Source organism: Haliotis cracherodii, unplaced genomic scaffold (genome assembly GCF_022045235.1).
Source record: "Haliotis cracherodii isolate W230 unplaced genomic scaffold, xgHalCrac1.p SCAF_3, whole genome shotgun sequence".
In the NCBI taxonomy this organism is placed as follows: domain Eukaryota; kingdom Metazoa; phylum Mollusca; class Gastropoda; order Lepetellida; family Haliotidae; genus Haliotis; species Haliotis cracherodii.
Genome location: NW_027266286.1, coordinates 30,949,713 through 31,093,891, shown reverse-complemented (window position 1 = coordinate 31,093,891; position 144,179 = coordinate 30,949,713). Strand labels below are relative to the sequence as shown.

Sequence of the window (144,179 nt, the reverse complement as noted above, 5' to 3'; positions counted from 1 at the left end):
CTAATACTGTATATGATGAAATTAAACTTCAAAATGGCCGCCATCTATTGATCACCAACGGCACTATTAGTTATCGTTTAACTTTGACGTCACATATAATGATTACAAAGGTCAAGGTGACCCGATGTAAACATTCAGCTCAGGTCTTTCCCCGACGCTTAATTATAGAGGACTAACTTTAATTCGTAAGGTAGAGCCGCTTCACCTCTTGAGGCCCTGCGGGGTCTTGTCTTGTTGGCAGCTTTCCTCTGGCCTTTGTCGGTCGATTTGTCGTTTTCAATCAGTCTTGCCATCCTGACAGTAGGCCACATGTCAAATTTAGCACAGGGGGCGACTTTACTCAAAATGACTTGTGTCTCAAGGAAGATTAGATTAGCTGTTGGGAAGACGTATGTATTTACAACAACAGATGCCAGCACACTTGTCTCTCTAGTGGGCCAGTGACTGTGTGGACAAAGAGGTATCAATGCTTCATCCTACAATAATATATAATGTAGAAGTATTGATATATCAAGGTCAGTTGTAAACAATATCGTACGATTTTAAACTTCAAACTTTTCACAGTTGGCTTCACTAACATGTATATGTAAACCAGAGACCATATCGATCTAATTATTACTGGTTATGTGTATGTGTGCGTGTGCGTGTGTGTGTACGTGCGCGCGGGCGTGTGTGTGTCACTTGCTAATCGCCTGATGGAGAGACAATGAGTAGCCCTGAAAAACGTGTAGAAAGAAGCACATATATTCATAGAGGACTTCTCTAAAGTTGAAAATAACAACCTTTGTCAGTTATTCAAATATGGAGCAAAATATCGTGAACAGCCTCCTACCAAATTGGGATCACAACTTTGAAGTCATACCTATGCTGTTGAAGCACAGGAGGAACCTCTTTCAGAGTGGGTTAAGTCAGTGCGTGACGTTGTCATTGCTAGAATCAACAAACTGAAAGAGGGGAAACAAAATTGGAATAAACCCACTCTGTCCCAGACAATTGTAAGCCAAAGTCTTGCTGCCTAACATGTAATGTTTGTAGTTGTTCCCATTGAGAAGGCCTTAAATAGCATAACCATGTAAGCATCACTACATTAATTGTTTAACCATAGAATTTGGTACAAGTGACATATCACATAATGACATGTGTATGTATGTTAACTGGGGAAGAAATCTGCCAAAACTATGCATCAGTAATAGTAATCAGTAATATGTTTTGACATGATTTAAAACCTGAACACATAATCTGTCATGTCCATCCTCTTTTGTGCTGGTTTCCAAAGCTCCATAACAATCCGGACAAGAGGGTTATATTGCTGGGTGGAACATATGTACCTCCAGATCCCTGCCTCAAAGATTAACCTTGATATATTCCAAGGAAGGATGTCCTTTATATTCACAGAAAGTATTTGAGACAAGTATTTGAGACAAGTGGAATTAATACCATGTGGATTCACAAACACGGGTGGCCCAGTCGTCTAAGGCGCCTCGATTCGCTGTGCAGAGTTCCGTCCCTTGGGCAGGCCAGAAACCTATGATTGTGGGTTCGAATCCCGGTTCGCCCCGATTATGTTTCTAGGTTTGTCAGCACCATATCCGTGCTCGTGGGTTTCACCGATGCGGTATACGTCTGAGACCTGCATCACTTCGGGCTTACCTCCAACATTAAGGACGACACGCCGCGATATAACTGGAATACTGTTAAAAGCGGCGTTAAGCCCAACTCACTCACACAATTATGTATGTGGATCTGGATTTCTATTCGGACTGGCAAAGTCAAAATAAGATCATCTGTCCATGAATTTAAACTTAAGCTTCAGGTACATCGATGATCTGATATCGTTCAATAATCAATCCAATAGCCAATTTCCTTCCACTTATTTACCCATCTGAACTAGAAATAAAAGAGACCTGTGAGACCGCCTCATCTGTTTACAACAGGGATGACTTCTACTTTCCAATAGTCAACTTTCCCATTATGTCGAGCAAATTTCCAGGCCTCAGTAAAGGTTTCAGCCTTTGGTGTTTACATTTCACAACTTTTGTGGTACATACGGGCATGCTCTATCTACGAAGATTTCAAGGAAACTTAATCAAAAGTTGTGTGACAAAGGTTACAGCATTCAAGGTCTCAGTGAAGGTTTCATAACGTTTTTTGTCAGACATGTGGCGGACATTGCCAAATTTGACGCATCAATGACAAAATGATGTCTGATGCAATTTCCCAAGTTGACCTTTACCATATGTTATGGTGTTGTTGTTTTTCAAATGAACAATTGACTAGCACATGCATGTGTTTTGAGGGCAGGATATGCTCACCTTTTCGCGAACACGTGGCATCATCACTATTAGATAGTAATTCATAAACACATGTTCAGGGTACAGTGTGCATCGTACAATGGACTCTCGTGACTATAGAAAAGGTTTTGACGCTTTTATCGTCCATAATATTCCCTGTCATACCTATATTCAGTTTCATCCTTTACCATGCACGAGAACATTAGTTTCCCCTAGCTGGAAACATCTTGAAGAGGAGCTGGGCTCATGCGTACATTCATAGTATGCTTACTTCAAATAGTTCAAACACAACTGTTGGTTTCTTAGGCCACATCTTTGGATGTTAATCGTCTCGTATTTGATGATTGCCATTATTACGACGAGAATATCCAATGTGACATATGGCACATTTTGGGGGGTTTTATATCACGTCTTCACCGAGGCTGCAAATGGACTACAGGCCTCGAGCATACATGTAGCGTGTATGCGTGTATCTGTCGCGTCTTTCGCGAAACATACATATTCTTGAATTTATATTATTGATTATGAATATCTTTAAAGGACATCGTCATAGCGGGCTATGCTCTACTTGCTCTCCACACCTACACGATACCTTCGGACAATGTCCCATTATTGCTTTCATGACAAACGATGGCGTAACCTATTCACATTTCACATAATGTTAAAACAAAGGAGTGTTCAGATATAAATATTCCGAATTTGAACAGAAATTGTTGTTAGCCTGAAATAAAAGTGTTCATATGAAACAATATTGTTAGTGAAATAAATGTGTAGGTTAGAAACAGTAATGTCAAGTAAAATGATGTAAAAGTAGTAGTAGTATTTAGTATAATATTCATTAATTTACATTCCGCCAACATTGATGTCAACAAAAAGTGCCTAGGGTGCGTAGATCATTCTTAATTGTATGATTGGGTTTTATAATTGTAATATTTCTTTCCTAAGAGGTTATAGGGTAGCCTAGTGAACAAAGCGTTTGCTCGTTGCGCTGAAGGACTTTGTTCGATTCTCAACATGGTTACAATGCGTGAAGTCCATTTCCGGTGTCCCCCGCCGTGATATGGCTGGGATATTGCTAAAAGCGGCGCATGGAAAATCATAAATACACTGAAAACACATATATATATATAAAAACAGAGTCCAAATATCCGTGCTTATCAAAACCCCTTTATCCACACAAGATCTTTCGCCGTTCAATGGCTCAGGTGTAATGAAAACTTTAACTTATATTGTAGTCCTAGGTAATGCACAACAGTAGTATTTGTGTAGTATATGATGTAACATTGACAATAGAGAGAAAAGTTAAACGTAGTCCTAGACGACAGCCATCGTTATACTTTTGACGTCATTAAGCATATTACGTCATAGCTAGTGATAATACATGAACACATTATGGTGTGAGTACACAAAAAATCATTGAGCTACATAAGGCAGTTTTAAGAATTATACTTTTGAATTAAGTTTAGGTTTTAAAAGCCTAATGAACAGCAATTACTTTTCCATTCGTAAATGTTTGTCATTGTTAAACAATATATAAATGCTAATTCTTTTATACTAATGTGTTGAACGTGTTCTGTCTGCTGGCCCAGGTACAATTTGTCTTTACGTTTTATAAATTGTTTAACGATATACATATCCATATATATATATACACACTCTGATAATTAAATTCTGAAATGGAGACATTAATATGGTGCTCTTAAATGTCGAAGACTCTTCAGATAATTCTGACACATCGTCTGGAAACTGATGGCTCGAATATCCTTCAGGGGAATAATTCCAACAGTTGAAGATACTTTTGCTAGCTGTGGAAGTTGTGAAAGAGATCAGATGAATTCCTTGTTGAGACTCTGCTTTAGTCTTGATGTCGCTCAGAAAACTGATATGTCGAACCAAATTAACAACATGCAGATTTTGATCACTTTCATGTCTGACATAAATGCAAACCTCGCCGTCAGTTGAGCCTTGTCGAATATACCTGTGCTACTACAGTATTGAAACTACCAGTATTCATCACAGAGCTTCTCTTCAAGAACAGTTGCAAATATTGCCATGCAGCAATTTGATTATTTTTTCTTTCTTTGATAAACTATTAGTTTCTAAAAAGTATTTTCTGTATGTATAATGCTAATATTTCGTAAACATACTTAGGTTGTTAACTCATTTATGAATCATGTATATGCTATCATATGAACATCTATCACAATGATAGGTTGGCTAGGAATTAGTTCATGCTGTGTGTATTTACACATCTGCAATGTTTCCTTCATGCTTTGCTTGGGCCGGTATGCAGGTGAAAACACATACACTGTATTGAATAACTTATTAGAGTTGGAAGCCATTAAATGCTTTCCTGGGTTGTTATTTTTCGTTCGTTTCGATTATCATAATGATTTAGATATCACTTTCCCTTTTAATCACCTCCTACTTTAAACAAAATAATGAATGCAAAACTATTACCGAAGCGTGTCTTGTATAAATAGACTGCGATTGCAATGGGACAAAGTGAACAATGGCTGAATCACTCTCAACAGTCATAAATTGCCATTATTTGCTGTATAGTAATACATTCTCGTTCACTTATATTAATTGTTTCGATAAAACCATTGTCTCCATTGTTCAGCTTCGCAAACTACCATTTCACATATTTTTTTCTGTCTCGTTATCCATTCGATTTCAAAGATTGAATTGTTCCATACTTGACATACAGTAACCTGAGCATGACCAAATGACTGTGACAACCAAGTGACCTTTAAGTTTGTGGAATTAGTTTGCCGCAGTTTCAAATGTTTTCAATGATTTTGATTGAAACCACGCGTATTCAATTTTTGATCTAATTAGAGTGATATGTTAACGTTACACAATAACAATGTCATTTATAGAACGTTATTACTTTGAAGAATTTGTCTCTCGTCAATTTCCGACATTTATTGCTCCGAAGGTGTTCAGAACATTCGTGAAATGGTACAGATATTCAAAGTCAAGTGGGCGTAACAGGGATTTCAACAGGAAAGGCAAAACAGTTAAATAACACTTAAAAACTTGCTTATGGACAAATGCATTCTGTTTTTCACCGGTGAGACAACTCGCACTCCATCTCAATCAAAGAACACGGTGACATAAATGCCACGTATATCATTTCAAGCATATTTACTTTACAAAGCAATCATTTCCAGCAAACTCGATTTCAAATAAAGGCACTTTACTGATGTTGCATTCCTAAAATGTTGATTCATATTCAGAGTGAAAAAAATATCCAAATACAAAAGTATGTTCCTTTGGGATTTCATCTATTTATTTACTGACAGAATGTCAATCAAGTTGCATGTTCACATTTTCGTTACAATTTGACTGTCAAAGAAATTAGAACTTTCCAACGCTATTTAGAAAATACAAGTATGTTTGCACGGCTTTAAGCGCTACACTTCACTGAGTCACTAAGACGGTTAAAGAAATACCAGAGTCGTACATGTACAAAATGTACCATTCGCTAGATCAACTGTGTTTGGGATATATTTCAAAATGTGACAGAAAACCTCTTCAGTTGATTTTCCTGTTTGCTACAACCCAACTTATCATTCAAACATCTGACTTCATTCATTGTTTGATGATGCTATAGATTATGCGATGACGTTATGAAATAATTAATAACATTATCCATTGCTTGGTGGTGTTATCCATTGCCTGATGAATATATTTATTGTTTGTTTCGGAATCCCTTACCATTTGCTCATCCATCGTTTGGTGACGTTATTCATATCCGATGACGTTATTCGTGTTTAATGACATCATCCATAGTTTGGTCCCTGTATCCAAACTAATTGAGCGTAAACGTTTCTGACAACCTTTGTATTTATAATGGCATATTGGTGTTTGCCACAAGTTCCAAATAAAATCTCTAACACCTACAAGAATGTGTTTTTATGCAAATGTCACTGACAATGTTTGAATTTATAATGGCATATTGGTGTTTGCCTCAAGTTTCAAATGAAATCCCTAAGACCCAAACAAAATGTGTTTTTGATAGTTTTATTTATGGCTATCAACATATAGTTTGAATAGTTTTATGTACAGACCAGGTAAACACAGATGTGTATATTATTGGATACTGTCAGTAATACTCTTGCATTCACATGAATCTATGAAGATTCGCACATTGATTTAGCAGAAAATTGAACATTGCTATGACACCTGGTGTTTGCGAAACGTTAAGCATGACCTCTTCCACCCGCCGATTAAAGGCCGTGTTCACTATGGATTTGGTACCAGAACCATTCCTATACATTCCATGTCCAGAAAAAATGTTTCCCTCTTCCAATTTGCGGAAGAGTACTTTGTTCGGGTTAAATTGGCAGGTGTATTCTTAAGCCTTGGGTGGCAGATACAGTAGGTTGCACTGAAGACCAGTAAAAGGTCGGAAATGCCAGTGGCACATGGCGCAATGTAAAAAGCACTCGTCTCCAGTGTCGTTTACGCTACGGATCACGAATCATCAGCTTCAGCCATGTTTAAGTAAAGCCTACAATCAACTTTACAATCACCATACAATTGTGCACAAACTGATCTTAGCGCAATTGTAAGACTGCTTTGATTTAAGATCGCGATCTTAGCTAAGATCGAAAACATCAACGGTGGAGGCACAACTCGACTCCTGTCTACAGTTTTCTGCAAACGCGCATAGCTTACTGCGCATACAGTAAGTGGAACCGGTACCGACACACAACACGTACCTCGCTCCATCGCACCTTGCACAGTATTAAGAAAGGCCACAATTATTTGAAGAAAACGATTACTAAAATGGTGGCATATATTTTTGTCGGCATTAATACTGTGTGATTTAGGAATTGTTTTGTATTGAAACTAGAGAAAAACCTACTCATGTTATATTAAAAATATTGAAATACGAATAAATAAATTATTTAGTGACATAATTATTATGAAAATTAAAATTAATGCCTGGACGAGAAATAAGAATAATAAATAATGTTTCGAGAAAGCGTTTAATATATATTCACTGGGAATTCATAACATTGATATTTTTATAAAAGGTGTGATATTTACGTTTGCTATTTATGGGATATTTTACACAAATTTCAAATGTCTAAACCATGTGTATTTGCTTGTTTGATGAATGCTTGTATTTTTATTTTTTTTAATTCAACCATTAAAACCGCTCGTCACCGTCCAACTCGATTTTAGATTTGAACATGTATGACTTTGATCTTCAACTAGTGTTTTTTGTAGATTAATCTAATGATAAATGAAAGACAAAAATACCTGACACGAATGTGACCCAAAAGCGATTCTACAACATTAATACAATGGACAAGGTAGATAGTACTCTATGGGCTTATACAAAGGGAAACCACTCCCATATAGAGTATAAACTAAGATTAGCTGCCCTTGATTTATCCAAAAGGTCTCATGCAGACTACTTACGTTTTACTGAAGCCGAAGCCTAAGATCGCCACCTTAAGGATTTACAATAACTGTAACGCTAAGATAGCTTTATGCAAGTGGACCCTGATCATAAAGATCATACAGCAGGTAATATAGTGTGTTACCAAAGGTACCGTGTAGCTTAAACTCGAGTACCCAACTATGTAAGATTCGTGTAAGTGAGTACCCGCACATTATAAAATTGCGATGATATCAGATATGACAGATAGGATCTGCCTTCAAAGTCAAACTTTGTTGAAACATAATTATTCATTCTGCTTCAGGCCATATGCACCTTCAGATACAATAAACCCAATTATGTGGTCACAATTGGCAGTCCTCACAAGTTTGCGTGAAATAGTTCAAATATAAATCTGGGAGTTAAAGATGACCTCATTACACAGACAACGTTTCAGTTTAACACACAATAGTAATTCCATCCTCAGGACCAACGCTGAAGATGTGTAACTGATGGTGGAAGATCGTCTCCCTTTAAGACTGCCACTTACCCAGAGAAAGGTTAAGAACGGGGTATGATGTAGTCCTTCGCAAACGTCTAATAACAATATATTTAGCTCGTCCCATACCGTCATAATGGTTAAGTCCTATTTGGTCCAAATTGTCTTGAGCCTAATTACTTGAGACAATGTCTCAGTTTTACACAACACTAATTATAGCGTCTAGACCTATAGTGTCAATGAAGTTTTTCCAAAATGTTGAATGCAAATTATTTCATTCGCAAACGGCAAATTTATTAACCAGGTGATAACATGTATAGACTTTTTGTAACTTTATATAAAGTTGACGGAATGGAGTGGGAATCGCAGAAGTGCGATTTCGAACTGTGTTAGGTCTATTAAAGTCTATACACACTGCTTGTGGCGTCACTACATGTATATTGTTCTAATATACAGCCGATTTCAACTTCGGCCAAGATGGCGAGTGACGTACCTTGTCTATTATATATATGGGTCCAGTGTTCCAGTAATATCACTATCCTGGTTCAGGGGCCTGTGCTTCACCAGGTGCATCAAGTTTTGTACCTACGACACCTCGAACTGCACGTGCACCTGCCTGGTCATTACGACACAGGTGTGGTTGGTTGTGTTTGCGCCTTGGCTCCTCGTCAGTGCTGATTTATTTAGGTCAAAGAATGACCTCAAAAGAGTGTGTTGGTGAAATAATACCTACTGTTTTACGTTTTTTCTTCATGCCATAATGATGCATAAGATATGTGAAAGTGGCTTCCTTAGGGCAAGAGTAGATGTTTCTACTCCTACTTTCATAAGATTTTAGTGACGTATAAATCGCCACAAATTTGACTCAAAAGTTGTTTCCCAATGAGAACATTTGAAAGCCAAATCTGGAATGATAGGAACAACAAATAACCCTGTTGCTTCAGTAACCCAAATATGGCTGAAATGTAACATTTAAATTAAAAGTGTTCAGAATTTCAGACAGAATAACCGATTTGATCATGAACTTTTCCACGCCGAGTCTACATGAAATATGGCGGTGTGTAGCGCTTGTCTTACAAAACATTCGTCCTTGAAGATTCCGGGTTAGAATTGGTCTTCAGCAACACATGGTGGTCGTAAGAGGCGACTAACGGGATCTGGTGGTCAGGCTCGCTGACTTGGTTGATGCATGTCATCGTATCCCGATTGCCTAGATCGATGCACATGGTGTCAAACACTGGAATGTCTGATCAAGACTCGATATTTACAGACCGCTGTCATATAGCTGGAATGTTGCTGAGTGTGGTGTTAAACAACAAACAAACAAAACATTCCTTCGTGTTTGATGCAGGGAGTTTTGATTGGAAAAACATAATGCTGACAGCTGCTTAAATATATTATTGGTAAACTATACTTAAAGACAAACGAAACTGTTATGTATCAATTCATTGACAAATGGAAATTAGTTATACAGCTGATGACATTCATATGATATATGGCTTTACAGATTGATCAATAGTGTAACTAGGTACACAACAAACCACTTAGGCAGACCAGCATGATGCCATTTAATGACTACGAGGGTAACTATGAAAGTCACACATAACATTTTCTGTCCCTTTCAACTCTTGGACACTTCACTATGACTTGTGCAAAAAACAGCTTTATCCCTGGCATAAGTTCGTTTTCAAAAACAAGTTTCCAATGTTGTAATTGCCGAGAAATCATCCCAAATCGGCCCCAGTACACATCTTCACATGTTGAGGTATGTACTTTAAGACTTCCGAATATGATATATTGAAACATGTCATTGACCATCATTACTTCTGCCTTTGAGTGTATATGGATTAGTGGAATGTAACTCATTGTATTATCTCAGAGAATAAAAATGATAGAACCGGGTTTCCAGTATCGCGAGACGGGAGGTTATTAATGTGCACTCCCAAGTACAATGAATAGTTTTGTTTATTCTTTCCAGTGTTTTATAATTCTTAAACAAGTTATATTAGATTTCAATAAAGGACAGAGTATCGGCGTATAATATACCGTTCCTGGGTCTTTTTGTACAAACGGCTACTTATGTTATAAATGAAACTATCAATTGAGAGCATTGTTACTTGCATGGAACGAAAAGGTCGCTATTCATGAATGTGATGTGTTTGGCATCGTTTAAGGAAAACAATGCATCTATGTCCATATGCAGCAAAACATATAAAAATTGAGTTTGAAAATGTTTTTATATGAACAATGAAAACGCTTCAGAATGTTTTTGCATGCCTTTAAGGATTTGCATCTCTAATAAAGTATTACTTGCCACGTAGAAGAATCTTTTCTTTTTATTTATGGATCTGTATCAAATGTGGACTATATAACAGCAATACATCAATCATCTTATTTGGGTGCCATTGGAATATTTACAGAAATTTTGTAACACACAGTGAATGTTATGGTGTGCACAATAGGAAACGATTGACGTTGAAGGCAAGTGAATTCAGGGCTACATGGCTGTTTACTTGGGGTGTCAGGGGAGAAGCTTTGTCCCGCTAAAGGATGAGACTCTGCATTAGATTACCAACATCTGTGTTTTGTATAACTTCCTGAAACATGCAATCAATCTCCCCACGGTCAATATTCGTAAATATCCAAATAAGGAGCGAGAGAGTATTGTTTACGCCGCCATTTGTATTTTTCCAGCCTGGCACGACATGAGACATCAAGGTTACACTTCACGTTTCGGACTCGCGTATTTGGCTTGACAAGTGAGCGCTTTAACAAGTAGATTTATAGTAACCGTAAAGATCCGGGGTATAATAGGTTTTCAGCAACCCATGCTTGCCGTAAAAGCCAACTGTTCTTGTCGTAAAAGGCGACTAACGGGATCGGGTGGTCATGCTCGCTGACTTGTAGATGTATGTCATCGTATCTCAATTGCGTAGATCGATGCTGGTGATGTCAATCACTGGATTGTCTCGTCCAGACTCGATTTTTTACAGACCGCTGTCTTATAGCTGGAATCTTGCTCAGTGCGGTGTTCAACAACACACAAACAAACAAACAAACAAAATAGGCTTATTACTGTTACTATACATTCCCATAAGGAATGAACACAATGGTCCCTTATATAACGCGGATGAACCTGTATGTGAACTGAATGTGACATGTTGACAATATTCAGTGAAATTTGTTATATTACCTCAGGACATTACTGATATTATTCTATTTCACTTCTCTTTTCTACCCATTCTGTTTGGAATTTCATGTATATCGTTTGTCCTTTCAATTCTTTTCACATTGCATAGATGCCAGAATACAAATGAAAGAATACAGGTGACAAATGAAAGTACAGAATATTCAGTTAAATGGGTGAATCAATGTTGTCTTACGTCGCAGTCGACAATGTTTCAGCCTTGCTACGGATATCCGTAACTGAGTGAGTGAGTATGGTTTTACGCCCCTTTTATTAATATTCCAGCAATATCGCGGCGGGAGACACCAGAAATGGGCTTCACTCATTGTACCCATGTCAGGAATCGAACCCGGGTCTTCGGCGTGACAAGCGAAGGCTTTAACCACTAGGCTACCCGACCGCCCCTCCGTAAATAAGAGATTATGTATCGTGCTGGGAAGAATGGGAAACGTCGACGACTATATATTTTCGAATATAAAGGATATATCGCTCTTCTTGTTAAATAAACCTCATTGAGTTGCTTGACACAATTGATATTTTCATGAACTGTCACATTTTAGGTCAAGAAAAGCTAAATGTTGGTAATTATGTTCTGACTGACCTTTATCTTAAATCATTTTGACAATTTCAATGTATTTTACTCGAGTTAGATATCGATTTTATATTTTCAGATGAATATAGAAATTCTTCATTAAATACATATGGAATGTATGTAGTGGCAGTTCATATGCCGGTACCCTAAGAAGATAATCCACATTTCTGCTAAAATGCAAATTCAAGACTCTCGTCATAACGCAAAAACAAGTGCTTGTACCATTGTAATCAGCGGATGTAGCTGTGTATAGATCTTTGCGAGGGCACGCCCTTACTTAAATATCTTAATGAACACAAAGCTATTTACGCTCACAAATGATAAGATTAGCTAAGATACGGCATAATATGATCGTTCTCTGACACACAAGGAGCATCAAAGCAAGGTTATTGTGTTCCAGCCTGAACTGATGACACTGGGTTGGCATTGAGACGGTTATCTGTGCATTTATAACATTTTTATACGTCAACAAAAACAAGTGCATTCTGGAACCAGCCCGAATACAAGAAATATATATTAAAATAAGTATAACAAAATATTCTTGAGAAACAGAAACCATCAAGAAAGGTCATTGTTACCAAGCATGGGAATTGTTCAAGAAAGTATTGCATACCAGATTCAACATGCATAACCTGTTCATTCCATTAATACCGCACAACTGCATAAATGACAAGGGCTGCCAAATCTGCAGTAGCTACTTCAAATAAAACAAAGTTGTTCATTTACATCAGGCTTTTATGACCTCAACATCTGATTCACTTAAAATAACTTCATCGTGTGTGTTCTGGATTAGCACAGACAGGCATGCACACACAGCTATAGGTGTGCGGCGTGCATTATGATTGGTGAATCATAGCCATCGATCCTCCACAAGTATAATATCTTATCTACCCGCCTGTTTTTAAAGTACTATATGATTTCAAAACTTCTTATCCACGGTGATTTTTATTTTTATTCTGGTGCCCAATCTCAAAAGTAAACAAAAAAAGATTCAACTTGTGATCTTGTCTTATAGGTCATGTATGGCCAGTAAATTGAATATCCTAATCTTAAGTCTCAAATAACGTATTAGGGATATAAACTGTGCGTTTGTTTTAAAAGTTGAGATAGTGGATTACAATGCCAATCACACGCCAAGGGGAACCCTTGTGTAGATATACAGCTGAATCCGAACTACTAACCTCTGTCTCTCTATTTTGAATTTCCAAAATTAAAACCCTTACTTCATTGTCACGAATCTTATGAATAATATCTAAACATTTGAAATTATGTTTTTAGGCGAAGGTATTATCCTTGGGATGGCGGGCTAATTTCAAAATGGTTGCAACCAGAGACACCTAGGACCTGTACAAATTACCTCAACAGCAAGTGTGTCGTCCGTCTTGTCACCATAGAGGGGAATCGATATAATTGTGTGGGAGATATTTAACTTTAAGGATACAAAAGTAATTCTAGATTTACCACTCTAATGGTAATATGATGTTCTTGATCCAACACACATCCACCGTATGAAATCTTGATGAAAGAATGCTATACAACTCAATTGTTAAAAGCAGGGGATGTATTTAAGATCAAACGGGAATGAAAACCAAATTTCGACAGTTTCAACAAATGTAGTACGAAAATGCGAGCAATTTACAGGTTACATGAGCGAAAGATAGCCCGGGCGTGTCATTATATGTAGTAAGGAGAAAAGATAAAACACACCGTATTGATTTAATTGACAAAACTTCCAACATGGATCTCGTTACCCCTGTTACCTGGCAGGTGAACACGACAGGCGGACTAAAGGTTTAAACAAGTACTACTCCCACTCTGATACCAACTGATGATCAGTTTTCTCCTTGAATGCCTTTTGGCAAAAAATCTTGGATTACTGGATTTTGGTGTTAAGACCATTTTGTGCAAGTACTTCATCACTGCACATTCCTCAACTTTGTCCATTTTCCAAAGGTCACAGACGGCTGCTTATTTCACTGACGTGTTACAACGAAACACGTTTTTTCAAATGACTCAAGTTTTTGTGGATGTACTTTAATGACATCGTGTAATGACAACACTAAAAGATTTCACTATTAAGCAATAATTCCTTCTATGTGAGGCTCCCTCGTAGATTATAATAAGGTGCCAATAATCCTCCCACACCTTTTATCCATACAGGTAACCTAGGTTACTGAAGTTGGGACAGATTCCTTGTAGGAATCGACGCAATAAATTCTTTGTTTTTTCTTGAAGAGATCAGAGTATGTCATAAAATTATTAAACAGTAGGGTTTCATTCAACGATGTTTATCATTTCAGTATCCTACTGAGAAACTGTTAGAAATATTGCAAACTTTAGGCTTTCTCGGCACATGTGCGTCATTAAAGTTGTTAATATTTTCTTATTCTTATTGCACCGATTAGATTGAGCCGTTTCAATGTCCGATTAACACTTAAAACACGTTTAAATTTGTTGTTTAACACATATCAATTATACGCTAAACTAAATAATATAACCCAAATAATGTAGCGAAAACGTACGAAGTACATGCTCATACAGCATTTAATGCCTTATACTTCCCTTTGTGACAGTTTTGAAACAAGCATTTTTTTCTCGGCAGATGGTTAGTTTGATATTCGGTGTAAGCTGTTTGTCTGTAAATTCCGCCTCCTTACTTCCACTCGAGTCAACGCAGTAGATATTGTTCCTATAACACAAGATCAGTTTACATTGCTGGATCTTAGTAACAGCTGAACAAAGATTTGAGCTAAATGTATTGGAATGGTTTATTGTCAATTAAAGGGTAGACACGATAACTAAACGGTATTGTTTCTTGATTTATTTGTTAAAAGTGTGATTTCAGATGGCAGTTATAGATGTTTGAGATAATATATATTTAGATAGATTCCCGATTATCTATGTTTGTAGTTATTTCAAAAACAAAAAATAGTGCACACTTTTAGGACATTAAGTACCTGGATAGACGAAACAATGATTAAACGTATATGTTTCCTACAATTTCCAAACATATAAAATTTAAATTTTCGTTTGGTGTTTGTGGTACCTTATGTATTACCAGTAACATTTAATTCGAAGATCATGTTTGTTTGTTTGTTTGCTTGTTTGTTTATTGTTTATTGCTACAATCCAGTAACAGAATCGACTCTGGACCAGACATACCAATGATTGATATGATTGTAGTACCAGCAACGTTCCATCCCGTCGCATTATGAGCGTATACAATCAACAAAGCCTGACCACCCAATCCTTGGTTTGCTTGGGACCTATACTTAACTGACGGGGTAACGGACAATGGACAAAGATAATAATGCTTACGATATGTGATTTACATGATGAAAGAATGAACATAGTGTGTGATATTGCTCTGTAATTAAAGCCTTCCTCATTGTGTTACCATGTTCGTGTGGAATGTCAAGGATGAGGCAAAGGAAGTTACTCCTCTGGTGAAGTGAGTGGACGTAAGTGAGTGGACAGTAACTGTTACCAGCCATATAGAGTACTTGAACTACAAACGGTCGTCTTATTTTACCCACGTTTCACTAAGAATGTGAAGGATGACACCTGTAAATTAGTTTAATGCTGCACACAGCAATATTCCTGAGATGGCCTGTACAGAACCGAGTCTGGACCAGACAGGCCAGGTAATGAAAGCATGCCCTACACTATCGGGGGCAAACATACACAGGTCACAAAGCTTGGCTATTCGATCCTTTCACTCGACTCCTACAACGAGCGGGGGATCCTGGGGAACTGTTCTTCCCCTGGGTCTCCCAGGGACCATCGCACACAAAAGGTTGGTTCAATAATAACACTGATGCCAACTAAATAACCGTAGACTATACAAGAAGATCATACTGTCTGGATAAGCATGTTATTTACTGTACTATCGGTACCTTCGCAACTGTGTTCTTATCGTTGTTTGAGGTAAAGTTTTGCTTACTGTACACCGACTGTATATATTTTACTGCTATCCAGGAAGCTATACCGAACCGCTCCACTTTACATTGCTTATGAGGTGAAACCACTTTACCTGTGACCATATGGCGAGTGAATAGCCATGAGCTGCAAACACCGTCTAAAACATCAATACTGAATTCGCTGAATTGGACAACCCCACGAAGTTGTTTGTTAACAAATTGAGATTTATGGTTTCAAAATAAGGCCCGCACCAATTTCCTGCTCATACAAATACTCAACGAAGCCATGTCACCACTGTCCATGGTATAGCCCCAGGTCCGAACTGTGGGTTCCGGTTGGTTTTTTTTGCATTTTCTTTGTTCCTTCTGGAACTGATTGGTTCTGAGAATAAACCGCTGAAAGTACTTAATTAATGGGACTGTTCTGGCAACAAACTTAATATTACCCAGTTATATTATACATAATTCCATTATATACACGAAAGGGGTATACAGAAGTAAAGTGCATTTTCCTAAGAGAGCATATAGGTTATGCTTGGCAGCAATTAAAGATTAATTGATATTTTCACTGCAACATCTATCGGAATTTCTTGATGCTTGAACTTGATTAATTGAATTTGTAACTGGGGGTATTATTTCAGTTGGTGAAATATAAATCGCTTTCAGCAAGTATCTATTCCAAACGCAGCGTTGTGATGCAAAGGTTGCTATAAATGAAATCACTCCCCGATACATAAAATATTTAAGGTGAGGAAATTCAGCTGTTGTATCGCTATTTTGAGCTCTGTTTTATGTAAATCACTACGTATCAGTATAATGTGGTAGTGATGCAGGTCATAGGTAAAACCCACGAGTTTGGTGTTGACTAAACAAAGATTATAACAAAAATTGATATCAATTATTCCCTTGTTCTCATTCATACTAATAACGCATAAGGCAACAAGATAATACATTGTAATTTCAACACATAATCACAATTTATGAAACACATAATGTTTTACAGATATTTTAAAATCAGATGCCCGCTTACAATGGTAAACAGCTCTCTCAACTGTACTTCTTTATAGTACGAACCCTTTCGACTGCAATGTTATAATGTTATATTAACGTATTGATTATGGTTTTATATGTAAGGACAACCAATAAGAATATTTCAGGTTATTAAAAGCTCACAAAGGGTTGTGGTCATATTGGTTGTTTGATCAGGCCTCAGTAAAGCGTTCAAAAGATCAATGGTAGAAATGTGGAGGACATTTCAAAAGTGTATGCATCTGATGAGAGAAGAGAGAGGTTGGGTGATCCTGGCACAGTCAGGCCGGTAAAGGCTTATCATTAGCTCTGGGCCCTTACCCTCTCTCCACACAGCCCAGACAGCGAATGGGAATACCTCCCGGGAAGCGCTGCCTAGTTGAACCCACCAAGAACCTTCCAGAGAATATGGAACATATTCTCCAACATAGCAGCCTGATTATCAGAAGAGCTGTGGTCTCGGAGGAGAACCCGGGCACACACACCTTATCTGATTTACCGAATCTTGTCAAGGGGTAGTAGTAGTAGTAGTAGTAGTAGTAGTAGTAGTAGTAGTAGTAGTAGTAGTAGTAGAAGAGTGTTTTGGCAGTAATGCAATGTCGTGCCGGCTGATTGTGGAAGAAAAGCCCCAGGTGACGGAGGTTGTTGATGTTCACTCTTGTGAAACCCAGTAGAACGCGTATATCGCTGAAAAACCAAGTATAATGATTATCTAAAGTACACTTGAAAGAGTAATTCCTTTTGTATCATATATATTCCTTGACGTTGGATTTCTTTAACTCCCCGGTAATAGTTCATTTTTTGACTGGTACTTTCAAACAACTTTGGGTTTGGGGGTGGCATATTTTAGCAAATAGTACTAGTAGGCACCTTATTGGCACCAGTTATACTCTCCTCTTTTCTGGTCTCTTTCTTTATGCATTTGTGAATGCGAATTTCTGCTCAAATTTGAAAAAAGCATGGTAATTTGGCCAAGAATAACTTAAGCGTCAGGTATATTGATGATCTTGATGATCCACAAGACTGTCTGACTACTGGGTTTTCTTTAACTTTCCAATAGTCAACTTTCCCTTAATGTCGAGCAATATTCCAGCTGCCCCTGCCTTTGGTGTCTACATTTCACAATTTTTGAGTTTGAGGTACGATCGTTCATTCTACAAAGATTACAAAAAGCGTCAAAAGTTCTTGTTCAAAACTGGTTTCATCAAGTCCTTAGAAAAGCTTTCAAAAATGTTTTATAATTGACATGTGCATGATATTTCCAAATTTGACCAAATTGTCTAATGCACTTCTCTATTGGACTTGTTCCATATGATCCCGTGGTTTTTATGTGAATAACTGACTTTCCTTTGCATGTGTTTGTGACGGTTGCCGGTGGTGGGGCAGGATACGCTCACCTATCATCATTATTTGTTCGTGATTCGTAAACACGTACTTAAGATATGATCGGCATGCTATAAAACTGAGATTTCTTAAGGCCCCTGTCAAACAGTCAGGATATTTACTGCTGTCCTTGATAAGACCCTTCCCGATTAATATTTGGCAAAAGTCTGATCAAGATCCTGTGATTCGTGGCGGGAAATTCACAAACAATCAGATATTGTTCAGCAAGTGTCCCGATTCAGCCATTTCAAGCCGAATTCGTCCCGATTCACCCGTTCTCAATCCGAATGCGATCCAACCGCGATCAGACAGTGACCGGACAGTGAACCGACAAAGACAGTTCGTATTAGGCAAGATCTGGACGCAATCTAGACTCAATCGACAAGAAACGGCAATGAACAATTCATGCCCGTTCATCACGACAGCGTCCCGATCCACAGGACACCGTTCAGACAACACAGGACATTGTCACGATTTTGATCCGATACAGCAGAATCTGTCACGACATAGTCACGATTGTAATCCGACAAGACAAAATCGGCTGAGTTTCCCGAATGTTACGGGACGCACCATACTGTCGGGAGTGCATGGCCGACCTCTCTGGACCTTTCCCGATCTGTAGGACTCTGTTACGAACGTATACGACTGCGTTCAGACAATGATAGGACATTCCAAATCATTGAGGAAAGTAATCCGACTTTTTCACTTTTCGTGTGGTAGCGCTGTCTGATCTCAAACGGGCGCCATAATCGGCACTGTGTGAACCTGGTCTAAAGAAATGTTGTTTTTTCGCTTTTTTAGCGAGACGAAGCCAACGAAAGATGAACGATCATTGTAATTTGGGTCGAGGGTGATGAGACTATGAACATTAATTGTACTCCGTACCCTGAGGATCAATGACATGATGTCAGACATCGTAACCTAGGACTTGGCGACACAGAGTGGGGACGCTAAGGAGAAAAATGTCTCCTAAATTAAAAAAAATGTTCAGCTGATGAATGATAAAAGGGAATATCAAAATCAGACAAGCATAGGCTATTACAACTCGGTGCAAAAATAGCGCCGCCAGTTAGCATTACGGATAAAACCTTCAATACCCCTCGGATGACCAAGCCAGAACTAACCATGGCATTTGTCAATTTGGAAAAAGATATCGCAAAAATAACCTCCCTGGGACCTGCTATTACAGTTCATTTAGCCTGCGGCGCCGGGACACGAATGCGCAATCTACAAATGAAAAGTAGCCATTCAATTGGCGGGTGTTGAACGGGCACGGACCTCTTTCAGTCTCGCACGCGCCACACGCCCCGACAGAGTGACATAACCACAAAAGGAGGGCGTGTGTCCTAAGTCCGATTGGAATCGCAGCAGAGGCGACTAGATCCACTCCATAAATGCCATGATAACGCTATATATCTCAATGCCAAAGAAATTTAGCTTTATTTCCCTGAAGATTAGAAAGTGAAGATTACATTTTAAGTCGTGACTTTTAGATTTCCACTGAGACCTCCTCTCACAACTTCTGAGCTTGTGCGTCCTCTTTTTGTTCGCCCTTTTGGCTTGACAATCCTTATTTTATTGTTCCATCATTACAGCTAATGGCAAACGGTCGAGTACATAGCGGTGAAAAGGGACTGCTCATGTTGCAAGCTTTTCTACTTACAATCAAATCTCAAAGGTGAGATTGAACGTGATTCCACAATCCTCATCTAATTCATTGTATCAGACATACATTTCTCTGACGCTGCTGGTAATGCATTTCTTTACTAGTCTCAAGGGATTCCCCACCTGTCGACAGAGTGACAACTCTCAGTATTTGTTCGCTTTGAATGTAAAGTACATCGATTGTATTAACAGTGCCGTGTGTCTGAAACCTTCGCTGCCTTGAACACATCACCCAAAGGATAACTATTACTGTTAGCTTGAAATCTTAGTCCCCGCGGAAGACATCGACCACAGGTAAAAGTGACTACTGTTTACCCGCGACATGCTGTTTTAAAGACGCCAAATCACACATATGTGCACATGACGGATTGTCCAAGACTGCCGCTGTATTCAAGACACCAGCCACAGATGAATACACTAATGATTGTCTAAGACGACTTCTGTTTTCAAGACACCAACCACTGGTGAGTACACTAGTGATTGTCCAAGACGCCTGCTGTATTCAAGACACCAACGACTGGTGAGTACACTAGTGATTGTCCAAGACGCCTGCTGTATTCAAGACACCAACCACTGGTGAGTACACTAGTGATTGTCAAAGACTGCCGTTGTATTCAAGACACCAGCCACAGATGAATACACTAATGATTGTCTAACACGACTTCTGTTTTCAAGACACCAACCACTGGTGAATACACAAATGATTGTCCAAGACGCTGGCTGTATTTAAGACACCAACCACTAATGAATGCACTACTACCATTTGGCCAAGAGGCCCGCTGTATTCAGGACACCAACCACTGGTGAGTACACTAATGATTGTCCAAGACGCCCGTTGTCTTCAAGACACCAACCACTGGTGAATACACTTATGATTGTCCAAGACGCCCGCTGTATTCAAGACACCAACCACTGGTGAATACACTAATGATTGTCTAAGACGCCCGCTGTATTCAAGACACCAACCACTGGTGAATACACTTATGATTGTCCAAGACGCTCGCTGTATTCAAGACACCAACTACTGGTGAATGCACTAATGATTGTCCAAGACGCCCGCTGTATTCAGGACACCAACGACTGGTGAATACACTACCATTTGTCCAAGACGTCCGCTATTGTAAAGAACCAATCACATGCACCCATTAATGATTGACCAAGACATCTGCTGCCTTCAAGACATCAACCACATGTGAATACACTACTGTTGTCCAAGAGGCCCGCTGTATTATCCCAGACGCCAACACTACTGATTCTAGAGAGTATAACTCATCCACTCAACGTACGACTAAATGCGACAAAACCATTTCCATATTCCTAAAAATCTCTTATAGAGTCCATTTATTAAATGGGAAATTTAACGTATTTTGTACATGTACCAGTATGTTAGGTCCAAAACCAGTGGGCCAAAGCTGTCTAAAATATAATCCAGGAAAGCGTCCGTGTACGTATGAATGTGTTCAGGACAAAATCCGAGTTGACTCGAATTAAACGTCTGTCTAGATCTGCCCCCCCCCCCCCCCCCCCCCCCCATACACACACACACACACACACGATCCCCACCCCCACCCCCGTCCCCGCCTATATGCCTATATTTGTACTTGTTTTAATGTATGTGTTGTCAAAATTGAGAATGCAAATGCGGAAATAGAAGACACCTGTGAAACTGCCTATAAAGCTATTTCCTGTTTAAATCTATGCAGGACTGCATGACAATACGGGTGATTTCATCTTTTCAAAACTGAACTTTTCAGCCTCTGGTGTTTTTACATTTTACAAACTTTTGAGGTTCAATCGTGCATGCTCCTTCCACGAAGATTTCAAAAAGCGTCACACGACTCTTGCTTAAAAATTCTTTGATTAGGGTTACAAAAGTCAAAGAATTGGAAAAACTTTCAACTTGAGTTAACCCCAACTCACTCATTCACTGTCTACAAAGATTTCAAAGAGAGTCATTTGCTCAAAACATATTTGATCAGGGTTACAAACTTCAAGGTCCTAGTGAAGTTTTCAAAATGCTTCACGGTGGACAAATGGTATTTATTTCCAGATGTAACGCATCAATGACAAGAATGATGTCTGATGCAAGTTCCCATTTTGACCTGTACCATATGTTTCTGTGTTTTTTTCCAAATGAACTACAGACTTGCATGTGCACGGGGAAGGTGGGGAAAGATATGCTCATCTTTTCGCGAACACCAGGTTTCATAACCTTTTGATGGATTCATAAACACGTGCTTACGATGTAATAGGAATCGTACAATGGACGTTTTAACCAAACGCATACAGTTATATTCATATATGTATTGTTGTTCATTAAAACACAATCAGGGACAACCATATCAACATGAAACTGAAAACTACCACGAGTGGTGTTACTCTACAAAGGCATCACATTAGCAGTGATCGATATTGAACCATTACGGTTATAAATTGTCGACAATCTAAGTCATGATACCGGAGAATACTGTTTTCACAAAGTGGCATTTATGAGGTTTGCCAGACATTTCTAATGATCATAACTTCGTTTTCCTTTTCATTTGACAGGGCCTTTTGGTGTAAAAACAATATAGAAATCACAAATTGTTATCAATATACGGATAGCCATTAACTTCACAGTCCTGTCAAGGGTTGACATTCGTCAATTTTACAAATGACAAATTGGACAAATGCATTTCTGTTTTTTACATACCACTGCCCATAATGGTGTCCTTGTTGTCTCATTTTTACCGAAATGCTCTTTTCAGGGTATTGACAAAAAGCTCAACAGCAGAAACTTTATGACCATTTTAATCACCAGCTCGTAAAAGCTGAGTTTGTGGAAGACATAATGTGGCTAAAGAGATGGCGCAATGAAAGGTAATATGATTTAGCTATTTGGTCTTTGAGCGCACATGGTTTGGGTCAGTCGTGATAGTCATTAGTCGTTTTGCTGTTTCGTTCCACATGCGCCTTTCGCTTAGCAATTACTTGAAGGTCACATTTGCCTCAGTCGAGCCTTTGCTGATCTGATGCTGCTGTTTTGACATCCGGGAATTTATATTACAAACACTGGACGACATTTAAATCTTTACTGAATGACAAACTAGGCAACGGCCGACGTTTGCTGATTCTCGAAAGATCAACATCGTTTCAGTCCCTAAGGGAATGTAAAGTTAAAATCATACTGACAAATTCAGCAATATATATTCATGTTGCCTCCTATCAAAGAAAGGGTAATATGGACAGTGCATGTACCCTGGGAAGACACTGATTCGATCGGTCCTGTTTCTTCACGAACGTGACAGGAATGAACGTTTGGGAAATGTCCTGATTCCTAAAATGTGCAACAGTTTAAAGTTTACAGAGAATTAAACTTAATAGTGTTCGTTCTCGTTAGATTTAAGGGCAAACGTAACAGTCTTATCTAACTCTGCAACATTAAAGGCCTGCCTGTATCATACTTCCATCAGTTGCCGGTAATCACGGATGCTCTGTCACTGTCTGTTACATGGCGGTTTAGCAGTTACAAAAAAAGCGATATCTCTGATTCAATTTGGTCTTGCAAATCGTTAAAACAAAATTCTTTCGAAAAAATGACAAATTTACTTTAGTTCAGAAAAAGCATGAAGTAAAACAAACTTCGAGCAAGAATGAAACAATGATCAATTTACACGTTTTGAATAAACTGTTTATCAAAGTTATAAAATAAACAGCAATGCAATATTCCTAAACACAATTACTGGCGTGAATATGCCAGGACGATTCTAAATTGACGCGTCTATGCAAAAGCTGCAAACACGAGCATTAATCACTGTGGTAACAAGCATTGTGGAGCTTTTCATAGCAATTTGTCCTTTTAAGTCATTTGGGCATTTTGTGCTCATTGTGGTGTTTGCAGCTGAACATTTAGCCGCTTAAAAGCTCAGGCGAAAATACAGTGACCGGGTCAAACAGCAATAAACATTAGCTTTATTGGTGTCTACGCGCAGACATGACACTTTTTTATGGATAACAACATCTAAGCCCTGCAACACGAAGGGGCATATAGAAGCCCTGCAACACGAATGGCCAAATAGTAGCCCTGAAACGTCGTGACAAACAATTGAGAAGATATTTTCCATAGAGTTCAACTAACTTCCAAGTGCTAATGAAAGATTAGTATTTTCTCACTTGACATTCAACGGTACCAAACTCTTTGTCAATTCATTGTTTTCAAATTAGGTGGATTTGTGTTGTGCTTTGTGCCTTTTTTTCTTAGAGAACAAGAAATATTGTGTTAATAATTGTAATCACATTTAAATATATTAATTTAAATATAGATAGCTTTCCATGTATGGGGAACAAAAATAAATCACATAGTTGTCTTGGCATTTTGCGAGCCGATACATACGAATATGCCTACGCACTTCGGTATTAATAATTCAGTCGTGAATACAGTTCAAAACTCATTTCCTCTGGGCCAGTCCGTATTTACATGTCGGTGTTGCTTAGGTCTGAGTAGGAACGTCTCACCGTCTCACCACACGTGTACGTCATGGAGGGATGCTGGGGAAATACCACGCTGACCTTTAACGCAATTTAAGTTAAAAGTATTGAAGTCCATATTGTGTCTATGTTGGTGCATAATTCCGATGCCAGAGACACAGGTGTGGGGTATCGATGAGCTTGGGAAGTGTTATGGTTGCTAGCATTGGTGATGTTGAATAGTGTACGATAGTCCTTCCAGTGGTATAAGCTCGCTTGTCACGCCAACGAGCATGGTTCGATTCCCAGCCTGGGTATAATTTGTAAAGATCAAGCTTCATGTTAGTTCACCCGCCGTAATATGGCAGGAATATTGCTGAAAGTAATATATACCACATTCCTGCCAGACTCATTTCTCTTGTCCCCTGCCGTGATATTGCTTGAATGTTGCTAAAAGCGGCGTTAAACTATACTCACTCACCGATGGCAGACAAAATGGCAGAAACGTCGTATGTTCTATGGTGCATTATGATTATAGGTATTGTACTATTTATCTGGATAAAGTTATGATTTTTAAATCCAAATAAACTGTCTTTCTGTAATCTGTACCAACAAAACACAGCCTGTAAATTATCACTAAACTACAACAAAGACGCAAGTGACACTCAATAGGTCAAAGCAGGGCTACGACCCAAGCTCTTGGCATCATGTATCTGTGAAATGATTTCTCTCAACCTGAATTGATGAACTGAGCTCTGCAATCCTTTCAACACTCATGGCAGCTTCCGAAACAGAATTATTTCTAGTAAATTAATTTCCTCGTCTCCTCTTATTGTACATCGCGTGCTGTTGTCTTATATCTTGGAGTGAACAGCCTTGAATGACATGATAGCAGGTCTCTATGTAGTCAGGACTTCCTTGGGGAACCTGGCCTTAGAAGCTGCCAGATTGGAGTAGTTTTCAGGACCTTCCCCGTAATGGCAAAACAATATTGTGAAAGGGTATTGCCAAAGTTGTGTTTTTTTCTATCGCTTACTGCTGCCACGAGACACATTTATTCCCGTGATAACAAGAAAAACAAACGAGGAGTTAGAGAGGTTCAACTTCTAATTATCTCACATTCGCTTCATGAATACTGTTCTATGTCGTTATCCTGTTGGTTAAAAATATACGAAACAACTTCATTTGTGCCTTTTACGGCCAGGAAGTTAATTACAAGTTCCTTCATTTTTTTTGTAAAATTAATTGTTCTTGTGATTCGTACTAAGCCCTTTTACGAATAAATTGATATAATTGAAGTTCAGCTAAACTGGGCGTGAGTGGCAAACAGACAAGACTGTTGGTGAACACGAGGTGAGGTGAGGTGAAATGGGGTTTAGACGTCACGCTTAAGGTTATTGAAATAGAGAGAGAGAGTGTGTGTGTGTGTGTGTGTGTGTGTGTGTGTGTGTGTGTGTGTGTGTGTACTATTTTAGCGTTAGGGTTACAACAAGTACCATCTCATGACGTCTTTTTGTATGACGCGGCCGGGGATCGGACGCTCTACCACAAGATCACGGAGGCGGTCGGAACAACAAGAATATCACGTGAACACATATTGGAGAACGGGTGAAAATACACTTACAAAACAGTAATAGCCACATTTTTCCATAAGACAAATTAACAGTTTGCATTATTCCTGAGTTCTTGTATATTTTCACCATTGTTTCTCATTGACATTGTCCCTCAACGGCTAGAGGCAGACAGTTCACCTACAGAAACAGTGAAGGTAATTATCCTAATCAAGTTGTTGAAGCTGTAATGAGGTCATTAAGACAGTATCGGGTCTGAGATCGTAGTCTACAGTTCCCTAGGTACAGATCACACTATGAAAGGCCGACCAATTAGTCTGACCTGATTACCATAGTGATTAATACAATAAAGTCTCAAAGGTTAACGTCTTAAATAAATCATTTACAGTCGATCGAGTATCCGTGGTTCAATTTTCTTTGACAAAACGTTAACTATCGCTCAATTATGCTCTTACCCATATATTAGTTATTTAAATGAAATTAGTTTCATTTGACGTTCTATTGATTTAGATCTCAATTAGAATAACATGTACTGGGAAAATCATTAAACGTTACGCTACGTGTATATTGGTGTTTGGGTCCTGAACTAACCACTGTAATACTGCAAGCCACGGAAGCAATCAGGATGCTTCACATGGTAATGTTAAAGATGCTGATTTAAATTATACTTATTAAATCATATCTGTTGGAGTATCAGTTGTAACGTTGCGTGAGTCTGTAATTTAATTGCTAGTATCAATATGCCAAATGCATACTTTAGAGGCTATGTATTCTGCATACATATGCAGCCAAATTATCAATAGGCCACAGCAAATAATTAATTCGTTCTTCAGATCTCCCCATCTCTTTTTATTACAGTGGACAATTTTTAGTTGTGTCAGTCTATACAGGTAATTAACATTTCCCCTTTTTAATGAATATGGTTTTATTCCGCTTTTAGCATTATAATGGACTTCACACATTGTTTCCATTGCGGGTTGTCAAGAAGACACACCGTGGTTCTCTTCAATGTTGATTTGAGACAACAATTAGATTCTCCAGCAACAACACCTGACCAAGACAACACACGTGTCTGAATGTGATCAGTTTGTGTTGTGATATCCCTTGACCTATGACCTGAAAGAGATAATCTGGCCAGTATGGGTCCCTAAGTACCTCTGCTCCAAGAGGAAGGTAATTGTAAAAGAATGTTGATGTCCCAAGGGGTCTGTCGTCATGTCCGCCATATGCCTGCGATGACAGAATGGGATCCTGAGCTGGAGCACGGGACCAATGTGAGGGCGGTTCGGGTGTATAACTGCCGGGGGGAGGGGTTTCGAAACCTTTATGGTCTTCTTGTTATTGAGAACGAGAAAAGTCGTCACAGGAAATAAGATATTTCCTATTTCCTGTGGAGAATGAATGGCCGTTGTAACGCTGCATATGATGCTACGGGCATCTATTGTTATTGGTATTGTTTTCGGCATTGAGTGTTGTGGAGATTACAGACCTCTTACTGTAATATTTCAAGGTTACAGTATGCATAACACCCATTCAGTTCATCTGTAGTGTGTAAATCGGACCGTCAGCACCAGAGATTGAATATCATATAAGGCTATTACACATGAATTCAGAGAAAGGAATAACACCAGCCATGCCATCGACCCAAGGCTGATAAACCCTTTCAGAGGGCTAATCCAATCTGGAAGGTCGCTACGCCTCTGGCTCGAGCTCGCACATTCCCACAGTGAACCTATAGCGAACTTGTTACCAACAGTCTCAAACGTGACAGATATCATGGACTCGGCTGTTTCGAATGAATGATATTTTGAGTACGTAGTTTATTCCTTTATTTTAGGATGTTTACACTGTATTTGATAAACTGGGGTTTTCCATCTGGAAGTCCTCGGCATCTTTTGTTCCTTTCTTAAAGGGAGACGCGATCTCAAACCCCAAACGCGGAATAAGTATTGTGAGGTGATTTGTAAACTCTTTACATTTATTATTCATCAAAGAAAAAGTCATTTGAAAATGATAATATACCTGACTCTCAGTTGAACTTGGACGTGTGCATTTTTACATCCATTTAATAGATAAATCATTTTGTTAAAAGAGCGGCTTTATTGTTCATTAATGTATTTAAATTCTGTTAATCAATATAAACTATGATATAAATATAATATATAGAGATAAAAGGTAGCATCTGGGTAACCATACTTTCAAGTAAAGGTGTAAATAGCAATGGCTTCTAAGTACTTCAAGAACAGTCTTGGTTTGATTCAAGGAGAAGTCTCATCTCCGATGTTTTTATTGTATGTTAACATGATTAATGCAATGAGACTAGAAATTTTGAAAAAACCACTTCAAGAGAAATGGTTTAATGATAGGAAACACATCAAGGGAGTTGAAAAACTTTCGTAATCTTATGTGAAATATTCATGCTTAATAATGTTCAATCAGTATTGAGAATTTAATTGACACCTATGGGGATTCCAGGCTAGAATTAGTCCCCAGCAACCTTATATGCTTGTCGTACCAGTCGACTTACTGTATCGGGTTTTCAAGCTCGCTGACTTGATTGACTGCGTGCACCGTTGCTCATAATATTAATCACTGATCTGGTCCAGTCAGAATATTGTCGCGTGTTGCGTTAAACAACAAACATATCCATATTAATAATTGAGTAGAATATTTATGCATTGCAGTTCCATTTCTCTGAATCCCATTTTATGTGTGAACTAAACGCTATGACAGATCATGTTACCATTTATGTCTTCACGTTACACACCACTGACATTCAGGCTCAGTTTCAAATAACCAGGTCCACAACATGTTTTCAAAACCATAGGGTCAGTGGGCATGTTTAGTATCTGATCGGAATTTTGGGCACACCTTAGCTGAGATCGCTGAAACTCTTCAAAGGCCTTCTAGTTTCAGATGGGATGTCGAAAATGTGAAACTTAAAGATGGACGGACAGACGGACTGACGGATGGACGACGGACAAATCTCCGCAACATAAAGGGAGAACTGTTAGCCAATTAAATATAAGTGACGAAACCATTTCCATAATCATGAGAAATATCTGCTAAAAGCAGGGTCAGTTGTAGGATTCCCTACGTATCACAAACATGTGTTCGTGAATCATTACCAGTAGTGTTTCTACAAGGTGTTCGCAAAAAGGTGCAAACGCATGCAAAGGCAAGTCAAGAGTTTATGTGAACAAGTCAAACTAGGGAATAGCATCGGACATAGTTTTTTTACCACTAAGGCGTCAGATTTGGAGTGTTCTCGACATATCTACCAAAAACGTTTTGAAAGGTCTAGAATCCTGTAAATAAAAGCGACAAAACCCTTTCCATATTCATAAGAAATCTCTTCTCAAAACATGAGCATGTGTTCATGAATCACTATCAGATAGTGATGATAGCAGGTATTCGAAAAAAGGTTCGCGTATCCCGCCCCACCCGTGGCACCCGTCACAAACAAACACAAAGGAAGTAAACTGTCCACCTGAAAAAACATAGGGAATTGCGTCGGGCGACAAATTTAGAAATGTCTTCCATAAAACGTTTTGAAAGCGTTACTGAGGCCTTGACTGTTGTAACTCTAGTCAAATACCTTCTGAGCAAGAGTCGTATGACCTCTTGAAAGTTTATATAGCATTTACGATAGGAAACACCGAAGGTTAGAGCTGTTGGAGTATTGTTCGACATAAAGAGAAAGCTGAAATCATTCCTCTAGCCATGCACTATTGTTGAGAGGGTTGTGCAAGTCTGCATCTTTATACACAGATGTAAATATGAACCAGACGAGGCGGTCTGCTTCATTTCAAGTTCAGGTGAGTAAATCAGTGAAAGGGAATTATTTGATGGTTATTTGAACGATATCAGATCATCGATAAACCTGAAGCTTTAGTTAAACCTCTTCGTCAGAACCCTTCCTTTTGACTTCACTAATCCGAGCAGAAATTCCTATTCTTATGCATAAAGAAACAAATCAGCAAGAAGAGGGGTACAACTGGTGACCATGGGGATGCATACTTCTTGCCTAAATCCCCCCCCCCCCCCTACACACACACACACACACACACACACACACAAAATTTGACATACAAGTGTTATCATTGACGAAGTCTCAGTCAACATAGATGGCGTTTGAAGTTCTGAAGATATATATGTAACTGTATCTGAGATCACCCTGATTTGTAACAAAAGCAACATGGATCAAGAAATGAAGTTTTTCCTTAGGTTTGTCAAGTGAGACAGTTGTGTACAAAGTTGAAAAATCAAATGTTTTGACAGAATTGAACTTGGTTCTTTTTCTGGGATTGCAAAAAGCAAATCCTTTGAGTTTGTGAGAATCCACATAGTATTGTCTCCGGTACTTTTTGAACCCTGATCAAACAACTTTTGAGCAAGAGGCGTATGGCTATCTCTGAAATCTCGCTTGTACCCATAACGCCGTACGTTGTTGCTGCAATACAAGCGTCTTCCAAGACTGCCCTTCGTTTTTTGCCCTTCGTTTTTTGCCCTGTACATAGTATGCATAACAGTCACGCGCTTACATTCCTCTGTCTGCGAAGGGAAGAATGTTTTTTTTTCCATTTCTTGCTGCATTCACCATATAAAAAATCGAGATTATCAAACTTTGTTTATGTTTCTGACACACGCACATAAAACAACGTGATGTTCCCGGTACTGATACAAGCATTTATATCATGCATACATTATATGTACAGAAACGTCACACAGGTGGAAACAATGAGTGAGTGAATACAGCTGAATGCCGTTTTATAACGGACGTCAGGTACATCACGGCTTGTGCAAGCTTTAGGATGTACCGACATGTACCAGACTGCTGAAGTTTACCACGTGACAATCATTGAGCCACAAATAGGACGAGATTCGAACCACAACCAGCGTATCGCCCCACTTCAACCAAACCAGCGTATCACCACAGCAAAGTTTGTTTGTTTGTTTGTTTTGTTTGTTTAACGCCGCACTCAGCAATATTCCAGCTATATGGCTGCGGTCCACACATGTAAATAATCGAGTCTGGACCAGACAATCCAGTGATAATGAGCATCGATCTGCGCAATTTGGATGAGATGACATGCATCAACCAAGTCAGCGAGCCTGACCACCCGATCCAGTTGCCTTTTACAGCAAGCATGGGTTGTTGAAGACCACTTCTAACCCGGATCTTCACGGGCCACCACAGCAAAGTTCGGTCCTTTAAACTCATGGGACGCGAGTGCCTGTCATCAAGAATGATGCAACGTAAGCTTCAATGCCTCTTAAATTTATACTCAAAATGTGATTGGTCGGTTGTTGAAAATTGTATGTCCGGATGAGGTGCGTTGGCTATGCTTCATAACAACACCTCCACTGATTGGCCCAGTGTGTCTTCACCTTTCCTTTGAATGGGCATATTAAACAGAATGCTCCCCTTGCATTTATCAGTCTGTTGTCTGTTTCTATATAAAGCGATCAAATGCTAACCTACCTAATTGTCTCAGCGCTGATATCAAAATAACTGCCTAATACAATTGAGTCTGGAGTCGCGGTTGATCTGAACACTAAAGGCAGATTATGTGTTGCAAGCCGAGGTTCAGACAGTAGAATGTAAGGGCGACACAGCTTGATATACAACCTAATTGGTCTACGATGTGCTAATAACGCACATCTGACTGAGGAGAACACCTCAGGAGAAAGCAATATGTATTTGTGATAAATATATCGATCCAGTTTGCTGCTGAACGCCATGGGTGACAGGATGTGTAAGCGAAACCTTGTCATTGTGATGGGCACACTGGAAACACTATTAACTGACTATTTAAGGACCTCCACTTGACTTCATCCAATTCGTGGCGACCATTACAGGTCACTACATAAAACGCTGCCAACAGGCTAGGTTCATAATTTGCTTGTTTTCTGGGGCCTCACATCCTCATCAATTCAAAACCATGACACCCTGGGGAAGTTTCTCCGATGGTGGACGAAAGTGCAAACTCTAGAATTATCAAAATAGTTCTGTTCACTTTATGAAAGCTTGTTGAAGTGATCGTTACCTCATGACTGACAAATACCCAAGTTTTTTCCGTCATGGTCAGGTTTTGTACTCACAGCATCCAAGCGAACTATACCCGAGCTCGTGGGATTCACCAAAGTGGTTTACTCTGAAACCTGCATCAACTATCACAGTAAGCTCATATAACTGGAATACTGTTCAAAGCGACATTAAACACAACTCACCCACGCACCAACAAGAGTACATGTATGGCTGAAAATGTTGTAAAACGTCTGGAAGACATCTTGTTTCTCTGAGCAAGTGTATGACTCAAGAAAAACGTGTCTCCATACAGTTACACTGTCGTTACCTACGTCCATTGAAACAATGCATTTGTTTCAAGTGTTTGTTTGATTGGCATTCTAGAAGCCTGTGAATAAATAAGAAAACATACAACCTTATGGATAACACGTTTCTGGTTTACTGCATATAGTGACGTTTCCATGCAGATTCTGACACCATGATCTAGCTTGGTAACGGTGTAAGCATCCTCATCGAAACGTCGCTATATGCAATAAACCAGACGTTGTTATCCATAAAGTTGAACGTTTTCTTATTCAAGTATAATTTTGCTATAAATCTTTGAACGAATGTGTCCGGGAGCATCTGAAATAAAGTCTTTTTGACACATTGTAATCACACGTCGTGTAAAACAGGAAATCAATGGTGGGGTTCCAGTAGAACTGTATCACTCTGTAACGTAGTACATCGGCCGTGTTTATGTGCAACATTCTGGAGACATTAAAGCACGTGTTACATCACAAGAATGTGGTATTTTACCTTGGGCCTGAAGTAACGGGCATGTTGCTGGGTGCAGGGAGGATCGCATTGTTTCCCTGGGCAGTATAAACACGAAGACACGCTCACTCCTGTAGCCGGATATTTCAAACCATATGCCAACTGAACGTTAGACTCGCAACAATATCTGAAGGTTTCAGTGAGATTAATTCACACATAAATTTGAATTGAAATAGACATTATCATAGGACATTTCTACATTTTTCTCATTAAAAACTCTTGGAACTGTGTAACGTCGGATATGTATCAGTTGTATCCAATTATCCGTAGTTCGAGACAGGCACTGTGCTAATATATGGTAATGTGTCGATTTGGGTTGAATTGGAACCATAAACTCAGATAGACTTAAAGGATACATCGACTTAATTGAGTTCCAGTTCATGAAGTGTCATGGCATGATACAAATCATTCTGATAACGTACGTAGGTAAAATACTAATGGTAAAATGGAAAATTTAAAAATTCGATGACAGTATATAGGAAAAAAAACTTCTGGGAGGTACATGTAGCTGAATCCCACGTCTTTAGACTATTATATTCATCGAAGATGTTGCTGTGTTGCTGTCACTGATACACCGTTTGTGACACCCATCCCTCAATTGTTATGACTCTTTAAAATAGTTCAGGGGGTTATCTATCGCATATCATGGTAATTTTGACCGTCCTGTTTGAGCCAATTGTCATTGTTGACGTTGACGCTATATGGGTAGATTCACATCAGATATTCACTAAATACCGTCATAATGTCAAACACTGAAAATGACTAGAGTATGGCCGAATAGATTTATCAGACAGTCATCCATACTTTCTTCGTACTTACTCCTTCAATTCCTCAACTACTAGACACAACATGCCTTCAGTTGTTATCTTAATCTCAACAAACATACACAAATGTCTAAAATATATATCCCTTGTACCGTCAGTCTAGGCAGAGTCACCGGACATCCCCTCACCATCCCACACATGGACGTCACGTGACTTAAAGTGCTGCCCTCCATCGGACTCCTCATGATAATCACATGCTTTCAAAGACATTGATACGCATCCTCCTGGTGCCAATTAGTAGTGGTATTTCTCCCACATTTTCACCAGAACGCCACCTACCGGTGAGATTCACACTTTGGTGTTCCTAGTGACCTGATCAGGCGGTCTTGGTGATCCCGATTACTGCTTACAATCATTCAAGTCCTTCTTGAGTTTTTTCTTTTCCCTTTTTACTTCAATCCAAGATGCAATTATTATTTTAAACATATGCCCAGGCTGTTTGTTTCCCATGTGTAACTTTCTCCCAGTCTTTTTATAGCAGAAATTGTGTGCTTCACATTTTTACCTGTCTCTTGTTGTTCTGTATCAGGTTTTTTCCACGGTTACATAATCGAGATCACTTACGCCTTTCCTTTTTACGTAGGGAGATCTTAATAAACTAAGATTAACTTTAACACTTAAACTGTTTTATAGTACAGAGACATGTTCCGTAGGATGAGGAAAAAGTATAATTGCACATTCTCTATTTTTCATTTGGCTTTTAAGTGAGTTAACTGTTTATATGGGAACAAAGCCACACACTGCTTCCAGTACCAGCAAAGTTATGTACAAACTTCGTCATGGCTAAATCTTTTGAACGAACAGTTGCGGGTCATTGTGCATATTTCTCTTGTCTGGGTCAGGCAGGAATAAAATATGTGATTCTTTTCTTTATGAGTGTGATCATCAGGCTAGGCGATTCTTGGAATTCTATTTTTTCACATCGTGTATATTTGGATGGGTGGTTCCGTAAACTAAGTAATAGAAAAAAGGCGCCTAGGTACCTGACTTTAACGCTCCAGTACTTCGTTACAACTGTGTAGAAATACGTCTATTCCATTCTACTTGTGCTCATGCACAATTTAGGACCGCCTCCGTGGTCTAGTGGTAGAATGTCTGCCCGGAGAACGAAAGGTGGTGCGTCATACAAAAAGACGTTAAAATATGGCACTTGTTGTTGCCCTGCCTGGCGCTCAGACTTAAGGGACTCTAACAAGGACTGGTCGGCTCGGAGTCCGTACATTGTGTCTGATTGGGGTATTGATGTTAAACTGCGGCATGATATCTTATAGATCCTAATACAAATATATATCAAGTACAGCCCATGCAAGTCTATAATGTTTGGCAAGTCTAGATTACTGCAGTATCAGAAAATTTCTGAGAATGAAGAGAGTCTCTGGGCTCCCTTTTGTCATATTTTCATTAAGATAATTGAACAACTGTTTTGTTTCTGTACGATATGTTCATTTCAGAGACTATATGTTAGTCTAGGTATCTCAGTGGGCGTTAAACCCAATTTCACCTCACCTCGTTAATTTTGAGTGTAAATGAATGTTTAGAAACGTCTCACAGTCGATTGCGGTGTAGGTGTACAATATGGATAAAATTTAAGAATAAATATGCAATATGTTAAATTTCTTGAAAAAAAACCGTTTCGAAGACATTTGAAATATATTCCTGATAGAACATACCCACAGTAGGATTTACCTATATTTACGTTTGCTGCTGTCTTGAATAGCTCTTATTGTGACGTGAGGGCATCAAAATGTCTTGCCTCCTACATTCCGGAAGTTGCCGCTAGATGGCGCAACAGATGGCATGTAAACACTTCCGGTGTAAACAGTCTGTATCTCCTGAGGTTCCTTGTAAGCTGGCGGGCGTTGAAATTTACCCTGCCAAGAAAAACGTTCCCGTGTTTACTTGTTTATTTATGGAGATTCTCCCTTTTCTTTCAGAACTATAAACCCAGGTAGCTTTCAAACAAGATTCTAGTTTATGAAAATAAGCCTGTCTATATTTTTTATCTGTCATATATGTGCCTGTTCTCTGAACAAATGAAGCCCGTGTCGTCCACATGAGCTGATCTATCGCATAGAGCCTACACTGGATATGCAAACAAACACAGCTTAGCAACGGATAAAAATGCTGGTATATATACTTGGGCTACATGCGCGTCTTCTATAGCACCAACATCTACCTCCCTCTGAGATGCTCCAAAGCTTTGCTGTCTATCAAAACATGCTTTGGAACTTTACCTTGAACAAAGTTTACTTCCAAGATAAAATATGAAAATATATCTCGTGAGACGTATGGAATATAGAAAAATTCACATATTTACCCATTTTTCTGTTTCCTGCCAAGACGACGGCCATTTCAATACACGAAGGAGATTTCTCACAATCCCGGTCTCCGCTGATCTTGTCTTCACGCCTGTGGGTAATTTAGTTTTATTAAACTGACTAATCTGCGAGTGTCTCAAACCCTGCCAAATGTTTGCACTCTGTAATTAAATCACGTTCTGGCGAGCGTTTTATTTTCAATTTAAGTGTTTTCAGTATATTATAACATTAGGACCTCGATGCAAAAACAAACAAATTAATAAGCGTTCTTTTCCATACCGTGAATGTATTGAGTAACACAGATGTTTCAGTTGCTTGCCGAGTTTACTTTGCTGTCTGACACTGTCATTCAATATGTGTATTTTATACATGCCTTCATCACTGCTGTAACAGCTATGGTAAGATCATCTATTTATATTCTTGAAAGTAGGGGTGGTTAGAAACTGGGACGTTTAACAACCAAAGCAAGGGTTATCTTTTATAGATGTTATTGAGGTTTTCACTAGCATTATCAGGGAGTATTCTGTTATCTTTTATCACTATCATCGAGGGGTAAACAAAAATGATTTAATTAAATGTGCGTCGGGCATGCGCATGGCATAAGCAGTGAAGATTGTGGTTGCTTTTGAGTGGTGAGACACCTAGGGATCTAACTGTCTTCAGTCATTCTTGGAGAAATGGGAAGCATGGCAGGCGATGAATCAGTGGGTGAGTAGGTTGGGTTGAACGCCACTTTGAACAACATTCCAGTTATATCACGGCGTGGCAGCTTCATGTGCAAAAAAGCCCGAAGTGATGCAGATCTCAGACGTTTACCACTTCGGTGAAACCAATATGTATAACGCAGACAAACCTGGAAACATATTCGGGGCGGAGCGGGAATCGAACCCACGATCATATGTTTCTGGCGTGCCCAAGGGACTCATCCCTGCAGTGCGAATTGCGGCGTCGTTGACGTCTGTGCCAACCGTGACCCTGCAGGCGAGAAAACATGACCCATTTGTTCCATGGACAGAATAGTAATGAGGTCACGTGATGACTGCGGAGAGATGGTTTTCTTTTCTGATCACTGATTGGGAAATTATCAGCGATGGTTAATTATGACGTCAAGTTTCATGTCGTCTTTCAGGTCTGACCGTTTCGTGCAGGATTGATAGAGAGGAGAAGATCATTCGAGCCACACGCAACCGTTGGCTTTATTATACTTGCCTTGCACATTTCTGACAGTTTTGTAACACTTCTAGTTAACTATATCAAGGAAAATAAATTTAAAAAACAATCACTAAACATCAGTGAAAATATGCATACAGATACTGGGGAATGGGGGAACCTGCCAAAAACAGTTTTATGCCCTTACGTTATCGCCAACTCTTGTTTAATTGCATTTTTAGTGGAATAAAAATTCATAATTGTGTTCTTGATCAACTTCATTTCCAACAAGGGGACACGGGTGGCCCAGTCGTATAAGGCGCCGCGATTCGCTGTGCAGAGTTGAGTCCCTTTGGCACGCCAGAAACCTATGTTTGTGGGTTCGAATCCCGGTTCATCCAGATTATGTTTCTAGGTTTGTCAGCACCATACCCATGCTCGTGGGTTTCACCGAAGTGATAAACGTCTAAGACCTGCATCACTTAGGGCTTTCCTCCCACATTAAGCTGACACGTCGCGATATAAATGGAATACTATTAAAAGAGGCGTTAAACCCACCTCACTCACTCACCGATTTCTAGCATTGTTCATTTTCTGACTCCGATATATAACTGACAAGGACAGATTTCTCCAAAGTACCCATTTAAACGGCCACATGAAGCATGGTGGTCTTGAATCAAGTTTGTGTGGGATGTTTTGTAGCGGATGGAGCGCTGCCTTGTTAGGAAGTCCACTACTGACTATGAACATACTCTTCGTCCTTTTGGACACAAAGAAATCAACTAGGTTTACCTGTGTTGAAACATCCCCAACAACATAATACAGATAAAGCCGTACGCAACAGAGTAGACAAAATGCCAACACGTCTCCCTGTACAAGGTCTTTATCGAAGAAGAATTTTTGAAAAGGCCGTAGATTGTTTCAGTACCGATGGCAGACTAGATGAGACATGTTCATTCCAGTTTGGTCTGCCTTCATCCAAAGCAAACAAGTGGTTGTAGACTGGGGGAATTCAGATGAAGAGGCGGGGCGCCGAGGGATGCTGCAAACATCTGCCACATTCGGGCAATGCAAGACACGCACATGAAAGGTTTGTGAAAGGTGTGTTCCTCAGTCAGGGGGGCAACCCCCGCGGTGATGAGATGGGATGAATGTCGGGTGTACTAGCAGGAATGGGTTGTCCGTCTTGTACACTCATGTCTAAAGGGAATAACCTCATGTGTGGCTTGATCAGACATATTAATGAGCGTTTTAGGATATGTTAGGATATGTATCATGGTGGTTATGTAAGACACGCATGTTTTCGTTTGCACAAACCCAAACAAGCACACATTGGCTGTTAGTCTTCGCAGATTAGCATACAGTAAACTTTGAGAAACAATGTCAGACACAGACGGAAAAAAACAGTTAGAGCGCCCTAGCATTCACATAAACTGGCATGTTTGTGTGGATAGCTAATTTAAGATGGAAAGATTAAAATGTGTTTGGGGTCCATTCTTTATGCAAAATTGACATGATTTACAGACTTGCCACCATGGTTGTATCGGAGAGTTATGGGTCGTTTATACTAATGCCGATATGTAGATAACGGTTGTCACCCGAAAATATATCGGCTTTTTGGCAATATTCAATTTTGGGAATATTCATTGAAGTCATATCATTAACTAGAGTGTGTTTCATGCCAAACAAAGCGGTTTGGAACTTTCGCACGAGAAGGCAATCCATCCCTATTTTTTCGTAACTTGTAAAATAATGTCCAAAGATTTCATCTGATGATCATTGTTTTGTTAATGCATCTAAAGAGGCCTAAACAAGCATGATACTTTCATATGTTAACAAGAGGGTGTTTACATCGGTGCCTGTTTCATATGTTAACAAGAGGGTGTTTACATCGGTGCCTGTTTCAATTGTTAAGAAGAGGGCGTTTACATCAATGCCTGTTTCAAATGTTAACAAGAGGGTGTTTACATCAATGCCTAGTTCAAATGTTAACAAGAGGGGATGTACATCAATGCCTAGTTCAAATGTTAACAAGAGGGTGTTTACATCAATGCCTAGTTCAAATGTTAACAAGAGGGTGTTTACATCAATGCCTAGTTCAAATGTTAACAAGAGGGTGTTTACATCAATGCCTAGTTCAAATGTTAACAAGAGGGTGTTTACATCAATGCCTAGTTCAAATGTTAACAAGTGGGGATGTACATCAATGCCTAGTTCAAATGTTAACAAGTTGGGATGTACATCAATGCCTAGTTCAAATGTTAACAAGAGGGTGTTTACACCAATGCCTAGTTCAAATGTTAGCAAGAGGGTGTTTACATCAATGCCTAGTTCAAATGTTAACAAGTGAGGATGTACATCAATGCCTAGTTCAAATGTTAACAAGAGGGTGTTTACATCAATGCCTAGTTCAAATGTTAACAAGAGGGTGTTTACATCGGTGTCTGTTTCAAATGTTAACAAGAGGGTGTTAACATCGGTGCCTGTTTCAAATATTAACAAGAGGATGTTTACATCAATGCCTAGTTCAAATGTTAACAAGCGGATGTTTACATCAATTCCTAGTTCAAATGTTAACAAGAGGGGATGTACATCAATGCCTAGTTCAAATGTTAGCAAGAAGGTGTGTGTATCAGTGATTTATTTCAAATGTTGACAACAGTGGATGTATCAGTGCCTAGTTCAAATGTTAACAGGATGATGTGTGTATATAGCTGCCCAGTTAAAATGTTAATAGGATGATGTGTGTATATAGCTGCCCAGTTAAAATGTTAATAGGATGATGTGTGTATTATCTGCCCAGTTAAAATGTTAACAGGATGATGTGTGTATATAGCTGCCCAGTTAAAATGTTAATAGGATGATGTGTGTATATAGCTGCCCAGTTAAAATGTTAACAGGATGATGTGTGTATATAGTTGCCCAGTTCAAATGTTAATAGGATGATGTGTGTATATAGCTGCCCAGTTCAAATGTTAATAGGATGATGTGTGTGTATAGCTGCCCAGTTCAAATGTTAATAGGATGATGTGTGTATATAGCTGCCCAGTTCAAATGTTAACAGGATGATGTGTGTATATAGCTGCCCAGTTAAAATGTTAACAGGATGATGTGTGTATATAGCTGCCCAGTTCAAATGTTAAGAAAGGGTATGTGTATATTGATGCTAAGTTCAAATGTTAACAAGATGGTACATTGTATGTATGTCGGTGCCTGGACCCCAACAGCAGACACCTCGATCAATGTTGTCTTCATTGGAACAGAAAGAAAATGGAAACATATTTTTAACAAATATCTATCTTCAAAAAGTTAAATAAATGTATAATATATCAACGGATCCCTCCCTCTTAATACAGCATAACATAATGTGTTATTTGGATCTGCAGATATGTCCACTTTCAAGGTCAACAAATTGGAGCGAAAGGGTTTTTATCATAACAGAATTTATATACAATGCGCCATATAAGTGAGATGATTATGTGAAAATGTGGCATAAATCAAGACTCTGGCCCCGGACTGGTATCCTCTTGGTCAACTATAAACACTGCACTGATTCACGGTTCTACTCTGTATTGAAAGATGGTGAAGAAGAGACAGCACGCAAAGAGACACATGTCAGACACCCGGCGAAACTGTATATGGAAGTGGACTAGTTTCCGTTTTTATGCAAGTATGTCAGGCCAACATTGTCACTATCAATACCATGACTAAATGTTATCACAAAACGTATGATTGCAGGTGCTAAGCGTTCAAACTTTCTACATCAATTTGAGAACTAGAGTTGATGTTCTGTACTTGTACAAGATCCAATTCCCGCATTAATAAAATCAAACGTTATAAAAAATGAATATAGCTTCATACATAAGGTTTATCTCACATCTAAACATCATCCGGAAAGTTCAATTTGCAACTCACGTTGTAAGACATTCGTAATAGTGGTCTCAAACATACATTCATCTTCTGCTGAAAACTATCTTTACGAACGAATTCTCTTTGATGGTCCACAAGGGACCAAACTCCAATATTTACCAAAAAACTGATGATATTTATCTCATCCAATAGTGTGGGGATAAATTATTGCCATTCAGTAGCAGTAAGCATCTAGCCTTCAGAAACATCAGGGCTTTTCGTCATACTGTGCTTGAAAGAAGTCGAAAGGGAAATTAAGAATGGATGCCTTCTACAGTAGTAGATCAACCTCCGGTATTAAATGTCAACGCATATATGATAAACTGTCCATGAAACGTATCTTTTTATCAAATTAAAAAAACTAGATAATAAATGTACAGGCATTGTTCCAATAACCGAATGGTATCGTCGCTCAGAGCAGCAAGTTTATGTTCTCCAACTACGGCAGTTCAGCAGCCAGGGGCTAGGATAATAAGCAATGCAATTTGTTCGGAAAATGTATAGTGCTTTGAGACTTAGATAGCATCAAATTTGACATGATTACACACACTGGTTAGTATGGGCGGCAATCAAGTGCATCGTCCACTCTACAGTACCAGGGGGCACTGTAGCTCACCTTCAATCAACGGAAACAGATCAGCCTCAAGAGACCCCTGAATCTGGGCTTTGTTATATAGGACCCTGTGTCAGCTTGATATCTCGACATCGATTTTATTTGTTATGAAAATCGGATCACGAATTATCAATTAACGCAATATTCTTTCTTTCCATTCGAGCACAAATTCCAAATTGATTTTTTTAAATGTCTATGTATGCGCTTTTACAGGATATGTTCTTAAACACCTTGTGTCGAATCTGTTGACTAGGATGTAGGTTTTATGTTCGTGAAAATATGGAAGACGTCAGTTTGTTCTATGACACCAAAATCTACATCTTCACCATTTGATTGATTGTTTGTTTGTTTGTTTGTTTGTTTGTTTGTTTGTTAACTATGCTATATGACGGTGGTCTGTAAATAATCGAGTATGGACCTGACAATCAAGTTATTGACATCAGGAGCATCGATCTACGCAATTGGGATATTATGACATGAATCAACCATGTCAGCGAGCCTATCAATCCAACCCAGAACTTCATGGGTTGCTGAAGTTCTATTCTAACCCAAATCTTCATGGGGTTATGGTTAGATGTGAGTGGAAAGTCAACACTGTTGACTGTTCACCAATATCAGTATTCACTTATGTCTTACTGCTTCAGCCCCACACTCCCACCTTGTCTGTGGGCCATTCTCTCTTTTTCCCAAAGACCACATGCTGCTGCCTGTTCATCATTAATCCATTAAGTAGTCATCCTACCAGATAGTCGCCCCTTACGGCAAGTACGGGTTGCTGGAGACCTATTCTAACCTGGAATCTCCAACGTGCGATGTCATGTTGTTGACATATGATGCAATAATGACACTGTTATTATATAGTTGATTATGCTGATGATAAAAACATACAATGATGAAAACTGTCAATATTATATTGTTCATTTATGAATTCATATCCGCATTACATGAAATGTAATTTATGTTTTAACTGACGTTAATTATCCTTTCATGTAACACAGTACTATTGTTATTACTATAGCAGCCATTTCGTAAGCTTTCGGAAAATATATTTTTTCTGGTTTTACAGCCAAAACCAATGTTATTTAGTATTCGAATTTGCATATCGAAGAGAAATCATCCAAACAATACTGAAACAACAACACATAGAAACTGACAGTCACAAATCACTGTGAAGTGATAACACCAGGTGTTCGTGAATTGCATAACCATATCCTGCCCTTCCAAAAGTACCCGTCAAGGTGAAAGGTCTGGGTCACGATACAGATAGCTAAAGGAAATAGTGTTCCCTCAAATTATTTGAGAATGATAACATATAACATCGATCAATTGCTAATCTTAAAGTGTGACAGAGCATCGATATGTGTTACAGGAGGTTTGATGAACTGTTTCCCCATGAATAGGTTCATCTGATCTTCAAACCTGGAATTGATAGCCTTGTCGAAGTATTTGGAAAATAAATTGTACTTTATCCAACACGGTATTACAAAAAAAAAAACACGGAAAAAAATCACAAATTGGATGTATTGTGAAACGCTCTTGGTATTTGGTAAATACATTATTTAGTAAATGGTTCGATTCAGATACAATACTTGCATGTTTATGCCCTTGCATACTATTGCCATGTGCATGTATAGTTAAGAAATCAGTTTGGTGTATCATGTGCATGGTATGATATATTACGTCATATAGATGGATGGATTTGGGTGGATAGATGATAGATGGATGGATGGGTTGTGCGGGCGGGCAGATGTCTAGTTGGGAGGGTAGGTGATGGATGGGAGGGTTGATGATGGATGGGAGGGTGGATGGGAAAGTGATGGATGGCGGGAGTGTGTATTGGTATATGGGTGGTTGGATGGATGATGGAAGGATTGATTGGTGGGTGGGTGGATGGGAGGGTGGATTGGTTGATTGATGATGGAAGGATGGGTGGGCGGATGGATTATGGACGGATTGGAGGTAGGGTGGATGAATTGATGGGAAGTTGGATGAATGATTGAAGGGCGGATTGGTGGATGGATGGATGGGTGGATTAATGGATGGATGGATGGATGGATGGATGGATGAGAAAGTGGATTGATGATGGAAGGATAGGCGGGCGGGTGGATGGATGGGAGGGTGGATCGATGGATGATGGAAGGACGGGTGGGCGGATGGATGATGGACGGATGGTTGATGGACGGATTGGAGGTAGGATGGATGATGGGTGGATGAATGGATGGGAAGGTGGATGAATGATTGGAGGGTGGATGGGTGGATTAATGGATGGATGGATGGATTAATGGATGGATGGATGGGAAGGTGGATTGATGATGGGTGGGCGGGTGGATGATGGAAGGGTGGATGTATAGATGATGGAAGGATGGGTGGGCGGATGGATGATGGACGGATTGGAGGTAGGATGGATGGATGGGAAGGTGGATGGATGATGGGAAGGTGGATGGATGATGGGAGGGTGGATTAGTGGGTGGGCGGATGGATGGTTGTGTGGGTCAACAAATGGATGATTGGTAGGTAGGTGGATGGATGGTGGATGGATGAGTGGATGGGTGGGTGAGTCAATGGTGAACGGACAGATAGTCAGGCAGATATAAAAGTTAAATAACTGACCCACAAGGTGAAGCTATTACTCAGTTCAATCAAACACGTCTTTCTTTACGGGTCATACGTGCGTTGACGTTCAAGATAACTGAATGGAAAGACCGTGCGCCAAAGATTAATCTTTAAATTACATCTTTGAAGATAAACAGTTTCGAGTGTATTACATGAATATTGATTCGATGCTTCCATTCATTCTCTTGAGATTTTAAAATTGTACATTAGATTGTAGTTGTAAGGTCTGATGCCGCAAGATATAGTATTCAAGAAAGCAACAGAAGGCTACTTTCAAGCGATAGACACTGTTTAAGTTTATGCATTACTATATGCGTTTACAGATCGTTGTCTAGCCCAGTGATTAAAGCGTTGGCCCGTCGACGTCATGCCGAAGTTCCGCGTTCAAATCCAGATATTGGTACCGCATGTGCGGCCAATTATTGGTGTCTTCCGCCTTGATATGGCCTGTACAATGTCACTCACTCACTCACTCACTCACCCAATGACTCACTCACCCAATCACCCAATCACCCAATCACTCACCACCACCCTACCACCCTACCACCCCACCACCCACCCTACACTCACATCTCACTCACCCCCATCACCCCGCACACCAAACCAAATCACTCTCACCCACATACCTACCCACTCACTCACTACTCACTATCAGTACCAATAATATAAGATGTTGCAGATACAGATCCATACAATTACACACTCATAGATGCTCTATCGAGTTAATGGAGCTAACATGTACGTAGCGTCATTGTATACATCTGTGTTGACCTATGGGTATTTCGAGTATTGGGCACTTCCAGCTATAGGACCAGTGCCAGGTTCTGAGCCAGCTTTTCTGTGCTAATGGCAGTTGCATGTGTTCACGCCCGTTATGCAAGCCAGGGAGGTCCTCCGGTGGGTGGATGTGCTAGCCGACCCCGGGGTTTATGCAGGGCCATGCCCCACATCCCTGCTCGCGTGCTTGGGAAGCCACTGGCCCCTGGTATTGATTGGCTTTATTGGTATACAGTTGGAGGATTTACCCTCCCTCGGTTGACTGACCGACAGATTAACAATTATTTGAGGAACAATTTGCCTGAACGTTGCTGTATGGATTGTGGCAAGGATAGTCTTGAGATGTGAGCTCGCTGTCTTCTCCACTTTGTTCTGATGGCAACCAGGAAGAAATCAGGAGAGACTCATCAGGATATTACTTGTTGATATTTATCTTGGAGTGGTTTAAATGATTAGTATGTATGGTGCTGTTCGAGACAACCAATAGTAGGTGCTGGTTCATCTTCCCGAGGCAAGTGAGTTAACTGACTTTTAAAGTCCAGTTCCCACCCTTGCCGAACTAGGCTGGTATTATGGAGATTTTGGCTGGCCTAACGATTCTATGCATAGTCCAATCAAAATCGAGCAAGGAAATCGAAATCCTGTTCGTAAACTGTCATGCAGATGTCGGTCGATTGAAAGATTCGCAAAACATGTGTACCACCAACTCGTTGTCAACAGATATTATCTAAATCTTTTCATGTTTTTAATCAAGGTGCTCACGTGATTTGATGCACTTCGTGATGTAAGACTCATTTTATCACAATATAGATCTTGATTATCGATTAGATCGTCTTGACTGGGCGTCGCCATTTGTTTGAAGAAATGCAAATGATACGAGAGGTGGAATCTGATTGGTCCATAGGAGAGGCATGGAAGGGACATAGCTCGTAATAGCCAAAGGTGGCGCTGCGATAAAGCCCAGAAAATTCCAGCCTAGTTCGGCAAGGGTGGAAACTGTACTTTTAAAGTCGGTAAACTCTCTTGCCTCGGGAAGATGGTGCTGGGTAGACTTACGGAAAACTTTTTATTATAATTGTAGTTGTGGGTGATGTTATTGAAAGTGTCAAAACGTCAAAATTAACATTCGAACTTACATTCAATGCAACCAACATAAATGTGTGAGAGTTAGTGAGTGAAGGACATGGGGGTTGACGACGTTTGTGTAAGTGAGTGAAAATGGGTTTATACCGCTTTTAACATTCCAATATTCTAGTAATATCACAGCAGCGGACATCAGAATGATGACGACTGCACAATGATGTCTGTATTGCAGTCAAATCATGCCATTACTCTTTAGGAAAGCCAGTTTGAGGAAACCCAAGAGCATGGATATTGTGCTGATAAACCAAGGATAACAATCGGGACAAATATGGGATTGGAACCACGATCAGCGGATCTTCACAGCTGTGAAAAAGTAGATGTCATTTTACTGTTGTGGTGTGTCTACCAAAGAAACACTTTATAAGGTTCATTATAGACGGAATAGTTCTATCTTTGTTATAAGTTTTCGAAATAACCATTATTGATGACGCATTTAGGTAGTTTCACAGTCAACAGGTTATCATAAAAGACATACATGTTGTTTACACTGACACAAACAGTGCCATGCACACGAAGACACACACAACTTCCTGACCACTCAGACGTACAGACATTCACAATTTCACGTACACATACACAATTCCACGCACACATACACAATTCAACGTAGACATACACACGTCCTCGTACACATACACAAGTCAACGCACACATACACAAGTCCACGTACACATACACAAGTCCACGTACACATACACAAGTCCACGCACACACACACAATTCAACGTAGACATACACAAGTCCACGTACACACACACAAGCCTACGTACACACACACAAGTCCACGTACACATACACAAGTCCACGTACACACACACAAGTCCGAGCACACATACCCAAGCCCACGTACACATACACTAGTCCACGCACACATGCACAAGTCCACGCACACACACACAAGTCCACACACATACACATACACAAGTCCACGCACACATACACAAGTCCGCGCACACACAAGCCCACGTACACATACACAAGTCCACGCACACATACACAAGTCCACGCACACATACACAAGTCCACGTAAACAAAGACAAGCCCACGCACACACACACAAGTCCATGCACACATACACAAGTCCACGCACACATACACAAATCCACGCACACATACACAAGTCCCCGCACACATACACAAGTCCACGCACACATACACAAACTCACACACACACACACACACACACAAGTCCACGTACACATACACAAGTCCACGCGCACACACAAGTCCACGCACACACACACAACTCCACGCACACACACACATACATACACAAGCCCACGCACACACACACACACAAGCCCACGCACACATACACACAAGTCCACGTACACACACAAGCCCACGCACACATACACAAGTCCATGCACACACACACAAGTCCACCTACACATACACAAGTCCATGCACATATACACAAGTCCACCTACACATACACAAGTCCACGTACACATACAAGTCCATGTACACATACACAAGTCCACGCACACATACACAAGTCCACGCAAACATACACAAGTCCCTGTACCCATACACAAGTCCACGCACACATACACAAGTCCCTATACCCATACACAAGTCCACGCACACATACACAAGCCCACGCACACATACACACAAGTCCACGCACACACACATACAAGTCCACCTACACATACACAAGTCCACGTAAACAAACACAAGCCCACGCACACACACACACAAGTCCATGCACACATACACAAGTCCACGCACACATACACAAATCCAAGCACACATACACAAGTCCACGCACACATACACAAGTCCACGCACACATACACAAACTCACACACACACACACACACACACACAAGTCCACGTACACATACACAAGTCCACGCGCACACACAAGTCCACGCACACACACACAAGTCCACGCACACACACACACATACACAAGCCCACGCACACACACACACACAAGCCCACGCACACATACACACAAGTCCACGTACACACACAAGCCCACGCACACATACACAAGTCCATGCACACACACACAAGTCCACCTAGACATACACACGTCCACGTACACATACACAAGTCCACGCACACATACACAAGTCCACGTGTGCGTTGGCTTGTGTGTGTGATGTGTGCGTTGGCTTGTGTGTGTGTGCCTGGGCTTGTGTGTGTGTAGGTGGACTTGTGTGTGTGTGTGTGCGCGGACTTGTGCATGTGTGCGTGGACTTGTGTATGTGTGCGTGGACTTGTGTATGTGTGCGTGGATTTGTGTATGTGTGCGTGGACGTGTGTGTGTGTGCGTGGGCTTGTCTTTGTTTACGTGGACTTGTGTATGTGTACGTGGACTTGTATGTGTGTGTGCGTGGACTTGTATGTATGTGTGCGTGGGCTTGTGTGTGTGTATGTGTAGGTGGACTTGTGTGTGTGTGTGTGTGTGCGCGTGGGTTTGTGTATGTGTGCGTGGACTTGTGTATGTGTGCGGGGACTTGTGTATGTGTAGGTGGACTTGTATGTGTGTGTGCGTGGACTTGTGTGTCCACGCACACACACACACACACACAAGCCCACGCACGCACACACACACACACACACACAAGCCCACGCACACACACACACACAAGCCCACGCACACATACACTGGTCCACGTACACACACAAGTCCACGCACACACACACACAAGCCAAGGCACACATACACAAGTCCACGCACACATACACAAGTCCACACACACATACACAAGTCCACGTACACATACACAAGTCCACGCACACATACACAGGTCCATGCACACACACACAAGTCCACGCACACACACACAAGCCCACGCACACAGAAATGTACGCCCATTCGCGTTCAAACATACGTACAAGCGCACAGTTATACCCCTACGCCTACAAACACACATACAGACACGTCCGAAATGTATTCGGATAAACTTAACGCAAATATAGTCATCATACAACAGTTTCTGTAGCAACAGAACTCATTTTGTTCCGATACCACCCATGGCATGTCGATCCAAGGCTCGTAAATACTAAATCGGTTTCTATTTCCAATACTTAAAAATACACTAATGTCAAACCCACGATGCATTTCACGTTATGGAATTATTATCTCGTAATCAGTCCAATATGAAATATTACTTACAACACCTAACACCACACATATATCAATATCCCAGTAAATGCCTAAAACGATCTTGCCCCAAGCTTGATTTGATGCAAATGATGTGGACATAAGCAGTTAAAGCAACCTCTTTAATTGTTTATGCGAAAATGATATGATCGTGATTTATACCTTTCATTTTGTAGTAATTATGGCCTGGCTTGTTATCTGGTCATCAGGAAGATGCAGTTGATGTTTCCGTCAGCAAACACGTTTAATAACTTGAGCAGTAATTGACTGACCTCTGGGGGGAGGTTTTATTATGTAAACTGACTCTTTTATATGTGTTTGAACACAGCTGATGCAAACACATGAGACATCTGGTTATCGATCCATACATTGATGTCCCCCATGGTAACGTGGCCTCCATACAGACTACACCGACACAACCGGGCCAGCACGACACACTCTCACAGCAGTTGTACACGGCCTTCCCGTAAAACACTAAGTAAATGTTCGTCAGCTTTATTTAATTTTCACATTATACATGTTATAGTTCTTGGAGTTTTCCCGTGGTATTAAACCCCATAGCCGAGTATAATCAGGATTAGGATTAGGTTTCCAAATTTGAAATAGAAAATTAACATCGAAAATGATGTCATTTTGACTGGAACATGTGATTGTGATGGGTGACAGCAGTGGGGCAGAATACGCTGATAGTGACAGATAAACACACGATTGTGATACTATGTCGTACAATGAACTCTACTTATTTGTAAAGATTTTTGTTTTTGTTTTTATGTAGGACCTGGCAGGTTGTGTCACCACCCCACAGCGGTGTGGATCGATGCTCGATGCTCGATGGTCCAGACTTGATCAATTGAGTGTTACAGTTGACATATTTTGCGGCTCAAAATTCATACATTTACTCTTCCGATTGATAGACCTTGCTCAATAGTGATGGAAGACATGGGGACAGCAAGCTCTGTCTCAGCCAGGATGGATCCCGGGGGCTTTCACAATTAGTGATCTGGTTGTTCACAGCTTGTCATTTGCCAAAGGACTGATATACCATAGTTGTGTTGACGTGTATGCTTTAATGAACGTACTGTTTTGGATAATATGCATCTTTACACCCCCTGCAGATCTACAGTAAACCTGCTCTGTATCAAGGATAGACGATACCCATATAGGAACTGCATCTCTGATTGTAGTCTTGAGGAGCCAGCCTGGTGCCTTTGTGGTTACAGTGTTCGTTCGCCACGCAGAAGACCTAGTTCGTTTCCCCACTTTTATACAATGTGTGACGCCCTTTTATTGTGTATATTGCTGAAATACAGCGAGGCTTGATACGGCCACCCACGGTCGCTGACCAAATAGTATATTCTTGACACAATGCTGATGTGTCTTTGTGATTGATAAACTACCAAACTTGCCGAACCATACTCTAATAAGGAGGTCATGGGCCTTACTGTACCAGGCCAGGCCTGATGTCGCCTACTGCACTTGTCCAATTGAATAAAAAGATGCACGAACTAACCTATCAAAAAAAACATCTAGTGTTGTTTGTTAATCTTCTTAATACCAATGCTTTCTAAATTGTGTACTTAAAAACGTTGCTATGGAAACATAAACTACCAGCATTATTTGTAATGTTGTAAGGACTTTCCAAAATTTCCATTAAGGTACTGTAGCATTAATAACCTTATCAAATAAAAAGTGAATACAGAACCTTTGAGTGTAAAGATCTAACGCATTCAGCATGGCGTGTTGCCCCCGTCGCATCAAGTCCCGCGACAGCCTGTTTAACCCTGATATGCCGCCAGTGTCCATGATGCTTGTCTTCATGTGGCTGTTACTGACGTATCGCTGGAACGAGACACATCTGGAAGTTTTCTGGTACGCGAAAAGACGTTTTCTGCTATAGTGCTAGGTTTGTTGGACAGATTGACTGCTGCAGCTCCTGATAACTTTCCGTTTGCTAAGTGATATTCATTCCTAATAGGTCAGAACAGCCCTCCTGGGAGGTTCCGGGGCGAGCATCCACCGGGTAATGGGGGAAAATATCACAATGACTTGCTCAACATTGCATAGATAGGTGCGCTAACATTTACATGCAGGTAGAACCAGGTCGCTGCCAGATACAGACCAAGACAAACGTAAGTGACAGTATGTCGGAATGACTTGCTCAACATTGCATAGATAGGTGCGCTAACATTTACATGCAGGTAGAACCAGGTCGCTGGCAGATACAGACCAAGACAAACGTAAGTGACAGTATGTCGGAATGACTTGCTCAACATTGCATAGAGAGGTGCGCTAACATTTCATGCAGGTAGAACCAGGTCGCTGCCAGATACAGACCAAGACAAACGTAAGTGACACTGTAGAGTTATAACATGCTATAAATCCAAGTTCATATCACAAAGAAATTACTAAATTACAGTTAAATGATATTAGAAAATAGTAGCACCATCTCAAAAGTTATTAAACAACCTTGCAGTACATTGAAAACACAATCTGTCATGACAAAATTACGATGGCACCCCCTCAAAGCCATGAAGTCAACCATGTAAAGTTTCAAACTGTCAACTATCCTCTGTCGAAAATGTATTGAAACAAGACTTTGAAGGAATATTGATGAACCACAGTTTTTATTACCTACATTTCTTGTTTGTTTGTATTTTGTTATTAAAAAGTGACCGTGACTGAGAGAAAAAAACCTGTTTCAATCAGCGGTTGCAATTGTGATTTGAAATTCCTGACTGACCAATCAGAAGTGACTATTTTCCTTATTCCAAAACCCATTTCATACAAGAATACTCCGATGTAACAAGCACAGCATCAAAGATCTATTGCCCTTGCTCTCATACCCAACATTGTTCTGAGCAAGCCACGTGTCTAGTGAAGTATTCCAAGTTTCTGATAGTTAAGTTTAAAAAATATGCATCTTTGTATGGTGTGCGCTTGATTCATTGTTTTCAATTTACACAACGGCAATTCTCACACGTGAGCGTTTGCTCCAGGGAAATTATTTTCTTTGAAAAGGAATAGTAAATGTATCTAAAAACAGGTAGAACGTGATATATGACAGTTTTTTCAATTAGTGCTATTTTTCTCTCCTGAAGTGTAGAACAATGATTTTTTACTCAATGGCGAACTATGTGTCTCGCGGCTGCGTTTTAACCTGTATCTGTTATGAAACTCCATCTGCGCTGTCTATTAAAGATAAAACGGGGAGGAAGCATTATGGGTGTAAGATGTACAATATACCAGTACATACTAAGACATTTTTAGGGGCTTTCTCATTTATTGTGTCATAAACATTTTGGAACTTCATCCAAATGTGACATTAATCGGGATAGCAAACTTCGTGTGTAAGCATATAAACAATTCCCTGAAATGTAATGAGTTTCAGTGTTCATGGAAGGCAGTCGGCCCGTTTGGGAATTTGTCCTTTAAATGTTAAAGTGTGCGTTGTGGCCCAGAAGTAGAAGGCCACGCAATTCGCTTGTGCTGACTTGCGTTTCTTAATTTTGCTAAAACATGCTGATCGTTCGATCATACATCCTTCCCGTTTCTCGAAAGTATGCCTCGTATATAAGGACACTGTTAGGGTGACCTGTCCATAGAGTTTTCATTTCCTCAAGAACACTAACACTTTCAGGCTTAATTAGTGTGTTTCGTAACGTTTGACCTAGCTTGTCAGTTTTTAGCCGGGAAAGGGAAAGGTTTATGTTTGAAATGACACCGAGTGTAACAAACGGGTTTTTTTATTACCAATAAATACCGCAGAAAACGCCCCCGAATCTAATTTCTGTCAGCGATCGAAATTTGCCCAATTTGACCGTGCGGTTCGTTTACAAGCGACACTAGCTTTGCACATATTCAACAAGAAATATATTAAAGTTAATCAGCTTTGAATTAAATTGGCTGCCACCTCCTACTTCAAAGGGGTTTTATTTGGCTGAGTACGATGTATTGACTTACCATGGATACGTGGCATCTTCAATTGAGATCCGGAATACGACAGAAATACTGCTGGCGGGCATTGTTACGGAAACCCAATACTGGAGCTGAATCAAAATACCCAAAGATAATGTGTCTACCTTTCCTTGTGTTAATGTTGGGACGTATTGCTGGTGGTGAGCATTTCACCATCGCTCTTGAGCATATTGGTGCTGCCGGGGAGCATAGTTGTGATGATGATGATCCTTGTCTGTCTGCATCATACTCATGATCGTTGGTTTCATCAAAGAAATAATGATTGTGGCTTGTGTCACCCTGGTTTCCCTCCTATATAAGCTGGTACGCCGGGATATAACTGAAATACAGTTCAAAGCTGTTAAAACCGAATTCACTCTTTGGTATAAGAAACTCATTGACATGAAGTGCCCAGTATTTTGAAGGAGGTGAAATATGTGAATTCCTGTAAATAAAAGTGTGAAAACAAATTATAGACCGATTTCACTCATTAGTTGTTTAGGAAAATTGTTTGAGAGAGTAGTGTTCAAATATTTATATAATTATTTCATGAGAACAAATTGTTGTATAAGTACCAGTCTGGGTTTCAGGCTGGTCACTCAACTGTCCATCACCTAATAGAACTTTACCACCAAATTTGTACAGCGTTAGATAACAAAGAAAACTATTGCATTGTATTCTGTGATGTATCAAAAGCCTTTGATCGTGTATGGCACAGTGGGCTTGTGTATAAAATAGAGAGGTATGGTATAAAAGGCCAATTGTTAAAATGGATTACCAGTTACATAAGTAATCGTAGCCAAAGCGTATTTGTGAATGGGTAAATATCCAAACCAAGATACATGAAGGATGGCGTGCCACAGGGGTCCGTGCTTGGTCCTTTACTCTTTATTGTTTATGCAAATGACATTGCTGATAAATTAGACTGTATGACAAGACTGTTTGCCGACGATACATCGATTTGCATGTCATCCAATGATAACAGTGTACTGGAACGTTCCTTAAGCACAAATTTAGCAATCTTAAGTGAATGGGCGAAACTTTGGCTCATAACTTACAATCCCTATAAGACCAAATCGGTTCTATTCTCTCGCAAAGACAACAACGGAGGTCTAAAACTATATTTCAACGGAAAAGAAATCAGCTCTGTAAACAGTCATAAGCACTTGGGTGTTATACTTGAAGCCAGTGGCAAATGGTCTTGTCATATAGATACCATAATTAAAACAACTTCCAAGATGATTTACTCAATGAGAAAACTCAAACATCTACTTCACCGAAATACTATTTAACAATATATATAAAATGTTCATAAGACCACACTTATGTGAGGTTTGAGATGGTTGCACCGAAGGACAAAGTGAGAAATTAGAACAATTACAATTAGAAGCTGCACGCATTGTAACTGGTCTACGTAAATATGCCCCCAGGCATTCATTATATTACGAAACCGGTTGGTAACCCTTAGTTGAGCGTAGAAAGAAACCTAAACTTTGTCTTTTCTTCAAAATTAATCATAACATGGCCCCTTCCTATCTAACAGATATTCTACCCAAAACCGTTGCTGCAAAAAACTCATACAGTCTCAGAAACTCTGAAAACATCAGTGTTCCTCTCACTAGACTAAGGCATTCGTGTGAATCCTTTTACCCATCGTCTATCCGATTGTGGAACTCTATTCCGTTATCAGATCGAAATTCTACGATTTCTTGTTTTAAAAATTCGCTACAAAAGCACCACCCAACGTCACCTGCGTACTTTGCTTATGGAAAAAGAAAATAATAATAATATGTAATATCTTACACACAAAACTGAGATACAGGTGCAGTCGGTTGAATTATGATTTATATAGAATTGGTATAAAAGATCACCCGAACTGTACATGTTCGAAAAATGTGCATATCATTATCTCATGGAATGTCCATTGTTTAGTCATCAGCGTGAAATTATGTTAAACAGCCTTAAAAATATTGTTCATAACATACCTGTTCATGTACACTTACTGTTACACGGCAATGCTCTCTCTCTCTCTCTCTCTCTCTCTCTCTCTCTCTCTCTCTCTCTCTCTCTCTCTCTCTCTCTCTCTCTCTCTCTCTCATTTATAGTGTTTTATGTTTTATGCATATATATTGAATTTGAAATTGTGAATATTTTGTAAATACCAGGGAGAGGGCATTCTAACAAACAATTTCCTTATCACAAGAAGTTTATTGTACGATTCCGACTATATCACAAGCATGTGTTTATTAAATCATTATAAACTAGTGATGATATTGGGTATTCGCGGAAAGGTTGGCATATCGTTCCCCACCGGCAGTACCCATCACAAACACATGTAAAGGCAAGGCAAGAGTTCACTAGAGCAAACACGGAAACATTTATGGCACAAGTCAAAATAGGGCATTGTTTCGGACATCATTTTGGTCAATGATGCGTCAAATTGTGAAATGGCCTCCTCCAACTTTCGGATAGCTTGGACGAGGCCATTGTACAACCTTATTCAAACAACCTTTGTGCAAGAGTATGACGATATTTGAAATCTTCGCAGAAAGAGCAGACTTGAGTGCCCCGCAATACTGGAATATAGACCTCAAAGGCTAGGGCTGCTGGAATATTGGTCGACATAAATGGAAAGTTGACGATTGGAAGGTTGAAGTCATCCCTCTTGTCATACTGTCTTGTGGAGAGTCTTTAGTCTAAATATGAAACAGATCAGGCGATTTCTAGATCTGGTGGGTAAATCAGTGGAAGGGAATTGGCCATTTGACCATTTGTGATATACTTGAAGCTTAGGTTAACCTTGGCCAAATTACCTTGTGTTTGATTTTGCCACTCGGTACAAATATTCTGATTCACATGCATTAAAGAAACAGTTCAGCAGAATTGGTGCCCATGGGGATGCCTTCTTCTTGCCTAAATGTATTATCCCAAATTTCATATAGATGGTATCAAAAAGAAAATACATAATTGTTTTCTGAGTAAACTTCAGATGGCATTTGCTTCCATTTTTATCAAATTGTCCTGAACCTCTGAAGATATGTAACTATATCTATGGTCACCACGTTTTGTGACAAATGTCATGGATCAAGGAATGAAGCTGTTAAGTTTATCGCGTGTGGTAGCGATGTACAGAGTTGATAAATCAAATTATTTGACATAATTGAACTTTCTGATACTGTAAATTCAAACGAATTCTTTGATTTTTTTAGGATCCACATGGTTTTAATGCCAATTGTTTCAAATACGTTCTTATTTGAGGCCTTGTCATTTGGAATACGTACAAACCGTTCATGTAGGGCAGCCAGACTTTGGATGACAGCTCGCTGGATGAGTTTATTCCAGTTTTGTTTCCTATGTTTTACTTTGTGCATGTTACCAATGACAACATCACGCTCCGACGTCTTCCACTCTGAAAGACATTCAACATGTTCATCTTCTCTTTTGGCGCATTGTTTTTGCATATCTTCGACGGTAGCGGTAGCCATAATGATTTAACACTTTTGGTTATATGAACAACAGATTGGTAAGATGAATCTTGGCAGTATAATTTACATCATGACAAGTCCACGTTCTGCAATACGTTTCTGTAACTGAACAACTTGGATGAAATTCTGTTCGTATAGGACAATGACACGGTTGGTGGTTCCTGAAATTTGAAATATTGTGGGACATTTAGGGAAGTGTTTTTTTCTGAGATTGTTACCTTAATTTAAAGCTTCAGTTCAAATCTTTAATTCTGTTTTCTGAACTGAGTGATTTTCTGATTTGGCCAAACGTTTCAAAGCAATATTAAGAACTATACTTTCTAGACGACACTGGGCTCTTTCTATTTGTACGTGTGTCGATTCATTTCTTTCAACAGCACAAAGTATAGTCTTGTTCTTACTTTGTGCAGTCACAATGGTTCCTGGGGGAGAGGGAAATCTTCCAAAAGAATGGTACATTTTATCATGACATCCATATGACATGGCTGTACACAACAGTCGAAAGACTTTCTCTGGACATCCTTTTAGGTCGACTGCATTTAAGGATATCAGATGGTTGGTATATTTTCTCTAATATCCTAACTAAGATGCAAATGATGGAGTGATTTTCAGAATTGAAATGTTGGTCGGCACAACAGAAAACATTTCTGTTGATGCCCGATCTGTGTTGGCCAACTCGTGCCGATAATGTCTGTTGCGTCTCACAATTAATTCACAATTGCTATTGTGTCCACTCTTGGGGATTCCGGGATAGAATTGGTACAGATCCTTGAGGATTCTGGGAAAGAATTGGTACTGGCTCTTGGGGATTCTGGGTTGTAATTTGTACTGACCCTTTTGGGACTCTGGGATAGAATTGGTATTGACCCTTAAAGATTCCGGGTTATAATTGTATTGACCCTTGGGGATTCCGGGTAAGAATTGGTACTGGCCCTTGGGGATTCTGAGTTAGAATTAGTACTGACCCTTGGGAAGTCTAGGTTAGTATCGACCCCCAGCAACCAGTGTTTGTCGTTCGAGGCAGCTTAATGGATCGGGTGGTCAGGCTCGGTGACTTGTTGATTGTGCGTCATCGTACCATCAAGGCGTGTATCGTTGTTCATGATATCGATAACTGGATTGTCTGGTGCAGACCAGGTTCGATTCACAACCAGTTAAACGCCCGAAGCTAATTCTTTGTATCCCCGTCGCGATATGGCTGGAATATTGCTAAAACTGTATTACTCAAAAGATTTCCCTTTTGAAAAGAATATGATTTTGTCTGTGCTCTTCTTATTTCGATGACTGACCTAGGGTTTTGAAAATGAATAAACCAAAAAATAAAAAGCTTCCACAGTAACTCGGTTTAAGATATGTGGTATAAACATAACATGCGTCATCACTGAGGATATGGCCTTTGAGTGGATCCCCATGATTTAGAGTCATGGTAAGAATGGGATACAAAGCGGCCCTGTTCAACCTTCCCTCCCATTTCCATACCAGTCTGCCCTTAGAACAAGGTTAAAGCTTCCATGAACATGATTCGTCTTAACAGACACATTCATCATGACAATACGTGACCTTTGGTCTCACAGACTATACGAAGCGACGTCTTCGAGGAATTCAATTTTCACGTGGTCATAATCCATGTTATCCTTGTCCGCCATCTTGTAATTGACAGAAGCAACATGGCGGCCGTCTGCAGCATCATATGACAGATGCATGTCACAATGGGTTCGCCTCCAATGTTTATGTCACCACCAGGAATATGTTCTTCAGAGCAGGCTGTCGCAGAGTATCGTCATGAGGATTATTGGTTCTTTCATCAGAACGAAACATATTTTATTCCAATGGTAACCATGGTGATGTAGATATGTTCAAAGATTGGAGCTAAGTGGATAAATCGCTTCAAACCATCTCGGTGTTCGGTTCCGTTAAGTAAATCTTTATTTATCATGAATAAGTAGAGAGTTGAATGCGGTGCGGACTATCTCTGGGCTAGAACTGAAATGATCTGGAAAAACCTACAGTCAAATAATTTGTTCACATGACATCATGCTCATTCAAGGGCTCAGGCCCCATGTCCATATAGTAGCCTTAACGCAACAGTGATTGTAACTTGTAGTTGCACAAAACGGTTATCATTAAGCAAGAATCTACACACAGTGTGTATTAGATCTGACCTTGTATGGCCAAGTCTGACTGAAAACACTGCAGTCCGTGGTACAAGGAACTGATGCTTTCAGGCGGTCCCGTGCACACATTTGAATGAGTGAGTGAGTATGGTTGTTCTCCGCGTTTGAACAGTATTCCAGCAATATAGCGGCGGGGACACAGGAAAAGGGGTTTCACGTGATCTGGGGAATCGAATCTAGGCTTTTGGCGTTACTGCTCCGTCCAAAAAGGGAGCGGGAGGGCGGACTGAGACAGACAAAGAAGGTGGAGAGAAAAATTCAATCACACAAACTACCACACACCTAGCGAGAGAACGTAGTGAGAATTTCACACACACAGACTACCGTACACCTTGACAGAGAGGGGTGAGAGAGAAACTCACGCACACAGACTACCAGACACCTTGACAGAGAGGGTGGAGAGAGATATTCACGCCCACAGACTACCACACACTTAGAGAGAGAATGAAGAGAGAGACACTCACGCACACACAGAGAAGGTGGAGAAAGATATTCACGCACACCACCACGCACCTTGACAGAGAAGGTGGAGAGAGAAACTCAAGCGCAGAGACTAACACACACCTCGGGAGAGAATGAAGAGAGAGAAACTTACGCACACAGACTACCGCACACTTAGAGAGAGAATGAAGAGAGAGAAACTCACGCACACAGACTACCGCACACATAGAGAGAGAATGAAAAGAGACACACTCACGCACACAGACTACCGCACACATAGAGAGAGAATGAAGAGAGAGAAACTCACGCACACAGACTACCGCACACATAGTGAGAGAATGAAAAGAGACACACTCACGCACACAGACTACCGCACACATAGAGAGAATGAAGAGAGAGAAACTCACGCACACAGACTACCGCACACATAGAGAGAGAATGAAGAGAGAGAAACTTACGCACTCAGACTACCGCACACCTAGAGAGAGAATGAAAAGAGACACTCACGCACTCAGACTACCGCACACTTAGAGAGAGAATGTAGAGAGAGAAACTAACGCACACAGACTACCGCATACATAGAGAGAGAATGAAGAGAGAGAAACTCACGCACACAGACTACCGCACACATAGTGAGAGAATGAAAAGAGACACACTCACGCACACAGACTACCGCACACATAGAGAGAGAATGAAGAGAGAGAAACTCACGCACTCAGACTACCGCACACATAGAGAGAGAATGAAGAGAGAGAAACTCACGCACTAAGACTACCGCACACATAGACAGAGAATGAAGAGAGAGAAACTTACGCACTCAGACTACCGCACACATAGAGAGAGAATGAAAAGAGAGACGCTCACGCACTCAGACTACCGCACACTTAGAGAGAGAATGAAGAGAGAGAAACTCGCGCACACAGACTACTGCACACATAGAGAGAATGAAGAGAGAGAAACTCACGCACACAGACTACCGCACACATAGAGAGAGAATGAAGAGAGGGACACTCACGCACACAGACTACCGCACACATAGAGAGAATGAAGAGAGAGAAACTCACGCACACAGACTACCGCACACATAGAGAGAGAATGAAGAGAGAGACACTCACGCACACAGACTACCGCACACATAGAGAGAATGAAGAGAGAGAAACTCACGCACTAAGACTACCGCACACATAGAGAGAATGAAGAGAGAGAAACTCACGCACTAAGACTACCGCACACATAGAGAGAATGAAGAGAGAGAAACTCACGCACTAAGACTACCGCACACATAGAGAGAATGAAGAGAGAGACACTCACGCACTCAGACTACCGCACACATAGAGAGAATGAAGAGAGAGAAACTCACGCACACAGACTACCGCACACATAGAGAGAATGAAGAGAGAGAAACTCACGCACACAGACTACCGCACACTTAGAGAGAGAATGAAGAGAGAGAGACACTCACGCACACAGACTACCGCACACTTAGAGAGAGAATGAAGAGAGAGAAACTCACGCACACAGACTACCGCACACTTAGAGAGAGAATGAAGAGAGAGAAACTCACGCACACAGACTACCGCACACTTAGAGAGAGAATGAAGAGAGAGCAAATTCACGCACACAGACTACCGCACACTTAGAGAGAGAATGAAGAGAGAGAAACTCACGCACACAGACTACCGCACACTTAGAGAGAGAATGAAGAGAGAGAAACTCACGCGCACAGACTACCGCACACATAGAGAGAGAATGAAGAGAGAGAGACACTCACGCACTCAGACTACCACATACATAGAGAGAGAATGAAGAGTGAGAAACTCACGCACACAGACTACCGCATACATAGAGAGAGAATGAAGAGAGAGCAATTCACGCACACAGACTACCACACACCTTGACAGAGAGGGTGGAGAGAGATATTCATGCACACAGACTACCACGTACCTTGACAGAGAGGGTGGAGAGATATTCACGCACACAGACTACCGCACACCTTGACAGTGAGGATAGAGAGAGAGCAATTCACGCACACAGACTACAACACACCTTGACAGTGAGGATAGAGAGAGCAATTCACGCACACAGACTACCACGCACCTTGACAGAGAGGGTGGAGAGAGATATTCATGCACACAGACTATCACGCACCTTGACAGAGAGGGTGGAGAGATATTCACGCACACAGACTACCACGCACCTTGACAGAGAAAGTGGAGAGAGATATTCACGCACACAGACTACCATAGACCTTGACAGAGAGAGTGGAGAGAGATATTCATGCACACAGACTACCACACACCTTGACAGAGAGAGTGGAGAGAGATATTCACGCACACAGACTACCATAGACCTTGACAGAGAGAGTGGTGAGAGATATTCACGCACACAGACTACCATAGACCTTGACAGAGAGGGTGGAGAGAGATATTCACGCACACAGACTACCATACACCTTGACAGAGAGGGTGGAGAGAGATATTCACGCACACAGACTACCACGCACCTTGACAGAGAGGGTGGAGAGATATTCACGCACACGTACTACCACACACCTTGACAGTGAGGGTGGAGAAAGATATTCACGCACACAGACTACCACACACTTTGACAGAGAGGTGGAGAGATATTCACGCACACATACTACCACACACCTTGACAGAGAGGGTGGAGAGATATTCACGCACACATACTACCACACACCTTGACAGAGAGGGTGGAGAGATATACCGTACACTACAACGCCTCTCAAGCCAATAAATGTTCAATAGATATGGTTACAAGTGTCCAAGAAGCTATATCACAAACACGAGAGTGAAATGAAGTATACCAAATACGCTCACTAGATTCTGTGTCGCGGTCCACGAGTGTCTAATCGTCCTCCTAACATCCGCCCCTCTCATTAGGGCTTCCACCCCACGTACCGACCTGGTGATTCCGTATTCTGATCAGCCTTCCTATCCCCCGGGGCTTTGCGTGCGAATGACCGTTGTAGACGGCGAAAGGTCGCGTCCACCTTGATTACACATTTGAACATTTCAAAGACAGACAGGAGCCAAACAAATTTTCATTACCGACTTACATGCATGTGAAAGTAAGAGACAATTACAACGAGCGGGTTATGCCATTTTGAACCTGGGTAGGCGAAGTCCCTTATTCACGGAAGCCATATCACTTAAAAGGACTAGGTAACGTAGTTTTCAGCATGATTGGAGGGGCTCATTGTGTTAGGTTGGTTGCCCATGTCATATGAAATGAGATCTAATTTGAAAGTAGTCTGGATTGAGTCAGTGATTATCGTGAAAGCAGTGCCTCTGTAATTGTCTAGGCTGGTGGGTCAGGAACAATCCGTGTACTCCAAGTTGGTGTTAATATGTCTCGGAGAAGCGCAACAACCTCTGTCAAGAGGAGAAAATTACAAGCAGAGTGTTTTGTGAAGAAACAATCTCGTCATTTTACATTAACCATGTCCGCTTTATTCTTCTACTGAAGTATTTTCACCAAACAAAGGGCAGTAATTCTTTTTGAATTTCGGTACTCCTTGGTCACCTATAAGACCATAAGTACCAGTATCTTCTGTGGTAACTTGCCGTCCCAAACACGGGAAAAAGTGAGTGAAGTTGATAGAAGTGTTTGTTAAGTTTAAAATTTCAATGATGTATTTATAAAAAGTTATGATATATGAAAAGTCAGTGCTATTTATTGCCACTAATATCATTCACTTTAGTAAGTGAGTGAGTGAGTGAGTGAGTGAGTGAGTTCGGTTTAACGACGCTTTGAACAGTATTCCAGTTATATCAGGGCATACAAGCTTGATGCGAGAGGAAAGGCCGAAGTCATGCAGGTATAAGACGTTTACCACATGGTTGAAACGAGCACGGGTATGGTGCTGATTAACTTGAAACATAATCAGAGCGAATCTTGATTTGAACCCACATCCATTCCTGGCACACCTAAGGGACGCAACTCTGTATAGTGAAATGTGGCGATTTGGACGACTGGCCCCCGCTGGGGAAAAGATATAAAACTGGTAATGAAAAAAAGAAAGATCTAATTATCCATTTTGTTACTCCCATTAAGGTGTTCTAGTGCTTGGGCATTCGCTTCATGTTGAAAATACCATCACGTCAATGTCTCGTCCCGTCGTTACACTCCGTGTCAGTTAAAACAGTGTTTACGGCCTAGCAATCCGTCGTTTCCTTATCTCTGCAGATATAAAGTCTTGATCATGCGTCTCAATTAAAGAGACTAAAGTTACCGACCGGTCTCTCTTCTGCCGACTTAGATATCGGTCCTTTCTGACATAAGTGTGACCGGTCATTTATTATAGGGGGAGCGGGTCAGAGGGAATCAAGGAAGGGTCGCCAAATACTATAACAAAATAATACACATATTAGGAGAGCGTCATAAAAAAATATGTTATGCCCAAAAGAAAGTATGGATGAGATGAGGTGAAATCCCGTCGGGAATCCAGGGTCACCAGTACTCCATTCTTGTTGTTAGAGACGGCTAATGTGTATCGGGTGGCCACGATGTCTCAACTGGTTCGTTGTGCGCCACTGTAGCCTTTTGGTGTTGATCGTTGATAATGCTGTCATCCACATGCATGCCTGACTCAGACTCGACTACTTTCAGGTGATGTAACTTGAACATGGTCGACAACTTTTACTCATCACTGTACAATGAAAAGATACCTGAGACTATCCTGAGAGTGAAACCAGAGTCTGCTGTAAGTGAGCCAGGAACAACCTGTTTATACCTGTAGTAATCAATCTACCAAAGACGTAATATGAGGTTTCTTTTAATTAAGTTTCGACGTTCCAATAACTTAAAGAGTATAGCTTATAGTTTACTTTGAAATGTGATCTTCAGACGTACACTCGTGACAATGAACAATACTTCGTGTTACCACCAAACGTGACTCGTCAACTTCTGATATCATTTCAAAAGCACGCTTTTTCATGTAGCTAGGAAATTCAGTATTTCCAACCTTTAGGGACAAACACATCATGGTCTTCCTGCCATGCCATCTTTATAGAATCATGCACCCAATCCAATTCTGTTCCATTGTATCGGCCATGTATGTTTCACAATGACGATCATTTGATTTTTTTAACAACTCTCTATAATATACATCAAAACATATACGGGAATGATTATAGCCGAAGACTGACTGTGGACTACCTGTCTGGGCAGGTGTAATGACATATAAATGGCTGACCGAATCTTAAATTGCAAGAATGTATTATGATATTGGCTAAAGTACTGTATCATTTGCCACACTAGTACAGACTGTTCCCTAGCCATGCTCCAGCTGCATTGGTCATAATACTAACTGAAAGGCAGGAATGTGAGTGCAGCCATCACCACAGTTAACTATATTTGTTGCAGAGCTAATGTATGAAAACCCAATTAGACATAAACCCTGAAACGGCTAAACTGAGTTTTCACCTTACGAACTAGTCAAGTCAACACCTCGAGTAGAGGCCATATGTATCAACTTATGTTGTGACAATAGTCTCCCACTCAGTTAAAACAAGATGTTTTCATGACACCACCTGATTGTGCTGAAGCTGATGACATGCTTGATCCAGTCTTTGTTTTATACATTCAGATCATGTGCCCAGCTTGTCAGTGCTGAGACAGCCATTGTCATTGTTTAATAAGGACTCCTGTGCAAAATGATCTGCTCTGAACACTGTAAACAATACCACCATTCATGCATGGCATCGCTGTCAGTGCTGATGATCCCTGCACCCAGTCAAATTAGTATCAATTTAAAACGAAAACAAGCAAAGGAAAAATTATGTGACTTTGGTTTTATCTTTTTCATCAGCGGAATCATATTGACTTCCAGCATCACAGCCATCTGGTAGGATGACTTCTTAATGGATTAATGATGAACATCTGAAAGCAGCATGTGGTCCTTGGGGAAAAAAGAGAGAATGGCCCACAGACAAGGTGGGAGTGTGGGGCTGAAGTAGTAAGACATAAGTGAATACTGATATTGGTGAACAGACAACAGTGTTGACTTTCCACTCACATCTAACCATAACTCCATAAAGATTTGGGTTAGAATAGAACTTCAGCAACCCATGCTTGCAAGAAAAGGTGACTAAAGGGATCGGGTTTTCAGACTCGCTGACTTGGTAGATGCATGTCACTGTATCCCAACTGCATGGATCAATGCTCATGCTGTCAATCACTGGATTGTCTGGTCCAGACGCGATTATTTACAAACCGCCATCCTACAGCTGGAAAATTGCTGAGTGCTGCGTTAAACAAACAAACCAACAAACAAAACATCTAACCATAAGTAACTTCAAAAACACTTCTCAACTACAAGCAATTCTAAAAGTAATTTATTGTACATTTATTTACATTTCATTTTACATCACCATAGCACTATGATGTTTTGCAATTAAGCAAAATAAGAATGTGCTTTGATAAAACAAAGAATATTAAAAGACAGTTCATGGGGTAGCTTCTGGTACAACAATGGTCATTTCTCCATGTCCTACAGTGGACAGTAAAACCTGTCCTGTTGAGGATTTGCGTAGCACCATCAAAGGGAAAGCGTGACAAAGACCAACCAAAACAAGTACACTTTGTCAAGTAATCTGACAGTGACTAAGCTAATTACTTGTCCATACAAGTGTTAGTGTTTTAATCTAGTAATGTTTATCCCCAGGAGTACGACAAGGACCCCTTGACTTTGATTTATCATTCCTTGCACTCCATACCATCAGAAGATAGTTCATGTGATGCCATATTAAAAATAACAATATTCCAATATAAACATGTATCCTTCTATACCAACAGTAACATCAACAATATAGAAGTTTCCTGGTGCCACATGGAAATTTCTTTTTATTTCCTGTTCAGAAAAATATATGCCTACATAGGACATTGTATCTCCTATATAATACATTCAAGACTACTCCTACAAAGGTCTTTAATCTCCTACATTGGTCTACTACTTAGGACATTTTATCTCCTACATGGGTCTTTTTGATGACACCCTGAAGATTAGGTCTTCAGGTCTTCAGCAACCCATGCTTGCCGTTGAAGGCGACTAACAGGATCGGGTGGTCAGGCTCGTTGACTTGGTTGATCATATCCCAATTGTGTGGATCGATGCTCGTGATGTCAATTGCTGGACTGTCTGGTCCAGACCCGATTATTTACAGACCAGTGTCATGTAGCTGGAATATTGCTGAGTGAGGGGTCAAACAACAAACAAACAAACTTTTTGATCAAGCTGAGGATCTCTTAATGGGGTTTTATCAGTAAAAGACATGCTCATACTGAAGTGAAGTGGTATATACAAGTGTACATTGGTCATTGAGCAATGTTTCCTTTTTGTTCCAAAAGTATCCAAAAGATAAAAAATCCTTAGAATGAGGTAAAACTATTTCTACATATGGCATTAGGGTGCTTTCATACTACAGCCCTAGCATCACAAAGTATTTGGGTTGTAGATGAAGAAGTTAGTGTCAAAGTGTCAGTGACATGATCCACAAAACAGAACATTGTCCCTGGGGGTTTCTCAGAGCGGTTTACCTGTAACATTCTGCTGATATTTCTCAAGACAAAATACTATCTGCGTGCAAAATTAAGATATTCCTACAAAGATCTACAGTGACAACAACAAGGAAAGATGAAGATGTTAACCATCCCGGGTAGATGAACTTCAAGGCTGGTAGTGTGGTCATGGTCACAAACAGACAAGCCTACAGATAATAGTAAGAATTCTCATATTTTTTAATATTTCATACAAATTTGATTTTGAGGGAGTTGATATCAGGTAGGCATGGAGCTAAGCTGTCAGGAAATATCAAATGTCTTGAAATAAAGGACATCATTCAACACGAAAAAGTTTAGAATCACATCAAGCGGAAATCACACAACATTATGTATATGTAATTCCCACTGTAAGAGTCAGGTTTGACCATTGCAGGGCATTTCTGTTAGGTCATCATCTACAGTCAGCAACACTGTCATACTGTCTGGTTGCTGTGACAACATGCACACAGGTAGCTCTACATAATGGCTGCACTGTCTCTCAGGAACAGCCTTCAAAAAGCTGTCAGTTACAGCTGACTTTCTCAACAAACGAACAAATGCATGAACAATTCATCCACCACTAGTCTTTTAAAGTTACTCTCTGTTTCTGCATATTCCTGCAGGTTAGCACACACACACACACACAAGAGATCATTCCATATCCTTAGAGCAGCTAAGTAGGTGGTACAAATCTTCTGGCTTGATTTTGACGTATTTCTTCCACTTGTTGCTTTAGACTTATGTGAGCAGCCAGTAGACTCTCCTGAAAAGGGAACAGAAATGTCACAATATTCACTCTACTTTATACTCTGTCCAAAATACCATACTCTACCCTAGAGATACATTTGTTGTAGCACTAAGATTGCTATCTTGCCTTTTATGACCAACAGAATCTGTTTAGCAGATCATTGAGACTGAATATTCTGTGGTGTTGAGTTTTTATATTTTTTAAGAGTGAGTGAGTGAATATGGTTTGGTGAAGCTTTTTTAGCAATATTCCAGTGATATCACTGCTGGGGACATCAAAATTGGCTTCACACATTGTACCCGTTTGGGGAATTGAACCTAGGTCTTCAGCATGACTAGCAAATGCTTTCACCACTAGGATACCCCACCGCCCCTTAGTTGTAGTGAGGATTTCGGTTCCATTCAAAGCATTTAACATGTGTTTTTTTAATTCCTACCAAGGCAGCCTGTAAATTAATCTGGACAACACAAACCAGTGACTGAAAACATGAGCAACTACATTAAACTTATATACATAAATAAAATTGTTCTCCAACTTCATGGTAACTATTACTTCAGAATGAAACAACATTAACAAAAAAAACTTAGGGATTGGTAATTCAATATCAAATGACTTTATCAAGGGAATATTTTTGTCACTTAATAATGTCAATTGAAATATTGGCAACATTTGGAAATCCTTTTCTCTCCTTGAAAAGATTGAGGAAGGAGAAAAAACATTATAATTGCATAACAGCCGACAAAGGTAAAGTTGTTGGAAAAGGCCTTTGGAGAGAAACGTCCATTATTTAAAGCTGAAGACAGCTTTTCTTTTTACAGCGAGCAAGCCCAGCCATTGATTAAATTCTTATGGAGATATCTAAGTTGTCATCATTCACGTTACAATGAAAACATCATGACACCATATTCCCCCAAGGAATGAAAGGTTATCACCAAGACATGAGAATGTAATTTACCACTGATTAAATCAGAAAATAAAAGAGTTTGTTAAACTATGGACAATATAAAGTTTGAATTACACCATACTTCCTGCATTTGTAATACACCCACATTTTACATCATACAAATAGACCAAAAAGAATTCTTGTCTGTTAAAAGAACAAAAATATGTTACATAAACACAACAATCACAGCATGTAATAGACTGCCATTGTTTTCAACAGAATGCATATGTTAGGAGAAAGTACCACATAAAAACTTCAAATCAACAATATCATTGTAATCTTCCCCAAAAAGAAAGATTCAACACAATTCGTTACTGAATTGATTTGTTTTAGATGTTGTTGTTTGAAAACTATTTTCCTAAAACAAATCAGAAAATGTTAATATACTTCAGACTTCTTCCATGCTACACTGGAGTGTTGACACAGCAAACATTCCATTATAAATGCTTCTGCTATCTGTACACTAACATTTTCTTTGTTTTCTGTCACACCAGTGTGCCGCTGCTGTTTGTGTTGGCCAAGCTAGAAGCACTACAACATGTTTACATACATAACAGTTTGTGTGTCTTGAGCTGTTATCTATTTACTGTTAATTGCTTATGATATATTTCTGACAAGATGTATGACAGGAACTGTTCCTAAAAACACCAAATAGTTAAGAAGGAAAGAAGCCTTCAAAATGATGATGTTCAGAGAAATGAGATGGTAACTACTGAGGGCAGACTAAGGAGAACACCTCCTACCTAGTAACACCTATAGATAGATAACACCTTGTACCTAGTAACATCTACTGATAGATAACACCTCCTTCCTAACATCACCTATTGATAGATAACTCCTCGTACCAAGTAACACCTATTGATAGCGAACACCTGCTAGCTATTTACACCTATTGATAGAGAACACCTCCTACCTAGTAACACCTATTGATAGATAACACCTCCAACCTAGTAACACCTATTGAGAGGGAACACCTTGTACCTAGTAACACCAATTGATAGAGAACACCTCCTGCCTAGTAACACCTATTGATAGATAACACCTCCTTCCTAGTAACAACTAATGACAGATAAAACCTACAACCTAGTAACACCTATTGATAGCGAACACGTGCTAGCTATTAACACCTATTGATAGAGAACACCTCCTACCTAGTAACACCTATTGATAGATAACACCTCCAACCTAGTAACACCTATTGATAGGGAACACCTTGTACCTAGTAACACCTATTGATAGAGAACACCTCCTGCCTAGTAACACCTATTGATAGATAACACCTCCTTCCTAATAACAACTAATGACAGATAAAACCTCCAACCTAGTAACACCTATTGATAGCGAACACCTCCTACCTAGTAGCACCTATTGAAAGATAACAGCTGCTACCTAGTAGCACCTACTGATAGAGAACACCTCCTATGTAGTTACACCTATTGATAGGGAACACCTTGTACCTAGTAACACCTATTGATAGAGAACACCTCCTACCTAGTAGCACCTATTGATAGAGAACAATTTGATCTGTACCTGATTTTAAAAGTCTTAAGTGAGTGAGTGAGTGAGTGAGTGCCCAAGGGACACAACTCTGCACAGCGAATCACAGCGCCTTAGACGACTGGGCCACCTGTGCCCCCTTAAATGTCTTAAGACAAAAGCACGATATTTTTCACAGATATAACAATTATTAGGGATGGTTGCAAAAGAAACAAAAGCACAAAATTTTAAACAATTGTAAACTTTGATGATATAATCAAAATTTTAAAAATTAAGAAAAGCATCATAGAGAAGCATCCCATAACTTAGGAATTTAAAAGAAATTCCATAAAACCCCAGAAGAGAACTATTTTAATGAACTCTTGTACTCCACCTCATGACACTGCAAAGTACTTCAGCAGTCTAAGGGTTAAGTGGTAAAGGAGGCTGTAAATTTCGTCAATTCAATGAAAACAGACATTCATGCCTGAAACTAATCAAAATCATCACCACAATAGATAGGTCGGGCAAAATCTCAAGTTAATCTTCCAACTTTCTTCATTAGTGGCCCCACAACGGGTAATTACAAAGTGACAATTTGTCTTGGGGGAGGGGGAGTGTTGGTTCAGACCCAGTTACAATGAGGGATGGCCGCACCAACACATGAATATCAATTTCAACAACTGGAGCTCAAGATGTTCACAGATTGGCCAGAGCAGACACCTTTATTGACTTGAGGACTATTGGTGCTAATTTACCTACTTCCTCTGTCTTGCCAGCTAATTAATGGTCTTTGATGAAGGAGATGGAAGCGGACCTACAATTGTATATGGCTCTACCATGATGATGCATGCCATTACTGTTCATGTATCTACTGGACCATGTGGTTCTAGTTCACACCTTGGGGCACAGCTAAGTTAGAAAACATGATTTCCATCAACTCGGCAGGCATACATATCCATCAATCACATGTGATGTTTAATTGAATGAGGAGGAAAACAATCTGTTTTTGCCGATTACACATTGCACTTAAACTTTCAGATATGTATGGGTCATTGAAAGGACTTTTGATGTTAACATAAACAAACAATCTAAACTCAAATGATGTGAGAAAAATGAAGTCACCACCTCTTCATGTCTCATCTAAAATAGTAAAACATCTTGTATACTTTTTGTTCACTAGAAATGTTTGAAAGTGTTTTTTTAAAGTGGTACAAGAAACTGTGTTGGTTGCTCCTTAACAATGAAATGAAATAAACCTTCAGTTTAATCAAACAGAATTGCAAATATTAACTTAATAAAAAATTAAGAAGTTAATGGTCTTCATGAAGATACCATCTTCCCAAGGCAAGGGAGTTAACAGACTATTAAAGTCCAGTTTCCACCTAGGCTGGAATTATGGAGTTTTGTTTTGGCTAGACTAATGAATCTATGCCATAGTCCATACAAAATCGTGTAACGAAATCGACATCCGGTGCAGGATTTGCAAAGCATGTGTTCCACCAACTCGGCGTCAACAGATATTTCCCAAATCCTTTCAAGTTTCTAATTTGATGCACTTCACGAAGTAAGACCCATTTTATCACAATACAGATTTTGATTAATGATCAGATCATCTTCACTGCGTGCTACCATTTTGTTTGAAGCAAATGCAAGTGATATGAGAGGTGGAGTGATATCTGATTGGTCAAGAGGAGGGACAAAGGAGGCACATAACTCATAATAGCCACTGGTGGCGCTACGATCGAGCCCAGAAATCCCAGCCTCGTTCGGCAAGGGTTAAAACGGGACTTTTGGAGTCAATTAACTCCTTTGCCTCGGGAAGATGGCAGAACAACAAAATTTCATGCAGTAAAACGTAATGAAAACTGATATCCATAATTCAAACTATGAATCAACAACAGTGTTATCATTGTATCATGTAATGATGAGATAGGGTCACACAACACGGGTTTTAGTTGTGTGTCTGAATGTCACATTATGGAAACATAACACAGGTTCACTGATGACCAACTCCTGAAGGCACAGACCAACACTCACATTCTCCGAAGACAGTTGCATGAACTCCTCCACCATCTTCGACCGCGTCACCGACTGCTGTTCCTTCTCCTCCTGTTCGAACTCTTTGATGAGCTCATGTCTGCAAAACAAACACACTAACACTACAATAACAGTTTCAACTGCCTAATAACCCCTCTCCTGTTGACATTTGTCCTAGTCCCCAATCAAGTTAATATTAATTCTCCCACGGTTCTTATCCCCTTCACATACCATGTGCATCCTTCAAGCTATTTTGCAACACACATCTAATCTCCTTTGACTTCAAACAACATTTAAATGATTAAATCTAACCTCATGCCTTGTTAGAGTAGTTTCACAAAGGTTTCACCCAAATCCCTGCATCAAGGCTGCATTCCAGCTCTAGTCATGCCGACTTCAGAGGATGGAATTGATTTGGCTAATGTCCTTAGTTTGACTTTGCGATTTATGATTCTTTGCAAGATTTGAATCAGAAGCTTTATCAAAACTCAAATCAAAACCAATTCGAACTTGTACAAACCTCCAACCCAAACCAGTCGGGAAAACTGCAGGATATTCAAACGAACTCCTTGGCTTTGTTAATGAAAGAAACTTGAATGCAATGGTTCGAACAGTTCCCAATAAAGTCATAATAGTTTGGTAAGGACACAATATCAGATTTAGCCAATATATTATTCATTCAACCTGACTGGCAATGTAAATAATGAATAAGATGAGTGTGATTAGTTTTGATGCTTTTAGCATTTTTCAAGCCATATCCCAGCCAAGGATAGCAAGAAAGGTCTTCACACATTGTACCTATTTGCTGAATCGAACCCAGCACTTGTGCCTGATGTTACAATGCTTTAACCACAAGGTTACGCTTACACCTAAAAAATCAAAGAAATGAAGGTATATTCATTGCCTTACTTAAGGTGTACAGTCTACAACCCAGGCACTTCATAAGGTTCAGATGCCACAACACCTGTCTGGATCTCAGGAGGATAAAAAGTAACCTCATTCTACTCTCAGCAGAGCCGACAACAAAAATCCAATAAAAATAAGGAAATACATGTTTCACAGTTCCTCAAGCTCTAAGTCATCTACATCAGAAAAAGGTTTATTATTACCATGCTCAGAGAGACAAACATGTCAATTTTAGTAACCGCACAAAAACAATCACTCTTCAATATTTATGAATATTTTACATGAGTTGGCGCTGGCTAGCATCAACAGCATCTGATAAGGAGTCACTAATTTAGACTATTTGTTTGCACAGCTGTAATTGTCGGTTGTATCAGAAATGGTTTTTTCTCCTTTTTCTGTTATATATTTCCAGCCCCAAGACAATCATGTATCTAGCCCAAGTTGAATGTCACTCCGACCTTCATGAAATACAAGGGGGTTTTAAGTGCACTGAATGATCATATGTGCGATTTATTATGGCAGAATTTTAAATAAATTCTTAAATTCTTTAATTCTTTGCCAGGTCTCTTCACATTTTAAGTGCATTCAATGACCATATGTGTGACTTTTTACGACAGAATTCTTAACAAATTCCTCAATTGTTGAATTCTTTGTCAAGTCTCTTGGCACTGCTCCATAACAACTCCATCAAGGTCCAAACCAAGTTATTTATTGAATGATGTCCTGAAATGTTTGGTTTATGTTCACACCAAAAAACAAAGATGATGGAAATGAATATTTTTCTACTAACTTGTCTTCATAATGATCATGAGGTTAATTTTCAGCAGCCAAACACAGTTTATGACTGTGTTTCAACTTAATGTGGGGGAAAGTCCAAAGTGCCTCAAGACATCGAAGTTTGCAACTTTGATAAACCCCACCACCATGTGTATGGTGCTGGCAGATCAAGAATAAGTGAGTGAGTGAGTGAGTGAGTGAGTTGGGTTTAACGCCGCTTTTAACAGTATTCCAGTTTTATCACGGCGTGTCAGCTTAATGTGGGAGGAAAGCCCCAAGTGATGCAGGTCTTAGACGTTTACCAACTTCGGTGAAACCCACAAGCACAGGTATGTTGCTAACAAACCTAGAAACATAATCGGGGCAAACCGGGATTCGAACCCACAATCATAGGTTTCTGGCATGTCCAAGGGACGCAACTCTGCACAGCGAATTTCGGCACCTTAGACAACTGGGCCATCCATGCCCCTTTCAAGAATAAGTAATAAGGGAAAATCTGGTGAGGATCCTGCAATAATTAGGAGACACAACTCTACACAGCAATTGCCGTTATTCAGAAGACTGGGCCACTCATGCCTTGTGATTTCAGAGACAAAATGAATAAAATGGCTTTGAACAAAAGCTAAAGACAATGAACACCATAAAAAAACATCAATGCTGGAGGACAATCAGTTTCTATCATCTGCCAAAACAGATTCCTTTGGGTGTAAAAGACTCAAGAGTGGAGAAAAGTATATTAATGGATCATTGAATGTCAATGACACCAGGTGTTCGTGAAAAGGGAAAGCATGTGCTGCTCTACCAGTAGGACCTGCCTGTCCCAGTTTCCACACAAGTGTTTGTTTGACTTGTGATAGTGGACCAAACAATCCAGTGATACGACAGCATTCTTACTGATTTTGCGGATATTAAAGCGATATGTTAATTTTGAATTATGCCCACTGCATAAAGGTGCAGCGATTCTGCTGCTTACAAGAAAAGAGAAAAACTTAAGAAATCTGAAAGGTTCAACTACAAGCCGTAATTCCAACACCGGTACCATTATTAATGCTTCTGTTCTCAGAACCCATACATACTCTCCTTGTCTTCATCAAATAAAGTGCCCATGGCAGGCAAATTGCCATATATTCTGTATTTCAACATCAAATGCAGTAGAAATGGAAACAAAGTAGTAATACTTTTTTTATATTGGTCTGTTATTAATTAATTGCATGACACCTTTGCAAAGCAAGTTATGAATTTCATATAGATAACATAATCCGAATTCAATTTCTGTTTAATTCTAATTTTGGCACTTTTACCATCATCTGCTGTATGCTGGGCTGAATATCAGTCTGTGAAAATGTCTGCAGGGAAGTCCATGACAATACACACAACACATCTGAGATGCCGGTGCCAGTAATTCAGGACAGAATATTTCCAATCAATAATTTCTACATTTTTTATATTTCCTCCTTCCTACGTACCTTCCGTGATTCAATGCTGACAAAAAAAAAGAGAGCGCTTCTGTGTGTTAATTTGATACAGACACAAGAAGTCAATGTTTTGATTATTAGTTTTCGTCTCTACAAAAAGAGAGAAATCTGATGGCTCTAACATATATATATCAAGCAACACTTGATATTAGAGAATAAATAGAGGATATTTCGTGTGTCGAGTAAAATATCATTTTTAGCTCGTGGAGTGACGAGGGGAAAGGAGATATTTCCACAAGTGGCGTTGAGAGAAACATGATACATGGAATATCACATTTATTATACACTGTTTGTGTAGTTGTCTACCGGAAAACTAAATTATTTTATTACAAATGTAAAACCTTGAAACATAAATTCTCCCTACCTATGGTAATACACAGGGATGTTTCACCACCCCTTGTATTTGACACTAAAGAAGTAGTCTCCAAAAAATATTAAGGGTCACGCAAATTCTGTATCATACATATAGATATGATTATATACAAAATCAATTTTAACAAAACATATTCCTGGAAACTAGGAGACTGCCAGGGAAGTGAAAGAATACACGCTGGTCAAGCAAACAAAAATGGCGCTTTGCGAAACAAAATTTATCAAGTGTTATGTTCACTGCAATAATAATATCACTTTTCTCAACTTCAGAAAACTCAGTCTTTCACACTTAAGTATGTAATAAAACACATAGAAAAATGTTCCACAATCAGATTTTTCATGTTGTGAATAACTGGATAAATCAGGATGCCTCAGATATTGGGCAAATCAAAAAGAAGAACAGTATGTTTATTGTTTTGTGTGTTTGCTGTTTAACACTGCACACAACATTGCTGAGCAATATTCAGGCCATTAAACAGTGGCTTGTAAATAATCAAGTCTGGATATGACAAATCAGTGATTGACATGGTGAGCAAGAATTCATGCTATCGGGGTACGATGACACACAATCAAACAAGTCAATGAGCCTGATCACCCAATCCATCAAGTCACCACATTCGACAAGTATTGATTGCTGGTGACCAATTCAAACCTGTAATCACCAAGGGGGATATTTCCATTTACAGTCTACCGTAAAGATATTGGAACCAAATGACACTGCTTTAGTATTTGTGTGATATTACGTCCATCATCAGAATGACCATATTGCCACTTCCAAACAAACTGCATGAAAAAAAAAACTCAGATCAAATAGTGATGACACCAGGTGTTCACAAAAAGGTGAGCGTATCCTGCCCCACTGATGACACCCATCACAAACACATGCAAAGGAAAGTAAATTGTTCACCTAAACATGAGAACATATGTACAAGTCAAAATAGGAATTGCATCAGACATCATTTTTTGTCACTGATGTATCAAATTTGGAAATGTCCTCCGAATGTCTACCATGTATCTTTTTGAAAGCTTCACTGGGGCCTTGAATGTTGTAACATTGATCATACAACTTCTGAGCAAGAGTCGTATGAGGCTCTTTGAAATCTTGGTGGAAAGAGCATGCTCGATTGTATTTCAAAAGTTGTTAAATGTAAACACCAAAGGCTGGAGCTGCAGGACTATTGCTGGAAATTATGGGAAACTCGACTATTGGAAAGTTGAAGTCATCCCTCGTGTCATACAGTCTTGTGGCGAGTGTTTTGTCATGCTCAATCTTTATGCATAGATCTAAATATGAAACAGATGAGGTGGTCTCACTGGTCTCCTTTATTTCTAGTTCAAGTGAGTAAATCAGTGAGGGGAAGAGGTGAAAGTCTGATGGTTATTGATGGTTATAATAGATTATGGATATACCTGAAGCTTAAGTTAAAATTCTTGCCCAAATTACCTTGATCACTGAATGAAGGAACTTTATTGATTTCCTCCTTCTTAGTTTTCATAATGTTGTTTTTTTTAGTTTCATGAAAAAAATTGGACATTTTAGTAAAAAATTTATATTTATATACTTATCCTATCCCACACTATACATATCTTCTTTCTTCTTCGATCGTATGTGGAAACATGTTTGAATGAAGAGAATGAGATGGTAGAGAGACGCACATGGTCAAAGTGTGGCAGGTTACCATATACGAGAGCATGCATGAACCCTAGAGATGCTGGGGTGTGTTCAGGTGAATGTTTTTGTTTTAGACGCTGGAAACACGGTTCAAGCACATTTCATCGTAGGAACGAAGAAGAAAGAAGATATGCATAGTGAGATTCAAAATTTAAATACTGCAACTCTCTTACAGAGGCTCCTGCTTAAGATGCAAAATGAGGCAATACATATTCCAATTAGTGTCAAACCAGTTTACCTCACCATGAATATTCAAGACACAGTGTAATTAAGTCATTCCATTTGCAAACTGCCATGTTTTCTACAGTTCCATTATTCCTCCCTGCACCCTCGTACAAGTCCTTGTGTTAGGCCCCAAACTTCTGATGGCTTTTCCAACCCTCACTCTTCAACATTGACTTTTTGTCAATGGAAACGTCCTGTACTCAAAGATAGTTGTGCACAACATTCAATTTAATGGCTGGATTTCTTTCTTGTTTCAACGCCTTGCATTACACCTTCATACAAGGAAGAACCCATTTCCGTATTTACAGACCCACATCTGTTTTCTTTTAATTCTGTGCAAGAAAACGAATGCTATCATCATGGCAATGTTACGGTTGAAGGATTAGACGATGCTTCCTACACAACTATCTGTTCTTCAACTCTCTTGTACTGTAGATACCTCAAGTGTGGTCTTGAGGTTATACCATCTTCATCTATAGACCTCCTTAGTCCTAATGTTACTAAAATGATCTTATGACCTTGAGGATCATCCATAATTTTGAACCCTGTTGGGAGTCTTAATTAAAATATAGGTCCCCAGTAACCTATGCTTACCGTAAGAGGTGACTAAATGGATCAGGTGGTCACTTTGGTTGACAATCACTGGACTGTCTGGCCAGGACAGCTAGAATGCTGCTGAGTTTGTTGTTAAACAACAAACAATCCATATTTTTCAACATTGCCCTAATGTTGTAAACAGAATTAAACAATATCACCCATCAGGTCTTTCAATGGGTTGAGGTTAAGCACGTTCACCAGCCTCTAGTAACATCAGGGTGTGTCAGATTGATGTAGGGGGATAGACCGACACTGACACAGGTCATGGTGCTTACTGCTTCTGGTGAAACCCCAGAGTATGGGTATAATGCAGATATGATAAGAGACCGGGCATCATGATCAATGTGAATGGTTGGAACCAAGACCTTGATGCAGCTCTGTGTAGCAAGTAGCCCTTTAATACATACATGGAATAACCCACTCACAACTATGTTGAAATTGAGAGCGTACATATGATTGCTTGTAAACAATTTTTAGGAGTTGGAAACTCAACCTCAAATCACGGTGTGAGAGGTGTTATCCGCTGTATATTATGTGTATAAATGAGCTGTTAAATACTGGTGTAATATTTTGAAAATGCCAGACTCATGATATGTCAAAAAATATTATAACATGCAACTTCAGGCATTCAAAAATGGTAAAATTAATTGGGCTTCAAAAATTAGAAGTATTATTCAGCTTACACGTTTTGGCCTTGTGTGCGAGCACAAATGTATTACGAATATCCCCATGTTTATAAATGAATTTCTATGTAGATATAAATCTTCATATGAACAAGACTGGCATGCAACTCTTTAAGAAAGCTCAAAATCATAAAACTATTCATTGTGTAAGCAAACATTTGGCCTGGAAATATATATTAGTATGTTACCACAAGAGAAATTTAGACATGCTCTGGCTAGATAATGGTGTTCCCTTCATCTTTAGATCGAATCTGGTAGACACAAAACGGAACCTAGAGTGGAACGAGTTTGCAAAGCATGTTAATACAATTATGTTGAAGATGAGTACCATCTTATTCTAAAATGCAAATGTTACCAGATTCTGAGGGCAGAATTTATACCAAGAAAATATTATGAATTCCCAACAAGGCAAAAGTTCAACATCCGAATGTCATCTGTCCATCGAGCAACCGAACAAAGTCTTTCTTAGTTTATTGTTAAAGCCATATATCTTAAACAATCATTGTAAAATACATAAATGTGATCCTCGAAATTCTACTGTACATTTACCGTTTGTATCATGGGTCTATCGCCTACAATACACTTGAATAAAGACTACAGTACATACATGAAATTACCCACTCACAACTCTACATTTGTGATTCACAGTCCCTTGTGAATTAATGTTGAATCATTAAAAGAATTCACAATGGAAAGGCAATCCACATATTTTCTTGTAGCTTGAAAGTTCTTCTCTAATTATCCCACCTAATTTGTTTCACTTCTCTAATTCATTTTCATAATAAAAGTACATTCTCTTCCTCAACATTTCATGGAACAAAGACGTACTATAACCCTGCTTGAGACAGACAGAAATTGATACAACAAACGATTTAACCTCCTGGGGCAACAATGTCTTAATGTTATTTTCAACTCAGATACAACACTACCTTATATTTTCTTTTCTTTGTTCAAAGGGTTGGAAAATAGCATATTTCGTTTGGGAGAAATGCAGAGATACCTGTCTACTAAAAGCAATTCTGATATTAACCATGAAAGTCAGACCAGACATATATTAAATGTCAAGGGATGTGTTGAAAGATGATCAATTACACAGAAATAAATATATTAATATATAAACACATAGGATCATAATTTTAAGATTGCTGTCCATTAAAATACTTAACTTCTTATTTACATCAAAACATTAAGGATTTCAAAGTGTGAACACAATTCCAGGTACAAGGTTGCATGTCTTAGGGAAGGCTCATGTGTAAAACAGAGAAACAAACTGATCTTGTCGTGATTGTAAAAGAATCATATTAATGTCAAGGCGACAATTATCAACTTAATCCGTGAATAGTTATGCATATAACATTCAGTCAACAAAAACGTCCATCATCTCGTTGTCTTGGCAATCAATACAGGTACTGAATAACACATGTACACACAAACATAACTTGAACTTGTCAGAAGGATGTGTTGCATGGCATCTCGAGTAACGGTTCACCTTGAGCACTGTTATCAATCTACAGCAACATAATATATATGAAGACACTTAGGAACCTTAAAGTGTTGTGTCTATCACAAACAGGCCTCCCCACCACATACATCTAATTAGGCACTGGCAGCTAGCACATATCACCAGTAAAGTTAGCCTGACATCGGCCAACATTCAAGAAGACTTCAAAGCCATGTTGCTAAGGGATTCCCTGCTGGAGGTGGCTGATTATGCCTCAATTAAGTTCAAGTTGAAATCAGAAGCCCAAACCAAGATATATACTCATGAAAGGGTTTACCTTATCAGAGGCTGTGATTATTCACTTAGTAGGAAAGTCTGCAATTAAATTACACTTTTATCATGTTTACTTTCAAACATTCCTGTAACAATGTACCAGTAGTCTAAACTCTACCTATAATTTTAGCTTCTATCAAAATCAAATTCTTCCTTGAAATCCATTTTGAAAATTTAACATCAAAGGCTGGTTTCGGAAAACTTCAAAGGATTTTTTAGGCTTGTTATTCTGTTATTAATATAGTCTTATTTACTGTGGAATAATTCTCGTTATCTTTTGAGGCAGCAGTACAACCAAGGCACTGTGTACTCAAGTAATGTATTGCTTCGTATTTTTTCCATGAAATATTGTGTCAGGGATTAGGAGTGTTTGGAAATCCCCAGCTATCTTCCATTTCACACCCCCATTATTCACAAAACCAAATGAACCAAGAACACCAAGCTTGATGCTATAAAAGGATAAAGCAGAGGTCAACAAGGAAACAATTTTGACCTATTAATTGGCTAAGAAATTGTCAAGAAATTGTCATGAAAATTAACAATAATAATCAGAAAACTGTTTTGACGTAATGTGTGCCCCAAGTTCAGAGATGGCCAAAAAGTGGGAAAAGACAAACTTAAACTTTTTGAAGTAAAACGCTCTGAGCTAGGCCAACTATAGTGATAGATGTCAGCAGAGGTCAGATACTTAATCATGTCACAAAAGTAAAACAAACACTTTGCAAAATTCTATTAAATAATCCTTTTTCACACTTGCTGGTTCTACCTCCGGTTCTTATGTGGTTACAGGCTCAAAATGTGGAAGTGTTAAAAGGAAAAACCTCCAACTGTCAGTCATATGCACACTTTTAAAGATCGTGAAACGATTCTAAAAAGTTTTACCAAGTCTAAAATCTGGCATTGCCAAAAAAGGCCTTTATCAAGTCAATATGGTTACTGTTGCAATCACCAGGCCCTTTATCTTCATACAGAATTAAAAACATGACTGATTTTCCTAGCCACAAGTTGACAGAGAGAATTCTGTGCAGCAAATAGTAAATTTGAAGCCATGAAAATACACACTGAAGAACATTTACCTAAAACACACACCACAGTGTTCTTACAAGAACAGGTATCGGACCATACACAAATTACTTGATAACACATTGCAGATGTGTCTTGACTCATGGGAAATCCATCTTTTTTTCACATGCAAAAGATAAATAATTTGTTCCCCAAAAGTCTTCAGTGTCTTATCATACTCATAAAGAAAGTAGACGGATAAGTGTCCACGATGTTGAAATGTTTTTGTTGTGTGAAAAGTTGAATGAAAATCCACAAATAAAAACAATGTACTCACTTTCTCTGGATGAGAAGGGCGATCTCTGCCTGCACATGTACATACTGTTCAGCCAGCTGAAAAAAACAACACCAAATGTTCAGAAAAGTTGCTGAAACACATTTCAAGATCAACTGACAGAAAGACAATGGCTTAAGTGAAAAGAAGAAATGAAGTAAGATGGCAACGGGAGCCTAGCCTTGCTCCAACACTGTACTAAACAAACAAACAATGCCAAGGCACTGTAGCTCACCTGGATATGTAGTCAATGGTTTAAAACGACAACATCTGACAAGCAGACCAGTCCCATGTCATTCAGTTAATGAGTTTTGGTAATTAGCAAGTCAAGATAGGCCTAGATCTTTTGCTGGCACTCTTTAATGGGAACAAAACAATTTCTGTTTTGTTTAATCTAAATCAGGCACAAGTGAAACATTATAATGTATTCTTCATGTATCTGGTTATATCGCATAAAAAGAACAGTGGACTAGTAGTATTTGGTGGATCAGTGTTTCAAACTCCTTGTATTAGAATGGCAATGTCCCTTCCTGAAGGTCACACTCAGTACATATGTTGTAACAAACATATATGTGATGTGGACTACAGGAATCCAGCAATAATGACTCATGCACTAGTAGACTGGGCAACCACTTGGATAATGACAACCACAAGATCAGGTGAGGTGAAATGGAGTTTAACGCTGTGTCCACAGCATACTGAGTCCTGAGCCGACCAGTCCTTGTTTTAGCCTCCTGTGCCAATCACCAAGCAGGGCAACAACAAGTACCATCTTTTTCCATCTCTTGGGATGAAGCGGCCAGGGATCATACCCCCGACTTTCCTCTCTCCGGGCAGAGTCTCTACAACTAGACCACGGACCATTTACAAAATTTACCTGGGAATTCAGAAATTGAAAGGGCCATCAATGACAATGAAAAGGATGGTGGCAATCTTTCTAAATTACATTTGCTTATATCCAAGTAAGAAGACAGATGAAATGTATTCTTCTTGTTGGCACACTAAAAGTCAAAATTTTAATATCTTTGAGAGCGCCCTGTGCAAAAATGCCATGGCAGACTTTCATATATTTTCATCCCTGTACATGTTGCCTACCCCTGCCATGGTTAGAAACAAAGGGTGCTTGATAGTCTTTAAGATGCTGAGTAACAGCACCTTAATACCATGACCTCTTAAACTTTAACAATCACATAAGGATTATGACAAGGGACACTGTACTTAAATCAGCCAAGACATGATTAAGAAAATAGCCAGACTCAGACATATTTTCTGCAGAAAAAAACCCTCTCTATGAAAACTGACAAGTTTCAAACGGTGCCTGACAGCTTTAGTGATGACAAATGTCTCCTTCATGTAAGCCTCTCTTGGCATCAGCACCAGCACCTTGGGCTGGGACAACACAAACATGGCTTTTTCAAATAGCCATGTCAATTTTCAAAGAGGATGAACAATCGTGATGGAAGGAAATAAATCCAATGCCATAAATTGCTTCAGTCCCATAGATATGTATTCTAGAAATTAATATTATTTGTGCTAGAGTATGTGATTTCTATTTTTGTAACATCACCTTTTCATTTCAGCTACTCAACACAGATTCATATGATTCCCCACCTCATAAACTCTCCAACTCTCATAACAATGTTTCAAATTACATGGACAATGTAATAACAGACTATTTCCAGTATATTCTTCATTATAATCTCCTGCATCGTATGTCATGAAGCAAGTCCCAGTCCACTTCATTGTACGAAATGTAATCTCTTGAATTCCCAGCTAAATTCCACAAACATGTATTCCTGAAAACTAGCACAACAGATTCATGAAAGCCTATCTTGTGACTCTTCTTAGTCTAACACAACACTCTACCATGACTTCGGAAAAAATGATTCTGACTAGTCAAATTACAATAACCACCTCTGATTTAAACAGCGATTTGACAGCCGAATCACCAAAGATGCTAATATTGTCAGAAAAGTACTTCTTTCTCAATCATTGTCAGTAGGCATTTTGAAACAAAGACATGTACAAGTCCCAACTACAAGTGTGTGTGGCAATACATTCTGGGAAGAAAACACAACAGTCATCAACTCAGAAAGTTAAAAGGCATTGGAGAAAGAGCTTCAAAATTGGTGCTTTTCCATATGCAAAAGTGTCCCAATATATGAACATTCAGTTGTAAATTCAGTTTAGCAAGGTATAATCTCCAGTGTGCTTATTTCCCTAGTTTAGAATAAAGAGCAAGAGGACACTGAATGAATTAATATTTTCTTCATTTTATACCACCTAATACAGGTTAGTGAGTGACCAGATTGACAGTTTCTGGCATGAGATTCACAACATATGTGTTGTTGACAATCTTTGTATTAAATATATAATAATACGTACAATAGTTTCATTTCAGCTTCAAGAATTGTTTGTCTATTTGCCTGAGGACATTTTCAGAACTCTTTTACTGTCTTTGATCAAGTTTTGATTGGAAAATCTTCTTCACATTATAAATTACTAAAATAAATTGAAAACAATCTGTCAATGTCCTAAATTATGGACTAATTTGGAACTATGACTGTTTTCAAAAGAAATTCTTTCAGCATCCATGAAGGAAAAATGTCAGTGAACCAATCGTGAGATATTCATCTTTTAAGATATTTATATCTTATAATTTTGTATAAGCTAGCTTACTGAATGACAAAAAATGATATTAGAACAAAAATAAAAAGGTAAATTATGCACTGACTGTTGTAATTAGTAATTCTAAGAACGTGATAGAATTCATAACCGAGGACAAAACACGAACTGATGGCTCCAGGAATTAATTGTTGACAAAAGAAACCCCCCTAAATTAGTATTGTAACTGGATATTGATAAACCAGTGTATGTCAACTCAGACGACAAGGCCTCCATTACTGAATGAACCCGTCTTTCACCACCACCTGGGTGTCCCATGATGCATCATCACTAACAGAGTGAGTGAGTGAAAGTGGGCACCAGTAGTTGCTACTTCAGTCTTTTTTTCAGCTGTTCACCACAGGCATATTACTGCCAGAAAGACAAACTCCTTTCCAAATTTTCATCCAAGATCTAGCAGACGGATGTTAACATCCCAAACAGCATAGCAATGATGACCCCAGAACAGGCCTCCGCATAGCTAATTGTGTTCTGATGGGAAATGCAGTGTTCCATGATGTATGAGGCTTTTGACTTAATCTGTCCAGCATTTCTGTTTGGCTTCCCCTGCTGGCTGCAATGCCATGGTATGATGGCAACAACTCACACGGAAACATGGGCATGGTGGGAGTGACATACACCACCACTACACTCTCCACCATGCTACTGTGTCTTACAACCTACTCTTGTCTTACACATCTAGCTGCCTGTTTGTACACAAGTCCAGGACAGTTGGGGTAAACAGATCTTTGAAATGACACAAATTATTCTTATTTGAAAGCAAAGAAAAAATGACTAAATACCAAATTTAAGATTATTGTTCTAAAAAAATATGTTTAATTCATATTGATTAGTAAATGAACATCAATTAACATTTATATGAGAAAGTTAAATTCAGTTACCATAAAGCAGAATATATATATATATATATATTTTGTATAATGTTCACAAATATTTTATTTCTTAACGATTTACTCAAAAATGGGCAAGGGGACCAATTTTATTGCCATTACTTTATTAGTTAAATCACTCAAAGGTACAAGGAAATGAAAACATTTTGCATATGGTCTGTCACTAAACAGTACTTTGAAAAGTATTTGACATTAAGTGCCAGCTTAATGTGGGAGGAAAGTGGGACATGGTATGAGAAGTACTCAATTGCAAGAGTACGAGTGGATGCCAACAGACAAAGTATCATAATCTTGGATTCAAACCCACAGTGGATCCTGGCACAGTTAAGGGATGCAATTCTGAATACAGTGCCTAAGATCGCAAGTGTCTCCATTTTATGTTATGCCATATTTTCTTTATATGTATGAATAACTTTTATTGTGAAGTTCTTATTTATGTATGTACAATATTCAACTTATAAGATCAGTATATTCAATAATCCATCAGGCACATTCATATTTTGGCCACACATTTTTTATTTTTCACTTCACAGTACTGCCGCCCCTGCCAAAAAACAACTGGAAAAGAAATAAATTAAACAATAAAACTATTGATTTTATTATGTCTCCCAATAGTAATATAGCCCCTCTTACACAATATAAAACGTTGTGTATAAATTCCATGTCTACATCACTATTAGTGATTTAAGAAGTCAGGTGCAGTTTTAACTCCACAGCAGAATGGCTTTCACTAAAATAGATAAATGATTGACATAGCTATTTATTTTACATTTTATTTCGCTCGACCTAGATTGGAACAAATCTGCAAAACATAAACTTAAAAGAAAGTGTGGCCTTAATGCCAGCTCTGCAATTTATCTACAGTCTAAATAATGTAGATAATGAAGTCCAGATCTGACAAACCAGTGGTTGACAGCATGAGCAACAATCCACGCCATAAAGGGGAAATGATCATCACAGGGTACTACAAAGCTGCAATATTGCTGACCGAATTGTGAAACAAGACTCACCCACTCACACACTACACCCTCCACTCTGCAATGTGTCCTACACAAATCATGCTTTCATGGCTTCAGCTTTCAAAGACCAAAATCATCAATGCCACATAAAAGCTGGAGCTAAAAACAGGAACTATGGATCGTATACTCTCCCTTAATTGACACCGTTCTGCATAGTTACAGACGAAAATAATATCTGTTACCATATTGGATGAGGTACGGATACTTCAGATGATAGATATCAGCTGTGTCAGTCAGGTTGTTTCTCTAGGGATTTAAAGAAACCTAAGTAGGCAGAGTTCTCTAAAAAACACAGAGCACTGAACTATAAAAGCATTAAACGAAAGTTATTGAGTGCTGCCTAACACTGCAATAATGCAAGCTGTGCCACAGCAGACTGTAAATACAGGAAATACTAGAACTGGCTGGGCAACAAGCGGTTGATAGAATGAGCAAGGATACAGAGTGTCGGGGCACAATGTCACACCATCAACCAGGTCATATCACCATCCTATCCTTGCTGCAGTTGGCTCTTTAGACAATATGGGTACTTTCACAGCACAGCATAGTTGCAGTCGATAGCCAGCATCTAACTCACTACAACACCCAATAAGAATATCTGTCCGTCTAGATGGAAGCATTTACAATGGAGATATCCAGCCTAAGGAATCCTGATGACAGAGTAATGTAAATTGTACACATGGAAGAGTCCCATCTGCAACATGGGGTTTCAGCATTCAGACAGATGGTTTCACTACTTTCTGAACCTGAAGTATCCATCTTAATCCTGGCTTCATTTATCAACATGATTGTACATCAGATGCTCCTATTGGAAAGAGAGATAACTCTGTATTTCTATAATGAAATGTTAAGTTAGGAAAAATTAATGTAATCCCTTTATGATGCAGTAAAAAAATCAAAAATTAAAGCTGAGAGTTGGTTGGTTGGTGGGTTTGTTGTTTTACTCCACACTCAGCAATATTACAACTATATGACGGCGGCCTGTAAATAATTGAGGCTAGACCAGACAATCCAGGGATTAATGTCATGAGCATCGATCTACGCAATTGGTTACATGCATCAGCCAAGTCAGCAAGCCTGACCACCCTATCCTGTTAGTCGCCGCTTACGACAAGCATAGTCTAAAGCTGAGAGAAAACCTTTGGACTCACAATATAATGACGGAAGAGATATCAAAAAGGATGCTTTTTCAAACATGTGAACAACATATTTGAGCAAAAATGAGATGTTGGCTAAATCTTGCCCTCAGTGCAGTGGCACACACCGGAGATTCAGGGTCATCACTGACTTGTTCATATTAACATACTGTACATATGCTTTCATATCTAAATCAGTCTTCCTTGCTTTTTTCAATCATGCCAGAAGAATTAATGTTAACTTTAAACTTTAAGAAGAAAAACAGTAGTTGTCAATTATAGGAATGCTTTCCACAACTTTCAGAACACATCTAATGTTTTCATCTAAAATTTAGTAGGTCTGGTTTTCCAATACTGACTATGTCCTTTATGAAAGAACCCAAGCATGTTCATCACGCCGGTAAACTGATTACTTTGGAAGTGATGGTTTCCCCACTGATGTGTGATTACAACGCTACACATCCACCAGTTGAAGAAACAAGCCCAATGTGATGTCACAACTGCCGAGAGGTTCATCAGTCACTAGGTCCATACTTCATTCTGGTCAGTCAGCTTCACAGCAGTCAGAAACTGGGGAATTCATCAGGTTTACATTTGGAAATATTCAAGTCAGTCTAAGTCTGTGCAATGTAGTGTGATTTGATGTATGACAAGACATATTCAATTGTCGATGAAACTTGAGCCATCCCCTGAGAGTGTAATGTCTGTAACAATGCTAGCCCCTACCATAATGCAGACAAAGTGTTCCACGTTTTGAGCTGGTACATTATGAGACAAGAAATGTTAGAGATCCCCAAAGTCATTGTGAATGTCTTGGGTGAATGGTATCTTACATTAAGCACCATTTGCTTTGTGTCAGAACACTATGAGAGGTGATCATTTGAAACATATGGAGGAACTAATCTGTATTGCATGTTCATGAGTTCCATATGATACATAGAGATGTCAGTTTGATGGTGAAACAAAAGGAGTGAGTGAGTGAGTGAGTGAGGGAGGGGCGGACGGACGGGAGGGCGGACGGGAGGACAGAAAGTGAGTGAGTTCGTGAGGTTGGGTGGATAGGTGAAGGAGGGAGGGTTTGAGGGAGGGACGGACGGACAAAAGGATGGAGAGTGAGTGAGTGAGGTTTGGTGGGTGGGTGAGAGAGGAAGGGAGGGTTTGTGGAAGCGTTCGAGGGATGGACGGAAGGACGGAGTGTGAGTGAGTGAGTGAGTGAATGAGGGAGTATGATTGGGTTGGTGGGTAGACCGACAGACAGGTGGACAAACGGTGAGAGTGAGTGAGTGAGTGAGTGAGTGAGTATTACTATATTCCACTGAATATGGTTACAAAGTTCACTGAAGGCCACACCACTGCACACAGAGCAGTCGAAATGGCTCACATTCCAACTACTAATGGGGCATGGGGGTTGGGAAAAGTCCCTGCCAATTCTGAAATAATAAATACATTGCACAAACATTCCACAAAAAACATTCCACAAAAACATACCGGTACCTCCAAATCATGCATCTATTATTGATGACCCATTACAACCTCCTGATAGGGCCCAGTTCCTCAAAGCAATCTTAGTGCTAAAGTGATCACAACTCCCTTACTTTAACATGGCGCTAAGATCGCTTTGTTTGCTGCTAATCTAAAATGTACCACAAATGAAAAACAATCTGTTCCTCAGAATTTTTTTACATAAAATCCCCTTCAATTAAAGGTTAATAAAACAGAATATTATTTTATCTATAATGTGTTGAAAGTAATAGTGTCTGATACCCCAACGTACCACCGTGACACAATCCACAACTGTTTTTAAGCCATGTGCACTGGCTTAATGAATTTTATCACTGAAAGTAACAAATTAAACACACTGCATGACTAATTAGATTCCATTGTCTCCACTCAACCCAACACCATAGCTGATTATAACTGCATTATGAAGCTGACGTGAAACACTTTATACACTGCATACCGGTGTATCTCAGGGACAGAGAGCTCAGTGCTGCCACCAGTCCTACAAGATAACATTAGCCAGAGGAAGTGCGGTGATATCTTTATCAGTTTGCAGCTTGTGTGTGAATACTATCTGAGACCCTGTGTGACAGTTGCTTGAAAAGGGCACCTTTCAGACACCAGGGAGCCTGGGCAACAGTGTTCAATAAACTCCTGCACTCACAGGATCCCATGGCGTCCTGAAGGTTGATCATCCCTGCCTGATATATTCACAGCAAAACAAGGATTCCCTTAAATGCATCACAGGATGCAATCATTGACAATTTGGTTTGCAACAAATCCCTGAGAACATTTAACAAAAACTGAGTGAGTGAGTGAGAGTGAGTGAGTGAGTGAGTGAGTGAGTGAGTGAGTGAGTGAGTGAGTGAGTGAGTGAGTGAGTGAGTTTAACACTGCTTTGAAAACTATTCCAGTTATATCATGGCATGTCAGCTTCATATGGGAGGAAGGGACAAAACTGAGACCTCTTGTCTACTTTATGATTTTGTTAATAACAGTATGTTTTTGTTTACAATCCAATAACCTAGGACTCAGAAATGTTGCGAAAAAATATTCTAGTTTTTTATTGACCCTGATGACTAACTTATCAAAGTGGGTTTTTTTAATTCCTTGCTTAAAAAAGACAAGTGATACTTTCTTGAAGACTGATAAATGTTAGGTCAACGTTTGAGATGCAGCCACCATGAATACCATATATAGTTTCACTGGTACTTAAAGACATGTGATACTTTCTCTAAGACCCATCATTTTTAGGATTAAGCTTGAGATGCAGCCACCAAGAATACCATTGACAGTTTCACTGGTACTCCAAGACATGTGATACTTTCTCTAAGACCCATCAATGTCAGGACAAAGCTTGAGATGCAGCCACTATGAATACCATTTACTTCACTGGTACTTCAAGACAAGTGATACTTTCTCTAAGACCCATTATTGTTAGGACAAAGCTTGAGATACAGCCACCAAGAATACCATTGACAGCTTCACTGGTCCTCCAAGCAGCAGTGTGTCTTTGTTCCAATGTAAATGCTAAATAACTAAAATGACAAGCGAAAAATGAATAATTTGAATTTATTCATTTTGCACCCTACCAACTTTATTCCTTTACAAAATAATGTTTTACATGGGTTTAATTTCATCAATGTTTTAGTGTGTGATATAAAATTATGCATGCCAAATGAACTTTCTGGTAAATCTGTAAAATTCCCAGTTCCAAATTAACTTTTTCATGTGTGGTGTAAAACTTGTGGTATCAACTTTTTGGTACGTAGTGTAAAATTCCCTATAGCAAATTTAGTTTCTGGTATGTTGTAAAATTTTCTATGCAAAATTAACTTTTTGATGTTTACATGAAATTGCCTATGCCAAATTAACCTTTCAGTGTCTTGTGTAAAATTCTCTATACCAAATAAACATTTTTTAGGTGTGGTTAATATTCCCTATCCCCAATTAACTTTCAGGTGTGATGTGTCTATTCTCTAAGCCAATACAACTTTGGGGAGTGTTGCATGTGGTCCCTGGTGCCAGTGTTAATGAAGTGTAGTGTTTCCAACCCCATGCACCAATGTTAACTTTGGGGAGTGTTGCATGTGGTCCCTGGTGCCAGTGTTAATGAAGTGTAGTGTTTCCAACCCCATGCACCAATGTTAACTTTGGGGAGTGTTGCATGTGGTCCCTGGTGCCAGTGTTAATGAAGTGTAGTGTTTCCAACCCCATGCACCAATGTTTACTTTGGGGAGTGTTGCATGTGGTCCCTTGTGCCTGTATTAATGAAGTGTAGTGTTTCCAACCCCATGTACCAATGTTAACTTTGGGGAGTGTTGCATGTGGTCTCTGGTGCCAGTGTTAATCAAGTGTAGTGTTTCCAACCCCATGCACCAATGTTAACTTTGGGGAGTGTTGCACGTGGTCCCTGGTGCCTGTGTTAATCAAGTGTAGTGTTTCCAACCCCATGCACCAATGTTAACTTTGGGGAGTGTTGCACGTGGTCCCTTGTGCCTGTATTAATGAAGTGTAGTGTTTCCAACCCCATGTACCAATGTTAACTTTGGGGAGTGTTGCATGTGGTCTCTGGTGCCAGTGTTAATCAAGTGTAGTGTTTCCAACCCCATGCACCAATGTTAACTTTGGGGAGTGTTGCACGTGGTCCCTTGTGCCTGTATTAATGAAGTGTAGTGTTTCCAACCCCATGTACCAATGTTAACTTTGGGGAGTGTTGCATGTGGTCTCTGGTGCCAGTGTTAATCAAGTGTAGTGTTTCCAACCCCATGCACCAATGTTAACTTTGGGGAGTGTTGCACGTGGTCCCTGGTGCCTGTGTTAATCAAGTGTAGTGTTTCCAACCCCATGCACCAATGTTAACTTTGGGGAGTGTTGCACGTGGTCCCTGGTGCCTGTGTTAATCAAGTGTAGTGTTTCCAACCCCATGCACCAATGTTAACTTTGGGGAGTGTTACATGTGGTATCTGGTGCCAGTGTTAATCAAGTGTAGTGTTTCCAACCCCATGTACCAATGTTAACTTTGGGGAGTGTTGCAAGTGGTCCCTGGTGTCAGTGTCAATGAAGTGTTGTGTTTTCAACCCCATGTACCAATGATTACTTTTGGGAGTGTTGCATGTGGTCCCTGGTGCCTGTGTCAATGAAGTGTAGTGTTTCCAACCCCATGTACCAATGTTAACTTTGTGGTGAAATGTCACATCCATCATCTAATCATCAAAGAAAGACAAAGTTCTAATTCAGTAATCGGGACTCAATGCTCCATTATACCAAAGTGATCTGGTAACTTGTCGCTGCGGTGATCCACTGCTTATAAGCTGATGTATGCAAATTGTGCCCCTTTCCCCAGCACTGTGAACACAAGCATGACAACTGACAGCTGCCAAATTCATCTCTCGAATACAAAATACTCAACTCGAATGGTCTTGAGCATGTTGAGTGGTAGGGCATAGCTAACCGTTTTATCAACCAGAATAAAACCTTTCAAATCAATCTCAACTTTAAATGAGGTTTATGGAAATCTGAGTGAGAAAAGAATAATTCTGATTTTTGTGGGAAAAGAATAAAGAGAGGAGGTTATCTTATTTTCAGTTTCAGCTTCTCAGTTTCAGCAAGCACAAATAACTTTCCTCCCTTCGATGTCAGATTTCAGAGCCAACATCAGAAACAATCCACCATTTGGAGGGGAGATGCACATCAGTATGATGCAGGATATTGCAGTGTATACTGTTGCTGTCACAACAATGATTGGTAGCATCCCAGAAGGGCAGATTTTTGGGCAATTAGGAACCCTAACAGTGTGAATCTCAGGTCATGGCAATATATCCCACAGCATGCTCATCAAAACAGCCCAAAATCCCTTTCCTTGAAAATAAACCCAAGTGACAGTTTTTCCAATGATCCATCAATTCTTGAATTTCATGAAAAACAATTCTCAACAGACCCATAGCTTAAAGTCTGCTCTTGCTGGAGGCCAATAACAAATTGTTTGTCGATGAACTACTATAATTTTTGCTATTACAGTCCGTTTTTTACTCTGTAGCTCTAGACAGTGCTGACAAATGTTGGTTAAAAAAGGGTTGAACAGCAACAACCAGTTTCAAGGTTAAATGAGTGTTGAAGACAAACGAAAAGCAGTAGCCTCTCTCTTCCCGCAGTGATAGACTTGATGGATTAGGTAAAAACCATTTACAACAGATAGGAGGTTCTTTGTTGCCGATCCCTGTCAGGTTTCATTTGGGTTTCCTTGTGATTTCGCAGGATTACTCATTGAGAAACATCTGCTGACTGTTTCCCACTGCCCCTGCTACCTTCAGCCCAGACACACACCAACTCTTCCAGGGTTGTAACTCAGACATTGGAACATTTTAGGGCAAATCAATACCTTACAAATTAAAGACTTCCAGTGAACGTTCACATTTCATCAATTCCAATCAGGGAATGGAGAGGTAAAAGTATGTTTATTCACACTGCTGAAAGCTGGAGTTGATCCAAGCTACTATGACAGTTACTGCAAGGGGACGAAGTTGATACAAGCTACTATGACAGTTACTGCAAGGGGACCAAGTTGATACAAGCTACTGTGACAGTTACCACAAGGGGACCAAGTTGATACAAGCTACTATGACAGTTACTGCAAGGGGACCAAGTTGATCCAAGCTACTATGACAGTTACCTCAATGGGACCAAGTTGATACAAGCTACTATGACAGTTACTACAATGGGACCAAGTTGATCCAAGCTACTATGACAGTTACCACAATGAGACCAAGTTGATACAAGCTACTGTGACAGTTACTGCAAGGGGACCAAGTTGATACAAGCTACTATGACAGTTACCTCAATGGGACCAAGTTGATACAAGTTACTGTGACAGTTACTGCAAGGGGACCAAGATGATACAAGCTACTATGACAGTTACCACAAGAGGACCAAGTTGATCCAAGCTACTATGACAGTTACCACAAGAGGACCAAGTTGATACAAGCTACTATGACAGTTACCTCAATGGGACCAAGTTGATACAAGCTACTATGACAGTTACTGCAAGGGGATCAAGTTGATACAAGCTACTGTGACAGTTACTGCAAGGGGACCAAGTTGATACAAGCTACTATGACAGTTACTGCAAGGGGACCAAGTTGATACAAGCTACTATGACAGTTACTGCAAGGGGACCAAGTTGATACAAGCTACTGTGACAGTAACCTCAATGGGACCAAGTTGATCCAAGCTACTGTGACAATTACTGCAAGGGGACCAAGATGATCCAAGCTACTGTGACAGTTACCACAAGGGGACCAAGTTGATACAAGCTACTATGACAGTTACTGCAAGGGGACCAAGTTGATCCAAGCTACTATGACAGTTACCTCAATGGGACCAAGTTGATACAAGCTACTATGACAGTTACCACAAGGGGACTAAGTTGATCCAAGCTACTATGACAGTTACCACAAAGGGACCACTGATCCAAACTACTATGACAGTTACCACAAGAGGACCAAGTTGATCCAAGCTACTATGACAGTTACCACAAGAGGACCAAGTTGATCCAAGCAACTATAACAGTTACTGCAAGGGGACCAAGTTGATCCAAGCTACTATGACAGTTACCACAAGGGGACCAAGTTGATACAAGCTACTATGACAGTTACCACAGAAGGACCACTGATCCAAACTACTATGACAGTTACCACAAGAGGACCAAGTTGATCCAAGCTACTATGACAGTTACCACAAGAGGACCAAGTTGATCCAAGCAACTATAACAGTTACTGCAAGGGGACCAAGTTGATACAAGCTACTATGACAGTTACCACAAGGGGACCAAGTTGATACAAGTTACTATGACAGTTACCACCAGGGGACCAAGTTGATCCAAGCTACTATGACAGTAACCACAAGGGGACCAAGTTGATCCAAGCTACTATGACAGTTACCACAAGGGGACCAAGTTGATACAAGCTACTATGACAGTTACCACAAGGGGACCAAGTTGATACAAGCTACTGTGACAGTTACCACAAGGGGACTTAGTTGATCCAAGCTACTATGACAGTTACCACAAGAGGACTAAGTTGATACAAGCTACTATGACAGTTACTGCAAGGGGACCAAGTTGATCCAAGCTACTATGACAGTTACTGCAAGGGGACTAAGTTGATACAAGCTACTATGACAGTTACCACAAGGGGACCAAGTTGATCCAAGCTACTATGACAGTTACCACAAGAGGACCAAGTTGATCCAAGCTACTATGACAGTTACTGAAAGCAGACTTCATTCAGGCTACTTCTCTAGCTACAATACAAGTGTTACTAAAAGTGGACCATGTTGATTCCAGCTACAATCAAGCCAGACTTACTAAACAAGGAACAAGTTGATAAGCGACTATTAAAGCTACCATTTCAGAGTTAATGAACATATGAGGCAGATCAAGTGAAACATCAACTTTCTTTAAATGTCTACAAAGCATAACTACTGCATAACACCTTCCACAAATACGCAAGTCTGTCCAAGCTAATCTATCATTAGTCATTCTTAGTTTTGTATGCCTGTATTTGATTGGTTGAAATTGGTAACCCCAGTCTTTCAGTATGTAATCAAGTATCACAGATCTTGTCACATCCTTGATTCTGCAGGGTATTAAATCTCCATTCTCTTATAACAAATACCCTGGGTCGATTTGCCACAATGGCTTCATTTGACCTAATTAGAATGTCACGATGCTAAAATAGCCATCCAATCATATTACTCACACGAGCAAGAGAAAGTCCATACTACGACATCACATCTGGATATACTGGCAAATGAATCCAGGGTTTTTATCATAATAGAATAGAAACATAATACACTGGAGGTAGCTAGGTTCTCTTGACAGAGTGAGCATCACCTGAACCAACTGAGGAAATATAAGTGATAAGTAATCTGTCCTATCAGGGGCAGTCCAGAAAAAAACACCAATCAATGTTTTATGTCAGTGACTGCATACTGGTTTACTTTCCATCAATTACAAAAAGTCCCAAGTGACATGAACACAGATAGATCTGAGCAGATGCGTAACAGGCTAAAGTTCTATTCTGATAGCAGTGTGCAGAAAGCACAGACATCCTCATCATTAAAACATAAACTACTGACTGACTTCACAACCATGAGCATCAGTTCTCCCCAGCACTGTAACCTGGTGGGATTCTTTAAAAAAGCACACTTGAGTAGTGGAAGGTAAGATGCTGGGTTCTGCTGGATCTCCTCGCAGGTTCTCTTGGAAAACCTGACTCTGACTTGTAACATCGCAAAAAAACATCTTCTTAAATTACAAATTTAGGTAATATTGCAGCTGCCTTTATATCCTCAAAATCAAATTCAAAATCTATCTTAACTGTGATAAAAAAAAACTCTTTCGGTATTTTCTTAGCTTATGGTACTAATCTGGTGGCAGACTAAACAATAATGACTTTTTTTAAATATAAAGGATTAAAAACAGAATCTGTTTGACTTCAATGTAATTAATGATGTAGATTAAAACACAAAGGACACACAAACATTAATCAAACTCAGTATTTATAAATTGTCTCCACTTACATTTGCAAACTTTAAATCATCTCAGGCAGTCTCTCCTAACAAATTACATTTAATAATCCATGATATGAATAAAAAATAATTTAAAAATAAACTAATTTAAATGGTCTGACTAATGAGATTGGCCACCTGACACATAATCTTAACACGAATGACAGAACTCAAGTTTCAGACAAAACTGCTCCAGATGAGCTTGAGAAACCTGAACAAATCAATCTACATGAGACAGGAAACAATACATCAGGACACTTCAAGTAACTCAGAAGAAAGCCCAACCAGCCCTTACACAACAGGTGACCTGGTTCGGGAGACAGACCCAGGAACACAGCAATGGTATCAGTATCTGCTCATGGTCAATCCTTCTGTCCGTCAGCTTCGGTAAGCAGCATTTCCGCGACAGACATTTATTTCCTACCACAGGACCAGCAGTAGCCTGGGGGTTGGATCGGAAGCGGCCTTATGTCTAATTTGTAGAAGCAACAATTGACTGTAGGGTGTTCTGAGACTGCTGAGGGGCCAGTTAGCCTCCTTCTGCCCACTATGGACGGCGGTCAAGGGAAATCACCAACGACAACGTTCTGGACACGACTTCCACAAATCTAGCAATCGCGGCGACATTTTACCACAAACTGCTGGAAGCAAGGACCTAATCAATAGGCAATCATGTATCGCTTCAGTTTGGAAGTTGTGGGATAAAGGAACTCACAAAGACATTCAGAACTTTGTTGTTGAAAAAACTGAGCCAGGGCTCTAAAACCAATCATGTAGTGATTCAGCTTGCGTTGCCCTAAGTTAGATGAATTGCTGCTTCACGACCAAGACTTTTTAGGACCAACATTTTGAAAGGTTTCTTCCTTTTTTTCTGCAGTGATACATATCAATTTTAAAATCAATTATAGTAAAGTGCTGGTAAAGTTTCAATTGAAATCTAACTGTAAAAAGTCATCATGCAAAGGAGATACGATTTGTTAATGGAACATTGTCAGTGACCATATATGTGAGAATATTTTGACATGTAGGCTTCAAAAGATAAGTACAAGCACAATGATGTATGTGTGAGGACCCTAATTAGACCTGTAGGAATATCAAGGTTTTATCATATTACCCATAATTCATCAATCTTTCATACTTCTATGCTGTAAATACCACTGCTGCAGTTTCAACATATTCATCAGCATGTCACAGAAAGAAATCATTGTCACTCTTCCTCATGTGAACTGAGTAAGTGAGTGAATGTTGTAGCAGCAATACTCTATCGGTATCATGGTAGTTTGTAAATTCTCCTTGGCCCATTCCAAAAAGCGATCTTAGCGCCATAACTGTCATAAATCTGTGTCAAAGGATGGCATTACGATTATCTTGGCCCCAAGACTGCTTTGTGGAACAGGGCCTCGGCCAGGCAAACCAGTGTTTGCTATAATGAGCAATGATCTACAACATCCACACAAAAAAGACACAATAAGACCAGTTACATTTATCTTGACTCTTAAAAACACACTCAACTTGTAAAAGGATTATCTGTTCCAAATCAAATAGTGGGTTCTTACAGTGCAGCAGCCCCTCTACCCTTTAAGGCCAATAGAATATTTATTAAATAGTGACTCCCTACCAATCTCTACCTGAGAATGCCATCAGGGGATCCTGTGAATTGCTTGAAGAAAACATTAACCGATAACCATAAGCACTACTAAACTTCAACCTTACTGGATCCACCTGAGTGTAAAGGAGAAGAACAACAACCACATCCTACCCATCTGAACTGGTCCATGGCCATGTATCCTGCAGGAAAGCCAGTTCACCCAATCTCATTCACAATGCAGCTTACCCCAGTAATTCACAAACTAACATGTTTCTGTTTGCATAATCCATTACAAGAGTGCAAATCACAGCACCCAAACCTTAACAACAGTCCAACTTCTTTATGCCCCTGCCTAAACAGTTATGTAAATTAAAGCTGTATGGGTATCTCACCATGTGGGCATGATGCAGTCGTTGGCAGCCATGAGATAATTGATTTCTTGTGCAGACCCAGTTGGGATAACTCCTTGCGATAGATCTGACACAATCAACAACATATTCACAAATCAATGAGTGAGTGAATGTTGTTTAACGATGCAGTCATATTCCTGCAACATTGCAGCAGCCAATAAATAATCAGATCTGTGTCTGAAAGCAGGAACAAGGAACTATGCCATGATGACAAGCAATCCCCCAAGTCAACAAGATTGGTCATCCACTCCTCATCTTCCTGAGGCAAGGGAGTTAACTCACTATTAAAGTCCAGGTTCCACCCATGCCGAACTAGACTGGAAGAATGATGTTACATTTTGGCTGGAATAACGAGTGTATGCATAGTCCAATCAAAATCTGCAAAGAACTAGACATCCAGTTCATAAACAACATGGATTTCAACACGCAGATTTCTGTCAACTGCAGGAATTACAAAACATGGGTACTGTCCAAGGGGCTTTGACAGACATTTTCCAAATGTTTTCATGTTTTTAATCAAGATACTCAAGTGATTTGATGCAATTTGGGAGGTAAGACCCGTCTTATTACAATATAGATCTTGATTAGTTTGACTGGGTGACGCCATTTTATTTGAAGCAAATGCAAGTGATGTGAGTGATGCAATCTGATTGGTCAATAGAGGGGACATAGAAGGGACGTAACTTGTAATAGCTCATGGTGGCAGAACGATCGAACCACAAAATTCCAGCCTAGTTCGGCAAGGGTGGAAACTCGACTTTTATAGTCAGATAACGCCATTGCCTCGGGAAGATATTCAATCCTCCTAAGCGTTGATGAGAAGCCTAAGATATTGGCGATCTATTCTTCATCTTTCATATTCCAATCTTAACCATGTTGAGTTTTCAGTTACAAAACCATATCAAAAATGATTTTTTCAGAGATATCACTCTGTTTAGCAATCTGTGAAGACCCCACACAATATATAGGAATATTCCTCTCAAAAGTGAAGGCGTACAAATACAACTACTAATACATTCAATAAGAGTTGCCTCAAACTAACCAACCTGCTTCTGTGAAGTCTTTCAGTACATTGACACTGTTACCATGGTTACAGGAAACAAACATCCCAGATAGTCTGATTACATGTCATTTCTTCAACAGGAAGGGAATTGACTGAGATTCAGCCTGGAAGACCAGCCTATCTAACCTATGAGAACAGCCCAATATAGGATCCACACATGCCAGCATACCAAGTGTCATCTGGATTTCATAAAGTCAGATTTTTTATTGGTTATTGTCCAAAATTCCTGTAAAAAGTCTCTTTATCTGTGCATTTGAAAACAAGGATCCCATCTGATGGCAAATGCTACAATAGTTTACCTTGGCCCCCAGCTCTGCACACTGGCATATCTTAGGACACAGTGGTCCTGCTTGGAGGGTGGAGCCACATGCTTACCTGGTGGCGATGAGCTTTAATGTCGACTGATGTTACGACCAGTGCTGCTCTACAGCATAACAAGGGCTCTTTCTTGATAAGAAATAAATTGTCAGCATCTGACTGAAAGACATACCAAATTATTTTTCATCCTTCACAGGATTCCAGATGAAACTGATCATGATATAGAAAAGCCAGAACCCCTTGCAGACCATGGACCCAGGTGCAGCAAGAGCCAGAGACCCAGCCATGCTTGTAATAGCCGTGCTGCTTTTATCAGAACACACTCAAACTTCAAAGGTCTTTCACCTGAGAGATACTAGGTATTGTTAATCACGACTAGTGTTTTTTATTTTATTTTAATTTAAACACTCTCATCTTACATGCATATCTGACTTTTGAATGTTGCACATTGATACTGACAATAATATGAAGCATTCACATTGGAATGTGGAATGACATTGAAGCACACATTCTGACATGATATTGAAGCATACCTAACCCCTTGATACCAGTAGGATACTAAATCATACTGAATACCTTGAAACCCACACGACTATTACTAATATCAAACACCTAATGATATAATTATATTGAAATACACCCATCTACATGTCCCACTGAGAGTAAATATCATACTCAATCGATAACATATTGCGAGAGTCCTGCGAGGCTGCTGCCTCGGCAGAACACAGCACCTTAATACTGACATAACATTAAATCATACTGAACACCTTGATACTGACATAACATTAAATCATACTGAACACCTTGTTACTGACATAACATTAAATCATACTAAACACCTTGATACTGACATAACATTAAATCATACAGAGCACCTTGATACTGACATAACTTTGAAGCATACTGAACACCTTGATACTGACATAACATATAATCATACTGAACACCTTGATACTGACATAACATTAAATCATACAGAGCACCTTGATACTGACCAGACATTAAATCATACTGAACACCTTGATACTGACATAACATTAAATCATACTGAACATCTTGATACTGACACAACATATAATCATACTGAACACCTTGGTACTGACATAACATTAAATCATACTGAACACCTTAATACTGACATAACATTAAATCATACTGAACACCTTGATACTGACATGACATTATATCATACTGAACACCTTGATACTGACATAATTTGAAGCATACTTAACACCTTGATACTTACCTAACATTAAACCATACTGAACACCTTGATACTGACCTGACATTGAAGCATACTGAACACCTTGATACTGACCTGACATTGAAGCATACTCAACACCTTGATACTGACCTAACATTAAACCATACTCAACACCTTGATACTGACCTGACATTGAAGCATACTGAACACCTTAATACTGACCTAACATTGAAGCATACTGAACACCTTGATACTTACCTAAAATTAAACCATACTGAACACCTTGATACTAACCTGACATTGAAGCATGCTGAACACCTTGATACTTACATGACATTGAAGCATGCTGAACACCTTGATACTGGCCTGACATTGAAGCATACAGAACACCTTGATACTGACATGACAATGAAGCATACAGAACACCTTGATACTGACCTGACATTGAAACATACTGAACACCTTGATACTGACCTGACATTGAAGCATACTGAACACCTTGATACTGACCTGGCATTGAAGCATGCTGAACACCTTGATAATGACATGACAATGAAGCATACAGAACACCTTGATACTGACATCACATTAAATCAAACTGAACACCTTAATACTGACCAGATCTTAAATTATACTGAACACCTTGATACTGACCAGACATTAAATCATACTAAACACCTTGATACTGACATGACATTGAAGCATACAGAACACCTTGATACTGACCTGACAATGAAGCATACTGAACACCTTGATACTGACATGACATTGAAGCATGCTGAACACCTTGATACTGACATGACATTGAAGCATACTGAACACCTTGATACTGACATGATATTTAAATCATACTGAACACCTTAATACTGACATAAAATTAAATCATACTGAACACCTTGATACTGACATGACATTAAATCATACTGAACACCTTGATACTGACATAACTTTGAAGCATACTGAACACCTTGATACTGACATAACTTTGAAGCATACTGAACACCTCGATACTGACATGACATTAAATCATACTGAACATGTTGATACTGACATGACATTAAATCATGCTGAACACCTTGATACTGACATGACATTGAAGCATACAGAACACCTTAATACTGACATAACATTAAATAATACTGTACACCTTGATACTGACATGACATTAAATCATACTGAACACATTGATACTGACATAACATTAAATCATACTGAACACCTTGATACTGACATAACATTAAATCATACTGAACACCTTGATACTGACATGACATTGAAGCATGCTGAACACCTTGATACTGACATGACATTGAAGCACACTGAACACCCTGATATATTGTTTACAAAACAAATCACAACAAATACCAAGTTACAATAGTCTGACAAGAAGAAAAGATGACCAATTAATATGAACATGTATTTTTGACATTATGATGAGAAATAAATGAAATTATTACAAAACATCTCACACAACACAGGGAACATTGACAACAGACTTAGTTGCCATGGCATGACAGTACAAAGAAATTCTCTTCACCTTAATGTTTAAAAGATCCCATTGTTCATTAATTCAACATTACCCTACTTTCCTCAAAAAGAGCACACAAAACATAATTCAAGATGTTGCTGCAACATCTTTATGCCTATTCATGACTACCTCTTCAGAATGTGTGTCAAATCACTTCCCATGTGACAATCAGGATTGAAAGCATGTGGCCTTGTGTGCGCCAACCAGTCCTCGTTGACTGGGGCAGTTGTGAACTGAGGCTTTAAATGAAGAATCACTATCAACAGCTGTTTGCTTCACATTACACTAACAACAGCTTTGTTGATGAGTCTTCAAACAAAGCTTGACACAACATTCATTTCATTATTGGTGTGATAGTTTGTTACCTCATAAACTAACACTGGCACAGGTCAGTGTCCGAAGCAGTGAAAGGGAGACAACTCTGTCTTACTATGTTCAGCATTATTAAATGGTGTGAATGTGTTTCAAGCTACAGTAAAATATGCAAGGGGTCCACACCATGAGCACATCATCCAATCAGTTTACAGTTCATTTCACACAGGTTGGTATGTATCATTACAACATCTCAAGGGAAGACTATAGTCTGACTAGAGTACTTGTGACCATGAAGAACTTTGACAGGAATTCCATGCCTGTCTACTACATTTAATGTCTGTTGCTTTTAGCCAATGTGTGTATTTGCCGAACAGAATTTTTAAAAATTAAAATAGTGATGGCTCTATATATGGTTGTAATGAGTGAGTATGCTTTTATGTCACTTTTAGCAATATTCCAGCAATATCATTGCAGGGTACACCAGAAAATGGGCTTCACATGTTGGACTCATGTGAGGAACTGAATCCGGATCTTTGGCATGACAAGCAAACGGTTTAACCACAAGGCTACCACACCGACCATACATGGTTGAATACCAATTGCTTATGAATGTTCATAAACATACATGTTTGTGCAACCCCTTGAGGGATTTTTGAAATGGTTGAATTCTCCCATACAGCACATTGTAATCCGTTGCAGTCTGGTTTACAATGATTGTAAACCCTCCTTTGAGGGCTTACAATGATTGAATGTAAACCCTCCTACAAGGGTAACAATCATTGTAAACTCTCCTATGAGGAGTTAATATAACTTCTATACATATAAATTTGTGTTTCAAACGTCCGATGTTCTAAAATAGAAGATAAGAAATGGAGGTTTCATTATGGATGATGGGAATCGAAACTGCAACCTCAGGGCAGAAGATGGAAAGTTGTTCAATTTTACATGTCATGAATCAAGTTGGTCCATTCTGCACGTGTTTTTTCTCTCGCAAGCTTTGATTGAATGGCTTTTATACCACGACACACTGTATTGTTTCACTGTAAGGTCTCTTGATGTTTTCTTAGTATCTATGTGATGAGTCGCTTCATAAACCCTGACAGGAGGGGACATACCAAGGGGGCCAAGGTATGCTCCCAAATGTCAGGGTTTACAATCTCAAACAATCCCTAGGCGAAGTGGGTTACAAAGGCACTGAAAAAGGAAAATATGACAAAACCAACAACAATAAATATGTTCATAAACTTGTCATTCCTAACATGATAATGACTGATGATCCATTAAATCCCAAGCCAAACAATATAGCTGCTGCTGCTCTGAACAATATTTTAGTCATATCACAGTGTTTCAGCTTGATGTGGGAGGAAAGCCTGAAGTGAGGCAGGTCTTAGACTTTTACCATTTTGGTGATACCAACAAGCATCTTTTTGGCTCTGACAAACATAAAAACATTAGCAGGGTGAATCATGGAATTAAACCCCAGATCATAGATGTCTGGCATGACGTGGGGACCAACCCTGCACAGCCATCTGCACCACGTTCGTCAGTAGGGCCACCCGTGCCTAATTGCTGTGAACACAATGACGTACATACAAATACAACTGATGGAGTGATAAAGCTCCAACAATCAGCATCCTTTTCATTTGTGATGATGTATTCACTCCACTCCTCCATATATCATCCATGCTTCCTAACCATTTGACAGCTAGATAACCAGCCAACAAATGAACGCCTGAGGTAAAAGAAACAGGGAATAACATTCCCATCAATTCATTGCCAGTTTTCAAACCTGGTATTCAAAAGGACTCATAAATGTTTTCATCCTTGTCTATTTGCTGCCACTGTGAGGGTAAACACATTCCACTATATATTCAGGTCACATTCATACATTCTTTAAAATCAGTTCCCATGGAAGATATATTTGGTCTTTACATTCTAGGCCTTGTATTGCTGCTCCTGATGGATAGTTAGGGGTCTCCAAGCTCTCCTCATCCCTGTGATGAAAGCTGATACAAGGATTCACTATATGCTACTCAAAATAAATTAAGGTCCGTCCGATTCTTTCATACTACTGCCATGACCGATTAACTATAGTGATATGACAGAATCTGGTAGGCATTAACTTGTTTTAGTTGTATATATGCCCATGTGATATGTTTTGGAGCTTCGCCTATTTTCAAGCCCCTAAAGAATACGTAACCACGCAGTTAATGCTGTAATCAAAGGAGACAGTTCAGAGCCCACTGAACACATCAAAGTGTTTGCCACTTGCCCCTGAAGTCATGTTAGGAATTAAGCTACATGAGGTAAGATATTCAGTTCGTTATGAAAACATACCTCAAACATACTTTTTCACAAATGCACATTTCAATCAAACTTGATCTGATGATAATTTTGCTTCTGAACAAACGTATGCACCGATGATGTATCAGCTGCTGTTTGTAAATGTCCTGTGTGTGATGTCATGGGACTGATCATGTTGTGCATCTATTTTCAACTTGACTGTCATGGAGGGGCTGAAAATCATGTGATGGTAACAAGATGGTGCCTGATCGACTCGTCGCACTCGACGAGGCATTATCGCAATAAAATCAAGACATGGTCATTTGACCATCCAAGTGCTAACAGTGATAAATGTTCTCTAAGGTAAGACCTAATTTTAATGTATGGGTATTGTTATTGGACACATAATCAAAAATACTTCTTAGGGGCTCGAAAACCTATAACACGAAGATATATGTGCACTCAGTTGGGAACATGCTACTTCCTCCGCAGAGTGTCAGAGTCTGGACATTCTATGGAGTGAATCATGACACTGACTAAGGAGCATAACGGTACATGGAGGAAGGTAGTGTACAATGAGAGAAAAGCATCAGTGTCCTACCTTGCAGTGTTGTTCATACATGGCCATAGAGTCCGGGTTAGCAACACATGGGGCCAGAGGCTGCAAACACAACACAGTCATATACATAGTGAGGTACATTCATGTAGTCCCTCCACAGCAACATATCATACAATCCCACGACCAATATCACCCCATAATAAATTACCAGTCCCTACTACAAAGCTCATATTCTCCAATGCTTACATTACCTTTGTGATACAAACCTGCTGTTCCCACATATACAAAGTTTGTGCCCCCACATTAATAGTTCCTATGCAATACAAACCTTGAATCTCTTCATGCATAACCAACTACAGGGTAAATTATCTGATTGTAATGAGACTGACAGTACCTTCGTCATTTCATCACTCTCAAAAGGAAATATTTCGTTTGTCTGATATTGAGGTGAAGCTCACATCTACATGTACCGTATTCGATGTAATAAGCGCCCACGATGATATTGGCTAATATATAGGTTGGTGAACAATCCCAATTAGCACCCCGTCCCATTGATCAATGTACACAAGACTTATTTATTCGTGTATGATACGCACTCGTGTGTTATATGCACCCTTAACTACGGGCAATTAAATTCTGGAAAAATATATCTATTGTGTTGTATCATTTCAGGCTGTCAGAATAAACCACGAAATTTACAATCTTTCAACTCACTAAAATTATATTCGAATAAGAGCCCCTTATTTCTAATTTTGAAACCGCCCTGGGTGCTTATTACGTCGAATACGGTAGTATGAAATAAACTGTCCAAATCTGGGACAGAATAAGCACTGACAAAGAAAGAGTGTATGTAGCTGTTGTATGACAAAAAGGCTTGAACAGAAATTTCCAGAAATGAAGTATGGTGTGTGTAGTGCAGGTCTGGATAGACATGAAGCTGCTGTTGGTTCAGTCTGGAGCCCAGGGGCTGTCGTCCATGGTCTGTAGGCTAGTTACTAAACTTTCATTTGGATGCACGGTACACATTAATCAACACAGGACTTCTTACATTTGAAACTATTACATCAACATTCATGTAACAAAAGGTCCTGGTGACATCTAAAGAGGATTTGATGTCTTAATATTTACCTGTTGATCAGTAGGGTTTGTGTAAGGATTGATTTCTTAATATTTACCTGTTGATCAGTAGGGTTTGTGTAAGGATTGATTTCTTAATATTTACCTGTTGATCAGTAGGGTTTGTGTAAGGATTGATTTCTTAATATTTACCTGTTGATCAGTAGGGTTTGTGGAAAGATTGATTTCTTAATATTTACCTGTTGATCAGTAGGGTTTGTGTAAGGATTGATTTCTTAATATTTACCTGTTGATCAGTAGGGTTTGTGGAAGGATTGATTTCTTAAAACATGACTTTGTTGATCAGCAAATTGTTTTTTCCTCAAGTCTTCCCATGATATACATGAACAAATAGCTTAGATGTGTAAAATACATTACATCAATATCATACTTTAAAGAAACCAAATGATGGGAATCAATTAGGATATTATCATTGATCATGTGCCATCAATGAACAGCTCAAACTGCTCAAGTACTGATCATAATTACATTGACATAACACAGCTAATACCTAACACAGCCATAGTGTCTGGAAATAACACAGCCATAGTGTCTGGAAATAACACAGCCATAGTGTCTGGAAATAACACAGCCATAATATCTGGAAATAACACAGCCATAGTGTGTCTGGAAATAACACAGCCATAATATCTGGAAATAACACAGCCATAGTGTGTCTGGAAATAACACAGCCACAGTGTCTGATACTAACACAGCCACAGTGTCTGGAAATAACACAGCCATAGTGTCTGGAAATAACACAGCCATAATATCTGGAAATAACCAGCCATAGTGTGTCTGTAAATAACACAGCCACAGTGTCTGGAAATAACACAGCCATTGTGTCTGGAAATACCACAGCCATAGTGTCTGGAAATAACACAGCCATAATATCTGGAAATAACACAGCCATAGTGTGTCTGGAAATAACACAGGCAAAAGGCATCTAGAAATAACACAGCCACAGTGTGTCTGGAAATCACAGAGCCAAAGTGTCTGGAAATAACACAGCAACTGTGTGTCTGGAAAAATAAAGCCACAGTGTATCTGGAAATTACACAGCCACTGTGTGTCTGGAAATAACACAGCCATAGTGTCTGGAAATAACACAGCCACAGTGTGTCTGGAAATAACAAAGCCACAGTGTGTCTGGTACTAACACAGCCACAGTGTCTGGTCCTTACACAGCCATAGTGTCTGGAAATAACACAGCCACAGTGTGTCTTGGAACAGAACTTCAAACAGGAAAACCTACCAATCACAACACAAAAAAAGAGATGAAATATATTTAAGAAAAGAACCGAAATGAAAATCACTTTTGCATTTAAATAGGAGAGGAAAGGGAAAATGCATGTTCCATGTAAATGACTTGATGCGACAGTAACAACTAGGCAGGGGGACTTGGAACAATACACATGGTGGACAGTGACAAATGGATCTATGGGTCAAGGCGAAAGAACCTTAAGTATTATTTGTACTCAAACTTGTGTTTGTACCTATACCTTAAGTCAGTTTTTCATCTAGAATTTGTTACGCGTGGGCCATATAACCCTTCCAATGGGGTATACAATGAAATAAAAGTCAAACATCATAACACCGAACATGAAAATGGAGGTTTAATCTATTGGAAACATTTCTTACACCACAATGTAAAAAATAATCATATCAAAACTAAATACTAATCTAACCAGTTTCTAGAAAATAATGGAGAAATTTTGTCTTTTTATATTTTTTACCAAGATCTGATTTATCTGCAATATTGTTTTCGACATCAGAATCTGAATAGATAAGTGCAGATTCACCGCCATTTTCTCTGTCAGTACGGCCAATCGCATTCATCTTATTACAGTATGCAATTCAGAATACTACTACTAGTACTGCATGAAAAGTCTGAAATATGATTTTGGTAGGTGCTGACACAGACATATATACTTCGAGTTTTGCATGTCAGTTAGAACATAACACTAACTTTACAAACAGAACACTCGACAGCTGAGATGGTCACACAATTCAAAATCTGACCAATCATAGTATAGAATTAGTCAGAACTACTGATAGTACATCACACCTTCCATGGTCATGTCTATGTTTTAATGACTAGGTTTTTCTACTTTGGTTTTCAGTACACAGAAACCAGCAAACAACTAACTTAGTTCATGTCATAAATATTTATTTATTATCCTCATTTTGCATCAATAATACTGAATCTGCGTATGAAGTAAAGCACACAAAAATAACAAAGTATCAGTAACAGATAAGAATGAGTAATTTGTGCAATTAAGCAAGTTAGATGCAACACTGCCCTTAGTATTACTTATACTAATACTTAAGTTTTTAATAATACACAGGTTTATATTACAAGGTTTATACAGATATGAAACATTAAAATTCAAGGCATTTCTAAGCTTTTTAAGGCTTTCAAGTGGCATTTTCAAGGCTTTCTTGGTTGAGTTATTAGCCATAGTCAGTCAACATTTATATCAAATCCAACATACTATATATTAGTCGTAAGACCTAATCTTCAGTATGAGCATCACAAATTTTTCAACAAGATTTATTTTCACAACCAACAGATAAAGTAAATTATGTCTGTCATGAATGCTCCATGTTTTTTGGCACACATCTACCACTGTGACAAATCTCACTTAAACTCTTATTTACAAGTACATACAGATGTCACTTTGCACAAATTCAAGGCTTTTAAAACTATTTTGCATGTTTTCAAGTATTTTTAAGGTTGGCACTGATAAGCAAGGCTTTAAGAGGACTTTAAACTTCAAAGCCTTTTCAAGCCTGTGCGATCCTTGTAATAATCTCTAGCCTCATAGGTCCATTTGTCACTTCCTTCACAGGACACAAATAGTCCCAACTTGAATTATTGACGCACTTTTCCTATATTCTTTGTTGGTAGCCTACAATATCAACCAAACGAATATGTCCTTGATGAACGAGAGGCACTGCACATGAACATCTCAGGGCTTGATTTAAGGAACTTGATTTAACTTGCACTAGGTGCATGTTGACATGACAACCCAGTTGCACCAGGCAAAACCAGGTTGCACACTGGTCCCCTACATTTATCACAGTTAAAACATATACAAATAATCTTGAAGTGCCCACAGTTTGATGACTTCAAGCCCCCAAAAGTATGACAATTACACAGGCATTACTGATGTAGTATGGTAAATGAAGCTTAGAGGTAATGAATGTGTTCAAAGATTGATGTTGTGTGGACAAGTAAGACACAAATTTGAGACTTTTTGACATAAATATTAATATGCATTTTTCAATAAAATGTTTTATATGTTTCATATTGCTAAATCAAGCCCTGCATCTACATGTGACAGTCAGTCATGAAATGATGCTGGTACTATCTATCGCTCTATCAAGCTCATCTATGTAAGCTCATCTGAAAGGCAAGAGGCAATATTAAGACAAACTGCAATGATGATCTTCAGTTATCTGTGTTCCCTAGAAAATCAAGAAGATAGGTCTATGATAGCGAGTGTTATTATGACTGACATATCTTGTTAATGGCATCAGCTTACTTTACTAGATGGTCTACATAACAATCTACAGTATATCTTCTTAGTAATGACTACACACTTTACACACGTAAAGATCCCATTCCCTTCTTTTTATCCATCACCACATCTGAAATTATATACATTAGTACTTCAACCTTTCATGATATTACACCTTAGCCTGTATCAATAATACTAGCAGCATGAATATATCATCTCATAATAATCAATATTGACATTTTCAGAACATGAAGATCTGCCCTGGTGACCATTACAGAAAACTGACAAGTCAAGCACAGTTCAAATAATGCTTCACTTTTAATGTTTTACATACTTAGGATAAATGTTTGTTGTTTGGAGAGCTGCTCAGATATAGGGGACTCACAATGGGATTTATCTGGACAAGCCAAGAGGCAGATATTTGTCCCCAAGTCTGCAGCAAATGTCTGCAAAAATTCCCAATTTGAATCAGAAATGTCCCCATGCCCCAGAATTTATGAAATTAAAAACAGAAAATAAAAATCTAATTTTGAAGAATATCCCAATTCAATTTTTTCACCAATTAGGGCACTAAGATTGGAATCCTAGATAACTCCCTGCTTAATGTTTACTATAATCCCCTTAATGGTCACCAGGTCATGTTAATAATAAACACAGAATAGATCTATACAGTCAACTCATGGTCTATTTCTCAATTAATACCATTATCCTGATTAGAATCCTTTACAAAACTATATAATAAGGGCAGACTGATAATCTGGGAGTTTGTTGTACCGCGTGAACGTGATCACAGGGAGTGGGGTCATGAAAGGTGGAACTGTTGGCATAGTCTGAGATAACATGAGTTGACTGTACAACATATGAATGGCAATCACACTGTGCAGAACATGCAGATGTATGAGCTTGTAACATTCCCTTCCCGCTGCCATGTGAGTCTACAACCGATGAAGGACTGGGGCGGACAAACTTCCCATGTAGCCTTGCTAGCAGGGAGACATGGTCCAGTACACCAACACCACAGAAAATTCATAATTTGTTCAAATAATTTCCATTTCCTTCTTGTCATGGACGGAAGGATGCTATGGTTTATGATGAAGCTTAAGTCACCATATTTAGCTGCATTAGCAAATCCCAGTATATATCCCAAATATACTCCCTATCAAGGTTCTGAGAAATTAACAATCAGAAATTTATTACCCCTTAATGTTTACAATAATTATACAATACATACATAAAGATGAAGTTTGTGTACCGTATTTGACGCAATAAGTGCCCCACTCTAATAAGCGCCCACAGCAATATTTGCTAATATATTGGCTATTGAACAATCCCAATTAGCACCCCTTCCGATTGATCAATGTACAAAAGACTTATTCATTCGTGTATAATACACACTCATGTGGTATATGCACCCTTAAATATGGGCAATTAAATTCTGGAAAAAATATCTGTCGTATAAAAACATTTTCTGGGGTTTTTTTCAGCAAAATAATATTCTAATGAGAGACCCCTTATTTATGATTTTGAGAGCACCCTGGGTACTTATTACGTCGAATACGGAATCTTATTTTCATGAGGAATTTGTTGTTTGACTACTCATGTTCGAAACAGATCAGTTTGAGTTTAAGATCCAACAATTTATACTACACTTTTGACACAGTTGCTCATTATCATACATCTTGACTACTCATGCAATACGACTTTATTACAAGCAAGCATAGCCATAGTGATGATGAGAAAGAGATGGCAACAATACTACTGTTGACATGGTTAATGAACCTTGAAGACCAAGAACATGGAAGGAATGAGATCTAATGATAAAAAAGTTCTTTCTAATAAAAGAAACAATGTGTGGCAAACAAACATGGAGAGTTGTATGCATATGTGGTAGATGATAGATGTACCATGCGTCTATCTACCAAACATACTCTCACTTCTACATGTGTTAAAAATGGAACAAGAAATCTAATAATTTGAACCAAGGCTTTGCAAAATCCCTTCCCCATAATCACTACAATCAAATAAATCATAGAGTAAAAAGTAAGCAAAAATAACATGCATGGAGAAAATATTCCTCAATAACCAAAACTATTTTGTTAAGAACTCCAGAAAATCATGTTTGGCATACTACAAAAGTTGGCAGAACAACGTTAGCTGAAACACAACGCGTTTAACTTGTCAAAACAAAATTAAAATGGGTTGTTTCTGCCCAAACCAACTCAACCACCAGTTTGCATATGATTTCTTTCTTTTTGTCTGCAGAATTATTATTTTTCTTTTTTCTTTTCTTCATAACATAATCTGTGATGTTCAGCCATGTTCAGTGGATGTCAAGATACAACAGGAATCCAGGAATAGTGACTCCCATGTTTTCCTCACCCAAATTATGACAACATAAAGAAAGCTATCAAAAGATATTTTCACTTTTCAAAAGGACGCTTTGAATGAGGAGCAGATTGTTCAAGTGAGTGGGCAATATTCTGCTAGTCAATTAGTTATTGAATTGAATATTTTACTTGTGCATTCAAAAAACCCAACCAAACTGACCCAGGACAGAAGCCCACATGCAAGGTGTGCATGCACATGCATGGAGACATCAAATTGAAGTAGTACCCGGCATAACTCTGGTATTTTGTCTGGGTCAAAGCCGGAGGGGGTTGTATTCAACCAACGCTCCACTGATGGATTGCCAGTGGTGTCTGATCTCACCTGTAACTGGTGGTCCAGAGATAGATAGATCATGTTCATAGCAGAGGCAGGGATGTTTACATCAGGAGCCACTGGAAACACAGCAATGAAATACACATTAGTACATCGTGTTGACGTCTGCAGATGATACTGGAAACACAGCATGAAAATACATGTTAGTACATCGTGTTGACATCAGGTGATACTGGAAACACAGCATGAAAATACACATTAGTACATCGTGTTGACGTCAGGTGATACTGGAAACACAGCATGAAAATACACATTAGTACATCGTGTTGACGTCAGGTGATACTGGAAACACAGCATGAAAATACACATTAGTACATCGTTTTGACGTCAGGTGATACTGGGAACACAGCAATGAAATACACATTAGTACATCGTGTTGACGCCAGGAAACACTGGAACCACAGCAATGAAAATACACATTAGTACATCGTGATGATGTCAGGTGACACTGGAACCACAACAATGAAAATATATGTTAGTACATCATGTTGACGTCAGCAGCCACTGGAAACACGGCATAAAAATGCATGTTAGTACATCGTGTTGACATTAAGTGAGTATACAAAATATAATAACACTTGTGTAACTTTTTTTTCATCAGATACCACAGGAAATAAAGCAATAAATATATATTCTTAAATATAGAAGTACATCATGTTGACATCAGGTGATACTGGAAATACATAATAAAAAAAAACATAAGTGTTTATGTTAGGTGTCACAAATACACAGACACAAGGATTTTTGCAGAGACTCAACTCTAGCTGAATATTTTTATCAGTAAAACAGTATGACAAAATATGTTACAGACTCAAGTTTCCACATTCAAACATACATAAAATGTGATTGGAAGTACACAAACACATAAGCAACTAGCAATCACTGACAGAGTTCGACTTTCATGGCTGCAGCTCAGAGAGAAAGAGTTATGCACAGAAGGTTAATGTCATAACCAAACCAGTTCTCTCAACAGACATACCCCCTCCCACGCCACTGTGTAATGATTGCCCAGGACAAGTCAGTGGACAGCAGCCATCACATCAGTGTCATAGTCCTCAGTCAATTCACTCTAATGGTCCAGCTCTGTGTATATGTCACTTAAGTCACAGCCATTTCAGTACCAGCTACCGTATTCACTGTATTAAACACTCTGCTCCAATGAGCTCCCCATGACCAACTTCTAGACCAATCGGTAAGCAAGTGCCCAGAACTAAACCTGAAAATTTACATGATAGTCTGAATTTTCCTGTGTATATTAGATATTTTTTACAGAAAACAGCAGGGCAGAAGGGGTATGTATATAATTGCCGTGCAATATTATTATCTAAAAACATTTTAGTTTAGTTTTGATGACGTTTAAACCATGGAAGCCCATCTTGTTCACTACCGATCAATTTCTGAAACAAACTTTATCTCATGTATTGTTTTGATAAGCGCTCCCCATTTCCATTTTCTGAGCCCAGGGTGCTTATTACTGTGAATACAGTAACTCATATGATGTAAACAGAATCATTCAAAACTTTGTCATGTATATGCCAAGCTTTCAGAAAATTCAACATCGTCGAAGCTTCTTGCAACTTTTACCATGCTTCTCAATGTTGAGCATGCCCCAAAGCTTCCTCAATGAGCTCCCAAACAAAGCTTACACACATAACATACCAACTTGCAGCAGAACCACCGATGTGTTCAGATGTCTGACTTATCCGAAGTTATCACAGTAAGTACTAACATGAGAAGGATCTTTCCTATAACTGTCTGTAATCTGACATTGGATTTTCACATACATGTTTACTGATAAAAAGTATTAAAAAAGGCACAAGAAATTTGTGGAATGGAAGTTGTACTAGACAAACAAGAAAACAATATCTTATCACTATTCCTTACCATGGGGCACATTAGAATTCTGTTTGTTCATATAGTAGAGAATAAAAACAGTTCCTATATAAAAGAGTCCTATATAGGCTTAAGTGTGAGTGAGTGAGTGAGTTAGATTTTACGCCAATTTTAGCAATATTCCAGCAATATCACTGCGGGGAACACCAGAAATGGGCTTCACACATTGTACCAATGTTGGGAATCAAACCCGGGTCTTCGGCGTGACGGGCGAATGCTTCAACCACAAGGCTTCCCGACAGCCGCATAAAGAAGAGAAAACTTGGGCCGCTTTATGTCATCAGAAAAATGATTCTATGTGAAATTAATACACACAAAAGGCTCCTAACTCAGTCATGATAAGTAAAATTACCATAACTCTGTAAAAACATAATTTACGGGACCAATTTTAGAACTCAGTCTTGACAAGTATCTCTCACATAAGCATGCAAACTCTCATTTATGCAACTTCAGTAGTTTCTGAGGACACCCCATTGCGCACACTATACACCAAGTAAAATAACATGGACCAAGGGCCATAACTCTGTAAGAGCAGAGTGTAAAACTTTATGTCTATGACTTAAATAGTTTTTGAGAAAATTTGTCTACTTTGAGAAGTGAACTGACAGATGGATGGAAGGACAGATGGACAGACGGACATATGTACTCCGTTCTTATATCCTCTGCCCCAGTTCATGGCAGGGGATAATAACTCCTACTGTAATATGAGAATAGTTGTTTTAATACGAGTGCCTTGTATCTCGTAAAATATTTAACAAATGGCACACCTCACTTCTCTAATGATGCTTAGACGAACATTTAGTTTTCGAAATACAGTTGTGTATAAGTTTAAGAAAAACAATTCTATATAGGAATCCTAAAGTATTCCAGGACCTGATGAGGGTGGAAAGTGAGTGAAGGGATTATCAAAGATTCATTCTTGGGTCTCTGAGGACTAAATAATGTCATATTGTAGCATACTCTGAAGCCTTACACTCAGCACTGAAGGGTGTTTCATTCTCCAACACAACTTTGAGTGAAGGAAGTCAGCCCCGGACAGTGAGAACTAGGATTGTATAATATTTATTTCCAGAAAAGACATGTCATGTGCAACATGCATCTTTTTCAAATGGATTAGTTTTATATGATTCAAAGCAACACAATTTTGCATTCCATACACAATGCAAATTATCTATCCTCGGTTTATATGATCTTCGAGCACAATGTTTTGTGACATTTCACTAGGTCCAGACAGACAAGGCTGTTGATCAGTGTGTCATAACACATGAAACCATGTCAAGACATCTGACAGACAGGAAGTTAGCAGTAGTAGGAGATAACCGTTGCTGTATCTGGATAAGCTCCAACAGACTAGGACTTTTACTGATTTCAACCAGCCTTATGATAGTGTTGGGAGTCATATGCTGACTGACATCTGTCAAAAAGGTTTTCCAAATGTTTTTAGTTTCAAAGTTTTTCAATTTTGCCCTTCACTCACACCTTAATACTGTACAGGTGAAATCATTATGCCTTTTTCCTTTAAATGACGAGGGACTGCTTGTTCCCGAACTACTTTGGTGTAGCGAGTGGTCAGGTACCCAAACATGCACTTAAAATGCAAAAATGTTAAAGTTAAAAATGAACTTACCTCAGTATTTGTCAAGAACAAGAAAATGGCAGAACATCATCAAATTTCTGTAGTCTTTTTACTGCTTTACAAGCTCATTTGCTATCATAAATAACTTCGTCAATTAATCCCAAATGAACAAACATTGTACTTGTAGTAAGTCTGATCACGTTCCAGAAGAAAGGTATTCTCATGCTCAATGGACAAGTGAAGGTACTGGCAACACAGGAAGAACACAATGTCCTATGACTATCTCAAACAGTGAACTCTGCCTGATTACTTTACCGGCCTATTTCAGTGTGTGAATATTACAGTGAAAAGTACTACAACTTAAAGTACTGTTATAAGTTTACTATATTATTAGTGGTATGCAATAAGGGCTACAAGAGTTATGTCCCTTTGTAAACAGACAGTTCGTTCCATCTGACACAGCTAGGGTAGAATGTATGATCATGTATCCTTAGTTATGGTATGTACATTTGTTCTTCTTGATTGTGGTGTCCTGTACATGTGTTTAATGTTGTGCTGGGAATGCCACTGAAGACTTAGTTGTGACTGAGGATTTAGAAAAGATACCAGGTTATGACTACAGTCATAAGTGTCATTATTGACTAATGATTTAAGACGAGGTGTAACAGTACTATACTATAAGGCCGGAAGGTACAATGGTCTGGTGCAGATAAACCAGTGCCTGTGGGCACAGATCCTAGTTGCCATACAGCAGGAAGATCACTGGCTCACTTAAAGAGTGAGAAAGTTCATCACTGCATTGATGTAGCTTAATGTAGAAGGAACGCCCAAAGTGGCACAGATCATAGAAGTCTGCTACTTTGGTGACCCAAGTGTGGTGCATGTGAGGCAGCAATGTGAGATTCAAACCCTCAACCACTTGATCCCAGTAGCTCAGGAGCAGCTTAGACCACTGGGCCACTGGATCCCCTCCAGAACATAGTCTGCATGTTACACTGACAACCAATCAGCTTTTGTTATAAATGAATAAGTGAATTCTGATTATTGACCAATCTTCTAAATACCAACCAATCATCAAGGAAGAGTCAGTCTACATGAGAGAGCTACCCCTCGGAGGGACAAGGACACATAAAATGGAGAACATTGTGACTCTCCATCACCAAAACATGACCATGATAAAGTTCCAGTACCTGATGTAGGCATCTGCCCTGGTGTTTCTGACGCCGTCCATGACGAGCTCTGCGGGGGCTGGTGTGAGATGGAGCGTGTGGGTGGGGACATGCTCTGCCCCACCTGGTTCAGTTGGCCGGGGTAGGTGCTGCAGTGGGTCACCCCTGTGGCCGGCATACGGGCAGGGCTGGCTGTGCGGGGAGTGGAGGATGCACTGGATGTCCCCGTGATGTGTGTGTACTCATCCGATCCAATTCTTCGGTGTCCTCGGCCTGGGTGGAAGGTGGGGGGTTTCAATATAATCAAGGATCATGTTCAGTGTTGAGAAGGGACTTGAAATGTTACTTGTAAGCGTGGAAGGGAAAGGTGTCAACTGACACAAGGATCTATAACTATTACAATCCATGCAGGCAACAATTTGTCATGTGAAGTTGTTATACAGCCTAGCATGCAGTAGACTGATGAAGACAGACAATGAGAAATTATGTACAGAAAATGCCAATCATGTGATGACAGCTGCCACTCCTGTGACAACCACAATACAACATAAAACTCTGCACTTTGGGCCATGCAAATAATAGCTTTAAATATGTTATAATCTTGCAGCTTCATTGGAAATATTATAATTTATCAGTTGCATCACTGAATTATTTTGACTTGGAGCAAAGTTTCACAAACTGACAATCTGTCTCATGATTTTATGCTTATGGAAAGCTGTTTACTGAGGCTTCAACAAGAGTGTGTGAGTTGGGTTTAACGCCACTTTGAACAGTATTCCAGTTATATTATGGCATGTCAGCTTAATGTGAGGGGAAAGCCTGAAGCGATGCAGGTCTCAGACATTTACCACTTTGGTGAAACCCCTGAGCATGGGTATAGTGCTGACAAACCTAGAAAAAATCGCGGCAAATCGGGATTCGAACCCAAATCCTAGGTTTCTTGAGTGCCCAAGGGACGCAACTCTGCATAGCAAATTGTGACGTCTTAGAAGCCATTCATGCCACCACTTCAGCAAGAGTGTATGAGAGATTAACACTCCTAAGTCTACTTCATACACCATAACAGCACAAGCTTTAAGCTTCTGTAACCAGCAGCTCCTGTTCACATTCTGTCCTAACATCCTAACATCTAAAAGACCCACACTTACTGCTTATACATTAGGAACTATTAAAAACTGTTTCAGTGCAGGATCTCACCAGAGATGAATATTCCATCCCAAGTAACTTTAGTGTAAGCTCTGATATTTGAAAGTTACATAAAATATATTTACCGATTGGACTCCATTTATGACATTATGTTCGAAACACTTTCAAGTTATTCAAGTAACCATTACCAATATAATGAACAGGATTAAGCATGATCGTCCATCAAGCTCCATGTTGGAGGACCTGATAGGCTGAGGTACAAAGGGAAAAGTGTGAAATGCAAGTGAATGATAAACAAAACTGAAAATATATGATTTGAAAATGATTATGGATACATATCGTAATAATATTCACCAATGATAAAACAAGAAGTCAATTTCTCCTTGGTACAGACTAAGGAGTGAGAAGTGCAAGACGTGCCCACATTGCATGCAGCTGAAAGTGTCCTGTATGTCCAAAGCATGATACCCCACAAAGCATTCACACTATGTGATGAATTGTTACACAATATGCAAAAATGATGACCGTAAACACAAAACATGCTTTCGTATTCTATATATTTTCTCTGTGGAAAATTCAATCTCTTTCTTTCCCATAATTAATTTGTGGTGAGAATATTTTATGATGCTTTTTAGAAATATTCCAGCACCATTGTAGAGAGACGCCAGGTTTTAGGTGTGACTTTAACAGTAAGGCTACTCCTGCACCCTGCAATGATAACTTGACACATAGAAACTATCACCTGTACTCTCCCCACCCCCCCCTTCACGGCACTACATAATCTAGGTGAGTCATAATCATCACTGAACAAGACGGTTTACAATTTAAACTTTATGTTAATATATCCATTGAAAAAAAATGTGATGAAAAAGGAGACAAAAGTGAAGTATAAAAAATTGCCAGCACCAACTGATACCTTGAGAGAGCAAGAAACTAGGTTTGGGTGGCCGAGCTGGAGGAAGGAGAGCATCAAATGAGCCAAACCTTCCCAGTGCTATAGTCCCAGCAGCATGGAGAGAGAGGAGGAAATCACACACATTAAATCACAGTTCTCCTACAATCTTACTTCAACATGTTCAAATGCCTACTCCTAATTTCACAAACTGTTAAAATATTTTGCGTGTATGTTTTAACCATTGCAATCTGGATTCTTTTGAAACTTACATGACAAAGCATACGAATATATACAGCATTATTCTCGTTTGTTTTAATATTTACCTACTGTAATTTAGGCTATGGCTTATCTAAAGACTTTTCATTCATTTTGAACAATTTCACAAGTTTCGAAAAATAAACCTTCACATACTGAAATAAGTACAAGTGTCTGAAGTTGCCAATAAACATGGTAGGATATTGTTTGAGAGGAAATTACCATCCCAAGACTAATATAAGTTCAGCTTGAATCTCTGTAATTGTATGACTTAGCAAAAACTGGATGGTTTGAGTCTACAGTAAATACAGTACGCTAGGACCAACACAATCATAACATATCAGCAACGTCATGCCAAACACATGCATAAACAAAAGGGACACAGATACGTAGGGTAATAACAAGACTGTGCACTGAAAACACTCTGAAGACTGTGGGTTGACAGGGACTGAGGAACTACTTTGTAGGCAGTGTTCTACTGACTGTATTAGTAGGAATATTTAGTGCCTGTATACTGACAGAAGTGGCATGCCAGATAAGAGCATAACAGTGTTTCCTAACACAGGTACATAAAAGGAAAATCAAATGTTCATCCCGTCAAAGGTTCCCCATTACTGAAGAGACTGAACATATCTTACATCTGTTAAATTTAATGGGACTGGGGAAACCTTTCACCTCCTAAAGTTGTTTCGTCAAGATTACTCGAGCAACTTGTTTTTAGGCTACTGAGGTAGGACAAATACACAAAGCCCTTGTTGTGACTGATGGCACAGTCAGTCCTGAAACATCTCTGTGATTCATCTCAATAAAGGTTTCAAGGTCAACCTAATATCCGCTGATGGAAAAATTTCCCCTCGTAACCAGACTCCCAGAAGACTGGTGACGCAAAGCTTGAGGGGTCTAACCAACAGCTTGGGCTGGGAACTCCCAAGGGATCTGAGCAGGTAGTCTGACAACGCACAGGACAGGGGCATAAATAACACTGTTGCAGTATGAGGGGGTTTCGGTGCTGTCATCTCCTAGCGTAGATGTTGTTGGACAAGCCTGCTACCATGACAATCAATGCTTCAGTATCCTCACCTGTTTGGTTTGTCTGATTAAAGGTGATGCCAGCTGTGGCGAAGTTGGCAGGGGTGCCATGTGACCCCGATCGTCGGTGACCTAGCACTGGTAGTACGAGATGCATGGGAATTAAACGATGATGTCAACAACAACACATGCTACACACTCGCACACATCACACAGCGAGAGGGAAGTGAGTGCCAGATGCAAGTATGTATTGGAAACTCTGCAACGTCTAGATTTGAATTCCATTAAGAATGAGTGTATTTAGCTGATAAAGTGTTTTCAAGGCATAAAAGAAATCTAACAGTAAAATAGTATCATGTTCGTGATTTCTACAACATACTGTAACTAGTGCAGTTTGATGTTTCCAGCACCTCCATGCTCTGGCACATACCTTGAGAGCAGCAAGCATTACTTAGTGCGAATACAGACATGATAATGTGTACACATGTGTATAAGCAGCCAGACATTTCACGTTACTCTGTCGTCAACCCATAACACTGACTGACTGACTGACTTCTCAACCAAGGAACATGTGTTACTAGTGTCAGGTGCAGGTTCATCATAGCCTATGCTTGTAGTTGTCGTGAAAAGTTGGGGTATTTATTAGGCTCCTTTTAAACAATGTCATTCACATACAACTTGCTTATTCAGACACTTTCTATTCTATACCCCAAACCCTTTTGGGGATGTTTAGTATTTCATGAATGTGAGAATTTCTTTTTCCAAATGTCACCAATTGTTGATTTTCAAACTGGTTGCCCAAGTGTTTACACAAAAATGCAAGGCTATCATTATAGATACAAAATGCTTGAATAGATCTATATATATCTTTCCTTATCCATACATGAGATAATATCTTTCACAAGAGCCACTTATTGCAGCATCAGCCCAAACTGTTCCACCTGAGTCCATGACATCACAAGGGAAAGGGGCTGCCTGTGAACACCACCTACTTGGTCTTAACCTTCAAGGTTACAATTGTGAACAAGACCAAATATATTCCAAGACTTTCACATTTCAGGTGCTATATTAGTACTCTACACTTCCCCTGGGGCTCTGTGATGTGACCATGAATTAGTCATGCAGGTGTGGTTATCTTGAGGATTATTGTGGTCTACAACATAAGTAAAATGTGTCCAAATATAACACGTAAACAAACAAGCAGACACAAGTAATCAACTGAAAAACTTTTGAAATACTGAGGGGAAAAGAGATGATATTGTAAAGGGTTTCATATTACCTCCTTCACAAGAATGCGGAAGTATTAAATAACAGTTGGAAAGCTTGTTGCAGCATATATAGACATCTAGCTTTCAGCAAGGCTAACTTAACACATTTGTGGCTTCCACTGCCATGATTACAGGCCTTACAACATAAGGCTACATCCGAATATTATAACATTTGTTTCTCTTCTCAACTATTTTTATTGATATCCTAAACATTTCTGTCCTACAACAGTCTTGTACGAGGCTGGGAACCGTGAAAACTAACCCAAAGACCATTTAAAGTCAAAATTAAGAAACTTCTTGTGAAATAAAAAGGTTTGAGAAAACATATTTGATTCATTTTTCAAATAAATGGTTGAAACAGATGAGAAAAAATAGTTGAAAAAAGTATAAAATTCTTTAGCCACCTCTCTGTGGGTTGCTGGCCTGGTTCCGCTGTTGAGATGAGATGTCGTATTCATCCAGTTTGCTCAGATCAGCTGAATATCTTTTGTAATGGTCAACAGGCGTCCCCGACCTTGACCCTCGGGGGTCATTGAGACTTTCTCGACTGGCAGCAAGGGACGGAGGTGCACTCTGCTGGCCTCTGTGTCTCTCCTCCTGAAATTGGTTTACGTGAACAAGCTGTGAGTGAAGGATGTTTAGAGCCAAAATTAAAGGAGCATTACACATATCATATATTATATACAAAGCCTGCTACTATAGTGTGCAATATCAATAACACAGAGTGAAAAAAGCTTCCACAGATACACTCCAGAACTTGAACTTCCTCTTGCTTTAAGTGGACTGGGAAGACAGTCAAAGGCAGGAGGGGAGATTGGGGGTGCCTTACTCCTGTCATGCAGGCTAAGTATACAATTCACTGAATACTCCGATTATTACTATCCTGCAATGATTGTGTGCAGTTATTACACAGAAGAGCAGCAGGGCTATAGACTGCTATGACACTGTTGTATCAGATCCAAGCACATACAAGGATATATCTGATCAATTCATTGATGATTGTCACTGTGTGATTTGTCACAAATTTCACAAAGTGCATTTCAACTACCATGACTACAGTATATTATAAAATAATGGCCAAGTTCTAAAGTAAACATTCTGTCGGACAATATCCTATACCAGCATTCTTTGAAAGTATTTTCTAGCTACACCAGTCCACAGCAGTCCACAGTAGTTTAGCAATAGAAATTTGCAAATGAATATTTTTACTATCTGTTGCCTGTATATATAAAACATTTATACAAAACTTGCACAAAATATCAATCCAAACATATAGAGTATACGGTTTATTGTGGGGTCAACCTTTCTCATAGGCATATCATTTGGGCAGTGGTTCCAAGGATCATGCTGGGGGTTGGCCAATACCCAATAACCTAAATATACGGTAGATTATCAGTCGGAAAACGGGAAAAATGAAGTCAATGTTGTTGTAGTACCTCCACAACAATGGGGGCATGTCTGGCCATGCTGGGCAGGAAGAGAGGCACGTGGTCCGGCCGGTCAGCACCATACTTGACAGTATCACTATTGGTGACAGCTCTGGACTCGCTGGTAGGGGGCGACACTGAATGGGAGTGTACCGTGCTGGGAGGTGTGTTGGAGAATGTGATTGGTGGTGTCATAGGAGCTGCAACAAAATATCATTCTAATCGTTGTACACAAAATCATTAAAATTAGAGGCGTAACGATATGGTGGATTGCAACACAATACATATCTCGACACGATAGGTGCAATTCGATTTTCATCCCTATACAATACTTTTATTTCTGAAGTTGAAATTCTTCATTCTGCAGGTGAATCACAACCCTGAAAAATGAATTTGTTAATAAATTTCAGAGATCAAAGATGGGATGTTGTAGGAAAGAATTGGTAGAGGGCTCTGTGAATGTTATGCTATTTATGTCCAACCATGAAATGCTAGACAATCACATAAGCTGGTGGTTGAACAGTTTGTTAGTATTCACATGTTTTTACACAATATAACTTGAAATGAAATGTATCACATGTATCGCAATACAGGGTCATAAATCGATGTATTGTATCTTGGCCCTTGTATCGTGATATGATACTGTATCGGAGTATTGTTACACCACTAATTTAAAGCATACAAACAATGAGGTCTTATGATGATGTAAACGAGCATGTGTGACGCTCGTAAAGATACTTGTACATGTATTTATATTATTCAGTCTTTTGTCCAAAGCCCTCCAAGAAAAATGTGTTTGGCTGGAAAGTTCAGTTTACAATACTTCATATATCCACATACAAGTCAACAAAAATGATATATATCCACATAAATGTCAACAAAAATGATATATATCCACATAAATGTCAACAAAAATGATATCAAGCTGTATATGGCACAGTAGTGATTTTGTATATGTTCCCCTCAAAACACAACAGTTGCATCCACAAATCTCCCATTCTTATGAATATCACTTCTATATGCCTATTCAATATGTAATCATTCAACGTGAACACTTCTAGTTTCTGTATTTAGGCAACACCTTATCTAAGACATCTGACCGGCCCGTCTGCACACAACAAGAATGTATGCAGAGGGGCCTACTTGTACAAAACACATCAGATATGTACATACTTGTACCCAAATGTGTACCCAGTGTTAAAATAGCTGATGGCCCTCTAGACAAATGCAAGTGACTTATAAATTGGGCAAGTGACATTTCTGTAAAGCTGGCCTGACTGTCCATTTGAAAAATACATACTTATTTCTACGAATGATCAAGTAAGTTAAGGCAAAGTCTGACATCATTTTGTTTTCATTTTGTATTTTATCAGAAACCCATGTGAACTAGAAAACTGGGTTTTCGCTGTTCACTGATTATGACTGACATACATGTAGGTGCATTATTAGTATGTATGTGAAAGTCTAAGAAACACAATCGACAGACAAACGTATTGTACCAAGCAGCCAAGTATTGTACTCAAAACACACAACCTACATTTAGGTTAACGCATGGTATGTAGGCTGTAGCCACAAAGTTGGGCTAGTAAGATATATTTGTTTGTTTGTTTTGTTTGTTTGTTGTTTAACGCCGCACTCAGCAATATTCAAGTTATATGACGGAGGTCTCTTAATAATCGAGTCTGGACCAGACAGTCCAGTGATTGAAATCATGAGCATCGATCCACGCAATTGGGATACGATGAAATGCATCAACCAAGTCAGCCAGCCTGACCACCCAATCCCGTTAGTCGCCTGTTAAAACAAGCATAGTCGCCTCTTTCGGCAAGCATGGGTTGCTGAAGACCATTCTATCCCCGATCTTCACGGGTCTAGTAAGATATGACGAGTGCTTGCAACAGTTTTTGTTAACAAGCCCTCCTGGCCAGTGAACTCCCAACTCCATACTTCCTGGGTGTCATGACACAGCCAGACCGCACACTGTAACCATTCGATCCTCGAAAGTTGACCCTTATGCCATCATGGGGCCCTGGGGACGTATTGTGACACCTTCAGTTCATGCACCTACCACTGCTAGGGTACAGCTCCTCGTCCGAGTCACTGGCTGGCGGATACACCAAGGGTTCTTCAGCACCTCGGAAAAACTAAAACAACAATATGCGAGGGAACAATGTTTTAATGTGTTAAATTGCTAACATGGTAAAGAAACAAAACATCATTTCATGAATTTACTCTCACCATGGTTAGTGACCGTGATAAACGTGATGAGTGTCACCAAATCTGAATTAATTCCTACTACTACAGCAGGGATATATGCAGGCCATTTTATCTGTCAGTTCTGGGGACTCATGCTTTTGGGGGTCCCAGGCATTATAATGGGGGTCCCATGCAGGGATTAGACTCTCTTAGACCTACCGGTACACAGAGGCCGATGTTCAGCCCAAAGGAAATGCCACTCAACATACCCAAATTGGGATTAAAAGTTACCACTTCATGTTAACGAAGTCAGAACTAAAGTTATGGCTTTGTAGAGGTGACTTGTATTTCACTGATAACAGGACCAATGAACAGGAACAGGTTGGAATGCTTAATTTTACAATGTTCACATACCTCTGAATTTAGTAAAATAGGAACTTTTCAAAATGTAAATTTTGAATAAAATTATGATGTTTTTTCCCAAATTGCCTGCCAAGGGCACTTAGTTTAGAATCCTACATTAATCCCTGCAAGGTGACCACCGTACCAGCAACAAATGGAATATGAAGTACCTGTGGAGCCAAACACTAAATACAGGTGTGACTTTTCTTGTTTGAAACCAAACATTTTGATTTAGCAAGAAAAATTGGCCATCGACAGTAAAATTTCACATGCATGCTACTTTCCATGGCCATAGTTGAATTGCCTATAGAGATATCTCTGCATCCCATTGCATCCCATATAGAACTTATTTGCTGTTTTGAGTATAGGTTGCAATGTTTTGCATCCAGTATAGATGGTATAACCCTGCTACAGCAAGTTAATACAAAGGGTTAGAGTTATAAGACCTTTGATAACTTGAGCAAAAATCAACACTGTTGGGGTAGATACATAAAACCAGCCTTGTACCCGCTCCACAAAGCAATCTTTGAGCTAAGACTGTCTTAAGTGTAAGTTAAAGTATGGGAGTTACTATCGTCTCACCGCTATGACTGTCTTACATCTTTATTATAGTATGGGAGTTACTATCGTCTCACCGCTATGACTGTCTTACGTCTTTATTATAGTATGGGTGTTACTATCGTCTCACCGCTATGACTGTCTTACATCTTTATTATAGTATGGGAGTTACTATCGTCTCACCGCTATGACTGTCTTACATCTTTATTATAGTATGGGAGTTACTATCGTCTCACCGCTATGACTGTCTTACGTCTTTATTATAGTATGGGTGTTACTATCGTCTCACCGCTATGACTGTCTTACATCTTTATTATAGTATGGGAGTTACTATCGTCTCACCACTATGACTGTCTTACGTCTTTATTATAGTATGGGAGCTACTATCGTCTCACCGCTATGACTGTCTTACGTCTTTATTATAGTATGGGAGTTACTATCGTCTCACCGCTATGACTGTCTTACGTCTTTATTATAGTATGGGAGTTACTATCGTCTCACCGCTATGACTGTCTTACATCTTTATTATAGTATGGGAGTTACTATCGTCTCACCGCTATGACTGTCTTACATCTTTATTATAGTATGGGAGTTACTATCGTCTCACCGCTATGACTGTCTTACGTCTTTATTAAACTATGAAAGTTACTATTGTCTTAGCGCTACAACTGTCTTAAGTTTTTGTTAATGAATGGGAGTTACTATCATCTTAGCACTAAGATCGCTTAGTGACAAGGGGCCCAGCTCATGTACTGTGCCCATCTATTCCCCCTGTTTGTGGTTTCTCACGGCAAGCAAGGGCTGCTGGGTACATAGCTCCTCGGAATCCAGAACTAGTTCTCTATACATCAAGGTTGAAACAACACCATTAAACCACACCCATTACTCCCCCTCATACTGAATATTCCTTCTCTTCATCTTTCCTATCATCAGCATCTGTTCTGGATCCAGCAGACACTTACCTGAAACAGGTGAGTCATCACTCGGTCCACCTCCGCCATCGACGGCCTCTCAGAGGGGTTCCCGGACCAGCACCTGAGTTAAACATGTGTAGATGAAGCAACAATACCATCGTTAGGGGAAAGAGGGAACAGTGGCCAATTCCACTAAGGCGCTGGTAATCACTGTGCATAGTTGCGTCTCTCAATTTAATTAGGCGTGTCAAAAATCTGTGATCGTGTTTAAATCCTGATTTTTCCTGATTATATTCCTAAGTTTGTCAGCATCATACCAGTAACATAACCGAAACGCTCTTCAAAGCAGAATTAACTTTCACTCTCACTCACTCACTTACTCACTGTGTGGGAAACAGAGGGTCACATTCAGCTCATACCTTGTTTATACAATAGCGGTTATATTCATACAGATTTATACACTACTCAAAAAAGTAAAGGACCACCCTAATCTTACATTTTACTTACTACAAGCCAATGCAGTAACTGTGTTGACCACAAGGCTACTCCATCTGGCTTGTACTACAAGCCAATGCAGTAACTGTGTTGACCACAAGGCTACTCCCAACTGGCTTGCACTACAAGCCAATGCAGTGACTGTGTTGACCACAAGGCTACTCCATCTGGCTTGTACTACAAGCCAATGCAGTAACTGTGTTGACCACAAGGCTACTCCAACTGGCTTGTACTACAAGCCAATGCAGTAACTGTGTTGACCACAAGGCTACTCCAACTGGCTTGTACTACAAGCCAATGCAGTAACTGTGTTGACCACAAGGCTACTCCACCTGGCTTGTACTACAAGCCAATGCAGTAACTGTGTTGACCACAAGGCTACTCCCAACTGGCTTGCACTACAAGCCAATGCAGTAACTGTGTTGACCACAAGGCTACTCCCAACTGGCTTGTACTACAAGCCAATGCAGTAACTGTGTTGACCACAAGGCTACTCCAACTGGCTTGTACTACAAGCCAATGCAGTTACTGTGTTGACCACAAGGCTACTCCAACTGGCTTGTACTACAAGCCAATGCAGTAACTGTGTTGACCACAAGGCTACTCCAACTGGCTTGTACTACAAGCCAATGCAGTAACTGTGTTGACCACAAGGCTACTCCAACTGGCTTGCACTACAAGCCAATGCAGTAACTGTGTTGACCACAAGGCTACTCCAACTGGCTTGTACTACAAGCCAATGCAGTGATTGTGGTAAACACAAGGCTACTCCAACTGGCTTGCACTACAAGCCAATGCAGTAACTGTGTTGACCACAAGGCTACTCCCAACTGGCTTGCACTACAAGCCAATGCAGTAACTGTGTTGACCACAAGGCTACTCCAACTGGCTTGTACTACAAGCCAATGCAGTAACTGTGTTGACCACAAGGCTACTCCAACTGGCTTGTACTACAAGCCAATGCAGTAACTGTGTTGACCACAAGGCTACTCCCAACTGGCTTGTACTACAAGCCAATGCAGTAACTGTGTTGACCACAAGGCTACTCCCAACTGGCTTGCACTACAAGCCAATGCAGTGACTGTGTTAACCACAAGGCTACTCCAACTGGCTTGTACTACAAGCCAATGCAGTGATTGTGGTAAACACAAGGCTACTCCAACTGGCTTGTACTACAAGCCAATGCAGTGACTGTGTTAACGACAAGGCTACTCCAACTGGCTTGTACTACAAGCCAATGCAGTGATTGTGGTAAACACAAGGCTACTCCAACTGGCTTGCACTACAAGCCAATGCAGTAACTGTGTTAACCACAAGGCTACTCCCAACTGGCTTGTACTACAAGCCAATGCAGTAACTGTGTTGACCACAAGGCTACTCCCAACTGGCTTGTACTACAAGCCAATGCAGTGACTGTGTTAACCACAAGGCTACTCCATCTGGCTTGTACTACAAGCCAATGCAGTTACTGTGTTGACCACAAGGCTACTCCAACTGGCTTGTACTACAAGCCAATGCAGTGACTGTGTTGACCACAAGGCTACTCCCAACTGGCTTGCACTACAAGCCAATGCAGTGACTGTGTTAACCACAAGGCTACTCCATCTGGCTTGTACTACAAGCCAATGCAGTTACTGTGTTGACCACAAGGCTACTCCAACTGGCTTGTACTACAAGCCAATGCAGTGATTGTGGTAAACACAAGGCTACTCCAACTGGCTTGTACTACAAGCCAATGCAGTGACTGTGTTAACCACAAGGCTACTCCAACTGGCTTGTACTACAAGCCAATGCAGTGATTGTGGTAAACACAAGGCTACTCCAACTGGCTTGTACTACAAGCCAATGCAGTAACTGTGTTGACCACAAGGCTACTCCCATCTGGCTTGCACTACAAGCCAATGCAGTGATTGTGGTAAACACAAGGCTACTCCAACTGGCTTGCACTACAAGCCAATGCAGTGATTGTGGTAAACACAAGGCTACTCCAACTGGCTTGTACTACAAGCCAATGCAGTAACTGTGTTGACCACAAGGCTACTCCCATCTGGCTTGCACTACAAGCCAATGCAGTGATTGTGGTAAACACAAGGCTACTCCAACTGGCTTGCACTACAAGCCAATGCAGTAACTGTGTTGACCACAAGGCTACTCCAACTGGCTTGTACTACAAGCCAATGCAGTGATTGTGGTAAACACAAGGCTACTCCAACTGGCTTGTACTACAAGCCAATGCAGTAACTGTGTTGACCACAAGGCTACTCCAACTGGCTTGTACTACAAGCCAATGCAGTAACTGTGTTGACCACAAGGCTACTCCAACTGGCTTGTACTACAAGCCAATGCAGTAACTGTGTTGACCACAAGGCTACTCCCAACTGGCTTGCACTACAAGCCAATGCAGTAACTGTGTTGACCAGGGGTCCGGAAAATTTAAAATCCCAATAGGACATTTACATTTATGCCACGCCCCCTTCAAACAGCGTGTTTTAGTACGACTTTTTACACACAAATTACAAGTTGTTACGTATTCATAATATGATGAATTATGAATTGTTTCAATTTAAATTGTTTACTTCACCGGACAATTAATAACAAATAATATCATTTTAGATATATATGGAAAACATACGTTTGTTTCTGTTATAATAACGATCTGTCAACGTTGTGAACGGTCTAATTAATATTCATGAGTCTGCTCAAGTGTACGCGTTGTAACATTATGGATCGAGACTATTATCCCATATTTGGTTATCACGTGACCTCACGGGAAAAGTTGTTTTTTTAAACTAAAGATTATTTAAAAACAAGACAGATAATATAATCATAAATCCTAAACTATCCTTGATAGCAATAGTTATTTGAATACTTTTTCATCTCTACTTAATTATTGACCATAAAAAAATTTGATATCGATCGTCACAGAAAGCAAAATGGCGGTCAATCAAGATTCAATATACGACTAGCTACTGAAAACAATAAAATCGGCAAATCCTCATTGTATGTCAACCAAGTGAAAGTCGTTTGCCACGACTTACAAAATGATCATTCAGACTTTGTGGGTTTGTCAGATCCGCTCGACTGATCTGCATCGGTTGACTGGCTGTCGTCACGCTTTCGCTTCTTGTCTGAGGTTACGTATCGTAGCATTGTGAGGATAATGAGGTACATCGATGATGCAAGGTATTTATGTACAGTTGTAAACACATTTTACTCAAATTAACAAGATGTTCTCAGTAATAAATCCTCGATTAATCAGTGTCAACTCAGTTTATTGCCTATTACAGTGATTGACCGATTGGACTATCATTCTAGGTACGATGTATTTACAGCAATCAAAACAAACAAAGCTTGTCAGTGTAGATAATCTTCATTGTGTTACAATTGCAGACAGAAATTGCTTAGTCCTAACTGTTGATCATGTCCGGTCAAAATTTAAGAATGTCCGGACAATACTTTTTAAAATGTCCGGACAGAAAAATTTAAATGTCCGGTAAGCAATATTTTAAACCGGACATTTGAGATTCCCAATCGGACATGTCCGGCGCATATGACGGTTTCCGGACCCCTGGTGTTGACCACAAGGCTACTCCCAACTGGCTTGTACTACAAGCCAATGCAGTGATTGTGGTAAACACAAGGCTACTCCAACTGGCTTGTACTACAAGCCAATGCAGTAACTGTGTTGACCACAAGGCTACTCCAACTGGCTTGTACTACAAGCCAATGCAGTAACTGTGTTAACCACAAGGCTGCTCCAACTGGCTTGCACTACAAGCCAATGCAGTTACTGTGTTGACCACAAGGCTACTCCCAACTGGCTTGTACTACAAGCCAATGCAGTAACTGTGATGACCACAAGGCTACTCCAACTGGCTTGTACTACAAGCCAATGCAGTAACTGTGATGACCACAAGGCTACTCCAACTGGCTTGTACTACAAGCCAATGCAGTAACTGTGTTAACCACAAGGCTACTCCCAACTGGCTTGCACTACAAGCCAATGCAGTGACTGCGTTAACCACAAGGCTACTCCCTGCAGAGATAAGGTGTTTACTTTACAGTATTATTCATATGTAAACCAGTCCCCTGTGTCCCTGTTTTATGGTCACGGACCTACTGCTATCTGTTCAGGAACAATAGCGATGCATCTATAGCAGGTTCAATCAATGGCTACACTCCGACAATCTTGTTATATCAATATATAGCTGGCTCCATTCATGATTTGGATGCTCTGTCAAAGCTCATTCCTGGCGTTCCCATGCTATGATAGTGCTTAACGCAGCTTAAACCCCAATCTGACTCACTCACTCACTCAGCGACATGAAAGGATAGATTTCTGTCCAACACAAAAGTGGCATTGACACATACCTCTGCATGAGTATATCCAATGGTTTGGGTATACTCCTTATCGGTGGTGGCCTTTTACCTGGAACATAAAAGTTAGCAATATGACAGCAGCAGTAGAAACAGACATTTTTTAGTCCACAGGTCCTTATAATGATAAACATACAGCAAAACCCTACTCGTCCTTATGATACCTTAACTACTGGGCAGTTTGGCAAGGACTACATGACCAGTGCCAGTTTCTAATGCTGTCCAGTTATAATACTTTGCCAACCAATCATTCAAATCTGGATCAGACGAGTGGTCAGTCATGTGCATCAGTTCCCAGTGTTGGATTGATGACACACAGTTAGCCACATGGCAGTTTGTCTTCCCTGGAGTTTGTCAGCCACTACCATGTGTAGTCCACAGTCATTACAGACAGCTAATCCCCAGTTTAGTTGCCTCTTACCACCAGTAGGATGTGGGGAGTTGTTCAGTCACATACCTTCCCACAGAGTAACCACTGAAGTAACCAAGATGACGAACTAGCATACAGATTCTACAACAAAACCTCTTTTGTTTTGTAGCGCAACGCCACAGTCATCTTCCTGAGACAAGGGTGTTAACTCACTATAAAAGTCTGGTTTCCACCCTTGCAAAACTAGGCTGGTATTGTGTGGCTCGATCATAGCACCATCAGTGGCAATTACGTGTTATGTCCCTTGTATGTCCCTCCTATTTAATAATCAGATTCCGCCTCTCCTATTAAGCATTGGCTTCAAACAAAATGGTGACACCTAGTCAATACGATCTGATCGGAAACGAAGATCTATATTGCAATAAAACACGGGTCTTGCCTCATGAAGTGCATGAAATCACTTGTGCACCTTGATTAAATCATGAAAAGATTTGTAATTGATGGTAAACATGCTTTTCAAATCCTGCAATCGACCGAAATCTGAACGGCAGTAATACTGTTTACAAACCGGATGTCGGTTTTGTTGCCCATATTTTTGATTGGACTATACATAGACTTGTTAGGCCAGCCAAATAATCTTCTATTTGTCCCTGCCCACCAAGCCCAGCAAATTGTTCTATCTGCATTCAGCTATTTTACATCAGTATCCTCCATAGTAGCTCTTCATTTCTTAAAGTTGATGCCAAGCTACACATCTGCTTAACCGGTCATGTTATGATGTTTAAAAAAAGAATTTAACTTCATGAAATTCACTTGAAATACATTAACAATTGCTCAATATCTAGAAGCTAATGAACTGTCTAGTGCCCAGTCCAGTCTGTTCCGGTTCTGGTTGACAGATGGACACATAGCTTTACTCACCATTGTGAACAGCCCACATGATCCTGAATGCTGGCCCACCGATCTCGTCGAACGGTTTCCGCCTGGTGATCACCTCCCAGAGAATGATACCCCAGCTGAACACATCACACTTCTCGCTGTAGTTGCACCCTGGATAAAAACATAGCAACTTATCATGTCTAATGCTGAAGCCATTGATAAAATAAAAGGGCAAGGCAGACAGTCAAAATAGCTTATTTCGGAACTGGTTAATTATCATAGGGGTGAGATTGGTCTTATGACCGTATCATATCTTGCTGCCCTCCATCCATCCCCCATTTTATGTTTCAGTTTCTCATGGCCCTCCTAAAGAGATTTTTTCATGACCAGCCATAAATGAACAGTCCCTAAATAGTGTTCAAATTCATTACTTATTTATTATCATTATTATTTATCACCTGTGTTAATATAAACATGATAAATATTAATCATAGTTTCCTCATATTGACTCTCGAACTTGAACAACAACAAATGTACAGCCAAAGCTGAATAAAACCAGGTAATTTTTATGCTTTTTTTATTTGCTAAAAGTTGGGACTGACAAAAATTAGTGGGGACTGGTAATTTTTAGAGTTGCTAGTCCTGGAGGACTGGTAGTTTCAAAAGTCAACAGGAACACTGACACATTAAAGGTTATCATCTGTGAATATTTCTGGGAGTGAAAAATATCACAAGTGTCACCTGACAAATGACGTGACTGATGCCAGGAATTAGTCCCCACTTGATCCAACTAGAACCTGGAATGCTACAAATGCCATGTTGAAAGATGCTACACGAAAGGGTGGTCCACTCGTCATCACCAGCTCACCTTCAAACACCTCTGGCGCCATCCAAGCGGCGCTCCCCTTGTTGTTGGTCATATGAGTCTGGATATCACAGGCCGTGCCAAAATCACAAATTTTCAGCACAGTGCCACCCAAAATCAACAAGAGACTGCAGACAGAAATGGTATTACTTGATTAGATTTCTATCAAACATGACAAATACAGATGACAAATATAGTTTATCCCAATTATTTAATACAGTCTAACCCTGTTAATCAAGACACTGAAATTGTGCAGAATAACAAATTTCTGAATTAACAAATTCTTATTAGGATATGTAAGAAGCAATGTCTTGTGAACATTTGGAGAGGTTCTTTACAGTTATCATACAGGTGGGTCTTCTGGTTTAGCATGAATTCCAGATTAGCAGGTTTTCCACAATAGCAGGATTTCCACATAAGGTATGTAAGTGTGTTTACCACATTAGCTCGTTTTCTGGATCAACATGATTAAAGGGATCTGGAGTAACAGGTTTCACTGTTTCACTAAATGACACATCATATAATCTTTAAACATGGTAAATAACTGCATACTATCACATGTAAAATATTTGTCATTTGTCTGAAGAACTAATAATACCCAAGATATCATGCTGATTATTCCCAGATGTAAAATATGTAAGCAGGCTATGGGTCCTGAACTTGGGGAAAAGTTCTGATTACATTTACTCAACCGCACAGAAATACAAGTCAAATTTGTTTTTTTGTGAAATGCACAAAATAGTAATTTGTGAAAAGAAATGTAAACAAAAGTAAAGAGACGCATTGAAGAAACACTGTTCACTATATACAGCATTCATTTTGAGTACATTGCAGGAGCGCAGTCATTTCGGCTCGTTTGACGTTTTTTGCACATGCAGCACACATCAAATGCAAAAATATGTGCCACCATATAAAAAAAGACACCAAGCATTTCACACTCGACTTTGAAAAGGACAGGAAACAAGGTTTGATTAACTGAACTCCAGAGAGGTGTTGTCACTGGATGCTACAGGCAGGATCAACGTCAACTGCAGTGGTGAGGCATCACCAGATCGGTCGCTTCAATAGACAGGCAGTGTCCAAGAGGCCTCATGGATGGCCGATGGCCGACTAATCCTGCACGGGACCATAACATCCGAGTGACACATCTGTATGACCGACAGCGACGAGCAACACAGACAGCTGCAACCAATCATGGCCCACGTCATCCCATGTCAGCTGACACAGTTCATCGTCGTCTAAGAGCAACGGGAATCAGAAGTCCTTACGTCAGGGCTGACTCAACATCACAGCCAACAACATCTGCAGTGGGCCCAACAGCACCTACATTGGTGAGGTCAACAGAGGCAACAAGTTCAACCTTTCTCACGCGGACGGCCGCATCAGAGTGTTGAGACGAAGTAATGAGCGCTACGCTAACTCCTGTGTCTTACAGGCCGACCGGAGGGGAGGAGGAAGCATCATGGTGTGGGGAGGCTTCAGTTATGATCACAGGAACCCTCTACACATGTTTTGTCAGCGTGTGACTGCTGTCGTGCACAGGGATGATGTTCTTTGTAATCACATCAGACCTCTCTTCCTGGGTCAACCTCAACTCCAGGTCTTTCAGCAGGACAACGCTCGTCCCCATACAGCATGGGTTTCTATGGATCTTCTCAGGATGAATAACATTCCTGTAATGTCCTGGCCGTCTTTGTACCTGGACATGGCGCCCAATGAGCATGTCTGGGACAAGATTGGGAGACGTCTTGAGGCTGCATGGCAGCAACATATACTTCAGGAACTGGAAGACTTTATGGTGCGTCAATTGAACGGGATTCTTCAAGCCTCCTTCCAAAGACTAGTCTACTCAAAGAGACGGCGATGTGCGGCCTGCATCGCAGCTAACGGAGGCCACACAGGCTACTGATAGTCACAACCGACACCAATTTTCTGTTTGAGGGGTACCCAGTTTTCGGGGGGATTTTTCAATAAACACAGATTGTTATTATCAAACAAATGTTATCTATATATATTATCTACATATCTTTTATGGTCTTAATGTTATCCGCATGTTACTTGAATACATATTTCCCGGAATCTGGCCTCATCACTTACTTCGGTGGTTTGAGATCTCTGTGAATGAGAGCCTTGGGTTTCATGTTGTGTAAGTACGCTACTCCGCGGGCACACTGTAGGGCCCAACTCATGGCATGGGCGCTCGTGTAGCTCGGCTGGCGACCAGAGCCATGTAGCACTGAAACAGGAGATACATTCAGTACAATACATTCTTCAGCTTGGCTCATTGATCACTGGATATAATCCATTTGTTCCAACTGATCAATCATTGATCATAATCAGAAGCAAACTACATGTATTAGCAGAATATGGGTCGGGAAGGAAAACTAAAATATCAGGTTGACCATAAACATGATAAATAAAAAAAGTATGTGGTGTTGTTAATCTCGCCATTCAGAATGGCTAAACTGAGCTGGTGGTGTTATTAATCTCACCATTCAGAATAGCTAAACTGAGCGGGTGGTTTTGTTAATCTCACCATTCAGAATGGCTAAACTGAGCTGGTGGTGTTATTAATCTCACCATTCAGAATAGCTAAACTGAGCTGGTGGTTTTGTTAATCTCACCATTCAGAATGGCTAAACTGAGCTGGTGGTGTTATTAAACTCACCATTCAGAATGGCTAAACTGAGCTGGTGGTGTTATTAATCTCACCATTCTGAATGGCTAAACAGAGCTGGTGGTTTTGTTAATCTCACCATTCAGAATGGCTAAACTGAGCTGGTGGTGTTATTAATCTCACCATTCAGAATGGCTAAACTGAGCTGGTGGTGTTATTAATCTCACCATTCAGAATGGCTAAACTGAGCTCATGGTATTGTTAATCTCACCATTCAGAATGGTTAAACTTGGTATCTTACCAAACTGAGGTTAAAAATGTTTCTCTATTTTACCAATTATCATTTGGGCTGGATCATAAACGTGGTATCTGTTACTAAAACAACATATTGCATACTTCACTATTATGTATAACACTGAAGCTTGTGAGGTGTGCTAATTAGTATTAACATATCTCCTGTAACCACCATTTCAGTGTGGTAACCCAAAACACAGGAACAGCATCAAGCGACTTCACGCCAAACATGATGATGTCATGATATCCTCCATACAGGCCATCAAGCCATCTGTTTTACAAGACTGTGACTGGCCGATCAGACAGTTAGATTATTTAATGATGAAACGTAGTATATGTGACATACCATTGTAGAGAGAGCCACCCTCTGCATACTCCATAACAAGACAAACCTGCAAAATAACGGCCATCTTTCAAAACCATTTCTTGTTATTCCACAACTATCAACCAGGTGAAACTGTGGTGACAGCATACATCACTTCAGAACAGATGCCACAGAACCGAAGAGAAATGGAGATATGTGACTATAATACACACACCAGGACTTCAAGACGACACACTGATAATCTGCTGTTCTCAGGAGAATGATTTCAGTTGCTTTCAGTGAAAGTGGACATGGTGGAAGTGTTCATGTAGTATGTCCTACAATAGCATCATGGACCTACTACACAACTGTTGGAAAACAAGGGAATCCTAAATTCTTTATTCTATGAATGTTTTATGGCAAAATCTTCAAAATAAAAAAAGCCTTTTGATCCAAATTTGTTTTTGTGTTTTAAAACAAGGCACTAAATCAAAAATAATACATTACCCATTTTTCAAAGAATTGGTCATAGAAATCTGATAACATTAAATCCCCTCCAACACAACAACATCATGTTCTATGGGAAAGCACTGACAATGTCTGGTTGCTGCTCTGTGCATATCCATTTCAAGGAGGACTGTGAAGATTCAAAATTCTGCAGACTTGACTGAAAAACACCCCTGTTACCATGGTCAAGCATATTACCCACTCAAAGGGACAAAAGAAAATTCTGTAATATTCTGAGTGAGTGAGCTGGGTTTAAGGCCGCTTTAAAAATTATTCCAGTTATATCGCGGTGTCAGCTTAACTTGGGAGGAATCCAAACAAGAAACAACAATGGTGTACTGGGGCCTATAATGCACCAGAATTCTCACAGGGGAGACAACCATAGTATAGAGGGGCCTATACTGCACCAGAATCCTCACAGGGTAGACAACCATAGTATAGAGGGGCCTATACTGCACCAGAATCCTCACAGGGGAGACAACCATAGTATACAGGGGCCTATACTGCACCAGAATCCTCACAGGGTAGACAACCATGGTATACAGGGGCCTATACTGCACCAGAATCCTCACAGAGGAGACAACCATGGTATACAGGGGGCCTATGCTGCACCAGAATCCTCACAGGGGAGACAACCATAGTATACAGGGGCCTATAATGCACCAGAATTCTCACAGGGGAGACAACCATAGTATAGAGGGGCCTATACTGCACCAGAATCCTCACAGGGTAGACAACCATAGTATAGAGGGGCCTATACTGCACCAGAATCCTCACAGGGGAGACAACCATAGTATACAGGGGCCTATACTGCACCAGAATCCTCACAGGGTAGACAACCATGGTATACAGGGGCCTATACTGCACCAGAATCCTCACAGAGGAGACAACCATGGTATACAGGGGGCCTATGCTGCACCAGAATCCTCACAGGGGAGACAACCATGGTGAACTGGGGGCCTATGCTGCACCAGAATCCTCACAGGGGAGACAACCATGGTGAACTGGGGGCCTATGCTGCACCGGAATCCTCACAGGGGAGACAACCATGGTATACAGGGGCCTATAATGCACCAGAATCCTCACAGAGGAGACAACCATAGTATACTGTGGGCCTATGCTGCACCAGAATCCTAACAGGGGAGACAACCATGGTATACTGGGGTCTATACTGCACCAGAATCCTCACAGGGTAGACAACCACGGTATACTGGGGCCTATACTGCACCAGAATCCTCACAGGGTAGACAACCATGGTATACAGGGGCCTATACTGCACCAGAATCCTCACAGGGGAGACAACCATAGTATACTGGGGGCCTATGCTGCACCGGAATCCTCACAGAGGAGACAACCATGGTATACAGGGGCCTATCCTGCACCAGAATCCTCACAGGGGAGACAACCATGGTATAGAGGGGGCCTATGCTGCACCAGAATCCTCACAGGGGAGACAACCATGGTATACAGGAGGCATATACTTCACTGGCATCCTCACAGGGTAGACAACCATGGTATACTGGGGCCTGGACTGCCCCGGAACCCTCACAGGGGGGACAACCATGGTATACAGGAGGCCTATACTTTACCCGAAACCTCACAGGGGAGACAACCATGGTGTACTGGGGCCTAGACTGCACCGGAATCCTCACAGGGGAGACAACCATGGTAGACAGGGGCCTATGCTGCACCGGAATTCTCATAGGGGAGACAACCATGGTATACAGGGGCCTATACTGCACTGGGATCCTCACAGGGGAGACAACCATGGTATACAGGGGCCTATACTGCACTGGGATCCTCACAGGGGAGACAACCATGGTATACTGGGGTCTATACTGCACTGGAATCCTCACAGGGGAGACAACCATGGTATAGAGGGGGTATATACTGCACTGGAATTCTCACAGGGGAGACAACCATGGTGTACAGGAAGCCTGCTCTGTCATGGAACCCTCACAGGGGACTTGTATTGCATGAGCAATTTGAATACTTACTGGTGACTTCGTACATGCTCCATACAGCTTGACGATGTTGGGATGGCTGACCCTGGAAAGTTGTTTAAGCTCAGTAATGAAGGCCTTCCTTTCAGATTCCGTTTCTATTATCTTGACAGCAACATCAGTCCCTCTGAAGTTCGCTCTACTCACAACACCAAATGCTCCTTTACCGACAATCTAAAAGAGATATATAATCATGATAATACATGGCAATGAAAGACATCCTTTCTCTGTCAAAGAACCATTTAAGATCAATATCATTCACAGTCTCTGCTGAATACTTTTGAGTCTTTCAGACCAAATGTGACTCTATGCATCATCTTCCGTTGATTTTAGTGTCATAATATGGACTACCGGATTTATCAGTTGTTCTTTCTAGACGAAACAGATTCTTATGAACTTGTTTTAACATGCTTAAGATTGGTATATCTAAAAATTTTCATTAATTAATGTAACTGTTCAAATGAAAAGAAATGGTATTGTCAGAGTTCCACATAAGATAAAAAGCATAATTAATAGTATATTTTAACCACATATGGATAAAATGTTTTTTGTATAAACAACACCAAAGCAGTGTGCGAAACAGCCGCTGGCTCGATAGCTTGGAGCTGGCAGTAAAAGATTCTGAAATGTCCCTAGCCTGACTGGCTAATTCAATTTTACGAGTGATATTTTTATGCACACTTCTTAGTTGATCAAAATTCTTAAAAGGTTGGCTGTAGAAAAGTATGACCTTCCAAAATATATAATATAATAAATATCTGTAAGGATTTAAGGATGCAAGGTCAGAGTTTCCCCATTCCCCTTTAAGATTTAAACATATTTATTTTCACAAAAATGTGAAAATGGATTGGTAAACAAGCATAGCACTGATGTTAATACCGCTCCATTACACAGAAGACATGATGCAATAAATACACCAACAAAGGTTAGATGTAACAAATGAATTGTACACGCCAAGTTAGATGTGTGTATATATATAATAAATATATTGGCAGTTTATATTAAACAATTTATTTACTTAATTGAAAATTTGCCAGTTTTTAATAAGAAGTTTTGAATAGAATCTAATGTTTGGATTTGCTCTTCCTTACTCAAATGCAAATATCCATAGCACATAGCACTGTTTGCACAGAATAACCATGCTGTAAAAAAACATTTCATTTTGAAAAGAAAATAATAATTTGTACAAACAAAAAAAGAAGTGTAAAGCATCTTCGGTATGATATCCACAGGAACAAGTTTTAGTATCCAAAATATATCTATCATACTGATCTGCGTTAAGATCTCTGCAGCTAAGCCTGACGTGACTGTGAATAACTTGACATAACCTGTTTCCAACATTTAAATCCCAGTTACATGAAGCAAATTCTCAAATTCTTAAAAAGGGCTCTGCCCTCGTTAGGTTTTCTGGTAACATATTTCAAAGTTGTGTTGTAGCTGGTATAAATGAATCTGTATAAGCTTTAGTTTTACACTTCACTGTTTGAAGATTAGTTTTAACCCTTAAGTTATAATTTGTGCTTTCCGGAACTGTATTAGGAATCAGTTACGAAGATATTCTGGGGTGAAATGATTATTCATTTCAAAAAACATTACCAATTTTGAATTGTATCTTCTGTCGTTTAATGACTTAAAATTTGTTTCATTCTAATTCTTCTGATGACTTGTACCCCGTAAAGCACCACATATGGTTCTAAGGGCATCTAATTTTTAAGTTTATTTTTTCTTGTAAATTATCTTGTTCATTAGTACAGTTGTCCCAAATATGACAACAACAATCAAAAATTGGTGAGATAAATGACTTGTACATGGTTTCTAAGGTAGTTCGAGATAGACGATATTTATAACTTCTTAAAGAATTAACCAGAGGCCAACATTTCCTTGCAATATAATCAATGTGCATTTACCATGTACAATTACTTCGCCAAGTAATACCTAAAATTGGTGCTTATGACTTTGAACATCTTTGATTTCTGTACCATTCATATATAAGTTAGGTTTGCATCAAGGGTTTACTAGGGTAACTTCAATAGATTCAGATTTTTCAGGAATAAATTCAACTTGAAATCTTGCAGCCCATTTTGAAATTCTGTCTACGTCATTATTGAGAGAAGCCAGTGTTTATCAAACCATGACTACAAGTACAACATTAATGCTCTGTCATATGAAGCTAGAGACTAGGCAGGAATATTCACCGAAATTAAGCACTTCCTGACCTGCTAATGAATACTACTTCTGTAGTGTGCCACTGGAGCAGACCCTTCTCTCGCAGAATGAGGAGAGCTGAGGTGAGAAAGCTTGGGGGGTATCAGCTATTTTTACTGGCGTCCTGGTGCTTTAAATACACCAAATATTCCAATAAAAAGTTTTAAAATTGCAAAAACTAAGTTGAGTTCACAACATCAGTCGTTGTGTAACTCAAATAATAAAACATTTCCAAAGGAAAGGTTTGGCTTGATAATATTTATGGAAAGATAAATGGTAAACATTGCAACATAGTTATGAATTTGCATTGTCAGTTGAATGTCAGTAAACCGTCATGAAGACGTTAATCGTATATATGTCGTGGATTTCATGTAGTTAAGGCAGAGGGGCGAATAGTTACGATTTCACAGCTAACAAGTTCCTATTCACAGAACTGGAAAGGGTGTGGCCAGACCAAAGATCACGTGACCCTACAAAGCACGTGTAGAACACGGAACTGATTGACCTCTGTGGCCATACATAACAGGCTAGCATGTCTAACATCAAGTGTGCAGAGTGCGGCGGGTGTTGAAACCGTCATCAGGCTGTCCCGCCTTGCATACTTCATCATTTAAAAAGTAGGAAGAACATGTTTCTCACCTCATGAAATGTCAGTTCGTTGAACTCGATCTCTTCCACAAAAGTTGGAGGGGATTCCATTTCGCCGCTCAACACTCTGTGATTAAGTCAAAGTAAAATACATTTGCGTTGCCTATTTGAGCAGAGTTTACTAAAGTTAAACATTTCTGTCAAACCTCCATGCTAAAAACGTAAACATGGGCGATGTCATACTATTTGCACAACTAACAATAACAGTACTCATCTTTAATATGTTTTAAAGTGAAAATGCAAATGAAGAAACATATATTTGCATATGTTTGATATTAAGCTGAATACAAGTAAAATATAATGGGTTATATTTGCAATACAATTATGTTCTTACTTGTAAAATATACACTATCTGTTAAATGTAGATGTGATAAGTTTTCATGAAGAGACTCCACGGAAGCCGAAGATAAATCACACCGCTTCTCAAATAATGTGTAAAATATTAGTGGATGGGAAGGACGGAGAGATGTGCGGTAATATTTTTGTTATTTTCGTGTCGCAAAATTAAGCGTTTACAGAA

The 144,179-nt window shown here is 39.6% G+C and overlaps 1 protein-coding gene across 4 annotated transcripts; it reads right to left on the bottom strand.

Annotated features, from left to right (window-relative positions):
* Positions 1-65,722: 65,722 nt before the first annotated feature.
* On the bottom strand, positions 65,723-143,830 carry LOC139474140 (mitogen-activated protein kinase kinase kinase 7-like). 4 transcript variants are annotated; one of them, XM_071257021.1, is made up of 19 exons: positions 143,651-143,830; positions 140,801-140,980; positions 138,339-138,384; positions 137,179-137,317; positions 135,085-135,209; positions 134,259-134,387; positions 132,962-133,019; positions 128,144-128,216; positions 126,094-126,169; positions 124,035-124,225; positions 123,003-123,195; positions 121,382-121,468; positions 120,068-120,145; positions 118,027-118,278; positions 113,260-113,426; positions 106,049-106,108; positions 81,940-81,995; positions 72,120-72,219; positions 65,723-67,675 (listed from the first exon to the last, which is right to left on the bottom strand). In XM_071257021.1, the coding sequence occupies exons 1-19, from the start codon at positions 143,708-143,710 to the stop codon at positions 67,586-67,588; spliced, it is 2,160 nt and encodes a 719-aa protein (XP_071113122.1). In that variant the 5' UTR covers positions 143,711-143,830; the 3' UTR covers positions 65,723-67,585. The 4 variants fall into 4 exon arrangements, with proteins under 4 accessions (XP_071113122.1, XP_071113124.1, XP_071113123.1 ...); XM_071257023.1 differs by having other exon boundaries at positions 113,356-113,426; XM_071257022.1 differs by lacking the exon at positions 120,068-120,145.
* Positions 143,831-144,179: the final 349 nt, after the last annotated feature.

Coding starts and splice junctions, on each gene's coding strand:
- LOC139474140 (XM_071257021.1), bottom strand. CDS start 143,710: ATGGAATCCCCTCCAACTTTTGTGGAAGAGATCGAGTTCAACGAACTG. Junction 123,196..124,034: donor ATGCCCCCATTGTTGTGGAG/GTACTACAACAA, acceptor AACCAATTTCAG/GAGGAGAGACACAGAGGCCA. Junction 81,996..106,048: donor TGTATGAACAACACTGCAAG/GTAGGACACTGA, acceptor TGTTTTTTTCAG/CTGGCTGAACAGTATGTACA.